At 53.4% G+C, this 138,197-nt stretch overlaps 7 protein-coding genes and 1 pseudogene across 12 annotated transcripts; 6 read left to right on the plus strand and 2 right to left on the minus strand.

The window, feature by feature from the left end:
- Positions 1-5,657: 5,657 nt before the first annotated feature.
- Positions 5,658-15,753, plus strand: SEMA4G (semaphorin 4G; the record flags this gene model as incomplete). Of its 2 annotated transcripts, none has more annotated exons than XM_081104896.1 (14): positions 5,658-5,781; positions 5,888-6,036; positions 6,313-6,375; positions 9,002-9,100; positions 9,212-9,305; positions 9,450-9,563; positions 9,766-9,935; positions 10,019-10,192; positions 10,492-10,632; positions 10,795-11,017; positions 11,413-11,528; positions 11,655-11,830; positions 12,017-12,078; positions 13,469-15,753. In XM_081104896.1, 14 exons carry the CDS (start codon positions 5,658-5,660, stop codon positions 14,299-14,301), a joined length of 2,538 nt encoding a protein of 845 aa, XP_080961022.1. In that variant the 3' UTR covers positions 14,302-15,753. The 2 variants fall into 2 exon arrangements, with proteins under 2 accessions (XP_080961022.1, XP_080961023.1); XM_081104897.1 differs by having other exon boundaries at positions 11,655-11,815.
- A 686-nt stretch (positions 15,754-16,439) lies between these two features.
- Positions 16,440-17,680, minus strand: MRPL43 (mitochondrial ribosomal protein L43). Its single transcript, XM_081104898.1, has 3 exons — positions 17,501-17,680; positions 17,289-17,395; positions 16,440-17,138 (listed from the first exon to the last, which is right to left on the minus strand). Exons 1-3 carry the CDS (start codon positions 17,629-17,631, stop codon positions 16,897-16,899), a joined length of 480 nt encoding a protein of 159 aa, XP_080961024.1. The 5' UTR covers positions 17,632-17,680; the 3' UTR covers positions 16,440-16,896.
- A 442-nt stretch (positions 17,681-18,122) lies between these two features.
- On the plus strand, positions 18,123-22,854 carry TWNK (twinkle mtDNA helicase; the record flags this gene model as incomplete). Of its 2 annotated transcripts, none has more annotated exons than XM_081104899.1 (5): positions 18,123-19,586; positions 19,765-20,005; positions 20,152-20,259; positions 20,568-20,709; positions 21,628-22,854. In XM_081104899.1, the coding sequence occupies 5 exons, from the start codon at positions 18,344-18,346 to the stop codon at positions 21,940-21,942; spliced, it is 2,049 nt and encodes a 682-aa protein (XP_080961025.1). In that variant the 3' UTR covers positions 21,943-22,854. The 2 variants fall into 2 exon arrangements, with proteins under 2 accessions (XP_080961025.1, XP_080961026.1); XM_081104900.1 differs by having other exon boundaries at positions 18,344-19,638; positions 19,742-20,005; positions 21,628-22,853.
- Positions 22,855-25,394: 2,540 nt separating this feature from the next.
- On the plus strand, positions 25,395-35,055 carry LZTS2 (leucine zipper tumor suppressor 2). Of its 3 annotated transcripts, none has more exons than XM_081104814.1 (5): positions 25,395-25,504; positions 30,729-31,178; positions 31,791-32,438; positions 32,947-33,204; positions 33,742-35,055. In XM_081104814.1, the coding sequence occupies exons 2-5, from the start codon at positions 30,771-30,773 to the stop codon at positions 34,423-34,425; spliced, it is 1,998 nt and encodes a 665-aa protein (XP_080960940.1). In that variant the 5' UTR covers positions 25,395-25,504; positions 30,729-30,770; the 3' UTR covers positions 34,426-35,055. The 3 variants fall into 3 exon arrangements, with proteins under 3 accessions (XP_080960940.1, XP_080960941.1, XP_080960939.1); XM_081104813.1 differs by lacking the exon at positions 25,395-25,504 and adding an exon at positions 28,114-28,232; XM_081104815.1 differs by lacking the exons at positions 25,395-25,504; positions 31,791-32,438 and adding an exon at positions 28,112-28,232.
- PDZD7 (PDZ domain containing 7) lies at positions 34,905-52,413 on the minus strand. The gene is given in 18 exon segments (XM_081104817.1): positions 34,905-36,059; positions 36,451-36,551; positions 36,841-37,446; positions 38,417-38,488; positions 38,640-38,731; positions 38,868-38,959; positions 42,463-42,638; positions 43,227-43,277; positions 43,585-43,621; positions 43,623-43,681; positions 44,766-44,960; positions 45,431-45,838; positions 46,242-46,302; positions 47,504-47,651; positions 47,934-48,110; positions 48,596-48,770; positions 49,077-49,217; positions 52,176-52,413. Coding segments are annotated over 18 exon segments (3,030 nt in total). The 5' UTR covers positions 52,399-52,413; the 3' UTR covers positions 34,905-35,843.
- Positions 52,414-54,415: 2,002 nt separating this feature from the next.
- On the plus strand, positions 54,416-62,686 carry SFXN3 (sideroflexin 3). The gene is made up of 11 exons (XM_081104618.1): positions 54,416-54,612; positions 55,855-56,018; positions 56,588-56,758; positions 57,114-57,212; positions 57,566-57,641; positions 57,801-57,886; positions 58,151-58,278; positions 58,459-58,508; positions 59,393-59,442; positions 60,958-61,005; positions 61,278-62,686. Exons 1-11 carry the CDS (start codon positions 54,553-54,555, stop codon positions 61,372-61,374), a joined length of 1,029 nt encoding a protein of 342 aa, XP_080960744.1. The 5' UTR covers positions 54,416-54,552; the 3' UTR covers positions 61,375-62,686.
- A 21,518-nt stretch (positions 62,687-84,204) lies between these two features.
- On the plus strand, positions 84,205-87,158 carry KAZALD1 (Kazal type serine peptidase inhibitor domain 1). Its single transcript, XM_081104985.1, has 4 exons — positions 84,205-84,754; positions 85,757-85,917; positions 86,000-86,147; positions 86,337-87,158. The coding sequence occupies exons 1-4, from the start codon at positions 84,256-84,258 to the stop codon at positions 86,429-86,431; spliced, it is 903 nt and encodes a 300-aa protein (XP_080961111.1). The 5' UTR covers positions 84,205-84,255; the 3' UTR covers positions 86,432-87,158.
- Positions 87,159-131,732: 44,574 nt separating this feature from the next.
- On the plus strand, positions 131,733-132,447 carry LOC308529224 (serine/arginine-rich splicing factor 7-like; annotated as a pseudogene). Its single transcript has one exon. The product of its transcript is annotated as a serine/arginine-rich splicing factor 7-like (transcript).
- The last annotated feature ends 5,750 nt before the right edge of the window (positions 132,448-138,197 follow it).

Consider the following 138,197-nt stretch of genomic DNA (forward strand, 5'->3'; position numbering starts at 1 on the left):
TTTTATTCATATTTCATCAACTTGATTTGCAAAAAGGAGTATTATCAATCACAGGGGCTTACTATAGAAAGTTTCATTAATCGCCATCACATCTGATCATTTCATTAGATTCAGAGATTGAAGTGGGAGGACAGCAGAGAGAAATACATTGTGGTCTGAATATTATCAGAGGTACTGAAGTATCTGCCCAACTGCAGTGTAGCAAGTGCCATGCCGGAACTCAGCATTGTGATTTATAGTTCTGTTCAGATGAAAATGGTGAGGTGCTGAGTCTGCCATCGGAGCACCTTCGAGGAGAAAGGCTTGCCTCACATAGCCTAGGTGAGTGGGATGTTGAACCTACCACCAAATCACTTGGGCCTACTTGCCACTTCCTAAGGTCAAGTCGGCACTGAGTTCTGTGAGACCACGAGGGGAGTGCCCTTAGCCCACTGGGCACCCCTGCAGTTTAATTTCTCTCCTATGGGGCTCACAGTTTTCCTGCCCCTCCTCCATTGTCATCCCAACCCACTTTCCCACAAGGACTGCAGATGTATTTTTCTTAGCCATGTCTTTCCCAGTCTTCCCAACTTGGACTTCCTTACTCAGCTCTTTCAGGATTTTCTTCTGTGGTCTTTTCCAAACTACTTGCTGACTTTTCCCTTCTATTACCTACTAGGAGCCCTCACATCTCGTCAAATCAAACTCATCTTCCTCTCTCATGCTCTTTCTCTTCTGCCTACTCCCCCAATACAAACCTATGCATTTCTGCCTTTGCTCTGGTGATACCCCATTCAGGCTACCCTGTTCCCTTCTCTGGTTTTCCCAATCCTGATTGCTCCCTCTGTAAGCACAAGAATAATTTCAAGGCAAGTTACTTAACTTCTTAGACCCTGTTTTCCCATCTTTAAAATAAGCTATTAATCCCTCAGAATGGAATGAATGCACAATTTAAAAAAAAAAAAAAAGCTGGGCACTCTTTGTAAATGTGTATGTACACTTTAAGCATTTCTCTCCAGCTACCTCCCCCTCCGCATATACACACATCCTGTTGGCAGAGTGCTGGGGGAGGTGGAAGTGTGATGTGAGCCTGCTGTCTAGTCACACACAGCAGCCCAAACTATGAGATTGCACATGAGGAAGTGCCAAATTGAGCTCTGAGGAATTCAGAAAAAGAAGGATGATGTGTCTCCCTGTGTCAACCTTAAGTTAAATAATGACAGAGCCTCTTGAATCTGTACCTGTTCTCAACCCAGTGCTCATTCACCTGTCCCCCCACCCTCTGTCCCTCCAGAGCACAGACTCCTAGGCACATGCAAGAGTCAGTGACCTACGTCCTTGGGGCCCTCCTCATGTTGGTCCTGCTCTTGGGCCCATATCAATACTGTCATGGATGAGAGAGAGGATCAGGCCAGGTCATGGCTAGAGCTCAGGTTTGAGTCAAACCCTAGAGAGGTCTTTAATAGGCGGTGGGAAGAAGGCATGGTCTCAGTTGAGGGCAAACTGAAGGGCCCAAGGTGGTGTGGGAGGGCCATTCTAGTTGAATTAAAGGAGGTGGGGAGTTGAGTCTGCGGGGGGCTACTGATTAAGGTGACTGAGCTTAGGAAGGACAGGACATTTCATTGCCTAGGAGGACTTCGCTGATAAATCTGGAGTGAGAAAGATGCCCAAGGTGAGCTGAAAGGGGGGCCGGTGTGACCCAGTCCCTGAGGAGCTGCACCCCAGTTAAGATTTGGTCGAGCGGACGGGTCCAAATAATGCTTGTGGCTTATCATCCCCAAAACCAGCATTTTCTGTGTGCACTTCTGGTCCAGCTGTTACTTCATCCCTCCACACCCGACCTCCACCCACCCAGACGTTCGACTGACAGGCCAGGCGACCGGGACCTGGAGCTAAGAATCAAGACCCTGCTCTGTGTCAGAGCTGACCCAGGCTTGGTCTCCACGCACTGTGGCCCTCCGCACCCAAGGCAGGGAGCGCAGGGGCGGCAAGAAGTGAGGACAGGCCTCGGGCTCTCAGGCTCTGGGAGAGTTTAAGCCCCCAGAGGACAGGTTGGTACGTCTCCAGCAGGAGGAAATCCTAGAAGGGAGCGGGGGACTATCGGCCGTTGACGGCACTGGGGGTGGGGAGGCTACCACCAGGGGGCAGTATTGGGGCTGCGGCCTTGGGGGCGGGGGCGCCAGTTGTCGAAGAGCTGTTTGTGAGCCTTGGCTTGAAACTGTGTAGGGTGGGGGGAGTGAAAGAAGACAGCAGCACCTACTCGGCACCCTACCCGGTCGGCCCCGCCTTCCAGGTCCCCGCCCCACCCCCGGCTCCGCCTCCACCCCGCCCCGCGTCTGACCGCGGCCCCTTCATCCTGCAGCTGGTGCTTTGGGGCCGCGGAGCTGTGCGTCGCTGTCTCTATGGCCCGGGATCCGAGCGCAAAGGTGAGAGAGGCAGGGAGTGCGGGCGGTGGAGGTGCTTGGGCTGAGGTGGGCGCGGACCGGGCCAGGCCTTGCCCACATCCATTCCACCCTCCAGGCTGGGCGAGGCCTTTCCCACCGCCAAGTCCCCCAGTCCCTCATAAAGGCTGTAGAGGGGCGCGGGCCAGGCCTCCAGCCGCGCGGGGTGCAGACCTGGGAACGTGGAGTCGGGGATCGGTGCAGGGCGGGGGCCGCTTGGCGAACAGTGTTTGGGATCTGGGTCACGTCTCCTGATGTCGGGCGGGATAGAAGGAGAGCTTGTCCTCGAGCTGCAGCAGTAGAGACTGAGGTTAGACCCAAGGAAAGGAGAGAACCCGGAGGAGATGGTGGAGGAAGGAGGCAGCGGGGGAGGGGCTCTCAGGCCAGGAGAGACCACCATCCCATTGGGCAGAGGGAGATACCTCCCCCACTAAGCAGGTGGACCTCTGGATTGAAGATTGAGAGCCTGCTGATTCTACATCGATCTTGCGGTGGCAGGGGGGTGGGGGGCGGTGAGGGGTCTCCCCTCCTCAGTTCCCTCTGCCCTAGGATCTGCCTTAGTGGGAAGGTGATCAGAGTCCAGGGGGCTGGCCCTGGGGAGCAACCCAAACTCTGGAACCAGGGGTGGAGTGTGGGGTGTGGACTGGAGACCTTGAAGCCTTGTTGCCCCTTAACCCCGCCCTCTCTCCCAACAGTTTAGGGTAGGCCCAACTCCCATATCTAGAACTGCAGTATACTTGGGAGTAGAGGAGTGCCAAGTTACCTGTTTCATTCCATCTTTCCTTTACTAAAACCAGGGGCCTCCTTCCTCCCTTGCAGAGCAGCCTTGACTCATGAACCCATCCCATCTGAGCCTCTGAGGTCAGAAGCCCCCCCCCCATCACACACACACACACACACACACACACACACACACACACACAGTCTGGCCTTAGAATTAGGACATTGGAGAGCGAGGTGGGGTTCTGCTCTTAATCTCACCCTCCGTGGCCACTTGCAGCCTCCAAGCCTGCAGTGAGAATCGAACCCCTGTATGTACATATGCTTGTACATCTGTGTGTACATTTGCATAGATGTAATTGTGTGTTTGAGGACTGTGAACATACATGTACTTGAACTTTCTGTGTACATGACAGTGCCTGAATCACTATATCAATGAGTTTGTGTGCATGTCCCTCCACATATGTGTATATGTGCAGAACCCACTGTGAATGGTGTACAATCCTTCATATGCACATATGTGGGTTTCTGGCATTCTTGTCAACCTCTAAGGCTGTGTGACCTGCTGAGTGAATGGGCCTGTAATTATAACCTTACATGTGAATACATATGAATGCATGTGGTAGGCCTTTTATGTGAACATATGTATGCACAAACCTTCCTGTGAATGTGTGTGTGCATGATTCTCCTGAGTACATGTGTTCACAGCCCTCCTCTGCATATCTATATGTGTATGTACCTGTTTGCATGCACCTCACCCTCCTCTGGACACATGTGACTCTTGTGTAAACCTGTGTAAGTATGCCATGCATCACACTCTGAGTGGTTCCTCTGATCTGGGCTGTGTTCCTCCTGCCCAATCCTAAGGACTGATTCCTCCTAGCCATAGGGCTCCCCCCTCCTTTCTCACTAAGCAAATAAGAGGCCCCAAAGGTAAATAGGTGTGCCTCCACAGTGAGGAGTGGAGCATGGGCAGTTTGCCTGGGCCTCCTGCTGCCCCAGCCCCTAAACCAGTAGTTGATGCTCTTTCTGGGGTCCAGGGACCCCCTTCTCTCTACTCATATGCCACCCCCCTCTGGGCTCTGCCCACCACAGCGCTGACCTTTACCTCTTAAATAAATGCTCCAAACCCCTGCTCTTCCTCTGGCCAGCTCCCGGTCCCTCCCCTCTCGTCAAGGCCACATAGTTAATGTTTGACCTGGAAGGGAAAGGAGAGGCCAGTGACCCTCTGGCCCTGTTCGGGAGCATCTGATGAGAGCGGGTGGGTCAGGCTTCCTCCACACCTAGCCCAGCTCAGGAAGTCTTCAGAGGCCACCTCCGAGATCAGGCCTGTTACCTGGCTCAGAGGAGGCCACCTACCCAATCCCATCCCCAGCTGGTTGGCTTGGAGGAGGGTCCAGGTGTGGGAACGGTCTGCAAGATATGCCAGGGGAGGTGGCCAGGAGCTCAGGGATCCCATTGTTTGCCTTTTCCATGTTGCTCATGTCTGTTAACTGGCCTTTGACAATGGAGCCTCCTGCACGGACATTACACGCATGCAGCCAGCAGGGGCAGACACCCCCATGCCTGTGAGTGCCTGTGTGCACGTAGGGACATGTGTGCATGCCTAGGCAGAGGGTGCAGTACAGACTCGAATGGGCAGGGCAGAGATGTGCACCCCCTCAAAGAGGAATGCTGAGGAGAAGTGTCTAATTAAAGAGAAATTCCAGAGGGAGCTCTCAGGCCCGGGAAAAGAAAAAACAAAGAGAAAACAGGACAAAATAAACAAAGACCCATTAACCGGCTCTGCCCAGGCCTTCCTGCATAAGACACCCCCGCAGGCAGCAAGGGCAGCTGCTGCCCAGCTGGGTCTCCTCGTTGGGAGGAGAAGGCATTCTCCCTGAGAACCCAAGCTCCACCCAGATGGAGGTCTAGCTAAGCTTCTGACTTGGTCAGAGAAGGACTATTACCTTGGGTTTGGTTTGGGGGGAGTCAAGGGTCTTGTAAGGAGGGCAAGTTCCACCCGACTTCCTGTGTCAAAATGACTGAGTCAACCCTGGCGTGGGAGTTCTATGGATGCTTGGCCACCTCCCTTCAGTACTCCCTGTAGTCTGGGGGTAATGTCATCTACCCTCCACCCACACACAGATCAAAGGGCTTTTTTTCCTGTGTTGTTTTTTTTATTTTTCCTTCAGAAACCAGATCTCAGAGAACCAGGACTAGCCCTGCTGTCCAGGCAGGGAAACCTCATCAGTGACCTACAACCCCTCTGACCCAACGACTCCCTCTCACCATGGAGTTTGTATTTGATGCAGACAGGCAGCGTGTGATCTCTGACCTCTGACCTTGGATTTCATGGCCATACAACCCTATGATTCCATGTCCCCCCAATTTCAGGACCCTCCCTGGCCCCATGACCCCTGACCTTTCAAGTGCTCTCCCTGGACCTTGATCCCTGTGACTGTTCTTCCCATCATCCCATTGACTCTGGCCCTGGCTCCCCTTGGGGGTCTTGTTGGTCTGGGCTTCCCCAGGAAGATGTGGGGGAGGCTCTGGCCCCTTCTCCTGAGTGTCCTCACAGCAACTGCAGTCCCCGGACCCTCGCCACGAAGACCATCCAGAGAACTAGATGCCACCCCACGGATGACTATCCCCTATGAAGGTTAGACCAACTCCCCACCTCAAAAGGCAGCAGCGGCTGGGGCTGAGGCTGGGGCTGGGGCTGGGGGCAGGCCAAGAACTGGGCTCACAGCTCCTGCTCTCCCCAGAGCTCTCTGGGACCCGGCACTTCAAGGGCCCCGCCCAGAACTACTCAACACTGCTGCTGGAAGAGGCCTCAGCAAGGCTGCTGGTGGGAGCCCGGGGCGCCCTGTTCTCTCTCAATGCCCACGACATAGGAGACGGGGCTCACAAAGAGGTCAGCCCCTGAAACCTGGACCACCCAGAGGGTCTCCAGCTTCATCTAGCTCCCCAGGGCCTCAATTTCCTGAAAACTCTGCAGCCTTCCATAGCTCCCTGGTCAGACAGTCCTGCCCTTCCCGGCCAGGTCTCTTTTACACCCAGTGCTCCTCCTGAAACCCCCACCCCAATTTCCCCATTTCCTGGGGTCCTATCCCTGGTCTCACAGGTCATAGAGAAAGGCAAGGTATTGGGGTCAGTGCATCAGCCTTTCTCCCCTTTCCCCCCTCTCCAGATCCACTGGGAGGCCTCCCCAGAGATGCAGAGCAAATGTCATCAAAAAGGGAAAAACAATCAGGTATGTGGTCTGCCCTGTCCCCAGCTCCTTTCCTCCTCCTCCTCCTCACCTGGGGATATCAGGGTTGAGAACACAGACGGAGAGGTGACTATCAGCCAGGCAGTTGCAGCAACCTCCGTAAACACTAAGTGCTACTGGAGTGGCAAGCCCCGGCACAGCACTTCTAATTCAAACATCTGGTGACCTATTGGCTTGGTCTGTGATGGCATCTTAATTTCCTCTGGGCTCCCAAATAGCAATCATGATAACAATAATTAATCTCTAGTAAGTGCTGACAGCTATTATCTCACCTAATTCTAAAATAACCCTGGGAAATAGTATTGTTCTCCATTTTAGAGATGAGAAAAATGAGGTTTTGGTCAAGGAATAGCTCAAGTACCCAGTATTCCATGGAGGGGTGTTGGTGAAGTGTCAGTTCTTTCTGACTAAAGACACAGGGCGTCTGCAGGGGTCCCTTGTCTGACTGTGTAACAGATCTATCTGGGGAGCTTTTAAAAATATGCACTCCCAAGGCCCATTGACCCAGGGATTCTGATGCGGTGAGTCAGGAGTGATGCTGGGACAGCTGTGTTTAAAGAGGTGCCTCTTGGAGCTTTCATCAAAGGCTGCCTCCTGGTGCAGCGTGGATGGAAAATGGGGCTGGGAGGCAGGTGGAGCCCAGGCCACAAAGGGCTGCAAACGCCCAGCTGGGGGGTCTGGATTTTATTCTGGGACAATGGGCACCCTCACCCAAAAGGCTCAAGATTCTGCAATTCTAACACGCTCCCAGGTGAAGCTGACACTGCTAGTCCCTGGAGCACACTTTGGGTCTACAGAACATTTCCCAAAACATATGCTGGGGAACATTGATTTTCAAAAGAGGGATTTAACAGTCAGATGAGTTTGGGAAATGCTGCATGCTCAATCCCATAGTGCATAGCAACACCCTTAAGGCTCTAAGAAGTTCCCGGTAAAGGTAGGTTTTAACCTGTGGTTTCCAACTTATTTGACTACAGAATTCCTCCGCCCCACCTTTATTAATGCAAACATCTTGAGGAAACATTACTTACTATAGGAATAGTTATCCAGCCCCAGGCATCAGATGGATTAAAATGGAGTCTGAAGGCTGGAAAGGCATTAGGGAGGTTGGGGGCATGGTGTGGTTCAGAGGAGGGATGGATGCCAAAATACTGCACCCAGTGAGGGAGCCGGATGAGACAAAGACGCCTGCACGGATTCAAACCCTGGGTAACAGGCAGGAGGAGGAGCCATTAACAAGGCAAAGAAGTCGAGAGGGTAGTAGCTTAAGGCATTTGACGGGCAGAGAAGGCCAGTGTGGCTGGAGTAGGGAAAGGCCAGCGTAAGGGCCAGAAACAGGAGCATGTCGGACTCTATGTTCAGGACGCTGGTGAGCCACGGAAGGCTTTTTAAATATAGCAGTGACATGATCTGGTTTAGATTTTTAAATGCCTTGGAAAAAGTGGGTTGCAAGAATATGTTGATTGGTAGAATATCTCTGGAAGGGAACTCTAGACAATGGTAACAGCAGTCTCTTTTGAAGCAACAGGGATAAAAAGGAGACTCTGTTTACAACATATTCCTTTGTACCTTTTGAATTGTACACTGTGTGCACGTATTCCCTACTCATTGAATAAATAAGTCATTTTCTTATAAAGAGTGATGGATGGTTGGGAGTGCTGTCAGGTAGTTGCTGCAGTAATTCAGGGAAGAGTTAATGGTGGTAATTTGGACTCAGGTAGGGGCAGTGGAGGGGAAGTGGACCAAGTCAAGAGACGTTTAGGACAAAGGCACATTTCATCAGGGAGCAGGTCTGAATGTGGGGGTGAAGGAATGGGAAGCAGCAACAATAACTCCTGGTCTCTGGACTGAGTAGGATGCAGGGAGGAAGAAAGGAGGGAAAGACTGGATGAACAGGTTTAGGAGGGAAGATGCAGGTTAGGGAGGAGGGGATGAGCTTGCTTTCTGACAAGGTGAGTTTGATGTGTCTGGAAATATCAGGTGGAGAGAGGGCCAGAGCTGAGGATAGATATGATAGGGTCACTCCAAAGGGTATGGGAGCTCCAGGACTGGGAGACATTGCTGAGATGTGAGAGAAGCATGTCAGGGTGGGGAGAGCCTGAGAGTACCTGAACTGATGGTGCAGGAGAAGCTGGCAGAGTATAGCATGTAATATAAGATAGAGGGGCCCTAGCTGGTTGGCTTGGCAGATAGAGTGTCAGCCTGCGGACTGAAGGGTCCCAGGTTTGATTCTGGTCAAGGGCGCTTGCCAGGTTGCGGGCTTGATTCCCAGTAGGGCGCATGCAGGAGGCAGCCCATCAATGATTCCCTCTCATCTATGATGTTTCTATCTCTATCTCTCCCTCTCCCTTCCTCTCTGAACTCAATATATATATATATATATTTTAAAATAATTAAAAAAAGAGATAGAGGGGAGGAGAGGAGTCATGCCCCTGGGAGGCCAAAGGAGAGCGAGTTCCAGGGACTAGTCTGTGTTCTGGGCACTGGGATCTTGGAAAGAACTGCGGGTCCTGTGAGTGAGGAGAAGAGCCAGACTACCAAGCCGGACTAATGGAAGAGGCCTCTGAGGAGGCCCAGGGCTCACGGCCCGCCCCTACCTATCCCACAGACCGAGTGCTTCAACCATGTGCGGTTTCTACAGCGTCTCAATGCCACCCACCTCTACACGTGTGGGACGCATGCCTTCCAGCCCCTCTGTGCAGCCATTGTGAGTATGCCTGTCCCAGTCCTGATCATTGGTCCTTGACCCCAGACTGGTCTGACCTTGGGCCCCTGCCTTTCCTTGGAACCACTGACTTTTGAACTCTCATTCCCCCAGGATGCTGAGGCCTTCACCTTGCCAACCAGCTTCGAGGAGGGGAAGGAGAAGTGTCCTTATGACCCCGCCCGTGGCTTCACAGGCCTCATCATCGGTGAGCACCTCTCCTCCCCACCCCTCCCTCACCCACAAGCACGCTGTGTGATGGACATGGATGTCATTGCCAGGACTGCCACCATGTGCGTTATGTGCCTTGTTGTATGTGACATGTCTCATGCCTGGTATATCCCTACCCCAGATGGAGGCCTCTACACAGCCACACGGTATGAATTCCGGAGCATTCCTGACATCCGCCGGAGCCGCCACCCGCACTCCCTGAGGACTGAGGAGGCACCCATGCACTGGCTCAATGGTTAGGAGAATGAGGCTCAGAATGATGGGGGGCAGGGACTATTTCTTCATCTTTATTCCCTTGGGCTGTTGACCACCCTTTCCCCAAATCCCCAGGTGAGCCGGCCTATTCCTGGGTATTCTTGAGTGAGAGGTTAGGGCCAGGGGGAAGGGGAGAGACACCCAGCCTGTCTCTGAAGCCCCTTGAACTGCCCGACCCGCAGATGCTGAGTTTGTGTTCTCCATCCTGGTGCGGGAGAGCAAGGCCAGTGCGGTGGGTGACGATGACAAAGTTTACTACTTCTTCACGGAGCGTGCGGCTGAGGAGGGTTCTGGCAGCTTTGCTCAGAGCCGCAGCAGCCATCGTGTGGCCCGTGTGGCCCGTGTGTGCAAAGTGAGTAGGACTGAGGTCGGGGCAAGGGTGTAGAGGCTGAACCACTGACCCTGGCCCCTGACCCCCTGCCCCTGCCTCACCAGGGAGACCTGGGAGGGAGGAAGATCCTACAGAAGAAGTGGACCTCCTTCTTAAAGGCGCGTCTCATCTGCCACATCCCACAGTATGAGACACTGCGTGGTGTCTGCAGCCTGGACGCTGACACCTCAGCCCACACCCACTTCTATGCGGCCTTCACGCTGACCACACAGTGGTCAGTGCGGGGACAATGGGGAGGCAAGAAACTGGGGACAGCACAGGGGCTGGAGCAGAGGTCACTGAGGATAAGACAGGATGCGTTGGGGGGGGGGGGGGTCTGGCTGCAGAGAGAGAATTTTAAGCATGTCTAGCTAGCCTGGGGCTGGAGGCCACAGTGGCCTACTGACCCTCAGGAGGCCCTATGGGCCTGGAGCTGGGTTTAACCAGGGTAAGTGGGCTACAGGCTGGGCAGGTGGCAGACAGGCAGGCTCCATTCAGTGTGACTCAGCCCTCTCCCCTATGTATTATCCCTAGGAAGACCCTGGAGGCCTCAGCCATCTGCCGCTATGACCTGACGGAGGTGCAAGCTGTCTTTGCAGGCCCCTACATGGAATACCAGGATGGTGTCCGGCGCTGGGGCCGTTATGAGGGTGGGGTGCCGGAGCCCCGGCCTGGCTCGGTGAGGGAGCAGGCCTGGGGTAGGGTGCTCAGTAGACAGAACCCCTGGGAGGGACTGGAGGGTCTGGCCCTGTGGGGAGCACAGGCAGGAGGACAAAACCCGTGGGAGAGTAGGATCCTTGTGGGGAGTCCTGAGGTTCACCACCCCTGTCCCCTACCCCAGTGCATCACAGATTCATTGCGCAGCCAAGGCTACAACTCATCCCAGGACTTGCCATCGCTGGTCCTGGACTTTGTGAAGTTGCACCCACTGATGGCTCGGCCCGTGGTGCCCACACGTGGACGGCCCTTGCTGCTCAAGCGCAGCGTGCGTTACACACACCTCACAGGGACACCTGTCACCACGCCTGCTGGACCCACCTATGACCTGCTCTTTCTGAGCACAGGTGCTTCTGACCCCTAGCCTAAGCCCTCTGGTGACTGCTGACCTGTCCTTTGATCCCTGTTGACCTCTAGTCCCTTGATGACCCTTGGTCACAAAACCCTGGTAACCATTGATGTTGATTCTTCAATGAACACTCACTACTGGCCCCCAGTGAACACTTGGTTTTGGTGACTTCTGACTCCTGTCACCAACCACAATGACATTTGACCCTGATCACTAATGCTTCTTAACTCAATTCCTGCCATGACATGCCCGGAGTTCCCATTGTCCTGAGGGCCCACTGCTACTGGCTGAATCCTGTCCCTGACCTCATGACTCCTGAGCTGGTCCCATACTGCAGGGGGCCAAGAGCAGATTCCATTGCTGGGATCTGACCTTCTGCCCTTTTCATACCAGCTGATGGCTGGATCCACAAGGCTGTGGTCCTGGGCTCTGGCATGCACATTATTGAAGAGACACAAGTGTTCAAGGAGCCCCAATCTGTGGAGAATCTGGTCATCTCTCCAATGCAGGTAACCCCTGACTCGTGACCCTCAAAATGCCAGAATAGGGGGATTGGGAGGCTGGGCATTGGCTGTGTATGTGTCTGTAAGTGGGAGTGGGGTTGTTGCTGACTAGCTGTCCTCTCTGGCTCCCAGCATAGCCTCTATGTGGGGGCCGCTAGTGGAGTCATCCAGCTACCACTGTCCAGCTGTTCCCGCTATCGCTCCTGCTATGACTGCATCCTGGCCCGGGACCCTTACTGTGGCTGGGACCCCAGCACTCGTGCCTGCATGGAGACCAACATCGTAGCAAACAGGTCTCAGGGTAGCAGGTGGGAAGTGGTAGGGGATTTGAGGGTCCCATGTGCCCAAGGACTCAGAGCCTGAGCGGAACAGGAAGGCCTGCCAGCTATAGGGGGAGTGGGAACCAGTTGTTGGTAACAGCCCTAATGATCCCGCCACTGGGGGACCTGAAGCCCAGTTCCCCTTGTTCATGAGTCCTGGTCTTCTGTCTCCAGGACAGCACTGATACAGGATATAGAGCGAGGAAACCGAGGCTGTGAGGGCAACAGGGACACAGGTAAGTGATATTCATGTATGTGTGTGGGTCTGGCTGTCCTCCTTACCATTTACATAATTTGTATGTATGTAAATGTATGTATCTGAATGGCTGTGTCTGTGTGCTTTCAGATTCTGGCACAGAGTAAGTGCTCAACAAACATTTGTTGCCCAAAAAAATTATAAATGAGGAAACGTGCTTACTTCCGGAGCTTACAGCCAAGTGGAGGGAGGAGGGGCTGGAAATCACACAATCACACAATTAATTATAATTATTTCCACTGGTTTTTGTTACAAAAGAAATAATTACAGCAATGACAAGGGTTTGAAGGATAATGGGTACTTCCCCAAGGAAGATCAGATGACTGAGGTGATATGTGAAGAGCAAAAATTAGTAATTACAGCTAATATGTACTGAGTACTTACTGTGTGCTGGGCATTCACATACACAACCCCATTCATTCTCTCAGCATTCCCCTGAGAGAGGTGCCATTATCATCATCCCCACAAGGGACAACCTCTCTGAGGCACAGGGAGAATAAGTAAACTGACCAAAGTCAATCAGGTATTAAGCAGCAGGGTCAGAATTTGAACCTGTGCCCAGCAGTCAGGCTGGAGTTTGTGCTTTTGATCACCGCTAGGCTCTCCCCCTCAAGTTAACCAGGCAGGTGGGGGCCATCGGGAGAGGGATGTCACCCAAGGCGAGGGAACAGCGGGCAGAGTGAGCTTAGTGTGTTTGAGCAACAAGAGAAGAGGCTGGAGAAGTGGGCAGGGACCATGCTAAGACAGGGGAGTGGCATGATCAGCTGAGTGTTTTTAAAAGGTCACCCCACTGCTGCATGAATGGGTTGGATGGGGACCAGCGTGGGCCAGCAGTTGGGGAAGAAGAGAAGTGAACAGGTCTGAGGTAGATTCCAGAAGCAGGATCTTGGGTGAGAGTTACATACAAAGGTGAGGGGGTGGGGGCAGGTGAGAGGCAAGGGAGACCCCCAGGTTTCTGACTTAAGCACCTGAATGCTGGTAAAGCTATGCACAGTGATAGTAATTTGAGGAAAAGATTTGGTGTAGTTTGAGACAGAAGCTTTAGCCTTAGTTCCTGTGACATGTACAAGAGACTCATGTTGATGCCCAGCATGTGGGAGATATTCAAGTCTGACGCTCAGGAGAGAACTGTGTGCTGGAGGTAGAGATTAGGCATCGCCAGCAGATGGCAGGAATTGAAACCACAGGGAAGGGCCAATGTGAGCCTTCTGTGTGAGCAAAAATGCAGAGCTTGGCCAGCTGTCACCTTGATTCCAGATTCTATGCTTGATGCTGGGGACATAGCAGTGAGCCATCTGGCTTGCCATCTCCAGTGCCTTCCCTAGGATTGGCAGGCGTTGACTGATCCTCCTGTCCCCTACCTTCTCCAGGGCCGCCACCACCACCAATGAGGACACGCACTGTGCTCCGGGGTGATGATGTCCTCCTGCCCTGTGACCAGCCATCCAATCTGGCCCGGGCCCTGTGGCTGCTCAACGGGAGCATGGGCCTGAGTGACGGGCGGGGCGGCTACCGTGTAGGCGTGGATGGGTTGCTGGTGACAGACACACAGCCTGAGCACAGTGGCAACTATGAGTGCTACGCTGAGGAGAACGGCCTTCGCACCCTGCTGACCTCCTACAGCCTCGTGGTCCGGCCTGCCACTCCTGCCCCGGCTCCACAAGCCCCTGCCATGCCTGGGGCACAGTTGGCATCTGATGTACGGCTGCTCTATGTGCTAGCCATCGCTGCACTTGGTGGCCTTTGCCTCATCCTGGCTTCCTCCCTCCTCTATGTGGCCTGTCTTCGGGGCGGCAGACGAGGGCACCGACGGAAATACTCACTGGGTCGGGCTGGCAGGGCAGGGGGCTCTGCTGTGCAGCTGCAGACAGTCTCAGGCCAGTGTCCAGGAGAGGAAGATGAGGGTGACGATGGCGAGGGGGCTGGAGGCCTAGAGAGTGGCTGTCTCCAAATCATTCCGGGGGAAGGAGCTCCAGCCCCACCTCCACCACCACCACCACCACCACCAGCCGAGCTGACCAATGGGCTGGTGGCATTGCCCAGCCGGCTGCGCAGGATGAATGGCAACAGCTACATGCTCCTGAGGCAGAGCAACAATGGAGTGCCCACAGGGCCCTGCTCCTTCGCTGAGGAGCTCAGCCGCATTCTGGAGAAGAGGAAGCACACACAGCTCGTCGAGCACCTGGATGAGAGCTCTGTCTGAGCCCAGCGTCCCAGGACAAATGCTCTTCCAACCAGCCTGTCTGCCCAGGCTGGGCTGCTGCCTCCCACACAGCCCTACCTTCACCGCCCCCCACCCCCCAACTCCAGGCCCTTCTAACTTTTGATGTCCCTATAGGGCTGGCCAGAGTCAGGCCCAGCCAAAGTCCCCTCAGTCTCCACAGACCCATCTGTGAGCAGCCCAGGCCAACTGGTTCTCCTCAGAGGTAGGTGCTCCCTCAGGTTCTTCCGCCCCAGCCCCAGTTCCTATTCCTTTAACCTGAGCACGTGGGAGGAGAGGACCCCATCCTCCTGCCCATTCATCTGCTCAAATCCTCCCTCTTTCTCTCAGGCAGGGCTTGCAGGTCCAGATGGCCTCAATGTCACCATCCTCTGCATGGCCCCATGTGCTGGATGGTCCTGACACCAGACAAGACCTCTGTAGCCAAAAGAGCCACTTGAGCCCTACGTACATTCACATGCACACATGGAAGAATGTCTACCAGCTGGGCTGCAGGCCCCCACCCCCACCTTCTGGTGCATTCTTATTTCATCCCCTTTTCTGGGCTTTGGTTCCCTCCCAATTGCCATATCCCATCCTATCTAGCTATCTAGTCCTCTTCCCTAGTCCCAGCCCCCTATGATGACCTCTATCAAGAACTTGGGAACAGGCCGGCGGTGGGAGGTAAGACTGTATCTCCTCTTCTCCCTTAATGTGTAGCCCTTACGCATCAACCACCACCCCTCCCCCCCATGCCCTTGGTCACTCTCAAGAGTGACAGAGGCAGAGTTCTAGGCATGTCCCTCACATACATGTGCTCACATTTCCACTCACATGCACCTTATGAGCCTCCTCTTGCTGCCTCAGACCTGTCTATCAGGTTTGGTCCATGGACATTTCAGAGAGAGCCCTCTCTGGTGTAGCTGTCCTTGCAGACACTTCCCTAGGACGGGCAACCCACACTGCACTCAATGAGCCAGCCTCCCTTTTGGGGACCAAGCATTTGCTACCCCTAGATTAGAGCAGGAGGAAGATCTGGTAACTCACCTGGCACATGAAGCCCGTCCTTGGAACTATGCAAAGGGCAGAGGCTGGGAGTTTGGATGCTTGGCTCCACCCCTGTCCTACCTCACCGGGGCACTTTTAGGGTCCAGTGGCCTCTGAAGTCTCCAGGCCCAAATGGGACAATCAAATCCTGACTGAGCTCCCCCATTCCCTTGGGTGAGGATGACTGTTATTTTTGTAGCTGAGAACGTGGGATCCCACGGATTTTTACTGCCCTTCACCCTTCCTCCCCCACCTCTCCCCCACAATGAATGTATTTATTGTGAGATGGTTATACTCTTTAGGAATGCCTCCAATCCCCCTCCCCCTCCAGGTGGGTGGAACGGACATGTGACAGTGGGGAGCCTGGACTCCGCTCCTCCACCCCGTTGGTTAATAAATACCCTTTTCCCCATGACTGTGAGTAGTCTGCTTGGTCTAAACTGGCCTTCCCCTGCTCACCAGGGGACAGGCTTCTGAGTCTTTGGAAAAGTGCTGCAGGGTTAGGTCTGCTCCCCACAAAACCATTTGCAGAGGAAATTGGGATCCTCAGCTTCCATCCTGGCTGCCCTCTGTTAAGGCTCTCACTAGTAACTGATCATGGCATGAAGGGCACAAAAGTAGAGTGGTTCAGGACTCATATAAAGGTTTCTAGGTTTTTACCTCCTACCTCTTTTCCTCACCATCTTCCCCACCTTTTTTCTTTTTTTTTTTTAGCTAAACCCCTAGAACAGTGATTCTCAACCTTCCTAATGCCACGACCCTTTAATACAGTTCCTCATGTTGTGGTGACCCCAAATTTCATTGTTACAAATTGAACATAATGAAAGCATAGTGACTAATTACAAAACATGTAATTATATATGTGTTTTCCGATGGTCTTAGGCGACCCCCAAAGGGTCACGACCCACAGGTTGAGAACTGCTGCCCTAGAAGATGCTCCCCATTTACCAGTAACCCTGAGAATCACTCTCTCCAAGGGTCACAGCTTTTTGATATGAAGCATCCTGAAAGGTTTAGTACATGCCCCACTTCTGGTTTTATGATCATGAAAAATGGGGTTGTGCTTAAAATATTTTGAAGTAAGACCTCAGGTGTGACTGTGGGCACATTTATTCATCTCAGTTTTGTCATGTACACGCATTCATATAGCCTCGCCCAGCGCCAGGTTCACAGCAGAGAAGGTGCTGGCGCTCTCTCGCTCAGTGGCTGCAGAAACGGGACCTCAGAGACGCTGCAGAAGCCGGCCTGGGAGTCCCTCGCGGTGCCGGGACCACTGTCATCAATCTGGATTTCAAAGAGGAGGAGGACCCAGGAAGAGCCCAGAAGACTCTCAGGTTTCCGCCATGCCAACTGGCTAATTGAGACACAAGGTCACTGCCCCTCGCAGTGGGCACCAAAAGCAACAGGCAGCTCTTCTCTGTCCCGAGCAAAAGTTTTGGCACCAACTTTCTCTCTCGCGGGCTCCATCTGTCCGTCTGGGCTTGTCACCCCCGGAACCAAAAGAGGAGGAACCGCCTTCGCTGGGGCTGGGGCTGGAGTCGGGGCAACTCTTCACTGCGCTTGCCCCTGGGCGGGGGCAGGACCCTGGGCCTCTCGGGGGCGCAGCCCGCCCGGCGCCGTCGGCTTGTTGGTGAAGGGGTGCCACTGGCCCTGGACGCTCGGGCTGTCCGTGTGGAAGGGCTTGCGGATGCGGATGATGTCCAAGCCCGACTGGGTCGCGAGCTTCTTCACCAGGGCCGTGATCTCCTCGACCGGCTTGTTGTTGAGGCTCTCCTCCCGCACCGCCCCGTTCACTGGCAGGAGGGAGGTGGGGGAGAGGCGGCGGGCCGGTCAGACCTCAGACGCGGGAATGGAAACGGGCCCGCCCGCCCGCAGGCCGCCGCCGCCCCGGCCCCCGCAGGCCGCCCCCAGCTCCCGCCCCCGCCCCCGCCCGGCCCACTCACGGTATTCGGCCACGACTCTGGGCACATGGCACGGCCGCGCGTTCACGTATATGACGACCCCCGGGTTCTGTCGGGCGAAGTCGGCCACCTCCTGTTCCACGAACTCCCTGGGAAACCCCAAAAGGGTGAGCACGGTGACCCCTGACCCGGGCGACCTCTGACCCGGGCGACCTCGGCCGGGAGTCGCCGCCCCGCGCCCCTCGCAGGCTCACCTGGCGCCGCGGGACGAGGGCGCGTCGCGGCTGAGGCGGAAGCTCAGGCGCTGCAGCTGCTGCACGTAGCGGCCCAGCCCGTTGTGGAGCACGCTGGTCAGGAAGCGGCTCGGAGTCCCGCGCCCCGTCATGGCTGCAGCGCCCAGGCCGCCGAGCCCCGGCTCCAGGGGAGGGGGCGGGGCTAACCTGGGCTTCCGGTTCCGGGGGCACGCGCCCCGGGGAGTTTTGATTCCGAGGTCCTGGCGTGTGGCGCGTGCGAGTGAGTGACCCACGTTGCGAGCGAAAGTCATGAGCCGCGAGTGGTGACACTGGCCCAGGCTCGGAGCGGCGGAGACCCCGCGGGTGACCCGGAGGGAAGACGCGCGCGGGTGGAGAAGGGGCGCGGAGAGGGGCGGGGGCCGCACGGTGGCGCCCTAGTCGTGTCGTGCCCTTTGGGGGCAGGAGCCGCGGAGAGAGACCCTGCTTGGGGAGCCAGAGCAGAGGGGCCGCGGAGAGGACGCCGAGGGCTGCAGGGATGAGAACGACGCAGAGACGCCGCGGAGGGCAGTAGCGGTGGAGAGAATCTGGAGAAGCCGTCATCGGTGAAAGGCTGCGATGGGAGAAGCTGTGAGGGGGCCAGACAGGGACCGAGGCGTGAAAGGATCGTGCAGATGGCCTGGGGTACAAGTAGCAATGTAGAAGGGCCGAAGAGGATTCAGGCAGGTGTGTATGAGGGAGAAGTTTGAAGAAAGGGAGAAGCCACCTCGGGTGCCGTGTGGAGCATCCCTAGGGTCTGATTACGGAAGGGACCTGCACCAGGCACCTAAGGCATCGGAAGCAGGGGCTTCCGCCATTTGACTAGGAATGTGGGTCCTTCTCCGATGTGTGTACCCCCTCCGTATCCTGCTGTCCCTGCGCGGGAAGTGGATGGGCTGGAGGGGCCTGCCTCGAAGCTTGGCCCCAGGCCCTCCTCGAAGACGGTACAGGAAGGAGGCTCTCCCAGCCCTGGAGGTGCCAGTGTTGCCTGTAACTGCAACGGAAATCCGCCAATATTTGCGGGCACACGCGATCCCCTTCCAGGATGGCCACAGCTGCCTGCGGGCACCCAGCCCCTTTCTGGGAGCCTCGCAGCTCAAGGACCAGACTGGTGCTACCACTTCCTTCAGCCTCTACATTAACAAGACCACAGGCCGCTTTCTCTGCATGACCAGCCTAGCAGAGGGCAGCTGGGAAGACTTCCAGGCCAGCGTGGAAGGGCGTGGCGATGGAGATAGAGAGGGAATCCTGCTGAGTGAAGCCCCAGGAGCTGAGGACAGCGAGGAGGTCCGGAGGATCTGGGACCGAGCGGTACCTCTCTGGGAGCTGCCTGAGCAGGAGGAGGCGCAGCTGGCTCGTGTGATGTTTGGCCTTACCAAGGTGACAGACGACACACTCAAGCTTTTCAGTGTGCGGTATCTGCGGCCTGCTCGGAGCCTTGTCTTCCCGTGGTTCTCCCCTGGAGGTTCGGGATTACGAGGCCTAAAGCTCCTAGGGGCTGAAGGCCAAGGGGATGGAGTGCACTACGTGGAGACCACCATTCCTCGGCCTGGAGCCTACCACAATCTGTTTGGATTACCGCTGATCGGTCGTCGAGATGTTGAGGTGGTACTGACGAGTCGTGAGCTGGACTGCCTGGCCTTAAACCAATCCACAGGGCTGCCCACTCTTGCCCTTCCCCGAGGAACAACCTGCTTGCCCCCTGCCTTACTTCCTTACCTCGAACAGTTCCGACGTATCGTGCTCTGGCTTGGGGATGACCTTCGGTCCTGGGAAGCTGCCAAGTTGTTTGCCCGCAAACTGAACCCCAAGCGATGCTCCTTGGTGCGGCCTGGGGATCAGCATCCCCGCCCCCTGGAGGCCCTAAACCGAGGCTTAAATCTTCCTCGAATTCTGCGCTCTGCCCTGCCCGCTTGGCACAAGTCTATTGTGTCTTTCCGGCAGCTTCGGGAGGAGGTACTAGGAGAACTGTCAAATGTGGAGCAGGTAGCTGGCGTTCGCTGGAGCCGCTTCCCAGACCTCAATCGTCTCTTGAAGGGACATCGGAAGGGCGAGCTGACAGTCTTTACAGGTTACCCTTTGGGAAATCACTGCTTGGGTGGTAGCAGAGGACCAGGTGACATGTGGGTGTGGACTACTGTAAATGTTGAGGGGGCTTTTCCTCCCAACTTTGAGGCCCTGCTCCATGTCTTGGTTTCAAGGGTAGGACTTCCCTCCCTCACCCAGATCTGTGTTCAACCCCCCTGCAGGGCCAACAGGCAGTGGAAAGACGACATTCATCAGTGAGTATGCCCTAGATTTATGTACCCAGGGGGTGAACACGCTATGGGGTAGCTTTGAGATCAGCAACGTGAGATTAGCTCGGATCATGCTAACACAGTTTGCTTTGGGGCGGCTGGAAGAGCAACTGGACAAATACGATGAGTGGGCCGACCGCTTCGAGGACCTACCCCTCTATTTTATGACTTTCCATGGGCAACAGAACATCAGGTAAGATTCCCAGGCCTGGGGTTTTTAAAGAATGGGAGGGCAGGAGAACAGACCCTGGGGTTTTCAGAACGCTGGCTTTCTGCCTGGGTTGGATGGGAAACTACTTGTAATTGACTCTTGAATTCATTACCTCTTCTTCTTCCCAGGACTGTAATAGACACAATGCAGCATGCGGTTTATGTCTATGACATTTGTCATGTAGTCATCGACAATCTGCAGTTCATGATGGGTCACGAGCAGCTGTCCACGGACAGGTGACATCCTTTTGTCTCTCTGGAACCCCCTTGAACACACATGTCTTCTCAGGCAGCTGGCCCCTAGGCACTCACACTGTACTCTCTTGTTTTCTGACACGTGTCCAGACAGACCCCACTCCATGTCTTTATGAGGCGTGGGGTGTAGCAGCAGGAAGTATGGACAGGGACCTAAGTGTGAGTCCTTGGGTAAAGAGTATAGAGTGGGGTTGTGGTGCTTTGTGGAGACGTGAATGAATCAAGAGTATGTGTATATTCTTGTCCTGTCGATATCTGATAACCTCTTTTCTTTGTTGGGATGGGTGTAGGATTGCAGCTCAAGACTACATTGTTGGGGCTTTTCGGAAGTTTGCGACAGACAGTAACTGCCATGTGACACTGGTCATTCATCCCCGGAAGGAGGATGATGATAAGGAACTGCAGACAGCATCCATTTTTGGTTCAGCCAAAGTAAGTGACCTTTAGAGGAGCCCAAGCTTTGGAAAGTAGAGGGGCAGGTGTGACCAGGCATAGTCCTTAGTTAGCCTTAAATCATCTTGATTTCATCTGGAAGAGGCAGCTGGGGCCATGACATGAGGAATATAAAGACGAATAATTGTAGGTCCTTTCCTCTCCTTCCCCTCCAGGAGCTCACATCATCTAGTGGGGAAAACAGTGAGACAGTGATTACAACTCAGTGTGATAAAAGCTATGATAGGTAGCACAGGTATTTGGGGAACAAAGAGAAAAGACATCTGAGTCATCCTGGGGTATCTGGGGAGACTTCCTAAAGGAGGTGTCAGTAAAGGTTGGGTTGACTTTTGGCCAATAGTGGGTGTTTAATAACTAAATGGGAGGGCCTTCTGGGCAGCAGGACCAGCCCAATCCTGGAGCTTCCGAGGTACACTGAATGCCTATTACATGCCAGGCCTGGGCTGGGCACAGGGAACACAGGGTGAGGAGCACAGACCATGTGCTACGATGAAACAAACATGGAGCTGGGGAAGAGAATAACACTGAAGTAGAAAGATGGTGGTGCCTTCTCTATGGGGATTAAGAATGGTCTCTCTGATAAAGTGAGACATTTACTCTAAGACCTCAATGATAAGAAACTGGGGTTGAGTGGGCTGATGGGCTGTATAGGAGAAGTGTTACAAGCAGAGGGAACAGCAGGCACAAAATCTGGGGATGGTAGCAAGATTGCTAAGGAACTGAAAAACTCAAGTGGCCCCAGCATCATGGTCAATAGTTCAAAAAGCTTTGATGAAAAGGGAAAGTACTTTTTCCTTTCCCCATTCTTGCCACTTCTCCCTACACGCTCGACCTTCCTTTCTGCTTCTCTCAGATGTCTTCTCACTGCTCCTTCATCCTCTGCTCCCTGTCCCTCAGGCAAGCCAGGAAGCGGACAATGTTCTGATCCTGCAGGACAGGAAGCTGGTAACTGGGCCAGGAAAACGATACCTGCAGGTGTCCAAGAACCGTTTTGATGGAGATGTAGGTGTCTTCCCACTTGAGTTCAACAAGAGCTCTCTCACCTTCTCCATACCACCAAAGAGCAAGGCCCGGCTCAAGAAGATCAAGGATGACAATGGCCTAGTGGCCAAAAAGTCCTCTTCTGGTAAAAAGGGGGCTGTGCCCCGGAACTCTGAGCCTTTCTCGGGTGAGGCCCCCAACCAGCCAGACCCCTCCCAACTTGCAAGGTGAAGGAGATAGCGTAGGACACTGGCACGAGCCTGACAGGACAGGTTGGGGCATAGGCTCTTCCTTGGCCCTCTGCTAGGACTGCCTCTGTCCTGTGGTCCTAAGCGATGGGCCCTTCTCCGTGTGAAGGGCCTAGCCTAGGGCAGGGTCCCCTAGTGAGAATTCAGTTTAGCAGATATTTGAGAAACTACCGTGTGCCAGGCTTTGTTCTAGATCTGGGAATACAGCACTGACAAGACAGATGAAGTCCCTGCTTCCATTGAAAATGCAGTCTGGTGAGAGTACAAGATAAGTTAATGGACAAATAAACACAAAACGTAATTTCAGGTAGTGAAAAATTCGATCTGAAAAAAAAAAAAACAGTAATGCGATAGTGCTTACAGGCTAGTTTAGATTAAGGTCTGAAAAGGTGTCTCTGCACAGAAGACCTTTGAGCTGGGGCCTAAAGAACTAGTATTGAGCCATGTGGACATCTGGAGAAAGAGGGATCCAGGTAGAAGGAAGAGGAAATAGGCCCTGAGGTGGGAATGAGCAAGTCGAGTTCGAAGCAGTGAAGTCAGGCCCCCTGAACCTGGAGAAGAGACTTCTTGCCAAAATTCCAGCCTAGGCTTTCGGAGCCACAGGGTGACATGGTGGGTACCAAGCTCCTCCGCTCCCCACTCTGGAGCCTGCTGTGCCGTGGCACTCACTCTCACTGGATCCTGGTCCTTGGCTCTGTAACATCAGGGCCCTGTGATGACGGTGGAAGCTTGGCCAGAGAGCCATGGAAGGAAGCTGTGAGCACAGAGTGCCTGCCACCTGGACACTGATTGTATGGAATGCTGCCTCTGACCACTTGAGTGGATGCAGGCATAACTTTTTGTAGAGCCTTTCCCAGTTTTATTGAAAAAAAAAAAAATGTTTTTTCTCATTGCCTTTGTTTCTGTGCTGCTTCTTATTTGTCCACTAGGTGTCTCCCCAGTCAAAGTGGATTTTCTCACTTTGAATTGGGAGTGGATGGGTCCCCTCCTGTCTGAGCTGTGTGCTCCCAAGGAAGCAAAAGCATTAAAGGGCCTTCACACGCGCACTGCTTTACACCTCTTCTTGGCCTCTGGAAGACAGGATGGTGCCTCTTTATCCCTGTCTTCCCTGAGGATCTTCATATGACCCCTCTCACCAGACCACATGCCTAGGCTCTGCCTGACCTGCTGTCTCTGTGATATGAGCCACTCACTGAGCTCTCAGTGTGGACTCAGGCTCAACGTATTCTTATCTGGCCCCCCGTCCATTTTCACCCTCCTGTACCTTCCTTTTTTTTAATATATTTTATTGATTTTTTACAGAGAGGAAGGGAGAGGAATAGAGAGTTAGAAACATCGATCAGCTGCCTCCTGCACACCCCCCAACTGGGGATGTGCCCACAACCAAGGTACATGCCCTCGACTGGAATCGAACCTGGGACCCTTAAGTCGGCAGGCCGATGCTCTGTCCACTGAGCCAAACTGGTTAGGGCCTCCTGTATCTTCTTAGCGTTTCTCTTATGTTAGTGTGTGTGTTGGGATACATAGGGCTCTTGTTTGAAAAAGCAGAAACTTGGCCCTCTCTCACCCCAGTCCACACACACATACACACACACAGACATGTCTAATTCTAGAAGTTCGAGGAGAGGTATAGGACTCCTCATTTTTAACAAGGAGATGGGAAAATAGGAGAGAACCTGTCAGAAATATTCCTAAATGATGACACCTGCATCTCATTTCCTCTGATACCCTAAAGTTCCAGTTTCCCTTTAGATTTGCCAGCAAGTGTGGTGAGAATGCAAGACGTTCTGAGGGGCCTGGGGAGAAAGAATCCTTTTGTAAGGTTGGGAGATTGGTTCCCTCTCTGAAGCAGTGCTGCCTTACCAAGGTCTCCCTGTCAACCCAAGAAGGGCTTCTGGAACCCTGTAGAAGGGTCTGGGATCTCTGGTCTTTTATGTGTGAGAACTATGGCTACAATTGTCTCCTGAAACACACAGAGCAAAGCTGTTTTCTGTGGGGGGAGAACCGGGGGGAAGGGAGGAGAGAGCTCCTCCAGGGCCTCCCTTCTTGGGGGTCTCTCCCAGACTGGCTGGAGCCAGGCCTCCTAATCCTGCGGTAATCATTCCCAGCCGCTGGCTGGTCTAGGCCTCATCCAAGGTCTCTAACACTGAGTGTCAGCCATGCCTTCCAGATGTACGCCACCAGGTCAGTCCTACCTATAAGGACATGGGTTCCACATCTGGTCTCCCTAGAATGCCTGACGTGTTCTCAGGAAATTAGGGGTTTCCATTAAGGGACCTTTGTGAGATCTCTGTGAATTGGGGATAGAAGGCTTGTCTGTTTGTCTTGCCCCACTCTCCTAACAGACACCCCCACATAGCACAAACCAGAATGATGGGGGTGGGGGAGGGGGAGCTAATGCTCCCGGAACCCCACACCTTATACAAACCCATTGCATTTCACAACTGTCAAACTCCTCACATCAGGGTGAGCCCACCATGTGTTCAGGCGTGTTTGGAGCCCCGAAAGCAGTGGGAGGGGTCCCTGGGAGCCACTGTCCCTGTACCCAGCCAAAGTGGACTGAGGCAAAGTGCCCTGCCTATGTCCACGTGGATGTTAAGCGTCTCCCTGAGAGCTCAGGAAGGGCCTGGCCAAGCAGGGCCCGGGGGACCTGCACCCCTTCTTCAGCTTCAGTATCAGACTTGGCTGTGAGGGGGCTGTTTTGGTCCTCTAGCAGCTTCTTTACTGTGGATGGGTTTGAGGAAGGACTAAACGCCCTGCATTCTTGCTGTCCAGGTACTAAGGCTATAAATATGGCCCAGATAGCTGTAGACACCTCAGGCTGCCTTAGGTGCCATAGAGGGAGGGAGCTCTAGGTGCCTCCCTGAAATACAGGCCAATTTCCTGTTTGTGCCCGTGGGTGGAACTTTATGAGTTTAAGGGAAGCCAGGCTATGCTCTGTAAGGAACCAGAACTGGCAGCTTGCTCACCTGGGCAGACACCTACTCCAAGGGCGAGCTAGGTGCTGGTTCTGCTTAGGCAACCCCAACCCAAGCTGTGAGGGGGAGGAGAGGCGGGTCTGTCTTGGTGTAACCCGAGCCTTCTTTGTCTGCTTCCCAGGGATTTTCCCGTGTCTGGGGAGTGGGCCGAGAGCGGACCAGGTTTGACAGAGCGGGGATTGGCGGCCGGAAAGCCCTACAGCCAGCTTTAGGACGGCCAAGTAGGTAGCTTAGCTCTCAGTCACGTGCCACTCGCCCCGTCCCCAGGTCTAAAGCCAAATCAATCCAGTACGTTGTGAAGCCAGAGGGCAGCCTCGGGCCACCTCCGAGCTACTGCGGGGCTGGGTTCTGGGTCGGCTGTTGAGGGGGTGCGGGGCAGACCACTCCCTTCCTTGGGTCGGGGGCGCGGCCTCAGCGGCCCCGCCCCGCTCCACCAGGCCGGACCTGGCGGGCGCCCGGAGCCCGGAGCGGGCTTGAGAGCCGGCGGATCTGCGGCGAGAAGGTGCCCGCGCCGGAGCCGGAGCCGGAGCCGGGCAGGAGCTGGAGCGGCGACGCAGGTGGCATCGGGTGAGTGGTGGGGCCGCAGGGGCGTAGGAACTCGCGCCTCCCACACATCCCGGCACCAGAGGAAACTTTCCCGTCTGGCGAAGCTGGGGGTTGGGATGAGGAGGGGGGTTCCCCACGCCAGGGCGCAGGCGAAGTGTCTGAACAGGAAACCGACACGGAAACCCACGCACGCGTGCACTCAGACCCATGCACGCACTTGGGACGCACGAACACACGTGCACTCAGGAAAGGACGCGCCCCGTGGGTTGCTCTTGCAGTCCTTGGAGCAGCGTCGCGGGCCCGCGCGGACCCCAGCGGACAGGGACCTCTGCTGTCGCGTAATTGACAATTGACGGGGGTGGGAGAAAAGGGCCGACCGGTCACGGAACGGGGTGGGCCAGGTGGGACACCTCACACGGCTCCCACTGCCCCGGGGCCTGCAGGTGAAGACTAGGACGTAAACAGGCACCGAGCACGTGATCACGTTACGGACAAGTGGGCTGTGCTTCCCCCACCCCCGCGACCGGGCGAGGACGGCCCTCCCCAGTCCGGGGCGAGTTTTCCGGGTCCCTTGCGGGGACTGTATTCCATTCTCCGCCTAGAGAGGTGATAAACCCTCCTCCAGAAACGGGAGCACAACGCCCCCTGGAGTCGGGGTAGCGCAGGAGATCGGGAGACGGGCTGGGGTGGGGTTACCTGGGCTCCTGCCCTCCTTCTCGCGAACACATTCGTGGTGCACTCATCCCTGAAGGTATGGGGGGGGGCACTATTCTTGACGGCAGAGGACAGCAACCTGCCCCCCTTTCCCCGTCCCATACCTCCAGCCTGGGTAGCAGCTGGCTGAACACCCGTCGGTTCCCTTCCTACTAAGACCCCTCCTTGCAGAACTGGGAGCTCCTCCCCCCAAGGTAGGAGCAGAAAACCCACGCACGCAAGAGTGGGAGTTCCCTCCCCCAGAGAATGCGGGAGCATAATCCTCCCCTCAGTACTGGAGTGGGCCTATGCCCCTCAGGGAGGGGGAGGACGAGTCCTCCGCGAACATGAGGGAGGGGGCAGAGGCCACCAGCCTCCCTCCTTGCCCCACCCCCCACCCCCCACCCCTACGCACACGCTGAGCCCAGCTGCGGCTGGAACTTCTGGGCCTGCTGCCAGAAAGGGGAGGCGGCTCCGGGTGCCCCAGGAGGCTGGGATCCGGGCAAGACCAGAGGAGGGGGTCTCCACTGGAGAGAGGGGCCCCCGTCTGTTCTTGTGAGGCTGAGGATCTGGGGTGAGCCCGAGGGTGGCTGGGCTATGTTTCCCTTTCCAGGGAAAAAGAAAGAAAAACAACCCTTTCCATAGAGCTAAAAATAGAGCTGAGCGTCGGCCAGGTCTGTGGCCTGGAAGGGGGGGTGGGGGCAAGATGCTCCTTCCTGGGGCAGAGGAGCTCTGGCAGGCCTGGCCCTGGTGGTGGTGGTGGATGGGGGTTTGGGGGCAGGAGGCTGTCCTTGCCCAGGGATGCTGGCATCAGCTGACCTGCCTAGGTCACAGAGACCCCTACAGGAAAGTATGTGCGTAAGAATGTTTGAGAAACGTGTGCGTGTAAGAAGTTGAGACTGTGATAAGACCGTCCGTGTGTGAAAGATGCTTAGGAGAGGAAGTGCGTTTAAGATTGTGACGGGGTGCAAGGACTGCGAGTTGTGCAAGCCTGTGCACAAGTAGCCGTGTGAGTCTGTGTGAGTCGGCCTGAAAGATTATGGAAAGTCGGAACTTGGCACCAGGAGATGAATGGGCTCTGATTTGTGGCTGTGTGAAACCGAAGGTGGGGAAGGTTGTGTTTGTTCTTTGCCAGAGGTTGAGAGTATCGGTGACCCCGACAAGACGGTGGAATGTTGTGAGGCTGGTGTGGGTTTGGACCCGTGATTACCCCAGTGATTGTTGAAGGGCCAGGGGCTACCCCTGCGAGCAATGGCCTTTCTCCTAGCTGCTAGGACCTAGCAGATGGCTCTGAGGGAAGGCCGGAGAGGGTCCAGTGCGGTGGAGTCGGCTAGGGGCCGCCGAGGTCCGGGGGCGGGATTACTGGCTGTGTTTTCCGAACCTGCCACCAGGTGGCGCCGCCTCCGCAAAGCCAAGTGTGCCGCCTCCTGGCCGCCGGGGGTGGGGCAGGCACCCACCGAGCCTCGCTCCCCGGCTCGCGCTGGGGCGCGGGGCCCCGGCCGCTGTAGAGAGTGGGCGGCAGCGGACCCTCAGCCTCCCCCTCTGGCCTCTGAGGTCGGAGAGTGTGTCTGGGGGGGAGGGGGGTGCGAGGGGGACGCTTCTACTGGAGGAGCGGAGGGGGCAGGGCGGCCGCCGCGGCTCCGGGCCCTTTGTGCTTGAACAATGACCAGCTGCCGCTGGCCCCGCGGTCGGGGTTGAGGTAGAGGGTGAGCCGCCGCCGCCGCCGGGTCTTAAGCCGATCGAGCCCTCAGATGCACCGCCACCCGGCCCGGGGGAGAGGGAGCTCCGCTTCGCAGCCCCCGCGTGCGCCCGGACACGCGTGACGCGCGGTGCTCGCGCGTGGCCGCGCCCCGGGGGCGGGGACGCCCTTGGGACCCCTCCCCCGCGCCGCGCCGCCCACTCCGGTCGGGCGGGGGTTGCCCCGCAGGGGGCGCCGTGGAGGCGGGGCGGGTTGGGCCCGGCGGCTGCGAGTGGCCGCGCGCGGGCTGAAGCCGGGCGGCTCGCCGGAGGAGCGCGGGGGGCGGCCCGGGGCTGAGCATGGAGCAGAGCGGTGGAGGTGAGGGGGGCCGGGGCGGGGAGGCGATCTGGGGGCGCCCCCAACTTCTGCGTGGCGGAGGGCCAGTGGGAAGGGGCATTCCACAGCGGCCCCCACTTTATGGAAGCGGAGGCGGGGTGGGGGGGCTCTGGAGGGTGGAATGGGGGCTCCCGGCTTCCTGTTGCAGAATGGGAACTCGTGATCCCAGGCGCGTTCCCACTTGACTGCTCCTGGGGATTCGGTGCGGGGAGACTTTCCCCAACTCTCCACCCAGAGCGGATCCGCGGGCCTTCAGACCTGGCTAGACCTCCCTAGGGCCGTGGCCGAACGCTGCCCTCGGCTCCCCCAGGCCCACTCAGGTGGGCTGCTGTGCCAGAGGGGTCACCCCAGGAGTGCTGGGGAGAGTGGGGGTTCCCATTCCACAGCCGGAGACGCGTTTCTCAAAATGGAGCCTCTCCTTGCCCCTCCTTCTCTCGGAGGCTCCAAGAGCGGGAGCCTGGCTGGCTGGGCCTGGCTTTCCAGACGCCTGGCTCTGGCTCTGGCTCCGTGGGTGTCTGGTTCGCAGGGCCTAACTTTATGTCTCTTCTGGATTTAGGGGCCCCTGGCTCCGTGGGGCTCAGGGGCCCTGGCCTCACTGAGTCTGTCTGTCTCCTTGTCTACCTGACACCCTGGGGCCTCTGAGTCTTTGTCTCTGGTCTTTTGGGTCCCTGTCTCTGAGTCTCCTCCCCTGTTTCCACTTTCTCGGTGCTCACTGAAGTGCGAAATGCAGGCAGAGGTGCCAGCCCCCTAAGACGCCCCTTCCCCGCTGTTGTCTGCTGCTCTGGAGCCGCCTGGGACAGGGCAGAGGAGGGGGTAGTCCACTCACTTTGCTCAGGGCTGGCACTTGTGTGGTAGTCAGTGCTCACCCCCACCCCAGCTCCCAGCTCCTCCTGCCTCAGTCTGGACATCTTCCAGGGTCTCAGGGTCTTTGACTTGAGTAGGGAGGTGGGGGTGGACTTAATGGAACACAAGAAAGATGGGGAGCAGATCAGGCAGAGGAGTCAGATAATCTCTCTCCTCTCCCACATTCCAGTGAGGGGCAAAAATCAACTCCCACTCACCCAGTTGGCCCTGCCTCTGTGCCACCCAGGCCCCCCCCTCTCTCACACATGCTCCTATTCACACGCACACTCCTTTGTACACACGTACACACATTCACTTTCCTGTGCACACACTTGTGTAAAATAATGTGAGTTTACATATAAACTCAGGTTTATATGAGTGGACATTTGTCCAAACATATTCTCTCAGGTAGTCACACGCATATGCCACACATTCACTTAGTATGTATGCATTTGTAACTTTCACGTACTTTGTAAGAGTGGCCCCCCTATTTTACACATACTTACTCTTGTAAAATACACCCATATGAATTCACACATATACTCGTGTATATATGAATGTGTCTACCTGCCCATACCTATGCCCATACACTCATTCATGACGCTCTCACACACCTTTTCATAGACACAGTGCTCGTTTTCGTGCTGTGCATCCAGCCCCCCCACACACACCAATAAAAGCACACGCTCCTGCTCCTACGCAGTTCTCTGTCCACCTCTTGGCCCCCGCTCTGCATGATGACTTCAGCAGATGCCTGAGTCCTGGTCTTCGTCCTCGCCTCAGGATGGAGGGAGTTCCGGGTGGAGACTCGCTGTCCCCTTCCAGGAAGGAGGAGGGCCTGGGAGGTGGAGCCCTCTTCCCTGGGCTCCGGGGAAGTGAGATCTTGAAGCAGCTGCCAGAGGTGATGGTAGGGCTTCTACCCTCATCCCTTTGGGATCACACCGGGGACCACCTAAAGCTGGAAGGTTTCATAGAAGCTGGCAGCAGGCCTGTGTAGATTCCTGTAGGCCCAGCTGACTGGGTATGGTGAGGCTAGAAGTTGTCATGGCAACAGGCATGAACCTGCATGGAGTCAGGAGACCCCAGAGGGCACCTGTGGGCTCCCTAAGAGCTCTGAGTTTCTTGTTTGGCCAGCTTCACCCTTGCCGCCTCTGTGTCTGGGAGAAACTGAGGCGCAGCTGGGGGAGGCTGGGCACTGCCTGGCCTTGGCTCTTTGTTCCCTAATTACCACCTGAGTTGCTGACTTGGTCCCTGAGGTTACTTCTGCCCAAACTGCCCTCTAATGAGGCCACCTGTCCCAGGGGACTTGATCCGCCCAACCGCCTTCCTCACTTGAGTCCTGGCCTCTGTGGGGGACGCAGTTTGGGGCTGGGCCCTGCAGAGTCACTAGGCCTCCCCTCCCCCATCATCCCTGCTCAGTAGACTCAATCCTCTGCCCTGGGCCGTGGTCTGGGGTGCAGGGAGAACCAAGGTTCATGCCAATGCTCGGAGGGGGAACTTTGGGGGCAGTAGCTAACATTATTGATATCAGGGGGCTGTTCGACCTGAGATCGGGGGTCAGGAGAGGCACTTGGAACCTTTCATAGGGAGGGGGCTCAAGGTGGAGGGACTCTGACACCACTGCCCTGCTTGCAGGTTCCCCTGGAGGCCCACGGCCAGGCCAGAGGTTCTGCCGCCATGGCCATTGTGCAGACTCTGCCGGTGCCACTGGAGCCCGCTCCTGAGGCCACCACGACCCCACAAGCTCCAGCCATGGGCAGTGTGAGCAGCCTCATCTCAGGCCGGCCCTGCCCTGGGGGGCCAGCTCCTTCCCGCCACCACGGCCCCCCTGGGCCCACCTTCTTCCGCCAGCAGGATGGACTGCTGCGGGGTGGCTATGATGCACAGGAGCCACTGTGCCCAGCTGTGCCCCCCAGGAAGACCGTTCCTGGCACCACCTTCACCTACATTAACGAGGACTTCCGGACAGAGTCACCCTCCACCCCCAGCAGTGACATCGAGGATGCCCGGGAGCAGCGGGCACGCAATGCCCACCTCCGCGGCCCCCCACCAAAGCTCATTCCTGTCTCCGGAAAGCTGGAGAAGGTGAGGACCAGCCTTCCTTTAGGGCCTGGGTGGAATCAGGAGCCCCCTGGAGAAGCTAGAGGAATTTGGAGGTCTGTGTAAGAGTGTGGGCTCCAGATTCTCCAGACCTGAGTGCTAATCCCAGCTCTGCCTCATTCTGGCTGTATTACCTCAAGGAAGTCACACAACTGTCCTGAGCCTGTTTCCATATATGTGACATGGAGGTGATAGGTCAGCTGTAATGAGTTTGTTGTGAAAATGAAATAATATATGTAAAGTGCTTAGCCTAGTGCCTGGCATATACTATGGACTCAATAAATGTTAGCTATTTGAAGTTGCTGTTATTCAACAGCAGTGTGTTTGACTTTGAGCAAACCTTTAACTCTGCTCAGCCTCCATTTTCTCACCTGTAATATGGGGATAGTGACCATATTTTACTCGTGTGGCTTCTGTAATGACTAGAGATGAACCTTTTAAATTACTTGACATAAAGCTGACACGCGGGAGGCTCTCAGTGGTAGCAGTTATTAATGTATGGGGATGGGGGACCCCAGATGGGAAGACAGGAAGTGTGACAAGGGCTGTGAAAGATTGAGTAGCTCATCCCCAGTGTCTCATGGCACCTCATTTCAGAACATGGAGAAAATCCTGATCCGCCCAACAGCCTTCAAGCCAGTCCTGCCCAAACCTCGAGGGGCGCCGTCTCTCCCCAGCTTCCTGGGTCCTCGGGCCACCGGACTGTCTGGGAGCCAGGGCAGCCTAACACAGCTGTTTGGGGGCGCTGCCTCCTCCTCCTCTTCCTCCTCCTCCTCAGCTGCTGACAAACCTTTGGCCCTGAGTGGCTGGGCCAGCGGCTGCCCATCAGGGACGCTGTCCGACTCCGGCCGAAACTCACTGTCCAGCCTACCCACTTACAGCACGGGGGGTGCCGAGCCGGCCACCAACTCCCCAGGCGGGCACCTGCCCTCCCATGGCCCTGGGCGGGGCGTACTGCCAGGGCCAGCCCGAGGAGCCCCTACTGGGCCCTCCCACTCGGACAGCGGCCGATCTTCCTCCAGCAAGAGCACAGGCTCCCTGGGGGGCCGCGTGGCTGGAGGCCTCTTGGGCAGCGGTCCCCGGGCCTCCCCTGACAGCAGCTCCTGTGGGGAGCGCTCCCCACCACCGCCCCCACCCCCTCCGCCCCCTTCGGACGAGGCCCTGCTGCACTGTGCCCTGGAAGGGAAGCTCCGTGACCGTGAAGCAGAGCTGCAGCAGCTGCGGGACAGTCTGGAGGAGAGTGAGGTGACCATGTGCCAGGTGTCCGTGGTGATCATGGGGGTGGCGTGGCAGCACGTGCAGAGGTGCTGGGAATCCAGGGAGCATTTCCGTTGGTTTCAGGGTGGGGGCAAGTGGTGGGCAGTTGTGACCCCCTTCCCACCCAGTTGTCTGGCCGAACTGTAGAGTGGTGAGGATTCAAACCCAGCACTGCCATTTACCTATGAGTACTAAGCCTCAGTATCCTCACCTATGAGTGAGGATATTCTTATTCTCTGAGGTATGAGTAAGGCAAAGGGTGTAAGTGTTTAGAATAATGCCCGGCACTTAGGAAGTGCTACTTAAGTGCTTGCTATTATTGCTGTTTCTATCACCATAAAAGTACTCGTCACTGTGGTCATATTATTATCATTGTTCAGTGTAATCTAGCCGCCTAAAGCCCCAGTAGGCCACCAGAGCAGTCAGTGATTGGGGGCAGCTAGGGCTCGAAGTTTGGGGGAGCTGCCAGGACCCAGGCGTGCCTTCTCGCCCACAGGTGTATGAGGATCGGCAGCGGCACTGGCAGCGGGAGCGCGAGGCCCAGCGAGAGGACGGGGCGGCCCAGGCGCAGCGGGCCCAGCGAGCTCAGCAGCTGCTGCAGCTGCAGGTGTTCCAGCTGCAGCAGGAGAAGCGGCAGCTGCAGGATGACTTTGCACAGCTGCTGCAGGAACGGGAACAGCTGGAGCGGCGCTGCGCTACCTTCGAGCGAGAGCAGCGGGAGCTCGGGCCCCGGCTCGAGGAGACCAAGTGGGAGGTGGGTCAGACCAGGAGGGACAGGAGCAGGGTCCTGCAGGAACAACCCGGAGAAAGAGGGGCCCAGGAACACCCCAGCAGCCTGCCACCCCTAGAGGGCCTCCCCTTCCTCACCTCTGTGAGATGAGGATCCCCTTCTGACCTCCCTTTCTGGGAGGGGACCTCCTTGTGTCTCCATGTTTGGCCTCCTCATTAGCCTGGTCTAGTGCCTTCCAGCCAATAATAAGAATGTAGTGCTTGCTATGCACCAGGCACTATTCAAAGCATGTTACGTAGACAGTTATCATCTAATCTTCATTAACAGCCTATGAGGTGGGTCCTGTAAATACTTTGAAGGAAAAAAATCTGGGTCTGTATCCACTTTAGCCGCTGACTAACTGTATGACCTTGACCATGTCGCTAGGCTTGCCTCAGTGTCTTCATCTGTAAAATGGGTATAAGGATCAAACCTCCTCTCCAGAATGTCCAGCATGCTGTCAGGGCCTGACCCCCGGGAGGACCCTTCTCACCATCCTTCCTGCCTGCCTCCCACCACCAGGTGTGCCAGAAGTCGGGCGAGATCTCCCTGCTGAAGCAACAACTGAAGGAGTCTCAGGCAGAGCTGGTGCAGAAGGGCAGTGAGCTGGTGGCCCTGCGGGTGGCCCTGCGGGAGGCACGGGCAGCCCTGCGGGTCAGTGAGGGCTGGGTGCGGGGTCTCCAGGAGGCAGCCCGAGCACGAGAGCTGGAGCTGGAGGCCTGTTCCCAGGAGCTGCAGCGGCACCGCCAGGAGGCGGAGCGGCTTCGGGAAAAAGCTGGGCAGTTGGACACCGAGGCGGCTGGGCTCCGGGAACCCCCTGTGCCACCTGCCTCTGCTGACCCATTCCTCCTGGCAGAGAGTGATGAGGCCAAGGCACAGCGTGTGGCAGCCGGGGTTGGGGGCAGCCTGCGGGCCCAGGTGGAGCGGCTGCGGGCGGAACTACAGCAGGAGCGGCGGCGAGGCGAGGAGCAGAGGGACAGCTTCGAGGGGGAACGGCTGGCCTGGCAGGCAGAGAAGGAGCAGGTGATCCGCTATCAGAAGCAGCTGCAGCACAACTACATCCAGATGTACCGGCGGAACCGGCAGCTGGAGCAGGAGCTGCAGCAGCTCAGCCTGGAGCTGGAGGCCCGGGAGCTCGCCGACCTGGGCCTGGCGGAGCCAGCCCCCTGCATCTGCCTGGAGGAGATCACTGCCACTGAAATCTAGGGCCCTTGGGGTCCCAGCTCTGCAGGGAGCTCTGCTGAAAGGGAACAGCTGCCTCAGGTCCACTGAGGGCCCCAGAGCCACTCGTCCCCTGGGATCCAGGTCTCTGGGCCTCTGCCAAGACCCCAGGGCTGCCCTATGACTTGGATCGGACCCCTTGGAGGTCCCTGTGTTCACTATCACCCAGAGGCTCCTGCTCACTCCGCCTGTTTCACTCCCCACCTGTTGCCAGTGCCACTCTGCCAACCCCATTCACCCCAAACGCTCACCAGCTCAACCAGCCAGGGGGCTGGGGAGAGGAAGGAGCTCCCTCGTCTCCACACTCCAAAGCCAGAGAGAGCCAGACAGCGCCAGCTGCTCCAGATGTGCCTGCCCTACCCTGCCCATGTTGGGGGACAGGGCTGGGACTGGGGTCTGGTCCCCAGCTTCCAGCTCTGCAGCCTCTCAACTGTGGTGAGGGGGCTATAGTCAGACCAAAGGAAGAACTCAGAAATGTCTTGTTTATTTGTGTTTGTGACCGAGTTGCCCCTCCCTACACCCTGGTGTATGGCCTCGTTTTCACTTGTATATTTTTCACACTGTAAATTTCTTGTACAAACCCAAAGAAAAAAATTAAAAATTTTTTTGATTTTTAAAAAAAGGTGAGTGTGTTGGATAAAGATTATGGGAACTTGTTTGACCCTCCCCCAGCCCCTCTTTTATTTGCTGGCTATTCCCCTACCCCTCATGGAGGTCTTTGGGGGAGAAAGGGAGATGGGGAAAGGACAAATCCAGTAGAAAGTCTACAGCTCGTGGACCACAACAGGAAATGGTCTCTCTGAGTTTGAGAAGTGAGAAAAGACTTCATCCTGTTCCTTGCATAGAACACTGCTTGGGGCTGGGAGGTGGATGCAGTGACTGCTTGGGGGCTATCTCGGAGAGTCCATGTCCCCCAGTGCTTGGGAGAATCAAAGGGGCATCATGAGAAAGTACCCTCTGATCCCAAGTTCCAGACCTTGGGCTTCTCGACCTTCCTGTCTTGGGAGGTTAGGAGCAGCGAGTAGGTGACACAGGCTGCCCAGTAGCACCTTGTCCTTGACACCAAGTTTGTCTGGAAAGGGCAGAGCCTTGGGGGAGGGAAGAAAGCAGGGACATCTGAGCCACCAGCGTGGAGTAGGCAAGGCAAGCAGGACTGGGAGGTTCCCGAGTCAGAAGGTCAGTAGGCGAGGTCTGGGAGAGCAGGAGGATTCCGGGGTCAGTGGGAGGATCTGAGGTCAGTGGGAAGAGTCATGAGATCGGTGGGGAGAGCCGGGTTAGAATCTGGAGTCTGGAAGGTTGTAGAGGGGACTGGGCTGGGGGTGTGGCGTCAGTGGCAGAGGTCTGGATATTGTTGGGAAGGGCCCTGTGACGTTCTGGCAGCCAACGGGCGTACCATCCCGGGGTCAGCGGGCAGGGGAATGGTCCGGAGGAAGGAACTGATCGCTGGGTGCTGATGAGTCAGAGGGCAAGGGTGGCGGGTCGGGCCAGGGGACCCTGACCACGAGCTCCATGGGCTCCCGAGCCTTGTTTCGATATGCCCGGCGGATGGTATCCACTGCGCGCTGGTGGGTCACCTGCTCCAGACTCTCTCCATCCACTGCCACCAGCTCGAAGCCAGCCTAGGATGGGAGTGGGGGACCACAGCCCTGCTCATCAGGTCACCCCCTACTCCAGCATCCAACCTCCACCTCCGCCAGCTAGGACACTCTCCTTCTGCGTGGAGGGGGTGGACAATGGCACTTTTGTGCCTGGAGCTGTTGGGGGCTGGGTGGGGCGCAGACAATGGCCCTTTGTCCCTTGGGGCAAGGGGTGGAACAGGATGGGCCGCCCTCAGGCCCAGGCTGGCATGAGGGGACAGATTTTTTCCTTGGCCAGCTCATCCTGACCCCTCTCCTCCCACGACCTGGTCTGAACATGCCTGGCTGGCAGATGCGCATGACCCAGCCTGCCCCGGCCAGAGGCCAGAATCAGCTCCGGGCTGAGGGAGTGGGCCGGGTTGGCTTCACCCACCTGCAGGGCCCCACTGAGGAAGGCGGCCCCCCCAGGGAAGATCTTTTCTATCTTCACCATGGGCTGCACCTTGGACTCGATACCCCCCGAGATGCTGATGCCTAAAGAGAGTGACAAACACAGGATAAGAGTGTGCCATCCCCCTACAACCCAGAGCTCCCAGGATAGGCCCAGGACCCCATCCCCAAACTCCAATTCTGTTACTATTCAATCCTCAACTCCCAAATCCTCTAGATCTCAAAGCCCCCAAATCTATAGATTCCCCCAACTACGCTCCAATACCCAGATTCTTTTCCTAGGCCCAGGCCCCTAGTCACATCCCCAAACCAAACCCACCAACCTTACCCAAACCCAAGAGCCCCTGCCAGGCCCAGCCCCACCCGGACTCACCCAATGACTGTTTCATCTTGGACAGCGTGACTGTCCTCAGCTCCCCACTGGGGGCCTTCGCGGCTGCCTGCTCAGCTGTCCTGCCAGGTCCATTCTCGCTGGACCCTTGACTGCCTCTTGCCCTGGCTACCTGCCCATCTAGAGGTCGTGGCAGAGGGGGCCTGGCCTTCCGAGGCTTGTGGTAGCGCCCGTTGGCCATGCTGGGGGTGAGGATAGGCGCTGGGGATGGGGACCGCCTGCGTCCAGGGGACTTGCCTCGGCCCCGGCTGCGGCTGCGGCTGCGGCTGCGGCTCTGGGCCGGGCCCTGGCTCTGGCTCTGGCTCTGGCGAGGGCCTTCTTGGGTCAGGGGCTCTGTCAGCAGCCAGTTAGGTCTCGGGGGCCGGGGAGCAACCGGGGGTGGCTGGGGAGGGGGTGTGCAGGTGCCTCGGCGTGGGGCGAAGGCATCTACTGGCACGTCTTGGAGAGGGGGGATCCCTTTATGAGGGTGGCTGGAGGCAGAGGTACCCAGGGAGACCCGGAGGTCCCCCAGCCGCTCCCTCAGCTCCCCATCATCTTCCTCCTCAGAGAAGCCATTTGCAGGCAGCAGGTAGAAGCCTCCACGGCTGTCTGGGGAAGATGGCCAAGGTCAGGCTGCCCCCTCATCAGCCCAGACCACCTTGCCAGACCCCAGTCCGTGCCTTTCTAAGGCCTAGAAGATGAGGCCTGGGTTTGCTCAGGCCCTACAGGCACTGCCCGTGTTCCATTGTAAGAGCACTTTAATACTTTCTATTGTAATAGTTACAGGGTTTTTTAATGTGTCTAAGAAAAAATATGACACACACCAAACTAGTCATTTCTGGGAGGTTATTGCACAGAATGATCTAAAAAGTGAGTGGGTGCCAAAACCGGTTTGGCTCGGTGGATAGGGTGTTGGCCTGCGGACTGAGGGGTCCCAGGTTCGATTCCGGTCGAGGGCATGTGCCTGGGTTGCGGGCACATCTCCAGTGGGGGATGTGCGGGAGGTGGCTGATCAATGTTTCTCTCTCATCGGTGTTTCTGACTCTCTGTCTCTCTCCCTTCCTCTCTGTAAAAACTCAATAAAATATATTAAAAAAATAATAATAATAATAAATAAATAAATAAAAAGTGAGTGGGTGCCCTGACCGGTTTGGCTCAGTGGATAGAGCGTTGGCCTGCGGACTCAAGGGGTCCCGGGTTCGATTCCGGTCAAGGGCATGTACCTTGGTTGCGGGCACATCCCCAGTGGGGAGTGTGCAGGAGGCAGCTGATCGATGTTTCTCTCTCATTGATGTTTCTAACTCTCTATCCCTCTCCCTTCCTCTCTGTAAAAAATCAATAAAAAAAACATTAAAAAAATAAAAAGTGAGTGGGTTTAAAACCAATTATTAGGTAAATCATAGTGGTGAGCGGATGTGGCAGAAACGGTTCTGGTGGATGAGGGCTTTCTTTCAGGAGCCCCACACACCTCTGAAACCACAACACTCACAGTCCCTGGGGGCGGGGACGAAAGAAGGCCTGTCCTCCTTCCCCGGTCCCCCTGGGTGTGCCCCCTCCCCGCCCTGGGGCTCTGACTGACCAGGCACAGGGGTGATGAGGTGGCGCTTGGGTGGTGTGTCTTGCCGGGCTGGTCGCAGCGCAGGAGGCCGTACTGGTTGGAGAGAAGAGGTCAGCGGCAGGGATGGGCTGACAGGCTCCCCGATGGACACAGCTGAAAGGGCTCTTCCCCCTTTCCGTTGGGATATGCCCCCCCCTCCCCACCTGGGGTTCAGGATCCACAAGTCCTGCCCCCAGCTGCTGACCTGCCCGGCTCTTGAGGGCCTCAAACGCCTCCAGCTCCACAGGCATCACCATGCTGTCGAAGCGGCCCAGGTCCGTGGGAGCCACCACACTCCTGGGAGAGGGAGAGACGGGGTGGGCAAGGGTCCAGTTCTGAAGGTGCCGGGGGTGGGGGTTTCGGCCCTGGGATGGTGGGGGGAGGTATCAGGAGCCCCCCTCCTGCCCGAATTCCTTCCTACAACCCTCCCCACCTGATGTCCCGCAGCAACAGCAGCTTTGCGGGCTTGTCCAGGATGGCCAGCAGGGGCCTCACCAGGTCCTCCACGCCGCCCTCGTGCACGTACTGCGGAGACAGGCACCCAGGTCAGAGAGCAGCAGGGACTGCCCCAGCTGGGCCAGGGGCGATGGCTGGGCATGTCGGGGGGCCCTCCATGTTAGGAAGGTCTCTCCCCATCCCCGGGCTGTCCACAGGATGTCTTATCTTGGTGACTAGGTGAAAGCCTGCAACAACAATAACAGACTTGTAACAGCGATGACAGCTATGGGGCAGGCACTCTTCCAAGCCTTTTACACATGTCTCTCATTTAGCCACCACCCACCCTGAGAGATGACATTATTGATTCCTGGTTTGCAGGTGAAGAAACTGAGGCTCAGAGAAAAGGGCTTTGCCAGCGCCACACAGATGAGGAAGTACGAAGAGGGACTGAAACCCGAGACGTCTGGCTCGGGCCTACACTGTGCGGGAAAAGGATGTGCAGTGAGTAGACTCTCCTCCCCACCCCCTCCTTCCAAGCAGAAGGAAGGAATTGGAGCCAAACACTAGGCTGTGGGCTTGGCTGGCCCATCATTTGTCTGCACACAGAGCTACAAATTAGCCTTTGTCCAGGGCTGGAATAAGGACCTTGGGGACGGGGTGGCCCTACCGAAAGCCTCTCCAGTCAGTACTCAGGATGGAGGAGGCCCTTCGGCCTGGCACTGCCCGGATGTCACCAACCACACCCACCAACGCAGACAAACTGGCAAACTGAACACTGGCAGCCACCCTAACGAACACATACCGCTCCCTGGTGGTGAAAGGGAGACACGTACTGATTCAGGGACACAAACACAGAGCATCCTGTATGGGCATAGACACAGAGAAACAGCATGCCCTGGTGGTCAGAGCGAGACATTCATACATATCCGGAAATAAATAAAAGATAAACGATGTGTGTGGCTCTAAACCACACACAAAGTTATAGGGACTCACGCATACACATATGGATAATATACCCCCAGATAGTCACAGATGTGCACAAGCTTCAAGTTCACACACCTGCATTCAGCACCCACTACGTGCCAGGCTGTGTACCGGAGGGTGGCAGTCGGGGCACAATAATAAAAATCCTGCCGAAACCGGTTTGGCTCAGTGGATAGAGCATTGGCCTGCGGACTGAAGGGTCCCAGGTTCGATTCTGGTCAAGGGCATGTACCTGGGTTGCGGGCACATCCCCAGTAGGAGATGTGCAGGAGGCAGCTGATCGATGTTTCTCTCTCATCGATGTTTCTGACTCTCTATCTCTCTCCCTTCCTCTCTGTAAAAAATCAATAAAATATATTTAAAAAAAAAAATCCTGCTCCAGATCTTCAGGAACTCAGTGTAGTCGGATTGAGGGGCAGAATGAACCACATGCCCCAGTGAACTACAAACCACTCACAGAGGGAGTCTCGGAGGAGGGTGGGAAGGTCAGAGTGGGCTTCATAGAAGCGGTGGCATTTACACCGACTCTTAAGAATAAATTCAGGGATCAGCATGAATGTTGGGAGAAAAGTGCTCCAAAGGCGATGTAGACCAATGGGTAGGTAGAAGTTTAACCTGATCCCGAGTTACATAAAGGGCCTCCCTGTAGGCCGCGCAGGTTGTGACCACAGTGTGAGTAGTGCCTCTGGAGTTGTGCAATTCATTACCTGTACCAACCCGTGTGGGAACCAGGGGTGATGCGGTGGCTATGGGAAAGCTGGGCTTAGTGGGTTGGGGAGTTAAATCAGGTGAGAACAAGGAACTTGCACTCCATTCTGTCAAAGAGGTTGCCAGGGGCTTGGGGAGTGTAAGTGATCAGCGAGGTGGTTTACAATGCCTGGCCTGGAGGCTGTGAGGAGGTGGCTAAGAGGGGGAGAGAGAAGGGGTTCAGGGACACACATCAGAATCACTAGGGGAGCTTTACTCATCTCTCAGGCCACCCCAGAGCGTCCCATCTCTTGGTGTGGGTAGGGCTTGGGTCAGGTTTGGGTAGTATTTGGAGCTCCGCAGGTGCTGTGGGGACACAGTGAGAGGCATCCTAGTTGGGGTGGGGACAGAGAAGCCAGGGATTAGGAAAAAGGAGCAAATAAAGCAGCGGTTCTCAACCTGTGGGTCGCGATCCCTTTGGGGGTCGAACGACCCTTTCCCAGGGGTCGCCTAAGACCATCGGAAAACACATATATAATTACATATTGTTTTTGTGATTAATCACTATGCTTTAATTATGTTCAATTTGTAACAATGAAAATACATCCTGCATATCAGATATTTACATGACGATTCATAACAGTAGCAAAATTACAGTTATGAAGTAGCAACGAAAATAATTTTATGGTTGGGAGTCACCACAACATGAGGAACTGTATTCAAGAGTCGCGGCATTAGGAAGGTTGAGAACCACTGGAATAAAGGAACAGAGGCCCACCTAGTGGCCACAGCCCAGAACTGCATGCTTACAGATGCTGGTTCAACAGCCAGCCCCACTTAGCACTGAGAGAGGAGCATGATATTTGAGTTTAGCCAAGGCCATTAGCTGCCCCCAACATGCACCCGGCCACAGGGGGCACTGCTGTAAACCAGGCCTTGGTAAGGGGATGCATGAATTACCACGCCTCAGTCTCCAGGTGACACATGCCTTAGCTAGACACATGCACACTCACACAGATACAATCGTACAGCTAAGTCAACACACAGCCAGGTACTCCACAGACAGACAAATGCACACATCACCCAGACATACAACACAGCCCCACCCTGGCCCAGGTGATGGTGTGGGGGGATCCACAAACGATTTCCTGAAACTCCTCAGACAGCCCTTGGGCACGGGCTCGAGTTCCCAGATTTATCACAGGGAACCTACCGCAGAACCTGAAGGTTCTTGAGGCAGCGGGAATCCTAGATCCTGAGGAGGGCCTTCCAATCCTCCCAGAGGGGTGACATGCCCCTTCTGTAGTCTCACCAACATTCAGGCTACAAAGATCCCTCGCCTCTAACCTCTATACCACTCTGGACCCTCTGGTCTGTTTGAGGTGGAAGGGAACAGAGAATAGCAGCAGGTGTTGAGAGGTTTGGGCTGTGAGGTGGGGGAAGGGACACGGGATTACTTACCTGTGCCGGGCCTGGTGGCTGACCCAGGAGCAGAAGGAGGCATGGGAATGGGCTGGGGTTTAGAGAACGGAGGCAGGTGACTGCGGGGACTCCTGTACCCTGATTCATCACCTGCCTCACTCCTTCTCTCCCCATCTTGAATGTCACCTCCTCAGAGAGGCCCTCCAAGGCCACATCTAATTGGTGCTCTTGGCTTCCTTTATCATGTCATTTTCCTTCACAGCACTTCACATGAGTTGTCACTATGGGTGTTTAGTGTCCAGCTCCCCTTTCTGGTTGTGAGCTCAGTATGTGTGCCGGTGTGTGCATGTGACAGGCAGGGGTGACTGCCGCTTCTAATGACCACTGGCCTCACAGTGTTGAGCCAGATACTGGCCAGCAGGCAGTAGCCTGAATGAATGAGGGCCTGGGTGACTGAGTGGCCATGTGCTGGGGCTGGGGGCCGGCTGGAGGCTCACCCGGGAGCAGTGGCGGGTGACGGCCAGCACCTCATCGTCCGTCAGCAGCCGCCGGGCCAGGTCCTGAATAAGGGGCCGCCGGCTCTCCCAGGCCTGCACCTGCTCATCCACATTGGGCAGCTGGCTGGAGGGGCTCCCGGACCTGGCAGAGAGCAGGGCCCGGCCCCGCTCCCGGTCTGCAGGGCAGGAGCAAAGGGATATGATGAAGGAGCCTGGAGCCATCAGGAGAGGAGGTAGGGGCTTCCCTAAATGGGGGTCAAACCCCAGGACCTTCTGGCTGAGAGGCCCAGGTACCCCTGATGGAGTCCCGGCCATGCTCCCCAACATAGTCTCCCATGGTGATCTGCCCGCCAATGGAGCTCTACCCCAGGGGTGCTCTGCCCCCCAGCACAGACCCCTCTACCAGCCTGTTCCTTAATGGAGTCCTGGCCCAGCGGCACTTGGATTCCCTGAACATACACTGTCCTACTAGCCTGGTTCCCATTGGAGTTCTCACAGGCTTCCTCATATCCCCCAAATCAGTATTTGGGAATCCCAACTCAAACTCCAGGTTCCTACAAATGTTCCGCAGTATCTGTCTGCAACCCTATCTTTCCTAGTCCAGTTCTTTTAGCTGCCCCCAATATGTACCTCCCTATCCGCCTGGTCCCTCATGCTTGATCTCAACTGAGCTTATCCCAAAGACCCTTAGCTGCCCCCAACATGCACCCCACCCCATCAGCAGCTCTGCTGTAAATCTTTCGGTAAAGAGATGCATGACTTACCGCGTCTCAGCCTCCAGGTGACGAACTTCTGCACAGGCCCCACTCCCCCTGCTAAGAAGAAAAAGGCTCAGAAGCAGGCCCTGTCCCCAATCTGAAAATGGGGGTTGGGGGGGGGGGGTTCAGGACTGGATGGATCACTGGTTGGTATGGAGAGTTCAGGCTGAAGGCGGTGGGATGGGGAGGCCATGAGGGTCTTGAAGGCCATGCTCAGGCCAAGAACTTTGTTTACAGGCGGTGGTGAGTCCGTGAAGGTTTTGGATCAAGAGAGGGTACAGTCTGAGCTCTGCTATGGAGATTCATTTGGAAGCAAATGGATGGAGGCAAGAACCCCAGGGACAGAGTTTGGGGGCGCACTTACCTTCAGGGGCCAAAGAGAAAAGGGACAGCCTTGGAAGGAGAGAGAAGAGTGGCCTGAGAGGTGGGAGGAGAACCAGGAGAGAGCAGGGCCCTGGGGGCTGTGGAGAGAGAGATGAGTTGAGGAAGGGGGGCTGGCCTGCCCTTATTTGAAGGGATTGTCTCTCCCATGGGACTGTCACCTTGAGACCCCCGCGGGGGGTGGGGGGGCGGGGAGGAAAGTGCAGGGCCCAGCTCCTCATCCTCTAGTGGTTTTTGCCTGGCCAACATCCACTGTCCCCTCTGGACCACACTTTGATTTCACCCAGGGACCCCATCCTCAGTGCATGTTCCCCAGGGGAGTTGAGAAAGCATCTCTCTCCTACATCACAGTGATGTGCTAGGCCAGTGAGAGCCTGAGGCTTCCGTGGAGACTCTGAGAAGCTCTCTTTCCTTTGTGTTGCTAAGTGGCCATCTAGCCAAAGCCCTGACGACAATAAGCCAATCCAGGGGGAGGGAACCAAAGACCAGAGGGGCAGATGTCCGAGGAGACTGTTCCATCTTTAGGTCCAGCTTAAATCGGTAGTTGAGCCAAGAGGTGCTTTTTAAAGCTACTGTGAGTAGAGTTTCTGTCACAGGCAACCTCAACAGACAAGCCATCCACTCTTGGTCCAGTCTCTGAGCCTCACGTGGGAGATGAGAGGCCCTCCGTGAGGACCCTTCGGAGGCCCCTGACGTGAGTGCAGCCTGCCCCGGCCCTGCCACGGGGGCCCTGATCTAGAAACGGCCGTGCTCAGGGATGGTTCTAGAAGTGGGTAGGGCCTGCAGAGCTCTGGCCAGGGGAGGTGATGCCAAATATTCTAGGAAAAGAGTGCCCTTCCCTCCCTTCAGAACCGGCTCCTCCGCTTGCTCCTGTGCCGTGACTCTATCAGTTTTCCCTTCTGTAAAATGGGCAGACGAGGTCGTGTAAGAACGACCACTACATTTTCTGGGCACCTGTGTGGCAGATAATGTCCTAAGTGGTGAACATACACTAACTCACGTATTCCTCACTCTTCCTGAAGATATAGGTATTATTACTCCAATTTTACTCCTGAGGAAGCCGGGGCCCACAGGGTGCAGTGGAGACTCACGGCAAGTGAGAGGCAGTGTGGGGCTGGACGCCAAGTGGACCTTTCCTCCCTGTCTGACCAGCCCGGCACTTACCTTTCTCCATGTCCAGGCGAGGACGGGGCTTGGCCGGGCTCCCTCTCTCCAGTGTCCAGGCCTCTCTGCGCCCGTCCCCCAGCCGCCCCTGCCGCCCTCCCTTGAAGAAGAGGTTCATCAGTGTCTTGGAGCGTTGCAGGGCCCCCTTCTCCCCAGAGGACCCCGACTTCTCCTTCTTCCGCTGCTTCTTCTCTTCTGCAGACACGAGGGAGCACCCGGGAGGCTGGAGGGGCGGGCAGAAGGGAAGGACCAGGGGCCGGGGTGTGGGGAGGGGCAGAGAGAAGGGAGAGCAGGGGGACAGACAGGGTCTGCAGCCATGTGGGGAGGTGGGGATGGGGGGAGGGCCAGGGCGGAATTTTTCACCCCTCCTTTACCCACAGCTACAGCTATGTGAGGAAGCCATGAGGACGGGAGTGTGTGTGTGTGTGTGTGTGTGTGTGTGTGTGTGTACAGGTCTGGGCGCTCCAGGCTGGAGGGGCTTGTTAGGGCTCTATTGGGGCTCAGAGGGACTGGAGCTGGGTCTGGGTCTGGGTCTGAGTGTATTCTGGGGCTGAGGCTGGGTCAAGGCTTGGGGCAAAGAGGGGTTTGGGGCCCAGGATGGGGTCTAAGGGAGGTCTTGGAACGGGGGCTTTAAAGAGAGCAGCAGCCACCCATCCCCCACGTACCCCACAAGGTCAGGTGGCTCTGGGAGCGTGTAATGGGGGGTCGGGGTCGGCTGAGGGCCAGCAGCAGAGCCGTCTTGGGGGACTCAGAGAGAGCAGAGTCAACGCGGCGGGCGGCTGAGGGTCCGTCGGAGCGGATGGCTGTGTCCCTGAGGATGACTGTGGGCCGCACGCTGCACCAGGTCTCCAGGCGGCCCCCCACATCGGGGTCCGTCTGCATGGCTGTGTCTGCCCGCCCCCAGCCTGGGCCTCGGCTGCTCGGCTCCTCCGGCCCCAGGCAGACATCCATGCGGTCAGAGGGCAGGGAGCTGGAGCCCTCAGCCGAGCTGTAGGGGGCGCTGGAGGCGTATGAGGAGACGCTGGAGCTGCTCTCGGAGGCCTGGGACAGCTGCTGCAGCACCCCGTTGCTCACTGCGGGCATAGGGAAGGCAGGGGCATTTCAGGGGACCGGCAGGTTGCTTCAGGGCCCTGCCAGGCTTGGAGACTCCCCCTGGGCTTGGGGGGTTTGGGGAGGACCCGGTAGCAGCCAAGGTTGGAAGCTCAGGGTCTGGGCTCCCGGCTGCTCAGCATCCTGCCAGTAGGATGAGACCTTGAGGAAGTCACTTCTCCTCCACCCACCCCCTTGGGACTCCAGATCCTAGGAGAGCCTGAAACAGGACCTGCACCTTCTCGGAGGAGGGCCCCCAAACAGCGCTGGGCAGTGTGGAAATCCCAGTAAGATCCTGGGCCCCCTGCCCATTTAGTCCTCAGATGTTCTGGCCCCACCCTCGGGCGCTGCCCTTTCCCTTCAACCTTCCAGGCCTGAGCCACTTACGTCGGTCCAGCCAACAGTACTCAGAAACCATCTCCTTGTAGGCAGGGTACCGGCCAGTCTCCTGGGGTGGGCATGGTGGGCAGAGGAGGGCATCGGGACGGGGTCAGAAGGGAGAGAAACAATGAGGCGTGATGGCACAGGAGTAAACTTTTCAACCCTCTTACTCTCCATCATGCTGTAGCCACACAAGCCACTTTATTTCTGCGCATGCCAAGTTTCTCCACACTCCAGGGCCTTTGCACGTGCTGCTCCTTCTGATTGGATTCTCTTCCTTCAGCTCATCTGGTGGCCAGCTCCTTCCCCCCCTTCAGGTGTCACCTCCTCAGAGAGGCCCGCTCTGACATCCCCCGACTAAAAGTGTCTTCCTAAATCACCTCCGCCCTCTCTGTTAATTTCCTGTAGCACTTGTCACACTCTGCATGTGTCTAGTTTATTTATCTGTCTCTGCCATACCAAAGACCTTGTCTTGTTGGTTGTTGTAGCTTCAGGACCTTGCATACTGGCCACCCTATAGTAGGTACTGAAAAATATTGAATGGATGGACGGATGGATGAATGAATGAATGAATGAATGAGGGGCTGAGTGGGAGTAAGGAGGAGCGTTTGAGGGGAAGGAAAGGAAGAGTGCAATGTGGGAGGGGTGGGGAACAAAGGCGGGGGGGGGGGCGGGGAATGGTGGAGGAGGCGCGGGATGGTGAAATGGGTGAAAGGCTTGGAGAAGGGAGAAGGGTGGAGCAGGGGCCAGGACGAGGCACTAGGCAGAGTGAGGCATCACATCCTCCAGGAGCCAGAGTGAGAAGGACCTGATCCTCAGGCAAGTGTGAGACCCACATGAATAATGCATCCAGCCACGTCCCCTGAAACCCAACCTCTGTACAGCCCAGCCCTTCCTGCCCTGAACCCTGAGGAAGCCCACCACCTAGTCCTACCCAAAGCCACAGCACCGCCACCTTTCTGAGCGGGACATTTTCTTTCCTTTTACTCCTAGGCCTCCCCCACTCATACAAAGGGGCACTGCCCTAGACACCTGGGGAGCAGGAACAGGCCCTGCTCCTGACCACCCGGGGAATTGCCTGGGGCTCCTCGGTTACTTTGCCTTTGTGAGCCTTCTTTCTTCTGCAAAATGAGGACAATGCCTGCCCTACCTCTCATGCGGCCGTGAAAAAGTCCAGTTGCGAGCAATGGACATAATTAAGAACGAGAGTGCTCTAGGAAGTCTTCCCTACTGTCTGGCCTCTCCCTGACTCCCACAGCTCTGCCCACCTTGATGGTCAACATGATGTGCGTTTGGCCCTTCAGCACCTCCACGGCCTGGCTGTGGCTGATGTCATCGAACCTGACACCGTTGGCCGCCAGGACCTGGTCTCCCACCTTGATACCGTTCTCCTCGGCCAGCCCTCCATGATCCACTCTAGGGTCAGACAGGCAGCAGTCCGGTAAGCCCCCAGGCCTGCCCTCCCTCACCCCAGTCCAGACCCCCTTCACTTGGATACAGGGATGCCCCAGTCAAACTCCTTGACCCTCCTCCTGGTGACCTGGCCCCCCTCTGCCGATCCCACCCCTGACCTAAGCCCTCATTTGAACTTGTAGTTGGCCAGGCCTCCCTTGCTAACCCATCCCCAGGTCCCAGCCCAGGTCAAACCCCAAGCCCCATTCCCTACCCTACCCATTTCATTCCCTGCCCGCTCCTCACTTGGACACGTAGATGCCCAGGCCAAACTCCTTGCCCCCTCGGATGTTGAAGCCCAGGCAGAAGTCGTCGGAGGTCGTGTAGAGGTGGACGATGCGCCGCACCCCGTCCTCTGAGCTGCTCTCTGACCGCGTGGAGCTGCACTTCTCCACCACCAGCCGCCGGTTCACCACGTCCACCCTGGGGCAGCAGCAAGGAGCCCTCAGCCTGGGCCCCCATCTGCCACCATCCACCCCCCCCCCACCTCCCAGCAGCCCCCATAACTGCAGGGGAAAAGTGGGGCTGCCTTTGGGGGACTTCCCAGGTCTAAGATCTTCAGTGGGACAAGGATCAATCAAATCTGAGAAATCATCCTAATTTTCTTTAATCCTCATAGGCCCACGAGGAAGAGGCGCTGTTATTATCTTAAACTCAGCAGCAGCAGCAGCCAGGGGGCAGGGCCGCTGGGGTCTGGGATAGCAGAGCTGCGGGGAGAAGTGGAGGAGTGGGAGAGACAGGGCCTTTTCTCATTTCAGGGTCAGGCCTTAGGGTTTCCGTGACCCATCCCCACGGGGTGGGAGAAGCAGGAGCCACACCAGCCAGGCCTGTGCAGAGCCCTTGCCCTCAGCCCCTCCTGCCCTGGCTTTGGGTAGGGGTGCAGGGGCAGGCAGGGCAGGCCTTCTCACCACGTGGTCTTTTCCTTGGAGAATTTGATGCCGGGCACACGGCCCATGCGCCTCACCATCATGTGCAGGCGGCTGCTGCCCGTCAGGACCTTCACGGCACTGCCCATGGTGGTGCTCTCCAGGCTCAGCCCGTTCACCTCCGTGATCTTGTCCCCCACACACAGGCCAGCCCGCTCTGCACCGGGGAGAGGGGCGGCTGGTGTGGGCCATTTGGGAGAAGGCCTCCAGCATGAGGCTGAGCCCCCATCAGACCAGGCTCCCTGGGGTGAAACTTCTTCCCTGAGGTGTGGGATCCCTAGGTGGGGTCTGTGTGTCCCCTGTTAGACTAGGGACCTGTCCAGTAGCCCACTCTGCCCTGAGAGGGGGCTCCATCTCCCCATTAGATCAGGCCCTCCAAAGCCCAGGATTCTTCCTCCCACCCCTGACAATAAGGTGGGGTCACATACATCCCCAGGACCTCACCCCCGGGGACCCTGCTCACCTGCACTGCTCCCCTCCTCCACCTTGCTGACGAAGATGCCCAGGCCATGCTCAGAGCCGCCGCGCACGCTGAAACCCAGCCTCCCTGCTGGACTCTTCTCCACCCGGACTGCATGGATGATGTCGCTCTCATCACTGTTGGCTGTGGGGATGGGGACACAGGCATGACTCCCATGCCCATTCTGAGCACAGTGGACCCCTGGGTTCCCCAACTTGGGGCCTGCAAAAGCTGGGTTGCTGGTCACAGGCATCCAGGGACCTACGTGAGGGGGCCAGCCAATTTCTGAGTTTCCTCTGGGTGACTTTGAGGCTGTGGGCTAGGGAGGGGATGGGAGTAGACAGGACAGGATTCCATGTGGGAAGACACTGTTCTCATAATGTAGGTGTGTGTGTGTGTGTGTGTGTGTGTGTGTGTGTGTGTGTCTGATGCTTAGTAAGCTTCCCATGCCCACAGGCCTGGGATAGGCCAAATGCCTGAAAATATTAGTATTCTGAGGGTCAGAGAGATAGAAAAGAGGTTTAAGAATCCATTCTGCCAAAGCCGGTTTGGCTCCGTGGATGGAGCGTCGGCCTGCAGACTGGGGGGTCCCGAGTTCGATTCCGGTCGGGGGCGTGTGCCTGGGTTGTGGGCACATCCCCAGTGGGAGATGTGCGGGAGGCGGCTGGTCGGTGTTTCTCTCTCATCGATGTTTCTAACTATCTCCCTTCCTCTCTGTAAAAAATCAATAAAATATATTTAAAAAAAAGAAAGAAAAAAAAGAATCCATTCTATGGAGCACAGCTGAGGGAGTCTGGGCCCTTTAGCTTGCAGTGGAAATGAGCATGTCAGCTCCATCTTTAAATAGTTGAAGAACTATCCTGTGCAAGGTATTAGATGTTTTTGACTGTGCAACCCAGAGGACAGAACAAAACCCACATAATGGAATTATATGGAGGCCCATTGAGCAAGGGAAAACTTTCTAATACTTCCAGCTGTCAGCATGGAATGAGTTTTCCAGGAGGGAGAGCGAGTTCCTCATTTTGGGAGGCATACACGCGAACACTTGGTAAATCCCTGTCTAGGATGCTGTGGAAGGATCCCTGAGGTGCCTCCTGTCTCTTACACTCTGTGATTCTGGAAGTAAGGGCTCTAAGAGCTACCTGACCCTCTGAAGGGAGAAACCCCACAGCTCCATGCGCAGCATGTGCCCAGAGCCAAGAGTGGGCCTCTCCATCAGTGCTGGGGAAGTCAGAGGAGGAGGGTCCCGAGGGGCTGGAGCTGTCAGGGATGAATTCTTGGAGGACTCAGATGGGTGGAATTAAGGGAAGACATTGATGAGGGATGGAGTGAGCAAAGGCTCAGAGGTGCGTCCTTGAGAAGGCCTTTTTGTTGGAGAAAAGTGAGAAGACTGGAGCTGTGAGAAGGTGAGATTTCTTCTTGGGGCTTATCCAGAACTCTAAACCTCTCTCTCTCTCTCTCTCTCTCTCTCTCTCTCTCTCTCTCACACACACACACACACACACACACACACACACACACACACATACACACACACCTGTTTCATCTAAGAGAAACCAGAGCAGCTCAGGGAGAAATCCCCAAGGGCAGCCTGTGGGCAGGGATGGTGCAGTACAGAGACGTGGGGATCCTGGGACTTCCAGGGCAGTGTCCCCCCCCGCCCCATGTCTTGTAGCTCCTCTGGGGACTTGTGCTCCATGACCAGAATGACAGTGGTGGCCCTCAGCAGTGCCCTGCTGCTCACTCTGGGGTGAGGCTGAGGGTGTGGATGATGGGTGTGCTGGACCACTGGTGGAGGAAAGCCTGATCCCCGAGTTGCATGCTCCACCCCTGCCCTAGAGGCCCGGGTAGAGGAACAGGGATGCCCAGACGGGCCAGGGGGAGGATCAGGGTCTGAAAAGTTCAGTCTGGGATTCAGCCAGGGCGCTCTGCTGGCTGAGGGACAGGAGGGGAGCTGGAGATAGTTGTCTGGTCCTCTCTGCAGAAAGCCCAGGCCCAGAGAGCCCCATTGCCCTGCTGTCATTCAAGGTCCTGCTTTGCTCATCTGCTCTTTGTTGTCTCACACCTGTCCCTGCAGCCAGGCTGTCTCCTCAGTGCCCGCCCCATCATGCTTCATGCTTTCTACGTCCATCCTTTGTCTGCGATACCCCCACCCCCTCACCAGCTGTTCCCGTTGCCGTCTCTAAGCCCCGCTACACTGTAAGTTTCTGAAAGCGAAGACTGAGCCTTCTTTCTCTCTAGGCTCCCTGCAGAACCTGACCAGGGCTGGTACAGAACTGGTGTGCAATGAGGTGGCACTAAGCATCTACATAAGCTTAGGTCTCCCCTCCTTCAGGGCCCAGCCCTGGGGCTCCCTCCCTTACCCCCGCCTTCCTTTTCTCCCCACTCTCCTAAACGTTCGCTAGTCTGTCTTCATTTCCTTCCTTTTGCATGTGGAGCCTTTCATTCCGCCTGCCCAGCTGGGCCCTGGTTCCTCCCAGCTCAACACAGAACTGGACACGCAAGAGGCTGGTGGATGGAGGATGTCCTCCGTCCTGCACATGCCCCCAAGGCACACGCAAATGGTTTGGACAAAGGTAGCATCTATGAAAAAATAGAAACAAAAACAAAAGCAGCGGATGAGCAAAGCAGGACGTGAATGACAGCAGGGAAGTGGGGGCTCCCTGGGCCTGGGCTTCCTGCAGACAGGACCAGATATCTCCAGCTCCTCTCTGTCCCTCGGCCAGCGCCCTGGCTGAATCCTAGACTGGACTTTTCAGACTCTGCCCAGCTCATTCGGGGCTAGCATACCACACACACACACACACACACACACACACACACACACACACACACATATTCCCACACCTTTCCCGGAGGCTATGCCCTATTTCCCACCTCTGCCCTCTCTGCAATCCTGGAGTCCTAAAGGACTGGCCTAAAGGAGCAAAGAAAGTAGGTGAGGAAGAGGGTATGGGTTCCCAGAAGCACCCCCCCCCTCCATCCTTGGGGCTCCCATCTCTTGAGTTCCCCCACCCGTATTGGCTCTGCCTCCTTCTACTTAGCGCCATATGTCCTCTCCCCCCACCCTCTGCTCCGGCCTCCGCTGGGCCCCACCCCCACCTTCGATGGGGGAGTTGATGAGGATGACACGGCCCATGGGAGATGAGGCTCGGATTCCGCGGGAGGGCCCATTCAGCAGCCGCTGTTGCTTCCTCAGCAGGTATCGCGTTGCGGAGCCTGTGTCGCTGCCCAGGTGGCCTCGGGAGGAGAGGGAGCTCAGAGAGCCAGAGCTTAGGTCTCCAAGGCCCAGTGGGTCGAAACCCACCGAGAAACCGTGCGCCATGGCGGCTAGACTACAGGTCCAGAAGGAACCTGCTGGCCCTCGGGAGGAGGGCTCTGCGTGCTCCGGGCTCCATGAGCCTTCTGGGCAGGACTGGGTTCCCAGTGAACCGGAGCCCTCACCTCCGCTGCTGCTCTGGAGTGTGCACTAGGCCTGCGCAGGGAGAGGGAGGGATTGGAGGAGGGGTGTGAGTGCTGCCCCCCAGAATTTCCACCCCTCCCCCTGGTTTGAGCATCCTGCCCTCCCATGCCTTAGGCCAGAGAACTGCCCAGTCCAGGCACCACCATGGACTTTTTGGAGCTATTCACACCAGGCGGGTGGGAACCTCTCCTTCACCCCTCATTCCTGCTCTCAGCTGAGTCATCTACTTACTCAGTCTCTATCCTCATAGGAGGTTGAGAGTGGAGGAGATGGGGTTGTGGCAGGCCGTGGGGCTTCACGCGTGTGAGAGAAATTGGGGCCAGGGCAGTTTGTTGCACACCTCTCTTGTGTATGGGAGTAGGGGGTCAGCCAGTATTTGGTGCTCAGGTCTCAAGGGCTGGGCTTCAGGACCTGGGACAGCTGCAGCCAAAGACCGCAGAGATCTCCCGGCCCAGAGACCCCCAGGCTCAGGGTGCTGTCCCCTCTGTCCCCCTCCTCTCCCGTCTTAAGAAGTTGCATGGCCCTCTCCCAGGCTTTGTAGAGGACCTGCTGGCGAGAGCCCCACAACATCCCCCGCGAACCCGGGGCCAAGTCCCCCAGAGCAGATCTCAGCGCACCACCCCCGCATCGGTCCTCCTGGCGCCCCCACCTCTCGGTCTCAGCCCCCGGAGCCCCTCACCTGCTAGTGTGTGCGCGGCCGCCGGCCTCGCCCGCCCGCGGGCGCGAGCGACTGCAGCAGCGCGGGACCCCGCCCACGTCTCGCCGAGGCTGCAGGAGCGGGGCGGGCCTGAGCAGTCCCGCGCTCCCATTGGCTGGGGAGGCCGCCAGTCACTCCTCCCGCCACCTCTCAGGCATCCAGGACAGCCGTTTTTCTCCTGGGCTGGGCTGCTGGGCTCCAGCCACTCGCGTTGGAGTTCGGATGCCCACCTCGACCGCGAACTCAGGGCGTGGGTCGGCTCCACTAACGGTTCAGCACAGGGGAGCCCAGGACCTTGACCTCTCCAGGCCGTGCCAGCTACCAGGGCTCAAGGAATTGCCAGCCCTCTGCGGTCAGCCCCGCGGCCTCAGGGAGGGAACGTCACCTGGGCAGAGCGGGGCGTGAGCCGCGGTGGGCAGGAGTGGACTGGAGCCTGGGGGTGGGGCTCTGTACTGTGACTGGGTGAGTTGTGTGTGTGTGTGTGTGTGTGTGGCTGAGAGCTGCTTTCTTCACACGCATCCTCCTTCTATGCCAGAAGTGTCTCCCTGGCCACCCAGCTATGGCAAGGTCGCAGGGAGCGGCAGCTGGTTCCAGGACTCTAGGGGGAGGAAGAACCTTTCTGATCCGCTTGCGTGATGCAGATAGAACCTTGAGACTCTGTCCCTTCCCACCCAGGGCTAAGGTCTGTGGCGAAGGCCCAGGGATAGGGATTGGGGGCATAAGGAAACCGGGGACCTAGTGAGGCTGGGTGTCACAGCGGAGAACAAGGATGGGGATGGGGATGGGGATGGACTGGGTGCGAAGAGGGGCACGGGCACGAACGGAACAGGACTGTGAGGGGTGCGGATGCCGAGGTGCTGCGAGGAAGGAGCAGCACAGGAGGCCGAGGAGGCTGAAGCCACTGCCAAGGCTGCCAACCAGTAAACAGACCGGGAGGTAACCCGAGCCCCTCCGGGCGCACCATCAGAGGACGGCCGCTCCACGCCGCCCGCCTGCGCCCGGCAAGGGTTCGTCCTGGACGTCTAGACCCCTTGCGGCCGAGGCCAGGAGCCCCCCCGAGGCCAGCCAGTGGATTGCAAGCGCCCACGGCTCCTCCCTTCCTCTTTCTGGCGGCGGACGGGGCCAGAACCGATCCCGGAGCCCGGATTGGCTCTGGGAGGTAGCGTGGGGCCGGATCCCGGTGGCCCAGTCTGGGGGCGTCGCCCCAAATGACACCCACTGCTCTCAGGTTCTGCCAATCCCTGGGCACGCAGGGCGGACGCGCCGGGGGTAGCCCCCGCCCCTCCTGATGGTTAGCGTCACGCGTGACGTTACACGTGATGGGTGGGAAGGCGGGGGTGAAGCGCGGAGAGCTGCAGAGGCCAGGAGCCCAGGAAACTGTGAGTGTTCGGGCAGGGTTTTGGGGTCTGGCGAGTAGGGGGTTGGAGGTTGGGAGCAGGAGATGAAGGCCTGTGCTTTCCGGATTCAGGCTATGAGTCTGTAGGACAGCCCCTGGGGCACGAGGAGAGGTTAATTGGGAGGAAAATGTCAGGGTGTGGCTCTGTGTGGCTACACATTCAAGTGTCTGCAACTGATGGATATGGGCTGTAGGTGTGTGTGTTTGTGTGTGTGTGTGTGTGTGTGTGGCGCGGGGGGGGGGGGGGAGTCGTGCAATTAACGGTCTTTGTGGGCCAGTGCATGCAGGGTGTGTCCACCCTGTTTGTGTGTCAGCGTAGGGCAAGTATGATGGTGTCTTTGTGTGTGGGTATGTGAGTGTGAGTGTGTGAGAGGGGAGGGTGTGTCTGCCTGTGGGGGAGGAAGTGTGGTTAATGAGGATTAGTCATTCCGCAGGGTTTTGCCCAAATGCAGCCAGATGGCTGGTTCAGGCTTTCCTCTCAGTGCTGGGTGGAGGGGGCACTTTCAGAATCTCACCTCTTTCTGGAGGCAGGTGGCTCTGGGAGAGAGGGGGTGGCTTTCTGTGCCAGCCCTGCCCAGCTGGGGAACAAGGAGAGCCTTGGGCCATTCAGTGTGGGTTACACACACACACACACACACACACACACCCAGCTGGCATCAGAGTTCCTGTTTGAGATCTAGGATAGATAAGCCCTAGGATGGCCAATGAGCTCCCACTCTCGTCCAATCTGGGTCTGGGGTGTGGGCTGGCTTGTGCTATCTTCCCAAGTAGCCTTGGGAGTTTGTATCCAGGTCTCAGGGCAGCTGGGGCCTGAAGCTGACATGAACTTAAATGTGGGATGCATATAATATGCACTTTTGCGCAAACAGAGCACAAGAGTAGCTGCATGGGATTAGTTGTTGTTCATGCATCAACCACACACATGTAAATTCTCACTCATGAAAATCTGCACTAGGCCAGAGCACAAAATCTGTTTTCCTGGTTCTGTCCCCACCCACCTCCCTCCACCCTCAGCCTCCTCCAGTGGTGGTAGGTCCCTGGGCCAGGACATTGCTTAGAAAACAGCTCCTCCCCCCACTGTTGCTTACAGATCTGGAGTCACCTTGAGCTCCAGAAGGGATAGGCGATAGGCCCAGAGACCAGGGCAGGGCCACCAAGGGCTCCCCCAGGTGGAGCCCTGGGACCTTCTCCTTGGAGTCCTCTGACCCTTCTCCCTGCCCTGCAGAAAATGGGTGAGTTGCCCTTAGATATCAACATCCAGGAACCTCGCTGGGATCAAAGCACTTTCCTGGGCAGAGCCCGGCACTTCTTCACTGTTACCGACCCCCGAAATCTGCTGCTGTCTGGGGCACAGCTGGAAGCTTCCCGGAACATCGTGCAGAACTACAGGTGACCCCCTTCCCCACCTGATCCTATACCCCAGGTCTCATTCCCTGCCGCTAATACAGAACCCTTTGCACCTGTCCCAGCCCTCACTCCCTGTCCCTATCTGCTGGAATCACCTACAACTATGGCACAGAGCTTTAACCCAAAAGATTTTAGGGTGTTTGGGTTGAGGAAGTGGCCTTGATATTTATGTCTCATAAACCTCTACAGGGACCCATCCCACTGCTGGGCCACCCTCTGCAAGAACAGAGGGGCTCCAAGTTGAGTCCCAAGGAGGTAGGAGGGATCCCCTTTGTCTCCAGGAGGAAAAGCCCTTGCAATCCCTGTAGCCATTTTTGACCCATTGGAAACCACCAGTATTTGGGCAGAAACACAGGGCAGCCCTCTTTGTGTGGCTAGGAGGGAAAAAGGAATAGGAGCTCCCCACTTCAGGAAGATTAGATTCTCTTCTGCACACCAGGAGCTCCTTTATTCCGAGATTGGGGACCAATGTCTCCCCCTGAGCCAGGCGGGCTGGGGAGGGCATGTCTGCCCCCTAGAGTGGCCTGTATGTCCCCTGATAACCTTTGCAGGGCCGGCGTGGTGATTCCAGGGCTGACCGAAGACCAGCTGTGGAGGGCCAAGTATGTGTACGACTCTGCCTTCCATCCTGACACGGGGGAGAAGGTGATCCTGATTGGCCGTATGTCAGCCCAGGTGCCCATGAACATGACCATCACTGGCTGCATGCTCACCTTCTATAGGTAGGTCCAGTGCTGTGGGTTCCCCCGCTGAGCACTCTGTCCCAGCTAGAGCGTAGCTTCATGACTAGGTGTTTCCTCTCTGGGTCCCTGTGGGCAGAAAATAGGAGGTGGGTGACAGCTTGTGTTAGAATATGGAGATCCTGTCCCACTCCTCAGAACTCAGCCCCAGGGCCCTCCCACCCCAGAGACAGTAGGTGTGTTTGTATAAGTGGGGAGGGGTCACCAGAGCAGGATTTAGACTTATCAACTGGCTCCCTCCTGAAGGTTTAGGAATAACCTTTGGGGTTTCACGATCAGGGTCCAAGGAGGAGGGACCCAATAGAGGGGCGAGAAGTAAGTGTCTTTGTTCCCTCAGGAAGACCCCAACCGTGGTGTTCTGGCAGTGGGTGAATCAGTCCTTCAATGCCATCGTTAACTACTCCAACCGCAGTGGCGACGCTCCCATCACTGTGGGGTGAGAACTCGTCCGTACCTGGGGACTCTTCTCCCCGCCCACCGTTGCTGTCCCCTGTTTGATCCTGTTCACCAAGGGCCTGTGCAGCCAGCGTCTCCGTGGCCTTCTCTCCGCCTGCCCTCCTTCCCACTTTCCTGGCCTGAGGACATGAGGTCCTCCTGTGTATGCTTTGGGGGGGCCCACTCTTCTTCAAGGGGAGGGGTTGGGGCGACACTGGAGCACGAGAGGCATTTCTCTGCAACGAGACCACCTTCCCACGCCTCATGGGTTGAGGATTTGGCATGTCCCTGAAGGAAAAACCACATGCTGGACTGTTCACCTCCCCTCTTATGTCCTGGCTTTTCCACCCACAGGCAGCTGGGAACAGCTTACGTGAGTGCCACCACCGGGGCTGTGGCCACGGCCCTGGGACTCAAATCCCTCACCAAGGTAAATGACCCCCCATTCCACTGGTCCCCAATCATCCTTTATCCACCTCCTTCCCCATCACCCTTCTACACCACCTGACAGGCTTCATGTATCTCTTCCCAGAGTTCCTCACCACCACATGGCCCTTGGGGCCACTAACTGGCATCTTTCCTCCCCCAGCACCTGCCCCCCCTGATTGGCAGATTTGTGCCCTTTGCAGCTGTGGCAGCTGCAAATTGCATCAACATCCCTCTGATGAGGCAGAGGTGAGTGGCGCCGACACCTGGCCTGTCACGCCCAGCGTGGGTGTGGGCACACCATCTAGTGGTGCACACCAGCCTGAGTGGGGACTGTCCTCTCCCTGAGCATGAGCTGCTGGGCCTAGTCTCAGTCTGACCCCAGGATCTGGGAGGAGAGAACCAGCCTTTCAATCTAGGATGTCTGAGGGGGCCCTGGGAATAGCTGCCCATGAGGACATTGTGGGAGGGACTTGGGGCCTGTGATCTGACCCTCACCCCTTCCCTTCTCAGGGAGCTGCAGGTGGGCATCCCTGTGACTGATGAGGCAGGCCAGAAGCTTGGCCAGTCAGCGACTGCGGCCAAACAGGGAATATTCCAGGTGGTGATATCGAGAATCGGCATGGCGATTCCTGCCATGGGTGAGGCAGAGGTGGCTGGGTGGGGCACGGGAGGCCCTGGGAGAAAGGGGGTGTAGTTCTTCCCGGGTTTTGAGGATTCCTGGTGGTAGTGGGAAGAACTGTGAAGGGGGATCCCCCTTTCTTAGGGTCCCTTCTGCCGCTTTACTTACTCTTTCCCTCCCTGCCCTGCTCTCCCCTCAGCCATTCCCCCTGTGATCATGAACACTTTGGAGAAGAAAGACTTCCTGAAGGTAGGTCACTCTCACCTCTCCTGTCCTGGAAGTAGTGGTGAGGGGGAGCAGAAGTGACCAATCCCTAACCCCCTCTCCAGCCTGACCTGAGTAAGACTTGCCACCTGTTTGCCCCACCCTTGTGCTGCCTCCTCCACCCTCATTCATTCAGCAAGAACAGATTGGATTGGCTGGAGTGAAGAAACATTGAGTGAACAGGAGGAGAAGATAAGGGAAGGAGGGAAATGGTTTCTATCCGGGAGGAAACTGGTGTCACTCAGAGCCTCTGACACACCAAGGATGGGCTATCATAGTCACACTTGCTGTCACACTCACACTGTCGCATAATGACAACAGTGGGACATGCACACGCACAAACAGGACAGGGAAGCAAGGCACAGGAACACACGCTCCAGCTCATCCAGTGGATCATTCTTTCACAAATATTTACTGAACACCAACTATGCACATTGGAGTAGCAGGATGGGGTCCATGTGGCTGGAGCCAATGGAGAAGAGTGTGCAGAGGAGGAGATGTTTGAAAAGGGACAAATTCGTGCCACTGAGATGGGAGGAAATGAGTGGAGGGTCAGAGGAGGCTACCTAAAGATGGCAGCTCCTGGAGGAAGTGAGGGAAGAGAAAGAGGGGCCGGGAGTACCATGGGATCTAATTCTGAGGCCAGAGTGGGTGAGGGGACACTAGGAGGGGTGTCAGCAAATAGGCCTGGCTGGAGTGGAAGGTGGTGATCTAAAGGTCCCAACCCTGTTATACGTTTGGGAGAAAGAAAAAGACCATGTATCAGTGGCTGAAAGGCAGGGCTGAAGGGGTAGAGCCATGGTGAGTGAAATGGGGTGGGGGCAGCGCGGGCAGGGGACTCATGTCATTCCATTGTCTCTCTCCCACAGCGCAGGCCCTGGCTGGGGGCGCCCCTGCAGGTGGGGCTGGTGGGCTTCTGGTAAGTGCTCAGGGAGTTAGCTAGGGGTGTGGGAGTGCCCTTTCCATGGTGGATGTGGGTGGGTATTTATTGCTTTTAAGATGCTTATATATACACTAGGGGCCCGGTGCACGAAATTCGTGCACTGGGTGGTGGGGGGGGGGGGGCGGAGAGTGTCCCTCAGCCCAGCCTGCCCCCTCTCACATACTGGGAGCCCTCAGGCGTTGACCCCCATCACCCTCCGATCGCCTGATCGGCCCCTTGCCCAGGCCTGATGCCTCTGCCAGAGGTGTCAGGCTTGGATAGGGGACCCCCATCTCCCCCCGATCACTGGCTCTGGCCCCCGCCCAGGCCTGAGGCCTCTGGCCCAGGAATCATGCCTGGGCAGGGGACCCCCATTTCCCTCTGATCGCTTGCTCCACCCCCCGCCCAAGCCTGACGCCTCTGACCCAGGCTTCAGGCCTGGGCAAGGGGACCATCATATCCCCCCAATCCCCGGCTCCGCCCCCCGCCCAGGCCTGACGCCTCGGCCAGAGGAGTTGATCCTCATCACCCTCCGATCACCAATCACCGGATCGGCCCCTTGACCAGGCCTGAGGCCTCTGGCAGAGGTGTCAGGCCTGGGCAGGGGACCCCCAGCTCCCCGCGGTTGCAGGCTCCGCCCCTGCCCAGGCCTAACGCCTCTGGCCTAGGCGTCCGGCCCGGGCAGCGGGGACCTGCAGTGGCAGCGGGGGGCACCGCAATCATGGGCTTCGCTTTAGGCCCAGGCAAGGGACCCCTAGCTCCTGGGACTGCCAGCTTCGACCGTGCCCAGCTCCCATCGCTGGCTCCACCCCTACTTCCTGCTATCACTGGCCAGGGCGGCAAAGGCGCCTGATTCTCGGATCATGGCTGGGGGGCAGGGCAAAGGCGGCCCCAGGGCCGCCTTTGCCCTGCCCCCCAGCTCTTAGCTCCCCCCTGGGTTTCAGATCACTGTCAGTGGCAGGGGGCTTCTTCCTGCTTTCCCTTTCGCCTCCCTGCATTGTGCCTACATATGCAAATTAGCCGCCATCTTGTTGGCAGTTAACTGCCAATCTTAGTTGGCAGTTAATTTGCATATAGCCCTGATTAGCCAATGAAAACGGTATCGCCATACGCCAATTACCATTTTTCTCTTTTATTAGTGTAGATCATTCATTCATACAGTAAGAAGGTAGGGGTGTTGGACACCCATAGGGCATCCTGTGTGTGTGAGGGGTTGATCCCTGTCCTTGAAGGTCAGGAGTTCAGTTGAAGGGGTTCCAGTCTTCCTCTCTGAGAGGAAACCATGAGAATATACATGTTGGTATCATCCAGGAGTTTCATGCCCATCGAATTTCTGATTCTCGCTCTCTGGCTGTGGAACTCTGGGTTCTTTCCTCAGCCAGAACCTAATGTCAGTGTTGGCTTTAATCAGTCACCACCCCTAGGGGCAGGGTCCCTAAACGGGGTGGGGTGCAGGGAGGGAACACCCTGAGGTCAAAGCTTCACAAACCTTTCCAACACTCTTCTCCCCAGCCTGGTATTTGCCACCCCCCTGTGCTGCGCCCTGTTCCCCCAGAGAAGGTAAGTGCTCCCCCCCACCCTGGGCTTGGCTGGGGGCTCTGTATGGTCTCCATATCTCTGGAACCAGCTGACCTTAGGGTCCTTCATCGTGTTCCAGGAAGAGGCCTGGCAGTCCCTCAGCTTATTCTGGGGGAGGGGAAATGGCAGTGATCTGGGCCTTCTGCCCTCTGATGGAGATTCTTCAGCTTGGAAAGAGGAGGGATGGTGATCCCTTAGCCTGAGGGGGGTGGGGTTGAGGGGACACTCAGCCTGGCTGTGCTGTTCTGTTGCAGCTCCATACATGTGAGCAGGCTGGAGCCAGAGCTGAGCGCTCAGATCCGTCAGCAAAACCCCAGCATCGAAGTCGTCTACTACAACAAGGGGCTCTGAAGGAGAGTCAGCCCTGGGCTGCTGCATTTCTGGAGCCCTGCCATCCTGCCACTTTCTCTTCTGCCTGATATTGAGCAAGGGGCTTGGTGGGGAGCAGCCATTGAGACCAGCAATCCACTAGGCTGGGAAAGGTACCTAGTAAGTCTTCTCTCTCCTCTCTGATTCCAAAGAGCAGGGTCACATGATCCCTTTCTGCTGCACTAGTGTGTCTTCGCATATGCATATGTGATATGTGTGTGTGTACACACTGTCCTAGAAGCTAGAAGCAGACATGCTGTCCCGGGATGTCCTGACCTGGCTCCTCCTCTTGGCCTCCTGCCACCTACCAGCCAGCCAGGCTATGGGACTTGGACAGTTCCACTGGCCAAGCCATTTCTCACAGCACCTCACTCCTTCTGGACAGAAGGGAAGCCCCAGGATCTCAGGACAGACTGAGGGACACTAGCAAACCAAACTGGGTTGAATCCTCCAGATTTCTGCTTCCTGGCTCCCAAAGCTGACTCAGCAACGGGGCTGGCAGAGGAAGGCCTGTCAGGCTCAGGGAGGCAGGGGGCTTATACTCTCCCCACATCCTGGAATAGATCATTTCCTCTCTGCTGCTCTACCAGAACAAAGAAATGCCAGTATCCTGCACTGTTCTTGCCAGCTTCCCATCCCCCCTCCGCTGCAATGTGGGCATCTTCGGGCCTAATGCTGGGAGTTCTTGGTCCACTCTACATTATCACCTCAAATCCAAACCTGCAACAGCAACCCTCTCCCAAACCCTCAACCAAAAAGTCACCAAGGCAGAGAAGCATTCCAGACCTCCCATCGCACCTTCCTACAGGGAGACACAGCTGTGGGAAGTGCTTAAACCCCACAGGTATCTGAATGGGTGTAACTAGTACACTCTCAAGGGCAACTGAGGCCACAAGTGTACGATCTTAAGACAGGGAATTTTGTGTTCCTTTGACCCTTGTTAGACATTCAGTAGGACTCCCCACCTTAAGCTCCTTTTCTTTCTCGAGGCTTGGCCCTGCTCCCACCCCTAACCCCCAAGAGGAGGAGGGGCCCAAGCATCAAGCATCAATGGCTGGTCCAAGGGTGAGGTAGGCTTGGGGGTGGAGTATGTGCTAGGTGCTAGTAAACTAAGAGTACAGAGTTGGATCTTGACTCCCACTCCCATGACCTCTGGCTGAAGTGGGAGGGTAAAGGCCCCAGCAGGATCCCCTAAGAGCATTTTCTCGCTCCCCCAACCAGCTGCCACCAATAACAAAAGCTATGATGTCATTGTTATGCAATAAATTGAAAATTTGTTACCTCTTTTTAAAAATATATATTTTTATTAATTTCAGAGAGGAAGGGGGTTGGGAGAGAGAGATGGAAATGTCAATGAGAGAGAATTATTGATTGGCTGCCTCGAGCCCGCAACCCGGGAATAGAACTGTGACCTCCTGGTTCATAGGTCGATGCCCAACCAATGAGCGCGCTGGCCAGGCTCTGCTTCTTGATCTTCACTTGATTCTAGGCCCTGAGGACCGAGGAAGAGCCTTTCCTTCTCTCCCCACAGAGTCCGGGTCTTGGTCTCCTCCCGCCCCTTCTGTAGGGACCCTCAGCTCCCAGCAGAGGGCGCGCTGAGATTAGAAAATCAGTCTTCCATCAGCACCTGAGTACCAAAGGAGAGGGAATACTAGTATAGGCAGTAGATGCCCTCCTATTCCCTCAGCAGATGGAGTCCTGACTTCGTTTTCTTCGTTGCTAGGGGTGCTGATACACCTGGGTTCCCTTCAGGCGTTTGGTATGGGGCGGTAGCATCTGGGCTCCAGGGAGGCCCCTGTTTAGAGGAAGACTAGAGAGCTAAGCACTGCCCAGCATCATCAGAGAGAACTAGTGCACTTTCGCACCCTCCAGACCCCTCCTTGCCCCATGGATACAACAGGGAAACAAATCTGACAGGGACCATTAGCCACTTAACACCCCTTCCACCTACCCCGGGGCCTCCCTCCCTCCCTGCTTCTGTAACCCCCCTCCCTTTTTTTCCTGGGATATCTGAGGCTAAAAGTTCATGCCAATGTGCAGCTGGTGAGAGCTACTATTAAACAGTTTATAGTTGCCTCTTTTACCCTAAGCCTTGGCTTTGGTAGAGTCAAAAGAATAAACATGAATGAGTCTATATTAAAATCCATTCCCCTTACTCTTTGTAATACTTTAAGCAATAAAAAATAAATAAATAAATAAATAAATAAATAAATAAAAGAAATAATAAAAAAAAAATCCATTCCCTATTCTCTGCACGAAATACCTCTCATCTCCCTTTTTTCAGCCCAAAGCTCTCAAACTAGGTGGTGGGGAGACATCTTTAGGGCCGAATGGCCCCATAGCAGCCTGAAGTGAACTTGTTATCTTGGCCTGGGCTCTCTCACTCCTCTTGGGAAGTTTACTTGTCATGGGCAGTGGAAGTGACACCAGCTAGTTACTGTTCATTGAATCCTACTGTGTGGTGACAGGCTTAATGAAGTAAGTCCATTATCCCTTTCCATCTTCACTACCACTCCTGTGAGGCCAGACATATTGTGCCCATTCTTAGCAAAGTTAAGAAAGTTGCCTACAGCTACACAACTAGGAGGTGGTTAAGGCAGAATGCAAGCCGAGCTGTGTGACTGCACCCACTGTGCTATGCTTCTTCGTCACCTGCCAGCTGCTAGCCAAACCTGACGTCATTTTCCTCCTCCCTTTGACATTCCAGGCCAGCAAAACGGATAGGCCCACAAGTGTACATGGACCTTTTTACTGAAAAGCCACTGAGGGGGTTTCCAAATTTGAGGGTTTTATACCCGAAGTAGCATAAGCAAAGATTCCCATTCTTTAATTTTTTTGTTGTTAATCCTCATCTGATGATATTTTTTCCATTGCTTTTCAGAGAGAGTAGAAGGGAGGGAGAGAGAAACATCTATAGGAGAGACATATTGACTGCTTGCCTCCCACCGGTGCCCTGACTGGGGCAGGGAGTGAACCCGCAAACCAGGTACGTGCCCTTGACTGGGGTCGAACTCGAGACACTTCCGTGTGCGGGCTGGCGCTCTAACCACTGGAGAACACTGGCCAGGGCAAGATTCCTATTCCTGATTAAATAGAAAACGAGTTTCAATTCCATCCTGTTTTGTCAGCACCTCCCACCAAGCCTACTGGAGCCCTGGGTCAGTTCTTGAAATCTCTGCAGTTTCAATGTTGGCTTTTGGTAATCACCTAAAAAAGAGGCCTTGTACTTTTATTGGAAAGTCTACGTAATATAAACCCACTTGGGGAGTGAGGTGCAGGACTCTGTAAAACAAAATCATTAAGAACATTTCTGATAGAATTATTTGGTGCAGTTAACACCAAACCCTCTCAGAGAGAAGACGGACCAGGGCACCGGGGGACCAGTTAGGAAGGAATGCTTTCCTGCATCGTTCCTAATTCCACACCAGCTTCTCAAAGCAAAAAATTAGCTTTGGGCTAACTTCACATGCTCCCGAGGGGCAAATCCAAGCCAGGTACATTTTCCAAACCGCTCCGCTTACTTAGACTTTCCATGGGAGTCAGCATTTGGGCAGAGGAGGCACTTTTCTCACTGGAAAGCAATCTCCCCGTCCTTGGGCCTCCCCTCTTCCTCTTGTGCTCAGACTCCAGGAACCTTCTATGGGAGCCCACATCTGTGTCCTTGGCCTCCCTCCCCTGCCTTCTTTCCCTGGCCTGGCCTCATCTGCTTCAGAGCCCCCACCCTGCCCGTTATTAAGAAAGTCCAAAAAAGAAAAAAGAAAAGAAAAAAGAAAGTCCAGCCCTAGCTGGTTTTGCTCAATGGTTAGAGCGTCGGCCTGCTCCAACCATTGAGCCAAATGAAGGGTCCCAGGTTCGATTCCAGTCAAGAGCTCATACTTTGGTTGCGGGCTCGAACCCTGCCCCAGGTCTGGGCAAGTGCAAGAGGCAACCAATCCATGTCTCTCTCACATTGATGTTTCTCTCTCTCTCTGTGTCTCTCCCCCTTCCCTTCCACTGTCTAAAAATCAATGGAAAAAAATCCTCAGGTGAGGATTAACAACAACAACAAAAGTCCACCAACCTCTCTCTCTCCCAACCCAAAGTCTACGGGGAAAACTGGCTTGGTTCCGGAGCCCTGGTTTAGCCTGGCCATAGGAAGTGTGTGTGTGTGGGGGGGGGGGGGGCAGGGGGGGGAGAGCGGGGCGGGGATGGGCATGTATCCTGCTATCTTCCCCGTCACTGGGTCTAATGAGACCGGCATTTTAGGGGGAGTTTAATCCCCAAGATTAGTCACTACTGGTTAGGGCCAGCTTCAGCTCGGGCCCTTTGGGCTCATGTGGGTCAGACTGGCCTAGTCCCGCGGGGTTCGGTGCCCAACGGGTTAAAGCCAAGCCCCCATTTCCTCCCAGTCAAGCTTGTCAATCTCAAGCCAGCCCCGCCCCTGGAGCCTGTCAGTCATCGGTAAAAGCCACACCTCTAGTACATAGCCAATCAGGAGCAGAGTCCCGCCCCTGCTGTGGCGCCCGTCAGTCAAAGTTAGACTTGACTCCACCTTCTTCCTGTTTCCCGGGCAACGGCTTCAGCGTCGCAGGCCCCAAATACAATTCATCTCCTCTACCTGAGCCTGGAACCTACGTCTCAGGTCAGCTTCCCAGGTGACCTCGGTCCTGCACCGACAATCCGGAAGTCCCCTTTCTTCTTGCCAGAAGCGCCTCAGCGCCCGCCCCTTGATTTCCCTCCCGTAATCTTCGAGGTTTTCAAGGAACCTCGCGAGGCCTCTCCTGGGTCCCAAGCCCCGACTTGTTCCGCGGCCTCCGGGACTATTGGCCCCGTCTTTTGCGTCGTCCATCCCGCCTCCTTCTCTTCGCCCTGGCGTCCCATGCTCAGGAAACAGTCACTGAACTCTGTTAAGAGAGGGCCTCCGTGCCCGGCGCTGGGTAGAAACGACCTGCTGGGTGAACGGATTCCCTTCCCGTCTGCAGGTACACAGCCTGTACCCACTAGTCCTTCAGGGCGCCTCTCCCTCTCCCCTCTATGTCAATCTCCCCACACGTTGCAGTGACCTCGGGTCCTCACGTGGGGGCAACCTTTTGCTAGAAATAGTGGCGGGATCTTTATCTAGTTGGATCATTTCCCAAAAGGGAACTTCCTTCTCTCTTCCTATGTGCATAATGTCTTTTTACTCGCAGGCAGCCCCAGCACGGGCTGCCAGAGGGATAATGGCACCCTCAGCTCTGGCCACAGCCTCTTTCAGCTTCCTTTTTCCAGTCTTCTCAGACAAGGGAGGTTTTGCAACTGAATTAACGACAAGGAGAGTTGTGGGAGGAACCCTGCATAACTTGGGCTACACACACAACCCCTTCCTCCCCCCTACTTCATACATCCGGTAGGAAAATAACCCAAACAACAAGCTTCAGAGTGAAATGTTTGCTTATGGAGCAAGAGTTTGCTATGTTAATCTATTAAGTAACCAATACCACATATGTTATTATTTTTTTAATGATTACTGGAAAAAGATTTTATTTTTATTTCTTTTAAAGTTGGAATTTTTTTATTGATTTGAGAGAGAGTGTGTAAAAAAGAAACAGCCATGGCCGATTTGGCTCAGTGGATAGAGCGTCGGCCTGCGGACTGAAAGGTCCCAGGTTCGGTTCCAGTCAAGGGCATGTACCTTGGTTGCGGGGGCCCATCCCCAGTGGGGGGTGTGCAGGAGGCAGCTGATCAATGTTTCCCTCTCATTGATGTTTCTAGCTCTCTCTCTCTCTCCCTTCCTCTCTGTAAAAAAATCAATGAAATGTATAAAAAAAAAGAGAGAGAGAGAAACATTGATTTATGTCATCATTGATTGATTATGTGCCCTGACCAGGGGTGGAACATGCAACCTTGGCATATCAGGATGATGTGTTAACCAACTGAGCTCCCCAGCCAGGTGACTGAAGACCTCCCCTCCTCTAACACCAGCAAGTTCTCAATCTTATTTATTTCTTTATGGGGGTGGTGGCAAATAATGAAAATAGTTTTATTCTTTCTCTCCACACTCTGTTAAACTTGCTTTGTGGAAATTGACAACTTTTATTTCCCAGAAGGAGTACTACTGGTTTGGTTTTAATTGAAGTTATTTTGTGGAAAACAGCAGACAATAATTGTGACTAGCTTCAGTAAATAGGGGGCTGTATTGGAAGGATGTGTCCATAGCTCTAAGAACCAAAGATGGAGTTAACCAACGTGGCCTTTGAAAGGGCAGAAAACTGGGCAGTTCTGGGGGCCTCAGTAACTGGAGTTTATGGGCACTGCCACTAAGGTACAGCTTTCACCAACTCCAGTCCCTGATCTCTCCATTCAAGGTTCAAAAATTGGGAAAGCTTAGATTAGTTGCCTGCCCCTTGGAGGTGGCCAGAGGCCAGGGTCAAGTCACAAGGACATGGGACATTATTACTTCAGATACACCCCTGTGGTTGGGACTATTCCCAAAGTAGGGCAATCATTGTGAGCTGGGAATCACCCTGATTGGTGTTTATTGCATGTATTATTATTGGTCCTATACAGATAATTCTCTCCAGTTTAAATGAAAACCCCCGAGGGCAGGCACCGTATCTTCACTTTTTTCCTCATTGTGATAAAAAACACATACCACCTAACATAAAATTCACCATCTCAACCAATGGTTAAGTGCACAGCAGCTCAGTGATATTAAGTGTATTCACATTGTTGAGAAACAGATCTCCATAACTATTTCATCTTGCACATCTGAAACTCTATACCCATTAAACAAGAACTCTTATCTTCACTTTTATGCCCACAGCACCTATAATAGTGGCTGATCCACAGTAGGTACTCAATACATATTTGCTGAATAAATGGATGTGGAATCCAAAAGTGCCCTAAACCCTCCTCATTTGTTGGTCCTACATAAGGTCACTAACACAATGGTTCTCAATCTGTTTTACTCCTCAGCAAACAAAAAAAACTGTGACATATTCACAACAAAAACAATGGCTGACAGCTTTAGTGACAATCAGCCTGGAGGACGGGGGAGCGTATCCTCCTAGGAAGGCATTTCAGAACCTTGGGGATAGGCCCCGCCAGAGTAACTCAGTGGGTGGGGTGTCTTCCTGTGCACTGAAAGGTTGTTGGTTTAATTCCCAGTCAGGACACATACCTGGGCTGTGGGTTCCATCCCCAGTCAGGGCACTACAGAAGGCAAGCAATCAATGTTTCTCTCTCTCTCTCTCTATCTCTTTCTCTCTCTCTCCCTCCCTCCCTACCTCCCTCCCTCCCTTCTTCCCTCCCTCCTTCTCTCTCTCCCTTTCCCTTCCTCTCTCTAAGTGTGTCCTCCGGTGACATTTAAAAAAAAAAGAACCTTAGGGTAGTGTGGCCTGAAAAGTGCCTTAGACAAAGTGAAGCTGGGCCCTAGATATGTTCCCGCAGCTCAGTCCTTCCTCTCTGTGTCTCTCTAGGAGTCCCAAATGCAGGGGGGTGAGGGTGAGTGTCACATGTAATCAGAGCTACTGTCTCTGATGTCTGTCTGCCTCCCTGCACATGCCAATACCTTTTCCCTTTGGCAGTTAGTTCCCCATGGTGCTGACCTACCCATGCCCTCTGCAGCTTCTTGGGGCTGGCCCGGAGCTATAACCATTTAAGGCATGCCAGAAAGGAGACACCTTCGCCTTATTCTCGTCCAGTTCCTATCAAGTGGCCCCACAGCAGAGTTGCCTGGGCCTCTAGTGATATAGTTTTATATGCATGACCTCCTTTCTAGAGCACCAAGGCACAGTGAAGTGGGAAGTGGTGCTGATGTAAGATTAAGCATCACCCTATAATATACCTGGAAGCCTTGCTTTTTATGATACTTCTGCTGAGTCTGGTTCATCCTGCTGGACCTGCTAATCACTGCTAGTGATGTTCTTTCAGGGCCTTCTTTCTGCTCGCTGGCCTCTAACACCTGACCCCAGCTCTCAGACTCCCTTGCTTATATCTGATCCCTGAGTTGTGGGTAAGATTCAAGTCATTTTCCTTAGGCCAAATCAGATGACCTCTATTCAACCGTCCCAAACTTTCCAAGACCACTAAGGAGGATTGTTGCTACAGGAAAACAGGCAGACTCCCCAAATCTGCAATTTCCAAACTATGTACCCAGCCACCCCAGAGTGAACTGAGAGGACGTTTTAAGTTTTGGAGGGGATTCCAACCCAGCAATACTTGACATCTGTTGGATACTGCATAAGCTACTAGCTTGAGCTCACAGTTTCAAAATTAGTTTGTGATGCATTACTTTCAATGTTTTTGCAAACCTGTTATTTTTTATAGTTTCTGTGATAAAAAAGCAAGAGCAACATAGAAGTCATGTGGGGCAGGAAATGAAGATGGCAGTATCCAGGCTGATTCCCAGTTTTGAGAAGTTATGCAGAGCCCAACAGGCGCACACATCTCATCTATATATATAAAAGCCTAAGTGGCCATTACGACCAACCAGAACGACCACAACCAGTTGACCAGTTGCTATGATGCGTACTGACCACCACGGGGACAGACACTCAACACAGGAGCTGCCTCCTGGTGGTCAGTGCACTCCCACAGCCAACCTCCCATGGCCCCTCTCCCCAGCCAGCAGGCCCCCTGATAGGCCTCAGTGGTGGGCCAGGCCAAGGGAACCCACCTGTGCATAAATTCATGCACCGGTCCTCTAGTTAGTAAATAATTGAGGTTAAGAATGACATAAAAATATTCTTTTTTTTCTTCCAGTTTATATGTATTCGTTTTTCAAACAGCTACAATAGAGTTAAGACATAAATACTAAGTACTTAAAGGGGACTGTTAGATTTTTAAAAATATACTTTATTGATTTTTTTACAGAGAGAAGAAGGGAGAGGGATAGAGTGTTAGAAACATCGATGAGCCCTGACTGGCTTGGCTCAGTGGATAGAGCGTTGGCCTGCGGACTGAAAGGTCCCAGGTTCTATTCCGGTTAAGGGCATGTACCCTGGTTGCGGGCACATCTCCGGTGGGGGGTGTGCAGGAGGCAGCTGATAGATGTTTCTCTCTCATCGATGTTTCTAACTCTCTACCCCTGTCCCTTCCTCTCTGTAAAAAATCAATAAAATATATTTAAAAAAAAAAAAAAAAAGAAACATCGATGAGAGAGAAACATTGATCAGCTGCCTCCTGCACGCCCCCCACTGGGGATGTGCCCGCAACCAAGGTACACGCCCCTGACCGGAATCAAACCCGGGACCCTTCAGTCCGCAGGCCAACGCTCTATCCCCTGAGCCAAACCGGTTCGGCCTGTTAGATTTTTTTGAGTGTGTCTTGGGGTACTGTGACAAAATTACTGAAAAATTAGGGTTCCATGAATGTAGAGAGTTTGGGATTCCTTGCCTAAATGAATGAAGAAAGAAATGAAGGAATGAGGGAATACCACTGGGTTGTATTTGGGTCTCAGACCAGCCCTTTGTAAATTCACCAAGTTCTATGCCTTTGTAGGAAATTCTCTTTTATTAAATTCGTTTAAAAAATGTTTTTATTGCTATCAGAGAGAAGAAGGGAGAGGGAGAGATAGAAACCTCAATGATGAGAGAGAATCATTGATCAGCTGCCTCTTGTGTGCCCCCTACTGGGGACTGAGCCCACAACTTGGGCGTGTGCTCTGACCTGATTCAAACCGTGACCTCCTGGTTCCTGGGTCCATGCACAACCACTGAACCACAGAGGCGGGGCGAAATTCTTAACATTTCCCTCTGGGAAGTTCTAACTTTGTTTCAGTGATCCAGGTTTTTCACGTGACCAGAGGGCGGTAGAGTCCCTAGGGACTGGAAATGGTGGTGGTAACCTGGAAACCAGAGCTGCATTGGCTGGCCTTGTTCAGAAGATCAGAAGCAAAAGAGAGAATGGAGGCTGAGGACAGCGGGCCCCCTCCCTGCTGGCTCTGCTCTCCCTCTCAGCCTGGGCTGCAGTAGGTAGTCCACTTTCCTCAGTCAACTCCATCCCCAGAGAACTGCCCCACGCTGCGCCCCCTGGAGGCCACACGCGGTCTTTTGCACTGGACCTAAGTGCCTTCTCCCCGCCGCTGGAAATCCAGGGGCCTTTGAAATCCCATCCGGTGGGAGGCAGGGGGTGGCCACCGCTGCAGCCCCACGCAGGTCCACGCTTCTCCCTCCTTCCCCACCCGCATCCTCAGGTGACTGGCGGGCGCCTTCGCGACGCTAAGACGGCAGAAGCGGCAGGTCCCCAGCTGCCCGGCTCATACATTAAAGATGCGGAGGCGTCGGGACTGTGGTGCCACAAACATGAAGACAGATTTTTAATCCCGAGCCAGAAGATGCCGGGAGATGGGGGCGCGGGAGAAAAATGAATTAGGTTTTTATTATGTGTTTTATTATGCTGTAATTGAACAGGATTAGGTGAGAATACAATATATTTCTGAGGCGGCTGCAAGGGGGAGGGGGCGGGAGAGAAAGAGAGCGAAGCCCGCAGGGAAGCGGGGGCTCCGGGAGGCAGCGGATCCCAGGGGAGGGCGGAGGAGCGGCGCCGCCCGCCCGGGTGGCCCAGCACCCCTCCCCCACGTCCCCGGCAGTTAGGGCCAGGGTGGGGAGTGGGGGGAGGCTTTGAAAGCCAGGGGGTTAGCGAAGGCCCGCCTAGCATTTGCTGGAGGGGATGATGCTGCAGGGCTGGGGGACAAGCCCGCCCCGGGAGGAAAATGAGTCCCAGGCGCGGAAGAGGCGCGGCTCTGAAATGACCAGGCGCTCTGGCTTCACTGGGGTCTCCGAGGCCCACGAATTCACGTTCACGTTTGCTCCCCACATCTCGACCCTGCACACGTCGGGCACAGGCCTTGTAGGTCAGCAAACATCGGAGCGCCCACCTTATGCCCTCGACATAAAGTCGGACTCTCAGACACTCCGTCTCTCCCCCTATCTCTGGTGACCTCTGAAAAAATGCATGCCCTGCAGGTCTAACCCAGCACCCTCCCCACCCCCACACCCCAGGAGACCTCAGGTACAGGGCGCCCAGGTGAGCCCCCGAACTGGGCCGTCAGCGCGGGGGTGGGCGAACCATCCTCTGGCCCTTGGAACCGTCTCCCCCCAGAGCTCGCCTCCCGCCCACCCCAGCCCCGCAGCCCCAGCCCCAGCCCCAGCCCCAGCCCCAGCCCCAGCCCCAGCCCCAGCCCCAGCCCCGCAGCTTCATTAAGGGCCGCCGCCTGCTCCGCGGCTCACCTGCTGCAGCGCCCCCCGCGCCCCGCCAGGGACTGACTCCTGGCGGTGATGAAGAGGCCCATTAGCCGCTTCTACCTTTAGGGCGGACCGGGCCTCTCTCCCCACCTCCCAATTAGGACGTGAGCAACCGTCAACCAAGATTAATCGTTGCCTGGCTCCGGGGCAGGGAGAGGAGCCCAGATACCGCTGCAGCGTCTCTCACTCCGCCCAGGCCAAGCTGGTGCGGGTCGGACGCACCATTTGCAGCCGCCACGCCTCCCTCTGCCTCCTTTTCCGGCCGCCCGCGCACCCGAGTCCCAGGTGAGCCCCACAGTGGGGTCCGGAGTGTCAGAGGCCGGAGCCCTGTTTCCTGCTGAGGCGAGGCGAGTGGGGGAGGAAGGTACGCCCTCTCCAAGGTGCACTCCCAGCGCTCCCACGGGTTCCATTGAAAACTTCTGATCTTAATTGAAGGAATGACTATGGAAGCCATGGAGAAGCATCCTAAACCCCTTTCCTCCAAGTCACTTCTCTTATTCTCGCTCCTCGCTTCTGTATCTTTTCAGTACGTGTACCATACACGTGCTTTTACCTTTACCTGTGTGGTCTCCCCCACTGGACTGTGGGCTCCAGGGGCAGGGACCACCGTTTTGCTCACCACGCTCTGCGGCACCTACAGCAACGGTGAGCTGAATGGATGAGTAGGCAACAGGCTGGTTCTCTGTTTTGTTTTTTATTGCAACAACTGCTTCCTGTGCTAGCTTCTCCCACCCCCTCAGAGCACCTGCATTCATAATGTAACGGTAACATTATATCTCTGATTGTCAGTTTGATGTCTTCGCCCCCTTGAGGCCAGAAGCTCCAGGAAGGCAGGCCAGGGCTGGGCACACAGCGGCGTTCAGACTGCCATCAGGAAGTTCAGCCCTTCATCCAGCAGATGATAGTGTGTGAGGGCTCAGGAGCCGCATAGCTCTTTCAGCACCATTCTTTTGAGGACTTAGTGGCCTGGAGAGGCAAAATGACTGGCCTGAGGTCACACAGCCAGCTAGAAGCAAAGCCAGGATGAAAATAACCTTTCTCTCCAGCACACTGTGGTTTTTCTCCAAAGGTCACATCATCTGAGACCCCGAGGAAACAGGTGATGAACTCTGAGGTTTCTAAACCTTGGGAAATGTGTGTGGTGGTCCCAGGTATCTTTTCCTTTGGTGATGGTTGAAAGATCGGACAGAGGCCGAAAACCAGGACTACAGGCTTTATTAGGGGAGAAGGACCTGCAGGCTGCCTCGCAAGGGGGCACAGCAGCACGTGCATGGGTGGGCACGCCTTTTTGAGCGGCGGAATGGGAAGGGGTGGGGCGTTTAGTGTACTCGGCGAACTCTGATTGGTGGCTTACTGCATTGTCCATATAGGACAAGGGCTTAGGGTATTTGGCAGGTGTGGATTGGTGGTCCAATGTATAGTCCATATAAGGTACATGGTTAGTCACTCAGGTATTTCCGGGCTGCAGGTTATGTCATACTCCGTCCACCGGTTGGGGGAAGGGAGGATCTATCAATGGTGGTCACCCAGAACTAAACCTCCCCCCCCCCCAGGAACTTGGGGCCCAGGGGTGCCCTATACTCGGTATCAATAGGGGTAAACTCTTTCCATTAAGTCTCAACTCTAGTTTCTCTTCCTTGGATGTAAAACCAGGGGAGCCCCAGCTCTCTAGCCCCGGAGGGATGTGAACTGTCTCTGATCTCTCTCCACAAACCCCCCCTCCCCACTTTCAGTAGCATCAGGAAAAAAAATAATGATCTGGGAGCAGAAAATGTGGGGAGCTAGAGAGGAACTGCCGAGACGGAGACAGCGGCCCGAGCTCTTCCCTCCACCTCCTCACACCCCTGGTGTTACCTCTTTAGAACCCACTTACTCTGGGCGGGGGGGGGGGGGGGGGGGGGGGAGACTTGGTTTGGGGATGATCGATACTTCACTGGGTTTTGATGACCGCAGGCTTTCACCTTGCAGATAATGGGGTGAGCGCTGGTAAACTCTCACCGACTGAGAGGGCTCCCCCGGCCTTAATGAGATAATCAATACTTGTTCTCGGCTTAATTTCCATCTAATTGCTCTTTAACGACGCCGGATAATGGGCCGCCTCCTGTGAGGAGAGAGCTGGCTGGGAATCCGACCTGCCTCGGACTCCCGCCCCTCCTCCCTGGGCGGAGTGCCCTCGCACAGGTGGGCTGGGGGCTCGCCACACTCCTGGGCCCGGCGGCTGCAGCTCCCTCCGCGTCTCCTCGCCCGGCCGCCGCCAGGTGCCCCAGGTGTTGTCGGGCCCCGCAGGGGACGCTCCGGGCCTTGGATGCCGGATCCCAGCCAAGGCTCCGGGTTCTGGGCTCCGGGTCCTCCATCGGACTGAACCTCAGAACCGCGAGGTGCCCTCGCCCCCAGATGGCGCCCCAGCCTCCTTTCCACCCAGCCGAGCCAGCCAGGCAAGTGGGACCTGTCCGGGCCTCCTAGCCGAGGTGAAGGGCCTCTGCACAAGCTCTTTCAGCTTTCCCTTCTCACGCGGCCCCGAGGTCTTAGGTAAACTGCTGTGGTTATGAACCTAAGAGCTGGGATCATACTGTTCCCTGTGCCGTAGCTGAGCTGCCGAGGCAAAGGAACTCGGCTGGCCACCGCAGACCCTCAGGCAAGGAGGGGAGAGGCTCAAGGATAAGGAAGGCTGGGGTGGGGCACCTGGGCCTCCTGGCTCAGAGGCTCACACTGCCCCCCAGCTCAGACAGCCACCTGATTTCCAGCTCCCCAGTCCCCCAAGCCCCCGTGGCCAGCAGCTGATACTGGCCCCCGCTGCTCTCACCTCCCCGCTGCCGGCCTCAGCACTAGGAGCAGCCGGAGCTTCCCCACAAGGCCTCCCGAACAGAACAGAACGTCCTCGCCTCACAGGGGACTAACCTGCCAACCCCATAGCCCCAGTGCATCTCTCCTCTTCTCTCTCTTTTTTAAAAATTGTTAATTCTCACCTGAGGATATACTTTTCCATTGATTTTTAGAGAGTGGGAGGGGGAGAGACAGAGAGAAACATCAATGTGAGAGAGACATATCGATTGGTTGCCTCCCCTACCCGTCCGCACCCTGACCAGGGCCAGGGATCCCGCCTGCAACTGAGGTACGTGCCCTTGACCGGAATTGAAACCACTGTCCTGCTTGGCTCCTGAATCTGGGGCATTTAAATTTATAAAACACCAGCTGCAGTTCTGGCTTCAGTTGCACTGAAGTTAGCCTGACAAACATAGTGATAGTGTTAGAATAGTGTATTGATTAGAATCAGGCTTTGGACCTAGGGCAGCCCCAGGTTTATGTCTTGCCTGTTTCTTACCAGTGTGACAGGGGGCAAACTTACCTACAGGCCTGAACCTCAGTTTCCTCATTTAAGAAAATAAGGTTCGCCCTATTTGGCTTAGTGTTGGCCTTTGGACTGAAGGGTCCCGGGATTGATTCCGGTCAAGGGCACATGCCTGGGTTTCCGGCTCCATCCCCAGTAGGGGGCGTGCAGGAGACAGCTGATCTATTATTCTCATCATTGATGTTTCTATCTCTCTCTCCTCCCGTCCTCTCTGAAGTCAATATAAATATATTTTAAAAATAAAATAAAGTTCATAATTTTACCTTTGTAGGTCTAAAATAGGATAATGTATGTAAATTGCATGCCACAGTGCTTGGCACACTAGAGCCATTTGATAAGTAGTGGCTATTATTGTTGTTATTGCATGTTAGAGCTGAAGGAATCATCTAATTCAAGGATCATAAACTCAAAGGCTACAGGAGCAGGCAGGAATCCTAAATGAGGGAACCAGGCCAGGTCAGGACTGCGGTAAGCTGGATAGTGCCAGCCCCACCTAAAACAGCAGCCAGTACATCTTCAATTGTTGCTAGGCAGATCAGATTCCTGACTTTTCTTAAGAAAATTTGGCAGCTTAGATATTAGCTCTAACTTTTCCTACCTCTCACCTCCCTATCTCAGCATCAGGAGCAGCTGGGGGTTCTCTCCAAGGCCTATCTGAACAGCCTGGCTTGATAACTCTGGCCCCAAATTCTGGATTTTTCTATAAAATTTCACACAATTTAAATGTTGGCAATTAAGCAAAAAATTTAAAACACTGCCAAATACAAGATGTCTGAAGGCAGAGCTCACCCTTTCTGAGGTGCTGGTATGTCACGGCTGCTGGCAAAACTAACTAGAAGCCTGGATTCTAAATTCAAATAACAACTTCTCCTAAGAGGCCCTTCCTAGACCATGGGCTTTTCCAGCTGCCACCCACTGCAGATGCTGCTTGCTCTGCCCACAGTGCTCAGTGTTAGTATTTGGCAGCTACCGAAGCACAGGTCCTGGGTCATGGCAGCCTTCTGTCTGTTGATAGATCCAAAAATTTTTTTTTTTAATCCTCACCCGAGGATATTTTCCCACTAATTTTTAGAGATAGTGGAAGAGAGAGGGAAAGACAGAAATATTGGTTTGTGAAAAGCACATCGATTGGTTGCCTCCTGCAGGAGCCCTGAGCAGGGCCCAGGCTGGGAAGGAGCCTGCAACTAAGGGACGTACGTGCCTTTGACTGGAATCAAACCTGGGACCCTTCAGTCCGGAGGCCGATGCTCTATCTACTGAGCCAAACTGGCCAGGGCAAATCCAAATTCTTTTAAAATGTTGTAGAGGGCACTGTAACAGCCAATCAAGTCCCAGGACCCTGGAGATCTCAACTCCTAATTTAAAGATCTATTTTCTTTTTTTTTATTCCCCCTTTGTACTACATAGTATATAATTCTCCTTCCTTTCATTTAAAAAAATCATTTTTAAAAAACAATTACAGCTGACATTATATTAGTTTTAGGTGTACACCCTAGTGATTAGACATTATATAACTTACTAAGTGATCATCCTGAGAAATCTCATACCTATCTGACACCATACATAGTTATTAGAATATATTTCTTATGCTGTTCTTTTTTTAAAAGAGAATATTTCCGAGTTTAAAAAAATATTTTATGCCGAAGCCGGTTTGGCTCAGTGGATAGAGCGTTGGCCTGCGGACTGAGGGGTCCCGGGTTCGGTTCCGGTCGGGGGCGTGTGCCTGGGTTGCGGGCACATCCCCAGTGGGAGATGTGCGGGGGGCGGCTGGTCGATGTTTCTCTCTCATCGATGTTTCTAACTATCTCTCTCCCTTCCTCTCTAAAAAATCAATAAAATATATTTAAAAAAAATATTTTATATATATGTATTTATTGATTTCAGAGAGGAAGGGACAGGGAGAGATAGAACATCAATGATGAGAATCATCGATTGGCTGCCTCCTGCATGTCCCCCACTGGGGATCAAGCCCACAACCTCTGCATGTGCCCTTGACTGGAATTGAACCCAGTCTGCAGGCCAACATTCTACCCACTGAGCCAAACCAGCTAGGACCCTATGCTGTTCTTTACATCCACATGACTATTCTCTAACAACCAATTTGTAGTTCTTAATCCCTTCACACCTTTTGCACCCATCCCCTTAAACCCCCTTCCATCTAGCAACCATCAAAATGTTCTCTGTATCTATGAGTCTATTTCTGTTCTGCTTGTTTATTTTATATTTTAGATTCAATTGTTGACAGATATGTATTAATTGCCATTTTATTCATTATTTCTTCTTTGATGGTGATGAACTTTATTTCTTGTCTGGGGAACTCCTTATACATCTTTCAATTCTAAACAATAGCTTTGCTGGGTAGAGTAATCTTGGTTGTAGGTCCTTACTTTTCATCACTTTGAATATTTCTTGCCACTTCCATCTGTCCTGCAAAGTTTCTGTTGAGAAATCAGCTAACAGTTTTATAGGGGCTTCCTTGTGGATAATGAACTGCTTTTCTCTTGCTGCTTTTAAGATTCTTCCTTTAACTTTTTGCATTTTAATTATGATGTGTCTTTGTGTGGGCCTCTTTTGGTTCATCTTGTTTGGGACTCTCTGTGCTTCCTGGACTTGTATGTTTATGTCCTTCACCAGGTTAGGAAAGTTTTCTGTCATTATTTTTTCAAATAGGTTTTCAATTTCTTGCTCTCTTCTCCAGTTGGTACCCACATGATGCAAATGTTCGTATACTTGAAGTTGTCCCAAAGGCCCCTTACACTATCTTTATTTTTTGGATTTTTTTTTCTTTTTGCTGTGCTGATTGGGTGTTTTATCTTCCTTATATTCCAAATCACTGCTTTGATTCTCAGCATCCTCTATTCTACCCTTGATTCCCTGTAAATTATTCATCATTTCAGTTATATGTATCCTTCATTTCTGACTGGTTTCTATGTCTTTTTTCATGCTGTTGAAGTTCTTACTAAGTTCTTGAGCATCCTTATAACCATTGTTTTGAATTCTGTATCTGGCAGTTTGTTTAACTCCATTTCATTTAGTTCTTTTCTGGAGATTTCTTCTGTTATGTCATTTGGGACCTGTTTTTTTTGTCTCTGCATTTTGGCTGTACCCCTACGTTTGTTTATATGTTCTCTGTATCTATGATATACTAATTACTAATGTTGAAGGTACACATATTACATGAAGCAGTAATTCTACTCCTAGGTGTATCCCAATTTATATAAAAGTTAAAAGAAAGTAAAATTATAGAATTATAAGTGAATAATTAATAAAGAGAAAGGATTAATAATTGGGAGGAGGCATGATGGGAACTTTTGGAGGTGTTAGCCATGTTCTGTTTCTTGACCTGGGTGATGATCAGATTAGTGTTCATTTGTAATGATTAATTGAGCTATAAAGCAATTTTGTGTACTTTTCTGCTTGTCTGTTATAGATCAAAACAAAAATAAATGTAGAAAGAGTCTAAATGATGTAAACATCCTTTTTAAGTTTATCAATACAAAATGTGGCCAAGTAATTAGGTCAGATGGAGCTACAAGTCTCCATCTCAAAGGTGAATGGGAAACTGGGGGTGAAGGGGGAAGCTGCCTCCTGGGATATAAGAAAAGTAAACTGAAGAAATTTTCACCTGATTTCTTTCTGCATGTTTTAAAGCTTGTTCAACTTGCCTTAATGCCTAGGTATTCCAGAGAGTTAGTCTCCTGGGTATTCCAGCTTTCATTTAGTAACATATAGCTGAATTATAATGCTTATCTTCTTACCTGGCTGTTCCAACTTTCTACATTTATCTCAACATCCTAATTTACCTATAAAACATCATCAACTTTATTATGAAAAATAATTTTACAAAATAATAGTGAATATTATACTCAACCATATGCCTCATTCCAAATTCTCTTAGGGTGTTTATTGATGATATATATGATAAATATTTACATGGTTGTGATCAGTATCCATATACTTCTCCTTTTCACTTAACCTTCTTTTCCTATACATATTTTTCACTTTGACTGAGTTCCACTATTTGTCATAGTAGGTAGCTACAAGGTATTCTGTCTTAATTATCTAGTTGAGCCTTTTTGTTTTTTTACTTAACTGATTCTTATGTTCAGAGGAAGCCCAATTCCTCTGTATCCATTTCTAATGGGTCAATGTAGACTATTTGTTTCACTTCTGCTTCTTCCTCAAAGTTGCAATCCCACTATTTTCACCAGCTGTTATCAAAACTGGGCTCATGAAGTGACAGGTTAGAATGTGTGGATCCTTCCAAGTAATTTCTTATCAACTTACACACTGATTCTTTATGTTTCATCTTATACTAGAGGCCCGGTGCATGAAATTCATGCAGAGGGGTGTTCCCTCAGCCCAACCTGCACCCTCTCCAATCCAGGACCCCTCAGGGGATGTCCAACTGCTGGTTTAGGCCTGATCCTGAGAAGTCGGATATCCCTCTCATAATCCTGGACTGCTGGCTCCTAATCACTTGCCTGCCTGGTCACCCCTAACTGACCCCCCCCCCCCACTGGCCTGATCGCCCCTCACTGCCTCTGTGTGCCAGCCTGATCGCCCCTAATTGCCCTCCCTGCTGGCCTGGTCTCCCCTAACTGCCCCCCCCCCCACCAGCCTGGTCGCCCCCAACTGCCTGCCCCTGCTGGCCTGGTTACCCCTAACTGCCCCCCTTGCCAGCTTGGTCGTCCCTAACTGCCCCCCCCCCCGCTGTCCTGGTCGCCCCCAACTGCCCCCCTACTGGCCTGGTCACCCCCAACTGCTCTCCCTGACAGCCTGGTTGCCCCTCATAGCCCCCCTGCCGCCCTGGTCGCTCCATGCAGCCTGCTGTTCAGTCATTTGGTCATCCCTCACTAACCCTCCCTGCCGGCCTGGTCACCCCATGCAGACTGCTTGTTCAGTCGTTTGGTCATCCCTCACTAACCCCCTTGCCAGCCTGGTTGTAGGCAGCCATCTTGTGATGGTCAATTTGCATATTACCTCTTTATTATATAGGATTGTTCATTTGTGCAGGACCCATTTCAATCTGTCATATCTCAGTTATCTCATGGGTTGTTGCTGAAAGAAAGTGCAGGTATGAAAACCTGTGAACTCCAGGTTATGATTCACAGTGGAAAGCAAACTACAGTCTATACCAGGGGTGGGCAAACTTTTTGACTCGAGGGCCACAATGGGTTCTTAAACTGGACCGGAGGGCTGGAACAAAAGCATGGATGGAGTGTTTGTGTGAACTAATATAAATTCAAAGTAAACATCATTACATAAAAGGGTACGGTCTTTTATTTCAATAGTTTTATTCATTTCAAACGGCCCGGATCTGGCCCGCGGGCCGTAGTTTGCCCACGGCTGGTCTATACCGCACTCCTTTTTCAGTACAAACATCTACAGGAAAGGGTGGGGGACAGAGGCAGGACCATCTGTTCTTCAACAAATTCTAACTTCACCCTCTAGTTTAAATCTGAATCTAGTCTCCCTCATGTAGACACTCAAAGAATACTGCCACCTGGCTTCCCTCCTTGTAGTACTTACATCGTCTAGATTAGAGAATCCTTTCTCTGTGGCCCAACAATTTTTCACGACCCGGTCAAACTGATTCAACATTCTCAAACTATAAATGTGCAAGATGTTTAGTAACTTTATGATGCAAATAGATGTTCCTGAATGTGTTTTGGAGCCTTAATGGATAGTGTCAGATAATGAGGATCTGAGAACGTATCTAAACTTTTTCAAATTGTGTCTTGGGCAAATAATTCCCTTCTAAAAGTATTTCCACAACATGTGGTGTTTTCCTGGAACAAAATCTCTACTTAAGAAAAACACATTTCCTATTTACTCAACATCTTTGGTGTTTACTGTATGCACGATGTTCTCGTCACTAACCGCAAGCCCACCAGAGGGCGCTCGGTCTCCGTCTATCCAGTCTTCATCCGCGACACAGAAAATCCAGGTTAACCTTGACTTTCACACGCCGGAAGTCGTTCACATTTAATCCACAAATATTTACCAAGAACTTTCTGGGCTGTCAGGCGCGGAGCTAGGTTCTCAAGATACAGTGGGGAGTTAGACACGATTCCTAATACCAGACGCTTGGAGCAGAGCAAAGACGGAACGTAAACAACCGCCTACAATAAAGTGCGGTAAGAGAAGAGGTTCAAGGTCTGTAAAGTTTGTTGTTTAAATATTGGCGCCAAGCCTTAGAAGCGGGTCACAATTCCTTAAGCGACCGGACTGCTTCCGCTCGGTATCCCGGGCAACGATCTCCGTCTCACGGTATTTTGTGTAAGTCAGAGCCAGAGGCGTCTCCTTGGGCGAATGGCTCCATTAGCCGCCGCCGCAATTTAAATCTCTACCCCCCTCCCCCTCAGAGGGGTTCCCGCAGTTCTACCGTTCACTTCTGCCCCAGCTCCACACTTGAGCTGCCCGAAGGCCCAAAATAAGGAATTACCCACAAGTACCAACCAAAGCTGGCTCCGCCCATTCTTTTTCCGGTTTAAAACCCGCGGGCTTTTCCTGTTTTGAATTCCTAGACTTCCTGTTCTAATTCTCGCGACAGTTTCGAGACAACACGTGAAGTTCGCTTCCCGTCCCTCCTCTGAGTTGGAGACCAGGTAACAGGGCACCTGTCTCCGAGCACCTGATCAGCCCCTTCCGGCCGGGACTGGCCTGTGCGCTGCTGGGGAGCCCCGAAGGGGAAGGGCTGGGACCAGCGCGGGCCGGGAGGGAGACCCCCGCCTCCCTCGGAACTTGACTCTCGGGGCCGCTAGTGCGCATGCGGGGTCGATCCCCCGGGCGGTCTCGAGGCCGCAGACCCGCTCGGACTTGGGGGTGTGTCTGGAGGCCGCCGCTCCGGTCGCTCCGCCCCGGCCAGGCCCTTCTGGGCGGAGCCTGACTAAATGCAGTCCCCTCCCCTGCAGACCTCCGCGTTGGTCCCGGGAAACAGAACTTGAGCCTGGCTTCTGTGAACCGCCTGGGGCCGGCGGGGCGGGGCGGGGCCTGGCAGACCCCCGGTCAGTTGGGCGGGCCTCCAGAAATGCTCTCCTCCCTGTCCCTCGCCCCAAGTGCCACGGTGGCGGCGCCGGTGGCGGCTAGAGACCGTATGCTCCTGCCCTGCTAGCTTCGCCTCCGTAACCTGTAATCCCGACCGGGGAGGCGCCCCGCCCACCTCTTCCTGCGGCCGCTAGTCGGCTGGAACCTCTAATCACCATGCTCATCCGCGATCAAAACACCTGCCGGATGTAGGGAGGGAGGAGGAGGCCAGATGTGGGGAGGCTGATGTAAGCGCCCCGTCTCTGGTCGGCGCCTGGGTGAGGAAGCTGGACGGACAAGCCTTCAATCACCCCCGGGAGGCCGGTGTTGGGCTGCGGGGAGACGACTTTGCGAGGCCCCGCTCTATACAGGAGCCCCGACAGGCACCAGAACCTCTGCCCCAAGGACTGTAAAGTCAGATGGGACAGGGCCTGGCCGGCCAGCCAACTCTGCGAGCTTCGCAGCTACCCCTATGCCGCCCCCCACCCCGGTCTCTGGCCGTCGCCCAGCTTTGGTGTCTGGTTACGGCTCCTCTGTTCTCACTGTGACTTTGGTCCAGGCCGAGGGAAGTGGCCCAGGAGGATCCCGTGCAGCCGCATAAACTTGGCCGCTTCAGCAGGAGGGGGTAGCTTGCGGGTGGGGAGGTGGGCGTGCGACGTCTAGGGGCGGGGAGAGAGGCGGAGGAGCTGCTCTCCGAGTCCAAGTCCGTGGGCTTTTAGAGATCCTTAAGCCGGAGCAGAGTCTCCACCGCTTTATTTCCACTGTCTGCTCCTTTGGAAGCACTGGCTGCGCTGAAGGACTTAGTCCCGGACAGTAGGTGAGCGCTCTGGGCCCCAGGACACCCCCCCTCCCCTCCCCTTATTAATAACTCATTTCATGTTGGGGCCATCCATTCCTATCCAGTTCTAGGGCAGGAAGCTTCAGAGTTGGATGGTGTGTACTGGTAGTGCTGGTGTGTGTGTGGGGTGTGTGTGTGTGGGTGTGTACATGCGTGCACGTGCACGCCTGAGCTTTATCACCCCATCCTCTCACCTCTCCCTAATTCCCCCCCCCCCCAAGAACAGCCCAATCATTTACCACCCACTGTAACTGGATGACCCTTGTGCCCCGGCGTTGAGGGTCTACTTGACTCCAGGGTAGCAGTGGAGGGGGCAGTGCTAGAGTCAAACTTTGGTGCGAGGAACAGTGAGGTTGCGTCTGACCTCCTGACCTGGCTTCCCTCCCTGGCAGGGTGCACGAGCCCGCTGATGCCCCAAGTGCCCGCAGGGCTTCCAGCTAACCATGCCACAGCCGCTCGCCGCTGCCTTGGCGCTGCCCCTGCTACTGCTGGCGGCGCGGACGCCGCTCCCGACTGGTGCGAGGCCGTCGCCAGGCCCGGATTACTTGAGCCGCGGCTGGCTGCGGCTGCTGGCGGAGGGCGAGGGCTGCGCTCCCTGCCGGTCCGAGGAGTGTGCCGCGCCGCGGGGCTGTCTGGCCGGCCGGGTGCTCGACGCTTGCGGCTGCTGCTGGGAATGCGCCAACCTCGAGGGCCAGCTCTGCGACCTGGACCCCAGCGCCCACTTCTACGGGCGCTGCGGCGAGCAGCTCGAGTGCCGGCTGGACACAGGCGGTGACCTGAGCCGCGGGGAGGTGCCGGAGCCGCTGTGCGCCTGCCGCTCCCAGCACCCGCTCTGCGGCTCCGATGGCCGCACCTACTCGCAGATCTGCCGTCTGCAGGAGGCGGCCCTCGCTCGGCCCGACGCCAACCTCACTGTGGTGCATCCCGGGCCCTGCGAATCGGGTAGGGTCTCCTACTCACTGGGGGCAGTTCTCCCTGACCCCCGACGGCATTTGTTCTTGGCCTGCGGGTCCGCTGAGGACGACACGCCTGAAGGTTCCAGACCCACCTGCAGGGACCAAGCCTGAGGGAGCAGACACATAGCCAACTGTTGGCCTCAAAACAGAAAATGAAGTGACTCCCAGACTTCCCCCTAGACCGCTGGAGCCGGGCAGGGAGACAGGTTCCTGTGATGAAATCAGGTTTCATTTGCGCTAGTATAGCAAGCTCCCCACCTCCCCATCCCAGCCCCCTCTGTGCTGAGGGATTAGTGGAAGAGGGGGCACTTCTAACCCTCCCCCCATCCTTGGGAGCTCAGGGCCATTCAAGTCTCAAGTTTTATTTGGCGGCTTTAGTAACTTTCACTTCCGGAGCCCCTTTGATGGGTCTTACTGGCTGAGGCTGCCAGGAAAACAAACACCCTGTGGGGGTCCCAACACTTTCTCCAGCTCCAGGCTTTCTGCCTGCCGCCTGGATGGTTTCAGGTTCTCTGCTTAGCCGGCAGGACGCCTGTCCCACCCCCCAGGGTGAGGTGGGGGAAGGGCAGCTTTTGGGGCCTTTGGCAAACAGACCTGGATAGAAAAAGGGGTGGGGGTGGAAGAGGGAAGTGTTGGTTACAAACACTGGGATGGGGGCCTAGAGGGTGGAATGAGGACAGGGGAGCAATCAGGGACAGAGTGTGGCTGCCAAGCTGAGGTTTGTATGTGTGTGTGTGCGTGTGCGCTTGTGTGTCTGCGTGTGCGTGCTTGTTTGTGCATCTTGTTTGCAGGTACATCTCCATCTCTGTGTTTGCACTCTTTGTGGACCTGCATCCACATTAGTGTGTGTGTCATGTTGTGTTCATGGAGGTGTATTTACCTCTGCACACATTGTGTCCCCCACAAACATGTTCACCATGGTTTGTAATGGGATCCTTGCTGGGCTGGTGTGCCACCCTGTTCTCAGGCCTCCCACCTCCATCCCCAGAGCCCCAGATCGTGTTGCACCCCTATGATATTTGGAATGTGACGGGGAAGGATGTGATCTTTGGCTGTGAGGTGTTTGCCTACCCCATGGCCTCCATCGAGTGGAGGAAGGACGGCTTGGACATTCAGCTGCCAGGAGATGACCCCCACATCTCTGTGCAGGTAGGGCTAGGGAGCAGAGCTTCCCCAGGGGCAGCCCAGGGCCCACCTAGAAGGACCCTGCTGACTCCTCCTCTGGTTACAGTTTAGGGGTGGACCCCAGAGGTTTGAGGTGACAAGCTGGCTGCAGATTCAGGCTGTTCGTCCCAGTGATGAGGGCACCTACCGCTGCCTGGCCCGCAATGCCCTGGGCCAGGTGGAGGCCCCAGCTAGCCTGACTGTACTCACACCTGGTAAGGGGGAGGAGCCCTGGGTTCTGGAGGCAGGAGGGGATGTGGTGGATTCGGGCCCTCGAGGGTGTATCCATGTGTGTATGTGCATGTGAGTACACATGCAAGCATGGCTTTCTCACAGACTGGGATTTGTGGACACTGACAGCCCCTCTTTCCTGTTCTCTCTCCTTTGTCCACATGTGTTTGTAGACCAGCTGAACTCCACCGGCCTCCCCCAGCTACCATCCCAGCACCTGGTTCCCGAGGAAGAGGCCGAGAGTGAAGAGGGCGAGGATTACTACTAGGTCCGAAGCCCTGGCCCTTGGGGGTGGGTGCGTGGGGATAGTGTTCATCCCTGCTCTTGAAAAGATCTGGAAAGGGGGAGCAGGGCCCCTTCACATTATTGCTTTAATGCCTTTACTGGGGGAGACATGATAGTGGTGGAGAGTAGACAAAAATTGGAGAAGGGTAAGGAGAGAGGCAGAGACTAGGGAAAAGGGATGATGGGATGCAAAGAAGCCCATGCAGGAGATACATGGGCCAACTAGGGAGAAGGCAACAGCTGCCTGCTGGTCCCTAGGCGGGTGGAGGGTGGCGTGGGGGTGGGGGGGAGAGGAGCAGTCACGAAAAGGTGTAGACAACAGGTTCCTCCCTTGCTCTCCAGCAGCCCTTCCTTCAGCCCTGCTCAGCCAGTCTTCCTCACTGCCCTTCCGCACAGCTCCTCCTGTTACTTTCCTAGTCCCTCATCTCTGCCTTCCTCAGGTTGCTCTTTCTCAGAACTAACCTAGAAATTTCCCCCTCTCCTAAGTCCCATTGCACTCACTAACTGCGGTCCTTTCTGCTGTTCAGCATCTGCTGTCCAGGAGAGCACAGTGGAGCATGGTTTAGTTTAGCGCAGAAAGAGGGGCATTTGGTCATGTCTGATTTCTCCTGTCATTCTGAAAACTCCGTGTCTTACACCACTTTATATTGGACAATGCCTAGCACAGGACTGGGCACGGTAAGCATACAATAAAGACATATGAACACGCTGAGACACACAGATGGTTTATGCACATGTGCACACGAAGACTGAGTTTCCTGGTAGTAAGACCCTGGCTTCCCGAAGCTGTGGGTCCTGCTCTCTAAGCACATGTCTGCCAGAGGCACAGGGAGGATGCTGGAGCTGGGGCCTACCCTGGCCTCTGGGAGGCGGAGGCTGGAGCCATCTGGGTGGAGGAGGGCATTCCCCAGGCTGAACTCCGCTGGGGCTGGTCTAGAGAGAGACTGCCTGCCCCTCTGTCTATCTCACTCTGGTCTCCCCAGGCAGAATGGGGAAGCAGGTCTATGTGAGTAGTACCCAATATGAAAGCAAGAACTGGGTGGAGAAGTTTGGCTAAATGCAGGGGCCACACCCTAGGGTTCCCCTAGGAACCTACCCTTTCCTCACTGAACACAAAATCATGGTAAGCTGACTTCCGCATCGGCCCCAAATCTGACCTTTCTGGCCTAGGGTCCCCCTTGAAAGCAGACTTTCTCACTCCCCAAGTCTCTCTCTACACTCCCCTTACCTGGGCGAGGGACGCTGGCGAGGCGTTGTTTATGGACTAAGTGAAGAAGATGAAAGCTTAAGTTCTGGAGCCACATAGGATGGCGACGGCCTCCTGCGCGCCTGGGCTACGCCCGGAGCTTGGCGCCACCGCGGGAGGGATCACAGTTAGTTCGGTGTCTGAGCTTGTCCTCTGGGGCCCCACGCAGGAGCCCGGCCGCTCGAGAGGGGCGTGGCCCGGAACCCCAACCCCAGGGCTTGGCCGCCCCTCTCAGAACAGCAAGGCTCCTCCCGAAGTTAAACCGCGGGACAGCTCTCGTGGCCTGGCGGGGAGCCCCGCGGCGCCAGAGCTGCGCTCAGCAACATACTTGGGGCGAACCCGAGGCGACCGCGGAAGCAGGAGCAGGGATGTGAGCCGTGTGGTGGGGAGAAGGGGGTCGGCTGGGCGCTGAAAGAGGGGCCGCTGCCTGGGAATTCCCCCCTGGCTTGTGCTTCGTGGTGGGGACTCCGACCTAGCCGGGCTCGAAGGCGCCCCCTGGAGGGCTCGTCGCGCCCACCTGCAGAGCAGAGGCTCCGCCCGCCCCCGCCCCCGCCCCCCGCGACCCTAGAGGGTCACATGAACCCCCACCAGAGGGTGCGTGTCCCCCTCGATTGCTCTTGCAGCAAGTTTGGGGTCAGCCCCCTTACAGCCCCAGTTTCTCCCTCCGCGGCCGAGCTGGCTGAGGCCCCGCAGCCTGGAATATGGAATAGGAGGAACCCCTGCCGCGCCCTCTTCATCCCCCCCCTCCTCCTCCCCCCGCCTCTGCTCAGCGGCCCGGGCTTTAATAACGTCGCTGGAAAGTGACACGCGATTTATTATTAAAGTAATGCGGGGACGGCAAAGGTTTAATAAACGCGCTGCGATGCCGAGGATTATTCACCGCAAATAAATGAGAACGCGGGCGGCGTTTTAATAAATAATTTCCCGCCGCTCCCGGGGGACGAGCGGAGAGCAGGAGGGGGAGCTGAGCTGCTGCCAGAAGTCCCGGCGCCTCCCCACGGGTTTCCGAGCCTCCGCGCCTGTGTCGTGCTGGGTTGCTCACACCGACGAGTGGGGCTCAGGAAAGCTGGCTCCGAGAGGTCGGGGCGGAGGCGGGAGAGCCTGTGCCCCACCCCTCTCCTCCCACCTCCGGGGTTTTAAGTAGTTTTGCATAAGATGAGCGAATGCGCTGCCTTCGGGCTCCGAACCAGAGGTCGGGAGTCAAAACCCGGCAGGAAGTGTTCATCAGGACCAGCTCCTTCCCAGCCCAGGGTCCAAGTCCCAGGGCCTGGCCCTTCTCCTCCCAGCTTTTGGCTGACCCAGGCTGGGCGTTCAGGGTGTAGAGAGCCGCAGAGAGCTCTGTGTACAGGTGTAGAGGGGTCACGTGTGTGCAAGTGACCCTGCCTCCCTCCTCGGGCGTTGTGGGGCTGGGTCACTGAGCCTGGCTGCTCATTGACAGGCTCGGCGGCCGGGGAGGAAGGGCCCCTGAGCCTGGTCTGAACCTGCCGAGTCCTGGTGCAGCCCAGGCTCTGGCTCGCTGGTGAAGGGGTGGATTTGAGCTCAGGTGGAGAAGAATTCGGAGCCCCAAGGGGGAAGGCCGCCCCTTCTACAGAAGCCTGGAGGCCCAAGAGTATGAACTGGATATCGGATAGGACCGAGATTGCAGACTTTGGGGACCAAGGACACGCCCAGCACGCTGGTGGGCAGGGGAGGGAGGGGGAAGCTTGTGGGGTACACAGGCTCCAAAAGTTTTGAGCCTCAGATGAAGAGTCGACATCTCTGGCGACACCTCTGGCAACACTTGGAAGTACAGGAAGTGGCGAAAGAGTGCTATCTGGTGGATACTTGGGGTTATGGCAGCCAGATCTGGGCTAGATGTCTTAAGACAGTTAAATCGGCTGGAAAATTTGGGGTAAAAAGGTGTTTCGATTTGTATTCACTTATGTATGTGAAGGTGTACATGTATGTGTAGTATATATGTGGTATCTGTGTGATACATATGTAATAAACCAGTATGTCATGTTCATAGTAGTGTATGTGTGTCTATATGCACTATATATGAGGTGATATATACATGAATGTATGTACATGAATGTACGTATACTAGTATATGTTATGTGTGTGAATTATCTAAAGGCATGCATATGTATGTGGATAACCATATAGGTGCACATATGTCTGTGTGTACGTAAGCATTATATATGTGTATGGATGTATTGTATGTGTGTATACATTTGCAAGTACATGTTCCATTATGTGCCATTCTTTCAGCAAATATTTCTTATGTGCCAGCACTGTTGTATAGGGCTGGAGATACATCACAGAAAAACACATTGTCCCTGCTCTCACAGAGCTTACATTCTATTCTAAGATGTGCATGTAAATAAGTTATGTACATAAATGTTTATAGGAGTCTGTGTGCATGTATATGTCTAACTCTGTTTCTGGGTGTATGTGTTAGGAGTAGACAGGCTTACACACTCTGATGGGCTTGGAGATTCCCTGTTGTTTTGCTCAAAAGCTCAAGTCCTGTCACTTAGGACTATTGTAAGTGTGCGGATAAGGACAGAGGGAAATAGGCTGGGGACATAGGCTGATTACCCTCTAGGATATATTTTAGTTATTTTCTCAGCCCCCTGAATTACTAGATTCTTCCTAAAATGGGGAACAGCCATGTAAGTCCACTTAGAGTCAGGAAATGTGAATGAGAATCAAGTCTCCCCTCTCCGCTCAATGCAAAGCTCCCCAGGAGGAAGATGATGGGCTGGCGATGGGTGGGAAAGGGGTCTGGGAGGCTGGGGGTAGGAATAGGTTCTCAGAGAGCAGCGATGAGGGCCTTAGAGACTGGGAGGGGTCAGGTCTGGGAGGTAGTGAAGGGAGCTCTGGGACTCAGTTGCAGATAATGAGGGTGGTTTGCGAACTCTTGGGGGAGGGATAGGCTGGTGGGTAGAGATGGATCTTGAGAGGAATAATGAGATCAGGACCAGGGATGCAGTTGGAGGGACAGAGAGAGGCTCTGTGGCAGAGAGATACCCGTTTTGGGGTGGAATTTGGAGGCCAGCTCAGGTGGAGTTATCCCTCCCTTCCTCCCACCCCTTCCTTCTCCATACCAGGGCCCCCAACCTTCTCTAATCCTCTCTCTACTCCAGCTGGGTCCCAGTTATACTGGGGATAGAGAAGAGCTCAGGCTCCAGGGCTTGTCCTAGCTTAGCTGACTCATGGGGGAAGAGGGAAAAGGTGAGGCAAGACTGCCAACACCACTGTCCCATGAAGCCTGGTCCCAGTCACCTGGGTGATTGCCACCCGTGCTGTGATTCCAGCTTTTAGTTTAGGCTCAGTTCAGGGGTTTCAGACAAGGGTGGGGCCTGGACCTAGAAAAGGTCCCAGAATACACTCCCCCCTCCCCACCGCACACACACATTCCTGGGACTGAATTGGGAAAGGTGCGTTCGAATCATTTCTTTTGTCTTTCCTTCCTTCCCATCTTTTGCTAGATGTCTTTCAGACACAGTCAAGGCCAGAAGTCTCCAGGTGCCATCCTCACTCCTGGCCTGTTCCCTTCCCTCTCAGCCTTCCATGCTGAACCACGTCATCCTAAAACCATGGTTTTTGTCCCTTTATTGCCTCTCCTCCCTCCTTCTTTTCCCTTCTTACCCCCCCTCCCCCCACCAGGGTTGAGATCTTAGATCCCTGGCCTGAGAGACTGAAGACACAGATTGATTCCTGGCCTAGACTTATTTTTGACATTTTCTCTGCCATCTGGACAACTAAAGGCTCTCTGAACAGGACACACAGTTATAAAAGTCAGTATTGGTGACAAATGTTACCCCACAATCAAGTCTTACCCTGTCCTCTGGGTGAGCAGCACCTTGGAAGTCAGGATGGACTTGTGGGTACGGAATTGAGGTCTGGAGTCCCTTGGGAGAAAAGACAGGGTGTCTATGAGAAGTGATGGGGTCTCCCAGGATGACAGTTGAGGACTATAGGGGCAATTATTTCTGTCTTCCACTTGCCACCCACTGAAGATCACTGGAGCTGGGCTGGGAAAGCCCTACAGGTTTCCTGGACTCAGCTGGCCCTCATAAGGACGCAGGCTCTAACTCTGCCATTCCTGCTCCCCTTGCCTCCCCGCTCCCCCATGTGAATGGGTATCAGAAGGAGTCATTCTGGGGGTCTCTGGGGACAGTGGTCTCTGAAGGGATGGGTCTTTGGGAGCAGAACTGAGTTCAGGTCAAGGCAAGGGACATGAGGTTTTGCAGTATGGGTTTGAATCTCAGTTCTGCTTTTTTTTTTTTTTTTAAAGATTTTTAATTCATTTTGAAAGAGAGGAAGGGAGAGGGAGAGAAACATATGAAAGCGATGCGTTGATCAGCTGCCTCCTGCATGCCCTCTACTGGGGATTGAGCTCAAAACCCGGGCATGTGCCTTGTCCAGGAATTGAACTGGCGACCTTTCCGCGCATAGGGTGCTGCGCAACCAACTGAGCCACACCGGCCAGGGCTCCATTCTGCTTTTTAAGTGCATACCTTGGGCAAGTTTCTTAGCTTCTCTTCTTCTGCGTCCTCCTCTGCAAATGGTGATAAAACTTACTCTTTAGGGGTTGTGATGAGATTAGAGATCTTATAAATAATGTCTCTGGAACACAATATGCGTTCAACAAATGGTCGGTTTGCTATTACTATTTCTGTGTGGAAGAGCTGCGTGGAGAAGGAAGTGGGGTACCTAATGCAGAGTTTCCTGCTGAAGTGTGTGTGCTGAAGGATGGGAAATCATAGTCTTGGTGCCTGCCTGGAGGAGGCCTTAGGAATTGGGCTTAGGAGGAGGGTAAGGTCCAAGGCAAGGTGGGGATGGGAAGGGACTGGGTTTCCAGAGAGCATAGCAGTCTTCACCCGCATTTCAGCCCTCCGCAGGGAGCCCCTGTCAGAATCCAGGGCTCTATCTCTGGGCTTGCTGGGAGGGGCGCCCCCTAAACTCACCTCCATCCATCTCCTTTATCTGGGCTGCTGAAGGGCCGGAGCTCCGATGGGGCCTCTGATGGGGAACAGAGACAGACCAGGCGGAAGCCGCCGGAACTGTGCTGAGCTGGAGCTGAGGACCGGGCCAGGGGGTCAGTGAAGACAGATAAAGCTCAGAGTAGCTGGTGGCTCAAGGGACCTGGGAGGAGGGGCAACAGGGGCTGAGGGCGGGCTATGTCCTGGGAGGAGGTAAGGGCCAGCCGGAAGCTTCTGATGGGGACCGGTGTCCATCAAGGACTTCAAATGGCCAGACCGGGCCTTTAATGACTCTGGGAGGAGGGAAGGGGCAGCGCTCCATCCCCCAGGCGTGGCTGCACGCAGGCCAGGGTGCTGTCAGGGATAAAGGTTGGTCCCAGGGAGAGGTTGAGCCTGAGGATGGGACCTCAAGGTCCAGGCTGGAGGCAGAGCTTCTGGGGACTGCCTTACCTTTAAGGCAGAAATGGGAAAAAGGTTGGTAAGCGATTCTTCGGTTTTAGTTCCCGTTTTAATTAACTTTGAAGGGCTTGGGGCCTCCCTGGACGCCTGGGAGAGGAGCAGAGCAGACGTTTATTTTCCTCTTTTCCCTTTTAAAGACAATTTTATTAAATCACTTTGTTTTCATTCTGGCTTGAACATGGGGCATTTAAATGGAAAAGTAATTATTTCACCTTGTTTGCTTATGGCGAGAGGGGAGTCAGGAAAAGGAGGGAGGGAGGCCAGTGAGAGGAAGAGGCCGGCAGCTTCGGCTGGCACACTCGCGTGTGCACGTGCACACATACTCACACTACACCGGCATCAATGTCCACAGTCCCCTCACACTGGCGTACACTGTGTACCCACAGAAAGACATGCTGGGTCCACACCCTCCCACATGTAGGCACTTCCCTACCTGCATGCACACACCCACGTTCCCCTGAAGACACAATCCTTCACCACAGCCGTACCTACAGGCAAACGCTGTCGCCTGCACACACACAGCACATTGTGCTCACAGTACAGGCTCTCTCATAGGTACCCATAGACACCCCTCCAAGCGCGCGCGCGCGCGCACACACACACACACACACACACACACACACACCCCACTCACACCACTCACACCATATTCAGCTCCTCTGGAGCCCATTGAGTTACATCATCACAAATACACACAGGGTCAGACACACAATTCTCATTCTCAAACACACAGTGCACCCTGACAAGGATGCCTGCGAACAGACTGGGGTGAGGTGGAAACATAGCCATGGAGAAGGCAGGAGAGCGGTGGAACTCTCCTTCTCACGGGGGTTTCTGGCCCCCAAACTTACCTCCCCCCCCTAGGCTATTCCACGAGCCCCTTTCTTTGTCCTATAATGTTCTTGGAATGATTGCTTGTGACCTTGATTCTGCAGCCTCTGGGACAGAGTGGCTCCCGCCTCCCTCTTCCCCCCCAACCCAGATTGCTGGAGCTGGCCGGGCGGAGGCCAACAGGTCTCCAGGGCTCAGCCTGGCCCTGCCAGTGCAGGGCTCATAACTCGGGCTTCCCCAGCTCCCGCCCCTCCCCTGCTGCGTGGACTGGCTTTGGAGGGGTTAAAACTTGGGCAGCCCGCCGCTCGCTACTCCCACCCCTGGCTGGTACATTGAGGGCCGGGTTTACAGGAGCCATACCTGTACTTCGTCTTCATCTGTCACCCCTTCTGACAGTCAGATACATCTTGTGTGTGGGGGGGCGAGGGCGGGGGAGCAATAATTAACCTCTCCCGCTTCATCCCCCAAATGCCGCTGCCTTGGCTGCAGTTGCAGCAGGGTCTGCAGGAGAGAAGACGGAGGGAGGGAGAAGGAGGAGTGGAGAGGGGGAGAGGGGCAACGGAGAAAGCCTGAGAGGATCCGGGGAGAAGGGCGCAGAGAGGAAAGGCCCTGACGTTTTTATTGCCCTGCAGCCTCTTTTCTGCACCTTCTTTCCACTCTCTTCCTGGGGAAGGGCAGGGAGAGGGGAGAGGTGTTAGAGGTGTGACGCCTAGTGCCGTCACAAGCTCATCTTTTCCCTCACATCCCAGAGTCCAGGCCCCTGTTGAAGGCTGGGGGTGGGGGTGGGGGTGGGAAAGGGGTGGATTTGGGGCAATAGCCGTGTGGTGAGCTTTGCACAGGGACACATTGGACTAGAAGAGTGTGTTGGCCGGCATAGATGTGGGGACACCATGCTGGTGTTTCACATTTATGGCAAATGACTAGAGCTTGTGTTAAGGATTGATTTTCTTCTGATCAATAAAGGGGGAGTGGTGCCTTATGTTATTCCTGGAGAAGGCAAGTGACTCCAGTGCCAAGGGATTGTGGGATCAAAAGGACTCAGGATTTGGGGTGGGAGATGGAGGACATGTCTAAAAAGTAAAGGGCCCTAGCCAGTTTGGCTCGTGGTTAGAGCGTTGGCCTATGGACTGAAAGGTTCCGGGTTCGATTCCGGTCAGGGGCATATGCCTGGGTTGTGGGCTTGATCTTCATTGGGGGGCGGGGGTGTCTGTGTAGGAGGCAGCCAATCAGTGATTCTCTCTCATCATTGATGTTTCTCTCTCCCTTTCCCTCTCCCTTTCTCTCGGAAATCAATAAAAACATTAAAAAAAAAAAAAAGCCCTCACTGGTTTGGTTCAGTGGATAGAGCGTTGGCCTGCGGACTGAAAGGTCCCAGGTTCGATTCTGGTCAAGGGCATGTACTTTGGTTGCGGGCACATCCCCAGTGGGAGATGTGCAGGAGGCAGCTGATCGATGTTTCTCTCTCATCGATGTTTCTAACTCTCTATGCCTCTCCCTTCCTCTCTGTAAAAAATCAATAAAATATATTTAAAAAAATAAAATAAAAAGTAAAGGAATTCCTTGGGGGTGGGCTGGAATCAGAGCTTAGATAAATTTGTCTTGAGTTAGATCTTTGGATGAGGCAGGTGGGACTCAGGGCCAGGCAAGAGTGATCTGCAGCCAGGGAGGTGAACTTGGATGTAGGCTGTTCCTGCCGACAGGCACATGCTGGGGTGTGCCCAGGAAGGAGGAGGGAGGCAGCCAAGGGGGTAAGGAGAGGTGTTGCTGTCACTGCTGGGGCTGCTGGGGGCGCAGAGCTGGGCCCTGCCTGTCCCCAGGGCGTCCTGAAGGCCAGGGGCTCCAGCTTTTTCCATCTCTTTGAGAAGCTGTTAGTCAAAACCGTCACCTACAGCCTCAGAAGCAGGACCTTTCTCTGAGGCCTCTGACAGGGCTGGGGACGAGCTCCGTCCGCAGTCAGGGTCCCTGGTTCTCACCCTGCCTCTGCCACCCGCTGGCTGTGTGGTAGGAGGTAAGCCATCCCGCCTCTCTGGACCTCAGCGTCCTCATTTATAAAAGGTGGGGTGAGGGACTGAGGAGACAAACCATAGACACTGCTGATACTGATGTCCTGTAATCTTTTAAAAAATGCATCTTTATTGTTGAAAATATTACATATTTTTGCCCTATTGGCCACCTCCACCCCCCCCCTTGTCCTATAATCTTTTAAGACCAGAGGAACCATAATCAGCTGTGCCCCCAACTCCCCTTACACATTCTCTGCCCCCCACTCCTCCTAGAAACATATACACAGCCCACAAGACTCTCTCTCTCTCTCTCTCTCTCTCTCTCTCTCTCTCTCACACACACACACACACACACACACACACACACACACACACACAGTCTCCTTGCCCCATGTACTGTGCATCCCTGGGCTCCCAATCATCTGTAAAATTTGCTGTGGTTGGGAAGGAGCCCGGGGCCAGGGCACCCCAACAGAAACGCTGACTCTATGTATTTCTCCAAAAAGAAAAATACCTAGCAGAGTGGGAGAGTGGAGCATCAAGGCAGAGAGTCAGCACCAGAGAGGGCTTGCCAAATGGGGAGTGGGGCATTGGGGAGGGGAAGACAGCCCTGGGGGGGGGGAGAGAGAGAGAGAGAGAGAGAGAGGCCTCAGCTCAGCTGCAGGGGACTCGTGCTGAGAGTGAGGAGTGAAGCGCGCTGACAGCCTTGTCAGGAAATCACCGCAAGGCTCCCACACCCTCATCTGTCAGGTCCCATCTCCCCAGGGGAGGAGCCCCTGTGAGTCACGGCTGCTGTCTGTCCTCTTGATTCCACCCCCCAAACCCCAACACACAGCCCTGCTCCAGAAGAGGGAATTAATTTCTGGCGATGGTTTTCTTCACCTGGAGAAGTGCTGGGCATATCAGGGCTCAGCATCAGGGGAGAGAGAGAAGCCGAAAGAAGTTGGCCCTGCCTGGGCTGGGCCACCTGGGGTTGTGCTGAGTCACCCCGAGCAATGTGCTGCCTAGGACCCAGCTGGTCTTCCAGGCAGTGTGGCACTTAAGAAAGAAGTGGGCTTTCTTTTTAAAAAACACACATATTTTTATTGATTTCAGAGAGGAAGCGAGAGGGAGAGGGAGAAACATCCATGATGAGAGAGAATCGTTGATTGGCTCGCAACCCTAGGTGCCCTGACCAGGAATCGGACCGTGACCTCCTGATTCGTAGGTCGACACTCAACCACCGAGCCACGCTGTAGACGTGGGCTTTCCTTAGCAGCACGGAGCCTGGAACAGCAGCGGGTCGCCTGGGACATATCACGGGCCCTGGAACAAGGCTGAGCTGTGTAGAGGCTCAGTTCTGCTGAAGGAGGGCTTGGAGTTCAGAGAGAACGGTTTGGGCAGCCTCATTAGTAAAGGGGAGAGTTTCTCTCTTAGCCCTGGAGGTTGAAAGTGAGTTCCGCTCTCACTGGGCACACTCTGGGGTTTCTTCTCGGGGGCTTTCCTCCTTTATCCCTGCCCCCCTTTCTGTGGGAATAGGTCTCAAGTGCCAGCCCCAACCCCAGCTCTCACTCCCTCCTAGAGCTTCACCCACCACCTTCCCAAGGCAACTTCTTTGTCTTTAAAAAATCCTTCTTATTGTTTTTTACTTAAAAATATAGTACATGGCCCTAACCCGTTTGGTTCAGCGGATAGAGCGTCGGCCTGCAGACTGAGGGGTCCCAGGTTCTATTCCGGTCAAGGGCATGTACCTTGGTTGCAGGCACATCCCCAGTAGAGGGTGTGCAGGAGGCAGCTGATCGATGTTTCTCTCTCATCCGATGTTTCTCTCTATCCCTCTCCCTTCCTCTCTGTAAAAAATCAACAAAATATATTTAAAAAATAAATAAAAATATAGTACATGAATATATGCTTGTAAAAAGTTCAGTTTCAAACAATCCAGAAATGTGTAGAGTCAGAAGTAAAAGCCCCTCTTTCCTCTTCATGAATCCTACTCTCTTCTCTATGTTGCTGCTGTTAATAATATGGTGTGTATTCTTCTAGGTCTTCTATGTGTTCACCAGACACACAGAGACAGACACACCGCACACACAGACATACATACAAATTAGGTTTTAAAGCGATTATTGTATAGCTTTATCATGTCATACTACTATTTTACTATTTGCTCTTTTCACTTAAAAAAATATCAGAGATATTTTCCAGGTCAGTACTTAAGGATATACCTCAATACATACAGATATTTCACATGGCCCTCCCCAATAGATTTAACCAATTCCTTATTGGTGGGCCTTTATATTGTTTTAAAATTTTTGGCTTGTGCTAACAATGCCACAGTGAGCTTCCTTACACATATCACATTTTTTTCCCAGAAGAAACCACTCATTTTATTGTTAAATGTTTTTTTATGTTTAACTTTTTAATAGAATGTTTTCATTTTAAAAAGTTGAAAATATGAATGCTTCCTATTTTAGCTTATAACTATTAGCCTAAAGCTAGAACACTTTAGGGTGGACAATGTAAATGACTACATAATCAAGATACCTTCATGGCTTCTTTAAATTTAAGTCAATTAAAATTCCATAATTTTTTTGATAAATATATGCATAAGTGCCTGAGATCAGTTTATGAGGCTATGGATATATAATTTTTATAATAGAAGAAACCTAGAATTATTCTATTATTCATCAAAAGGAAACTGACTAAATTTAAAATAAAAAAAGCAAATTATAGAATATTATATCATTTTGTTAAAAAATATATTATATATAACAGTTTATAGCTATATATACCTGAAAGATTATATACCAAATGATTATCAGAAAACCTCTTTCCAAGCCTGTGTGGCTCAGTGGTTGAGTGTCGACCTATATACCAGGAGGTCTCTGGTTTGATTCTCAGTCAGGGCACATGTTTGTGTTGCGGGCTCAATCCCCAGTAGGGGACATGCAGGAGGCAGCTGAACAATGTTTCTCTCTCATAGATTTCTATAGTTTCTTTTTTTTTTTTTATATTTTACTGATTTTTTACAGAGAGGAAGGGAGAGGGATAGAGAGTTAGAAACATCAATGAGAGAGAAACATCGATCAGCTGCTTCCTGCACACCCCCTACTGGGGATGTGCCCACAACCAAGGTACATGCCCTTGACTGGAATCGAACCCGAGACCCTTCAGTCCGCAGGCCGACACTCTATCCACTGAGCTAAACCAGTCAGGGCAGATTTCTATAGTTTCTATCTCTCTCTTCCTCTCCCTTCTTCTCTCTCTAAAATCAATAAAAACCTATTTTTAAAAAAAGACATTAATGCAACAGTGCTGGGGTCCAACCCCAGCAGGTCCAGGGGTCCCCAAAGGTGTGGACGGAGTCGGTGAAGAAGGAATGACACGGAGACAGCGTTCAGTTGATCAGCAGCCTAGCCAGGATCTCTAGCTAAGTTCTGGTCAGGATCTCCAGCGAAGTTCTGGTTAGGATCTCCAGCCAGGTTCTGTGTCCATGTTCTCTTGCTAGGTTCTCCAGCCAGGTTTTCCAGGTTCTCCAGCCAGGTTCTGTAGCCATGTTCCCTCGCTAGGTTCTCCAGCCAGGTTCTGTCCAGGTTCTCCAGCCAGGTTCAGTCACCAGGTTCTAGTCAGGTTCTCTTGCCATGTCCTAGCCAGGTTCTCTCGCTAGGTTCTGTCTCTAGGTTCTGTGGCCAGTTTCTGTCCAGGATCTTTTGCCATGTTCTCTCCAGCGAAGTTCTTCTGTCTCTAGGTTCTGTGTAGGTTCTGTGTCTAGGTTCTGTCACATATCACATTTTGCACAAGAATAAGTATTTCTGAATTTCAGATTTCCCAAACTGGCGTTACTGGGTCAACAGATATGCACTGTACAGCTGACTCTGATTTCTCTTTCAAGCTTGAAACCCACATTCCAGGCAAGTACCCCTGGGTGTTTGGAAGAGGGGGGCCTGCTGTTTTTTTTCCAGATGAATATCTCCAAACACCTTAAAGTCAACAAGTCCAAAGCGAAGCTTATCCCCTCGTCTTTCATCTGGCCACTCCGCCTCCCAGCCTCTTTGTTTTGGTCAGCATCACCCTATACATGCTGTCACCCAAGCACCACACCTTGGGTCACCTTTACCAAGGTGTCTGTGTGTCCAGATTGGCTCAGGATTACCCAGCATGTGCCTATTGTCCTGGTAAAATAACTGACAGGATTCCTTTCATGCTCAAAACTGCTCTGGATTGGATAGTAAGTTAAACGGCCATGCTATCCCTCTTCACCTCTGATTCCTGTTCAGCCCATCACCAAGCCCCACCACTCTCCCTTCATTCTTCCCTCTGTTCCTTTTACATTGCATGACTCCGAAGCCCATCGTCAGGCTTGAATGACAACAGGTTCCTAACTAGTTTTCCTGCTCTGCATCTCTCCTTTTTCAGCCCTTCCATTCTACTGCCAGTCTTATCTTTTGAAGTCCCTACTTTTTTTTTTTTTTAAATATATTTTATTGATTTTTTACAGAGAGGAAGGGAGAGAGATAGAGAGTTAGAAACATCGATGAGAGAGAAACATCGATCAGCTGCCTCCTGCACATCTCCCACTGGGGATGTGCCCGCAACCAAGTACATGCCCTTGACCGGAATCGAACCTGGGACCCCTCAGTCCGCAGGCCGACGCTCTATCCACTGAGCCAAACCGGTTTCGGCTGAAGTCCCTACTTTTATCATATAACCCTCTTGTTCCCCATTGGCTACAAGAATGACTCCACTCAAGATAATGCCATTGTTCCCAGAGCACATGTCTCCCATCGCCAAGGGTCAGGGATCTGTATCACCTTATCTGGAGAAGAGGCAGGAATCAGGTGCTGGAAAAACTGTTCCAGGCCCTGCAACTCTGCATGGATTAGCCTGGGGTGAGAGACACAAATTAGTAACGTATGAAGACAAAGACTGTATTATCTGAACAAAGCCTGGAAGATGATTTGCTGTCTCTTTGAATTCAGATCTGTGTCCATAGAAAGAGGCACCCTTGGGGAACGCTCCTCCTGCTCATGCTTTCTCTCCCTGCTCCCCCGCTTAGTCCCCTGGTGCCACACAAACTCCAATCAGTTTCCCCCATCTCTTGTTCCAGGGCTGGAGCTTCAGCCACATCTTTTCATGTTTGGTGGTTTCTGATTGGCTCTCATCCAGCTACTGCCTGCCCACCGCACTCCATTCCATCTCTGAACAGTGTCACAGATGAGCTAAGATCACAGGAACACCCAGCCTTTGAGTGAGGGTGGCAACGGAGCGTGTTGTTAGAGTTGACCCTCAAGCCATTTCAAGTCATACCCTCAGGGGACTATTCTAGGGAACCTTCAGGGGGCCCTGGTCAGAATTCCCTATTCCTCCCCACCATATTATCTGTCCCCCAACACACACCTGAATCTTTAGAATAAATCTCTGGAGCTCTTCACCAAACCTAAGGGCACCTACAGCCTCTCCACTCCCTTCCCCAGCATCCCCTCCCCTCACTCAGATGCTGCCAAATGAATGGTGAGCTTGGATGGGTCCTGGTGGCCAAACTCCAAAAAGAGGGGAGGCATCCTGGCCCCTTGCCAGCGTTCTGTCCACGGTAATTTGGCAAGAAAGCACCAGCTGCATATATCTGCACATCTGTTTATGCCTCTGGCTTGTTATTTATTCTCTGCCTTTCATGGGCAGCAGAGCCAGAGCACACCTCAACTCTTCCCAAGTTAGATTAACTGGGAAAGAAGGCTGGGACACTCAGTCACTACAATTGCTGATGTTCATTGAAGGGTATGCCTTCTCCAGCAGCTGCTGCCACTTTTCATAGAGACAGAGAGGAGAGGAGCAAAGGGGTAGGGAGGAGGGGGGAGAGGGTAGGAAGAGAAGAGAGATGAGGGGAGGGCTGTGGAGTTAGAGCTATAGTCATGCTGGGAGTACTTAAATCAGGTGGGCGGACCCCTGGCCCCACTGGAGAGGAGGACACTTGGCTAGTCTTTCAAATGCAATTACTCTGATCTTCCTTCTTGCTAGACACCAGATTTCAGCATGCGTGTGTTCTTGGGTGGTGTGGGTGAGAGTCAATCGCGACGATAAGGTCTTTAGCAGAAGTTAGGTGAGCTAGGCTTCTTGAGGTGCAGCAATGCCTCTTCTTGAGGGATTCCTGCAGTTCAGTACTTGGTAGTGAAGACCTAGTTCTTAGGATTAAGAAGGAGAAGGGCCCTGGCCAGGTGGCTCAGTTGGTTGGAGCGTTGTCTCATACACCCAACGGTTTCAAGTCTGATTTCCCATCAGGGCCTGTACTAGGTTGCAGGTTTGATCTCTGGTCAGGTCATATACAGGAGGCAACCATTTGATGTTTCCCTCACATTGATGTTTCTCTCTCCCTTCCTCTCTCTAAAAAAATCAATTAAAAAAACAAAACAAAATAAAAGGAGGAGTTAAAAGAGGAGGAAGATAAGAGAGGGAGGAATAAGAGAAAGGGGATAAGAAAGAAAAGAAAACGGGTGTTAAAGAATGGAGAAACATGTTTGGCAGGAAAGAAAAACAAATGGATGGAGGGGCCTGGAATTTGGAGATCCTTGCAACGGGGAAGGTGCTATCCTTGGTCCTGACCAACAAGGGCCCCTGGAACAACCCAGAGTCTGTGCCCTGGATAGGGCTCCAAACGCCTTGTAATTTCCTTTGAAGGAGATGGGATGATTTTAGAATAAAACAAAGAACTGGAGCCTCGTATAATGAGAACTGGATCCACAGGCCTGACTTCTCCCACTATTAGCTCATCTCCCTCCTGCCTTTCCCCAAAGCAAATTCCTGTCCAATCGATGCTCCTTGAGGGGACAGGCGGGTGTGGGCTCTGAGAACCTGGGCAGGGCTGCTGAGGAAAGGTGCAGGCACCTGGGCCCTGGGGTAAACTTGGCCTGAGTGGGGGGAAGTGGGGGTGCCCTACGGTGGAGAGTGCTGGCCTGGTCAGATTTAGAGCAAATAGACCCTGATAAAAGTATGGACAGACGTTTTGCTTCCACTTTTCCTCCTGATCCTTTGCACAACTTGAATACCAACTTCATTTCCCCTCTCCTTCAAAATGTTACATGTAACGAGTCATTCACACGCAGGCCTTGCACAGATGGGGGTTTAATCAGCTAGAATCTAAGCACACGGCATTCCAGCCTAATCCAATTCCCATCAGTTCATTAGGGGAAATATTCATCACCCAGAGATTATAGCAGGGCCAAAACTCTGAATGGATTCTAAAGAGCTGTCAGTGGAGTAGTAACTGTACCAGCCGAGACAGGAGGCCAGATTATATGGCGGGTGCCTGGCAGCACCTGGCCATGCTCTGAGACCACTGGTCCTACTAAGCTATTCATAGGTAATAGGTACCTTTTTCTTTCTTTCTTTCTTTCTTTCTTTCTTTCTTTCTTTCTTTCTTTCTTTCTTCCTTTCTTTCTTTTGCCCTTCCATCCTTCCTTCCTTCCTTCCTTTCTTCCTTCCTTCCTTCCTTCCTTCTTTCCTGAATCATGTTTACAGGCCTTGGGGCCAGGCACTGAGGGGGTCCGTGTTTAGAGAGGAGATACATGGCCCCTGCTTTTAGGAACCCTCAGTCTAATGGGGAAGACATGGCTCCTACCCTAGAATGCTCTCTGAAGAGCGCTAACTTGTAAGTAATCAGACAGCTTTGTCCTAGAATCTCTAGCAAGAGGTAGGAAATAGCCTCCTCATGAGGGCGCAGGCGCCTAGGAGCATGCCTCCTATCACTTCGTGCAGCAAATGAGAAGCAGAAGTTGGGAACAGAGGGCAGGGTTCAGACTCCAGACGAAGGGACACTGTTGCTTCTTTCTACAGTGGGGGTACTGGGCTGGGTGCAGCCAAGGAGAGGAGTTAAGGGACATCTCCAGGTTGGCTTCTCCCAGATGGATAAGACCTCACTGATATCAAGTGACCTTTATCTCCTGGTATTGAGAATCTTGATCATTTCCCTGCAGTTCCTGCCCAAATCCCCATGTGAAGTTTGGGAAACTTGTCTGTTACCTCTGGTTTTCCTGATGTCATCTTTCTCTCGTCCATCCTGGCAGTGGTGGTGGGGGAAAGACCAGTGCCCAGAAGCACATAGGGGCTGCCATTCTCAGCCCCACATCCTCAGGAAGGAATCAGAGAGAGCATCCAGATCCTGGGACAGAGGGCTGGGAGCTGATGGAGGGGACAAGATCCAGATAAGATATGAAAAAGCAGCTGACCCACAGTGATATTTGGGAGTCCTAAGGTGTGGGAATCCATACTAACCTTCCCACTTAGAGACAGGTCTGACCTCCCTGGGGCTTGGCACCTGGAGCCACATCCTGCTGCTGAATGGGAGGTGGCAACATCATCGGGGGCCCGATTCAAACCTCGTTTTCTCACTTACAGTGGTCAGCCACTGTTTTCTATCTGATTCCAGTTTCCTTGTCTCTAAAAAGGGGCGTATAAGTCGGGCAGAGAACCCAGGATAGAGGTTTATTCTAAGGAACTGGCTTATGCAGTTGTGGAGGTTGGCTAAGCAAGTCCAAACTCTGTAGGTCAGGCCACCCAGAGGGAAAGATCAGGACAACGCTGGACCCCTGGCCACTGGCAAAGCTGTAGTCCACAGGCAGCCGGGAAGCGAAGATCTAAGGAAGGAAGAGCAATTGTAGACCCAGCTGCTGTTTGCAGGCTCCGTCATCAGGAAGCGCTCAGTCCCTGTTAAGGGCTCCCCAGGTTGGGTCAGGCCCACGAGGATAATCTCCCTCGTTTAAACTCAGCAGATCAGGGACCGGAATTACATCTTCACAGTCCCTTTACAGCACGGCCTAGCGTTTGCTGGAACAACTGGGAGAAGGTGTGTGTTTGCTTCTAAGTGGCTGCTGCCCTCTCTTTCGTTCTCATTGCTTCCATTAGTTGACACATCAAAAAAAATCACATGGTGAAAATGATTTTTTTAAAAAATATATTTTATTGATTTTTTACAGAGAGGAAGGGAGAGAGATAGAGAGTTAGAAACATCGATGAGAGAGAAACATCGATCAGCTGCCTCCTGCACACCCCCCACTGGGGATGTGCCCGCAACCCAGGTACATGCCCTTGACCGGAATCGAACCTGGGACCCTTCAGTCCGCAGGCCGACGCTCTATCCACTGAGCCAAACCGGTTTCGGCTGGTGAAAATGATTTTATGAAGATTAGCTGTTAGGTAGTCGTTAGGAAAGTTCCCACCAGCTAGGAATCTCTCAGTGTAGGTTGGTTAAGCTTGCTTAACAGGAATTTACCCACCGGGGCTCTGTTTCCCTTAGCAAAGGGAGGCTGGGAGGGCCCATCCTTAGTTCTTGGTTGGAAGTAAGGGTGTCTCTATGGGGCTACTGAGGCTGGTGGATGTGGTGCAGGACGGGGAAGATCTCAAGATCAACCAGCTCCAGGGGTGCCCTGCTCTGGCTGTTGGGGCCACCAGACCCAGAGCCACAGCAGCAGGTGATGGGAACAGCCCTCGGTGACCTGTGGGGCTTCAGCAGGTAATTACCTGGCAGAAGCTGGGAACTGACAGGGTAATTATTAGCTTCTAATTGCAGGGCAAACCCAGGCCGGGATCCTCCTCTCTAAAGCAGAGGGCATTACTATTTGCATAGCAATTAATTACTTTGGGAGCTACAGAATTTAATTACCCACCAGTCCGCAGGAGCCAATAATTAAATTACTCTAAGAAACAGGGTATTTATTTCCCAGTTAGGCTGAGCAGGTAGCTCCGACCTGGGGGAGTGAGCCTGGGTGGTGACCCCTGAACTAATGGTTGGCCCTCGGCCTGAGCAGGCACGCAGCGGCTACCTCGGTGCCCCAGGAAGGAGTGTCCGCACTGTGATGCAGACCGACGCCCAACACACGCAGACGCAGGCCCCGGAGGAGCACACGGACACCCGGCCCCCTCCCCCAGGGCCGGCGCTCGGACATGGGGTGTGGCCTATGGAGCTGGGCACATGCGCCAACATGGAATCACACATGCGGTGGGAAGGAGGACACGGGGACTGAATAGGGCATTTTGACTCAGTCATCTTGCCAATTATTTGGCCTAACTTGTGTCAAAATACAAAAATGTATTTTTAGTACCATGTACTTTGGTCAACAGTCTGATTCTGAGCCCATCCTGAAAATCTCTTTTCACCCCTGATCCTGATTCTTCTCAGGGACTGGTTGGGGTTGTGGGGGACAGAGGTGGGAGGGAGGCTCAGGACAGAGGGGCTGGGGAGGGGTTGGAGAGGGGCTGGACGTACTTATTTTGAACACCACTTGATAAATAATTTAAAAATTCTGAAAGTTGAATGTTCCTGCACCCAAACGGCCATATTAAATGTCATATATTCCTAAGAGATGTGGGCTCATAGAAGACCCTGGGTATCTGGAACCTTCCAAATAGAAAGTGGCCCCCTGGAGCAGAGCTGTGTTAGATCCAGACCTTAGTTCTCCCTCTTCGTCGGAAGCAAGATAGGTCTGGGGTCGTGGAGCTGAGGAGCTGAGGTGAGGGGTCGCCACTGAGGGTGTGCCTGGGTCAGCGTGTCTGATACTGGCCCTGTTCCCCAGGCCTAAGAAAGCCTAGAGGTTGGGTAGTATCTTCCCCCGCTCCCCATTGCCCACCCCTAAGTCACCCACCCAGTTCTCCATTTCATTGCTTTCCACTGGCTGCTTGGTAGGTAGTTGAGGCACGTGGCTTCCCCTCCATTCCATCAGGAGAGTATGGGGGGAAGTGTGTGGCTCGTTAGGGCAGACTATTGCGTGTGATGGATGCTCCCGTCCTCTGCTAGTGGACCTGGGATCTCTGTGCACCGTCCCCCTCTGAGGAAGCGTGGAAGGAGTAGGGCTCACTTCCCTTGCTTTTCACTCGCTTTCCTGGGACGGGTCTCAGGCAGGTCCAGTGGATCCTGGTCATTCGGTCCTATTGACTTCCTCCTTCCCCTTTCCCCAGGGACCTTACGGAGCCCCCGCTGTGTGCCAGGCCACCTCCCTGCCCCAGTGCCTTTGGGTGAGTTCTCAACTGATATGTGTACCCAGACCCTGACCCCTTGGAATTCCCTCCCAAAGCACAGACTTGAGCCCCAGCCCCCAACCCTCCAGCCTGGTCTCTGGGCTCCCCAGGCGGGATCCTATAGGCGCTTCTAATAAAGTTCTCTCCGACTCTGTTCCGGCACCCACCTCCCGGGGAAAGGAGCAGCCGCCGGCCCTCAGCCCAGGCTGCTGACAGCAGCAATCCATCTCCATCACAGTAATGGCGTCCCCATTAATCGGCCATAAACTAATAAAGCAAGCACTTTCCACCCCTCGCCCCCCCCCCCCCAACTTCATTAAGTCTTTAGTACATGAATATGTCTTACTTAGTGTCACTAAAGCCTCCTTCTTCATTTGGGGGGAGCATGGCGAGTGGGCACCCTGCCCAGCGGGGGTAAACATGACCCGCTCCTGGCCTGGGCAGAGGGGCTGCTGACTCCCCTCTCCCTCCTCCTCCACACGCTGCCCCCTTGAGGGGCTTGAGAGGTGGAGTGGGAAGCAGCGGGAGCTGGAGGCACAGGAAACCAGGAAGCCAGAGACGTGGGGAGACAGGGGAGGACAAGGAAGGAGGAGACGGGATGGACTGGGAGGAAGGTGGGCTGGAGAAAGGAGGAGACAGGATGGGGGAGGAGCTGTACACTTCCAAATTAAATTTGTGATTCAGGCATCAGATGGGCCGACAGCCAGAGATTAATTCGACTGATCGAGTTATAAAGAGCGGGAGGCCTGGGTAATCAATCTTGCAGCTGTCAGTCCGACAGGCAGGAGTATTAACCTGGCGAGACGGCACATACCGAGGAGTTCTTCATTTCATTCACCCCAACCATGTCCCTGACCACCTCTGGCCCATCTCTCCAAATAATAATAATTGTGTCTGTTAACGACGGCAGAGACAGGACGAGGGGACTGGCTCCTCTGCCAGGGCCTTCCCCCCCGATTCCCACCCAGCGCTCAGTTTGACCACTCCCAGAAAGCAGAGCAACGGGCAGTGTTTGATTGGCCTCTTTGAGAGGCGGGGACATTGAGGCAGGGAGTCCAACAAGACTCCAGACAGGCCAGAGGACTGAGAAGTTCTTTTGAGATAAAGAGCAATGTCCTCTTGCCTCCTGGGAAAAGAGTTGTTCCCCAACCAGTTGGCATAGCCCCTGACACCTTCAGCTCTGGCTGGGGAAGCTGGGAAGGTTAAGCTGACCCCTCTTCTGGCCTCTTCCTGCCCTGGCCTTGAATCTGACTGCTGGGTGGATTGGTGAGGGCCCCACCCCGGGCCTAGGCCCCTGGGCTGGGGCAGCTGCTCTTCCTGGCAAACCATCTCCTCTCCTGCTCACTCTCCTCCTCGCCTGACAGTGTCAGTCCACACCTGGGGGTGGGGTGGGGGTCTCCTTGCAGAGACTTGTGGAAACATCACCCCTTGGGCAGGGAAGGAATGGAGATGGGGCAGTACCTTGAAGTTGACACCTCTCTGGCTCCAGCTAATTTTCACATCCTTCAAACTCTGATATCTCTTTTTTCCTCCTTGCTCCAGGGAAAGGAAGGGGGAAGAAGGAACAGTGTGTGTTGGGGGGTGGGGGGGAATGTAAGAAGATGTGATGGGGGCTGTGGTAGTGAGCCAGGACTGAATCAGCCCTGTGACTCGTCAAGCCAGGGTGAGCTGTAGGTAGTGGAGGCTTCGGAGGGCCGAGGTGAGGAGACTTGAATCCACTCCTTCTTTCTCAGTAAGAACCAGGCATAGGTTAGTTGAGGGGGCCTTGGTCCCTATAACGCCCTGAGAATGTTATCTATTATTAGTTATTATTACCAATCTAGGGACAACCCCATCCCTGCAGACAACGAAACAGCTCTCATTTATCGTGTTCTAAGTATCTTCAGAAACTTGCTAAGCATTTTATATATGTTTCAACTTTAATGTTCACAAAAGCCCTAGGTAGCAGGTTCTTTTTTTAGCCCCATTTTACAGGTGAAAAATGGAAGTTCAGAGAGGTTGGGGGACTTGCTTAAGCTCACACAGCCAGGAAACAGTAAAGCCAACACCAGCCTCTTACCCAGAGCCTCAGCACAGGCACCTTTCCCCCACAGTCCCCCAATTTTACTTGCCCTCCACCCTGACGCCATTCCCACCAAGTTTTCCCTGTGTTCCTGATTGGCTCATTCTGGAAATCTCTAGCTGAGGGTACCTGGGCACCAGATCCTGCTGGGTGTGAGGAGGGTGGGGAGGGTGGTACTGTTTGTTCAGAGGGTGGGGTGGGGGGCTTGGTGTCAGGGCACTCTGATCCAGGGCAAAGGAAGAATAGCTGCCCCCCCCCCCCGGAGGTTCCCCAGTGCCCTGCCCTGGAGTAACCCCAGGGAGTAGGATTTGCCCCCTCCTCAAGTCCCATGGCCTCTTGGGAAAGAAGAGGATGCTGACTTACACACATCCCCGCCCCCCCCCCCGCGCCCCCCCCCCCTTGCAGAGACTTGTGGCCCAGCCTGTGGAACAATTGGAGGGCTGCCCTGCTGGGTGTGTGCGGGGGAAGAAGGGATCCTGGCTGGATGAGTCTAGAGAGACAGCTCTCCCTCTCACCTCCTGATCCCAGCTGGGGCTGGGCCCAGGGTGGGTTGGGGAAGTGGGCCTGGCTGGGGTGTCAGGAGTTGGAGTCTGGAGCCAGGCCAGCCCCTCTCCCAGGCTCCCTGGGACCCATTTCAAGTGGCTGCTTCCAGACTGGGTCAGCCCAGGGGAGGGGGAGCAGGAACAGGGAGCCTGTTTCCAGGCAAAGGTTCAAGGGTCTCTCTTCCTGAGCCCCTGCCCTCTTGGTCAGGGCAGCCATTGGTTCTATCCTGTCAGTCTCAAGTTTACTCCTTACTCCTTATCCAGAGCCAGGGCCCAGCGGAGGGATCTAAGTCCCTGAAGAATTCATGTGTCTCCCCCACCCCATCTTGAAGCAGTTCTTGGCTTGGAATGAGGATGGACAGAGACCCCTAGCAGACCCTCAAGGACCAGAATCTTAAGGTGCAATCACTGAGGTAGCTGAGGATTTTGCTGTTGTGGTTGCTCTCACACACTCTTCGTCCCCTCCCACCAGTCTTCTCATTCACGCCAGATCCTGGATCTGGGGACTGGTATCGAATAACTCGGGGCCTTCCTGTGGCTGTCGGGATGGGGGTGTTCTCTGGTCTCTAGTCCTTTTACCCCATCAAGGTCGACATGGAATCAGACCCCAGGGACTGTCTTATTGTGATCGCCACAGTGGTCCCTCAAATCTTCTCTATGCTATTGTTTTCCACCTGTAGGCAACAGAAAACTACCTCCATGATTCCTGCTTATTCTGCCTTAGGAGAGGGAAGGGTGCTTTGGAGAGATTTTCCAAAGGCAAACCATGTAGAACACCTGTTTCAGAAACTGGCCATCTTTCTGTGCCTCAGTTTCTTCATCTGGGAAAATAATGCCTGCTTTCTTGGGGCGTGATGATGCTTGTGTGAGATGGCAGAGGGCCTTGCACTGTGCCTGTACGTGGCACTGTACATTGTGGGTGCTGAATAAACATTTGAAATATCAGCCAAAGCAGGGGAGGAGCCTGGCGTGTGGTGAAGGTACAGGATTCAGGGGAGACACTCCCTCCTTGCCTTTAGTCTCCTTGCCTCCCAACTCCCCGTCCCTCACTCTGTGAGAAGCCAGGGCAGAGGCCCTGGACTCGGACATCCCGGCTCTGAGGAGCTCTTGAACAGGCTGGGAGAGTGTCTGCATGCGGGACCAGGTTGTGCTCCAGGGCTGTGTGTTTCCACATCTGTTTCAAGAAAGGAGTATTTGGACACAGACCAAACTGTGTATGTATCTGAGGGCATGTGTCTGTGCACTTGTATGTAATGTGTGTGTAGGCTCAATAGCTGGCATCAAAACACTGGCTGATTAATCTCTGTCTTTGCACACTCCGCCCTGGTCCCCTGGAACCTCCAGGCCTGAGCTGGTGTCCAATGGGCCTGAGGGGGCAGAATAAGGCCCAGGAAGATGGATTTCCTTGTCCCCTCGGCCCCTATCCAGCAGGGGAGGGGGAAAGGCTGCTTAATTATGTTTAATGGGATTATTGGGAGGGGACAGTAGTCATGGGGCATTAGCTGCTAATTGGGTCCATAATAAAGTTAATAAAGCTCTTATGGTCTTTGCCATTAAGTGTAATTAAGGGGGTGCTCTGTGGTGTGGGGGGTGGGTGTTGGCAAGGAATGGGTACTGAGCACTCACTGGTAGAAGGAGCCAGAACAGGAGCAGGTGATAGGGAAGCTGTCAGCTATGCCAAGCCTGGGAGCTGCACCAGTTTCTAGAGCCCACCCCTGGCTGGGCTCGCCAGCAGGTCCTCTGGGGGCTGGAGGGGGTGAGGTGGACAGAAATGGAAGGAGGTGCACTATGTGCTGTATGTAGGAGTCCAGGGGGGGATTTATTAACCCCAGTCCAGATGTCCACACCCTTGAAGGGGCCCAGAACACCTCCAGAAGATATGGCACTTCCAAGGAGAGATGGCATGAACAAGTTCTGAGTTTTTGGGTCCTGTCTCTGGATGGGTTTGCTGTGTGACCCTGGGAAAGTTGCATAGCCTCTCTCAGCCTCAGTTTCCCCTTCTGTAAGGTGAGGATAATAACAGCGTGGTCATGCCGGTTCCAGAAGCTAATGTGCTGGGAGGAAAGTAGATGGGTGACTATGGTGCCATTGTTGTTTTTCAACCTTTAATTTATTTTATTTTGTAATTTTACAAAAAATGCTGGAAGTCTTCTATATCTAGACACATATAGACACACATCCCATTTTCCCCTCTGTCATCAATTTAATGTTTTGTGTTTTTTTCCAGTCTGGGGGTTACATTTATGAAATATACTTGTGTATGCACACAAAGAAACATAGTGTTTTCTTTCTTCCTTCCTTTTATTTTACAAATGGAATGATATTTTTGTACTGTTTTGCAGCTGGCTTTTTCTCTTACATTTGCCTTTGTAGTGTTTCTATGCCAGTACATGTAGATCTATATTTGTATGGCCACTCGGTATTCTTTAGCCTGAATACACCATCGTTTACTTAAACAATTATCTACTGATGAACATTTGTTTCCAATGTATGACATTTAAACAATAGACCATCTATAATAATAAAAGTGTAATATGCTAATTAGATCAGACATCCTTCCGGATGTTCTTCCGGACGAAGCCTGGGCTGCGAGGGCCAAGTGGCTGCCACGGCAGGTGGGGGCCAAGGCAGAGGAGGTGGCCAGGGTGGTGGTGGGGGCTGAGCCCCTTGCATGAATTTTGTGCATCAGGGCTCTACTCTATAATAATAAACGCATAATATGCTAATTAGACCAGACATCCTTCTGGGTGTCCTTCTGTCCTTCCTGAAGAAGCTGAGGCTGTGAGGGAAGCCCAGGTCCCGTGTGCCTGCTGGTGGCTGGAGGGAGGGAAGCCAGGGTCCCGGGTGCCAGAGGGAAGCTGGTGCTAGTAGCCAAGGAAGGAAGGCCTACTCTTGCATGAATTTCGTGCATCAGGCCTCTAGTTTATATATATAAAAGTGACCGACCATACGTCTGTCCGACCATCCAGCCCACTGACCTGCCGGTACATATGATGTGCACTGGCAATTTAAAAATAAATGTTGACTCACGCATGCATGATACATATAAAGCTCTCGCTGTCTCCAATTGCACGCGTGTGTTTCAATATGTCATTGTCGATCGTGAATTTGGTTGACACTTCTATTATAGAGAAAGAGCGAATAGCGATATTAAAATATTCCTTCTAATTAACTTCCTCTCAATGTGCATGAATCCATGCACTGGGCCACTAGTCCTTGTATAATCTTGGTTTACTTGTGTATTTCTATAGGCTAGATTTCTGGAAATCTAGGATATGTGCATTTTACTTACGTTTGTATGTATAATAATTTTGTTTATTTTGAAAAGTAAAGTATGTACAAAGTTCAAAAAAAGCCATAAAGCCCTAGCCAGTTTGGCTCAGTGGATAGAGTGTCGGCCTGCAGACTGAAGGGTCCCTGGTTTGATTCCAGTCAAGGACATGTACTTTAGTTGCAGGCTTGATCCCCAGCCCTGGTCAGGGCCTGTGTGGGAGGCAACCCGTCGATGTGTTTCTCTCACATCGATGTTTCTCTCTCTCTGTCTCTCTTCCTTCCTTCCACTCCCTCTAAAAATCAATGGAAAAATATCCTTTGGTGAGGATTAACCAAAAAAAGAGAGAAGTCATAAAGAGTATGACAGTAAGACTTTGTCTCCCTTCCACTCCTGCCCTCAGTTCCTCTTCATAAGCCATCATTTTACTTCTTGAAAATTTAAAAAAGATATTTTCAAAGATATGTGAATGCTGTTTGCATATTTCCCTTCTTCCTCCCCAAATGGTGGCATATTCTATACTGTCCTGTACCTTTGTTTTATCTGCACTTTGCTATCCTTATACCTTGAAGATCATTCTCGATGGGAACATGCAGACTGTTCTTTTGAATGGGTGCATAGGGTTCCAATGTATGGCCATGGTCTTATTATTTAGCTAGGACTCTAGGTGGGCACCTGGAATGTTTCTATTCTTTAGCTCTTACAGTGCCACAATAAATACTCTGGATGTGTTCACGTGAGCACAGTTGCAGGGCATACATAGACTAATTCCTAGAATTGGATTCACTGGGTCAAATGATATATTTTCATTGAAAAGTTTTGCTAGCTCTTGCCAGATTACACCTCGAGATGATGGCACTAATCTAACCCCATTCCCAAAGAGGGACAGCTGCTGCCTCCCAGGCCCTTAGCCGCAGCCACATGGGTTGCGCCAGCACACTCACAGGTTCTTCTGGAAGCTCCTGGGGTCTGGGAGTCCCAAGCACTCTGCAGCTTTCCCTGGGAGTGCCCAGGCAGGAGGGGCGAGGGACAAGCCCTCTGCCCTGTGCCTGAGAAAGCCACTGGGTAAACACAGTTGTCAGCAGGGAGGAAGAGTTACAGTCAGGGTCAGGGGTTAATGCGGATGGAGCTACCGGACACGCTGCACAAAGCAAACAAAACAAGTTGAGGGGAGAGGGGCTGGCTTGGAGGGGGGTGCACCAGCCCAGACCTGGCTCTCCCCTGGGCAGCTGCTGTCCTGGGCATAGGTTCTGGACGGCTAAGAACCTTGTGGTTGGCTGCTGGGCTCTGAGGCCGCAGGGGCAGCTTTCCCCTTCCATTGAGCCTCCCCAGCCCAGAGCCAGCAGGGTGGGCCTGTGAGCAGCCCTGCCCGCCTCCAGGGCCCCTCCACAGGGTAATCTCCCTGGAGCCCCGTCTGGGAGGCTTTGAGAGGTATTAGAGGTGAGCCAGGCGGGGGGCCCTGGAGCCAGGCACAGATTTGAGAGCATTCCTGGGCATTAGGCGCCCTGTCCCAGCCCAGCCTGGCCCTCGCCCCACTGAGCCCCAGGGCCTTTTCTGCCTCAGCCACTTTGGGCCTAATTACAGGTGCCCATGTCAGGGTCAGCAGTGGGGTTAATTTGGGGCTCATTAATGGAGTCCTAAGGAGTCCGGGGGATGAGCCAGGCCATCAGGGGATTAGGGGCTGAGGGAGACTGTTGTCGGGGAGTGATGGTTAGACAGGCTCTGAGTGAGGCGGCTTCACGTGTGTGTGTTCACATGCTCACCACACAGGCTCATGCAGAGACACAGCAGGTGCTCAGACACACACATACAGCCACACACAGCCCAGACCCAGGTACTCACCAGAGACTCATAGCGGCAGACGCAGAATCTCATACCCACACAGGCTCACATACAGGGACACACAGAGCTCCTTCCCACAAAGCTGTGGGTGTGCCTGCGGTGGGGGCTTGGGGGAGATGGACCAGAGACTCTGCAGCCAGAAACTCTGGCCTGTCCCTGCCAGCCTCCTCTGGTGCCCCATCCCACCCACCCCTCCAAGGGGGTGATGCTCCTTCTCCTTTTCTCTCAGCACCTCCTCCCACCCTGGGACTGGAATTCTGAAGCCTTGGCCTGTGTGGGTAGAATGACTTAGAGCAGGCTCCCAGCAGGCGGGGGAATGGTGGGAGGGGGGGGTGAGGGGGGGTGGGTTGGGGGTGCTGCCAGCCCAGCTCCCAGAAGAACCCATACCCGCCCTGAGCCACCTAATAACCCTTGGGTCCTGAGGGGATGCAGGGCCACATTGTACAGAGGTCACTGAAGAGGAGGAGGAGGAGGAAGAGGAGAAGGAGGAGGAGGAGGAGGAAGGAGCTAATAGGAGCCAGGATTGGGAGGGGCTGGGCAAGGGGAAATCGCTTAACCCCAAAGCCGCCACTGGTCTTTGGAAACCCCGGCACTGATGGGGGCCAGCTGGAGCTGGCTGAGGACGAGAGGCCCAAGTGTGGGAATCCAGGGAGGGCGCCTTCCAGGGCTTCCTAGGTCAGCGGGGAGGCGGGCACCCAGAGCATTCCTTCCCAGCCTGCCCCGCTGCTATCATCCCTGACGAGGATGTGGAGGCAGGACCTAGCTCCCTGGCTCTGTTGCTGACAAGTAACTTTTTACAGCATTAACCACCACCCACACCCTAGCTGGCTGGTTGGTGTTACTTCGCTCATGGTGGCAACATGGGGCTGGGGGCACATGGGGCAGGGGGTTAGAAACCCAACATTTGACTCAAGGACACCTCCTTTCATCTGTGCCCCCTTCCCAGCACACCCCCTTGGCTAGTATTTAGACATGACTCCAGACACAAAGTGACTCCCATGACAGAAATAGCCACTGCTCCATCCCACTAACTTAACCTTCTCATCAGTAAAGGTGCCCACAGGGAGAGGCTGCCACCTGTTTCACCTCAACCTCATAGGCATCAACTGTTCCCTTCCTGGGCTCCCTGTCTCCCCATGCCATCCCCAGGACCCCACACATACTCCAGGCCCGTAATTGAATATAAAGGCACAGAAGCCAGTGCAAACAGCAGCATTAATCACCAGCAACCTGGCAGCCTCCTGCCATAGATCTTTCTCACACGTAAAACAGCTCATGTTAATCATTGCTGCTGATTTATTGTCTTCTCCGCCTCGTACATAAATTATTCACCATTGCCTGCGCGTGGAGGAATCTTGTAATGAGGCGTCCGTTCTTCCACCTCTGAGGCGGATCCTCGGACCTCTGGGTCCCTGCTGGCCTGTGGGTGTTCACTGGTCTGGCCCAGGCATGGAGCCCCAGGCAGGGAGACTGAGGGATGGTAGGGAGGGGGACCCCATTCCCGAGTATCTGTGCCTCCCTGGAGCACATGCAGGAACTCTTCAGCTCAAGAAAACAGGACTTTGGCCGTGGAGATCTCTCTATTGTGGACAGGAGAAACAGAGCAGAATGGGTGCTATTCGGTGGTCCCTGGGCTTCCTAAGGTGGGGGTGGGGGTGTGGGGGGTGGGGAGGGGAGTAGAGCAGAAGGAGCCTTTAACTGGAGGTTCCTGACCAACACCTGAGAGCTTCCCCAGCCAATCAAGCCCAGCTTTAGGGAGTTCCTCATCCCAGGAAGCAGGATGTGGGCGTGTCCATGGGGCTTGGAGACCTGCCTTGCCCTGGGCTCTGTCCTACTCTGGGGTCTGCGCTGCTCTCTCTGGCCACGCCTCTGAGATGGCCAGGGCCTGGGGAGAAGGTGGTGGCAGTAGTTATGACAACGTCCACCAGATGGCAGACCTAAAACCCAGCACAGCAGCTCCAAGAGGCGGAGACCGCACTTGGGTAAGTGTCTTTGGAAAGGGGGAAAGTGATGGGGACTAGGTGGAGATGGGGGAGTCTTGCTGAGGGAAAGAGCCCTTAGCCTTACTGGAACCAAAAGACAGGACCCATCACACATAGTACCAACCTCAAAAGGGATGATCTCGGGAGAAGAGCTGGGGCCCCGGAAGTGTATGTGGGCAGAGGGACTCTGGAGGATGCAGTCAGTCCCAACTTTTCTGGCTGGCCAAGGCTCTCCTTCCCAGGCACAAGCCCATCGCTTCCCAACCCCTGTCTCTTGGCTGGGAGACCCTCAGAAGCAGCCAAGACAAGAGCTACTGGTGTAACGTGGTCAGTGGGGGTCCAGCAAAGCCCAGCTGTCAGCATCTGGAGCGCTCACTGATCCTGGAATCTGATCATTCAGACCTACAGGCCTGTGAGTTGCTTGGACCCATTTTACTCAAAGACCTCTGTCTCCCCAGCACACCCATCCCTTCCCTCCTCCACCTAGAGCTGCTCAGAGACACAAATGGGTCCTAAGATTCACCAGACCTGTGGCTTCAACACTGGGCTTGCCAGAGATCTCCAGCTGGACCCTTCTCCGAGCCTCTCAGCCGCCACATACATCTTGAGGGTATGGTCTTATGCCATCTACTAAGGCTGGGCAGAGCACTGCATGGCCTTGTGTTACCACCTGCATCCTAGCTTCCACCATGGATGCAGGACTCTGGCCCTTTAAATGTCCTGAGTCCCAAGGGTGGAGTTGGCAGAACCGGGCTCTGAAGGACAGCCAAGCCTCCTTTAGTCCCAGCTGCCTCAGCTGGAATCCTAGGAAAACAACGGGAACATCCGTCTGCTTGGCAGTTCTTGCCTAGGTGTCCTTACTGTAAACCCCTCCCCCCAGCCTTCTGCAGGTATTAATCAGCTGCAATCCTGGCGTGTCCCTCCTGGCTCCAGGACCTTTGTGACCTGCTGGGAGCCCCCAGTCCCAAGCAGGGCCCTATCTCCTTCTCTCAGGCTCAATGAAGACCAGTATTTCTCTAAGTGTGACACTTGGGCCTGGAGACCCACTGCATCGCAGGCGGTGGAGATTGGGTTCAGGGAATGGAACTGTTAATGAGCTTCTTAAAGTGAGCGCAGGAGGCTTCCCCAGAGCCAAGGAATGTCCTGTTAGACATAAGCTTGCTGAGGGCAGCCGCAGGGTGGCTGGATGGGAAGGCTTCCTACTTGGCATCAGAGTGCTGACTTCCTGGCGGCAGCTGTGCTGGAAGCGGGCATACCTTGTTGGCCTCCTCCCTTTCCATCGACCTGGTTCCCCTTCCTTCCCCGCCAGCCCTTCCACACCCAGCTTGCCTGGCTTCCCTGGACCTGCTGTCTTCATGTCTGTCTTCACGTCAGTCCCAGGGCTGCCCAGCCCAGCTTGTTTATCCTTCTGGGGGTCCGAATGGGTGTTTCAACCCCAATTATGCTCTGACCACAGTCACCACAGATACCAAAACAAACGTCCTGGGCGTCAGAGGTGGGGGAGGCTCAGACAGGCTGGTGCCAGGGGGGCTGATAAAGGGGGATCCGCTTGGGCCTGGGGGTGATGAGAACTGCTCCTAGTGATGGGGCCCTGGGGATCAGGGGCTCTGGGTAATTGGCCTCCTCAGCTAGACCGAGGCCACAGAGAGAGCAGTCTTGGCCTCAGTGTCTGCTCCATCTCCCTCTTCCCTGTGGTCTCATCTAACAGAGGCCTGGGGCTGCCTTGGAAAAGCCTTGTCTCCCCTCTGCTACTGGCTAGGTCTGGCCTCACCTCCAGAAGATGCAGATCTCGACTCCTCAACCCAGGCCCTGGAGACTTTTTTATGGCCTCTGAGACCTGATGGTCCAGTGTTGGAAGTAAAAGTCAGGGATCACAGCCCCAACTCTGCTGGACTCACCCTGTGACTTGGATTGGGGTCCTGTGCCTCAGTTTCCCATCTCAAGGTCAATTAGTAGAAAATTGACTTCCCAGTCTGACTGCCCAGGAGGCAGAAAAATTCCAAACCTCCCTGGGGTGGCTTCTCAGGGAGCAAGGAGGACATGGGGCCCCAGTGACAGGGTTAAGGAAGAAAAAGGGGTGCAGTGCTGATGGGTGGGCCCTGGTTTCTATCTAGGGTTTCAGAAGGATGGATGTCAGGCATCCAAGTGTAGGCCTCCAGCTCCCATCTGCCTCTGTGGCAGGGCAGCAATTGCCCTCAGCACCAGGGCACCCAGCAGAAGCCATGCTCAGCATTCACTTCCAGCTGGGTCTGCCCCCCTCTGGGAGGAACCCGCTCACTCACTGCTGTCCTCTCTGGCTTCTCACCCCAGTGCCTGCTTTACCCCTACCCTTGCCCTTCTGCTGTGCCCTGGAAAGGCCAGCTCAGCCCATCTGTCCACTGGCCAATCTCTGCAATGAGCCACACCCAGGAACATTGTTAATAATTGATAATAACAAGGGTAACCAAAACAGCCCCCATTTATTGAACACTTTCCACGCTTGCGCCAGATGCTTCTGCAATTGGATCTTCCTATTAGTCCTGCCAGGCCCAGCTTTATAGGTGAGGAAGCTGAGATACAGCAACCCAGCTTTAGAGACGTGAAGTAAATTGTCCAAATCACCCCACTAGGAGGTGGTAGAATTGGATTCAAACCCAAAAGGCCTGACCTCTGGGCCCAGGGTTTTTGCACAAGGCTCAGGGCGGCACGAGGAGAGTCTGGGTGACAGTGGGTTTCTATTCTGATCTCGGTTCTGGCCTCTCTTACTCATTCAACCCTGGCTGCTGCCCAAACAGAGGCAGCCTCTGCCCCTGGGCTGGAGCCACAATGTGGCAGGTGGAGGGATGGGAGGTGGGCTGTGGGGGTCAGAAATCTGCTTCCCAGCCACTCTTCAGAGGCCCAGACTCATTCCCCAAAAACACTTTCAGTGAGGTCGAGGCTGAGGGTATGCACCAGTGTGGGTGTGAATGTGTGGGTCTTTGAAAGAGCAAGTGTGACTAGGTAAGTGTGCTACTGTAACCATGTGGGGTATGAGTGCTCCCAAGTGTACATGATTGTCCATGGATGTGAGGGCACAAACATGAGTGGCAAAGGCAGTTACTCTCTGTGTGTCTTAGAGGAAACATTCCAGAAGATCCAGAGTTCAATCTCCGCTCTGTTTTTAACCAGTTATGTGGCTTTGGGCATGTTCCTTCTCTAGGTTTCCATGCCTGAAATGGGGAGCAAAGCCCTCAGAGGGTCATCATGAAGGTCCAATGTGACATGGGGATAAGAGCAGAAGCTACCTTTCAGAGTTACAGTGAGGAACAGATGAGGCAATGTGCAAGGCAGGACTCTATCAGCTGCAGCGGGCTGCCTGAAGTGACTACTAGCACCAAACCTCACTCAGTGTTTGTCATGGTTGCTGAGACCGAACCCAGGGGTTGTAGGGACAGGCAAGACCTCCTGGGCCTGGACTTGTCTCTAAGACCACAAATTACAACTCGAGCAAGAATACAGTCAACTTGCCACTGTCTGCTTTCCATGAACCCTTTGTGATCTCTCTATGGCAGCTATGGCTTGGGCCATGGCCATCTTTCCTTCTCTCTGTAAAAAGAAGGACTCCAAGGACTCAGTCTGGGCAGCTCCCCAATGTTAACTTTCCAGGGGTAGAATGGAAGGCAAATCCTTGTGACATTTGCCAAAGCAGAATTATTGCCAAAGAGGGGCCCCTCTCTTCATTCCATGGATGAGACTCCTGGTGTCTCATGTGGGCTTTCATTGCTGATGCCTTTATTAATTCTTTCAACATCTTTTATTAACATTTATTTTAAATTTCAAAAGTTAGCTATGAAAATGTTTTTGCGGTAAAAAATATAGATGAACCACACTCTTTCCAATACCAGAATCCTCCCCAGAGGTCACTGCTATGGTCAGTTTACTGGGTATCCTTCTTGATAATTTCCTCTGCATTTAAATGTATGTACATATCATACATAAACAAATATGCTGTTTTGGGGGGTATATTTCTATCTTTGCACATGTGTTAGTTTTCTGCAATTTGCTTTTCTAATAAAAAATATGGTGTGGAAAAACACCTGGTGTGGAGATTCTCCTGGATGAATATATATATAGATCTAGCTCATTATTTTTAACTGCTACATACTAAGTACTCCATAGCACGGTGTGCCATTGTTTATTTAGCCACCTTCCGCCAGTGGACTGTGAGGTTGCTTCTACCTTTTCACTGTTTTATAATAATGCTCAGTGAACACCCTGGTATTGGTTCTGTGGGCAGACTTGAATATTTTCATTAGCATCATGGATCGCTAGAAACAGAGTTGCTAAGACAAATATGGGCATTATTAATTTTTATAGAAACTGCCAAGGTACCTCCAAGAAGACTGGGTCAATTTATGTACCTCCAGTTGTTGATGAGACAATCCACTTTTCTTTAAATTTTTTTAATTTTTCAATTGCAGTTGACATACAATAATATATTAGCTTCAGGTGTACAACATAGTGATTAAACATTTACATAACTTACGAGGTTATCACCCCAATAAGTTTAGTGCCCATCTGACACCATACAGTTATAATATTGACTATATTCCCTATGCTGTACTTTACATTTTTATAACTGCCAATTTGTAGTTCTTTTTTTAAAAAAAATTTTTTATTGATTTTTTACAGAGAGGAAGGGAGAGAGAGAGAGAGAGAGAGAGAGAGAGAGAGAGAGAGAGAGTTAGAAACATCGATTCAGCTTCCTCCTGCACATCTCCTACTGGGGATGTGCCCGCAACCCAGGTACATGCCCTTGACCGGAATCGAACCTGGGACCCTTCAATCCGCAGTCCGATGCTCTATCCACCGAGCCAAATCAGTTAGGGCCAATTTGTACTTCTTAATCCTTTCACTTTTTCACTCATCTCCCCAACCCACACCCCAATCTGGTGACCACCCATTTGTCCTCTGTATCTATGACTTTGAACAACGCACTTTTTGTACATTCTCTCCAATATTAGTATTAGCAATCTTTTTAAATTTTTGCTACTTTCATGGATCAAGCAAAAATAAATCTTATGTTTGTTTTAATTTGCATTTTACTAATTATGATTGCATTTCTTTATTTCTTTATGTTTACTGGACATTTTGTAGTTCTATTTGTATAAATTGTCTATTCACATACTTTGCCCATTTTTCTAATGGGATTTTAACATTCTTTTTCTTATCGATGTGTTAGAATTCTTTTTTCTGGATGTTAATATATGTTATGCTTTAGTTGCTTGTCTTTTTGTCATTTTCAATCTATTATCAGCAGTTTCAAATTTAGGTGTAGTATACTTATCAATATTTTCCTTGATGGCTTTTATAGTTTGTGTCTTATTTTAAACAACCTTCTCTAATCCAAAATTATTTAATTTTAACTTATATTGTCTTCTAACATTTTTAGAGTCAGGTCTTTATTTCCTCTGTGCACAATAGAAATAATCCTTTTGTAAAGTAGTTTGGAGACCTCCCCCACATCACCGAGTATCAGGACTATGAATCTGATTTGCTAATATCAACAAATGCCATTAGTGATTTCACAGTTTGGCAGTGAGAGACTTTGGAAGCAATGGCAGGTATCTGGTGTGGTGAAGGACGGTTGGGGCGGAGGTGTGTGTGACGTGAGGGGTCCCCTCACAGGGCTCAGCTGAGTGAAGATAAGGATAGAACACTGGCCTTGGATCAACCCTTTCCCACCCCTCGGTATAAAAATGGCTCCCGGCAAAGAGAACAGCAGGTGGTTCCCAGAGGGTCCTGAAAGGTGCATCTCTGTGTGCGCTTGGCGAACACAGCGCATGCGTGGTCTGTTTTCCCAGCACTGGCCCGCACTACAACGTCAGCCCCGGGGGCAGGGACTGTGTCCCCTTCATTTTCATCTCCCCCACGCCTAACGCAGAGCTGGCATCTTTGGGTGGATGCACATATACATTCTCATTTGCATGTGCCCACACATCTGCGTGTGAGAGGCATGTGCAAGGGGCATGTCCCTGCGTGAGCACACACTCATCCTCTGTGCATGTTGAAAGCACAATGGGCAGTGTGTGTTCTTGTGTGTCCGACCGTGTGGGCCCGAGTGCAGGCTGGCACAGCTGTGCCTGTGGGTGTGAGAGCACACGGGTGCTTCCTTCCCTCCCGCATCGCTTCTCCGCCCTCTGCGTCTCTGGTCACAGAGATTTCTCTCCTCGCAGGTGGGAGGTGTTATTAATGGGGACAAAGTCAAGACATGGCAAATCCTATAGTTTCTCCCAGGAAAGCGTCTTGCTTTCTCCCTCCTCCTCCCCTTCCTATTTCACATCTCTCCCCTCCTCCCTCCGGGAGGAAGCTCATCTGAGCTCAGCCTTTGCTGACATGGCCATTTGGGCCCATTAGCTGCTTTCTAATGAGTGACTGCCTTCTTGGCCCCTCCCCCCACCCAGTTGGGAGGGTGGGATCAATTAGCCTCTGTACACACACACATACACACTCCTACATGGGTATTCATGCCCCTGGATACACATGTACACATCACATATGCACTCATAACAAACACATGCATCCTTTCTTCTTGACCAATAATATCCTTTTAGGGGTCCCTACTTTCTACAGTGTTCCCCAGGTGCCTAGAGAGACAGCCTGTTAAATCAACAAGCAGAACACCCACTGCCAAGCCTACTCACCCCAGCTCATTCCCAGATACCCACGATTCTAAATTGAGTCCAGCTTTCATGTTTTACAGATGGGTAAACCGAGGCTCGGAGTGGGAAGTGACTTGTCCAAGGTCCTTCAGTCAATTAGAAGCCAAGCTGGGAATGGTTTCATGTCCTCAGACTGTTGCTATCAACAGATAGAGATGGGGTTCCAGCAAAGGCCTGCCCCGTACTCAGCAGAGCTGTGGGGTTCTAAAGGAGTAAGTTCACATTAAAGTGAGGGGTCAGGACCCTGGAGGTGATGCGGATCTGGGCAGGTTCTGCCGTGTGCAAAGGAGGGAGAGGGTGAGCTCTCAGGGAGGCCTGCTTGTCCCGCAGAGTCCACTTGGCCTAGAAATTGTGGACAGATGGGTCCAACCTCAGTCCCTCCTCTGACGCTCACAAGCCTCATCTTGGCTTTCTCTCCCTCCACTGAGCACTGACCTCAGGGGTCCCTGATGCAAGCTCTTTCTTGATCAGACAAGAAGGGGGCACCTTTGCCCAGCTGGGTGGCTTAATGGGTTGGGGAGTCATCTTGTACACCAAAAAGGTTGCAGGTTCGATTCCTGGTCAGAGCACATGTCTAGGTTGCAGGTTTGATCCCAGGTTGGGGCACCCACAGGAGGCAGCTGATCGATGTTTCTCTCTCATCTCTCTCTCTCTCTCTCTCTCTCTCTCTCTCTCTCTCTCTCTCCCCCTCCCTCCCTCCCTCTCTGCCCCCCTTTCTCCCTCCTCCTTCTCTTCCCCCTCCCTCCATGTCTCTCTCTCTCTCTCTCTCTCTCCCCCTCCCTCCCTCCCTCCCTCTCTGCCCCCCTTTCTCCCTCCTCCTTCTCTTCCCCCTCCCTCCATCCCTCCCTCTGTCTCTCTCTCTGAAATCAATGAACATATCATTGGATGAGGATTGGAGGGAAGTAGGTCTCAGGCCTGAGGCATGCAGGGTCCCACAGGGATAGCTGAGCTGCCTGGGTCAGAATGCCCTGGCACTGCGGTGCTGGGCACCTTGGGAAAGCCTCGGCAGCTGGAATTATGGCTGAGCCTTGACAATTCACATCTCCTAAGGTCCCAACCCCGCAGGCTTTGTATGAAAGAGGAGTTAAAGACAGTCGGGGGTCCTTCTGTAAGCTTGGGGGGGGGGGTCACAGGAAGCTCACCCAAAGGGCTTCCACAGCCCCCCTCACATCCAGGAACTGGCAATTGTACTCTCCTTGCCCCTGCTCAGCCCCTCCCCCAGAGGCAGGGATGGAAGAGTGGGAGTTCTTAGGTAAAGGTCCCTCTTCTCCCTGGGAGCCACAGACCCCCCTCCTTCATCTGTGTCCCTGGCCCGGAGGTACCATGGAGACTGAGGCCTCTCTGTCTGCAGCCCTCCATACCCTCAGGGCCTCAGTGAAACCTGATATGGACTCGAGAGGGGCACACTGGGACCCACCCCCGGCTGATGTGGGCCTGATATAGTCTCCATCAAGTTCCTAGGCCTCTCCCCGCCTCCTCCTCAGCAGGGCTCAGCCCAGCAAGTTCTCCCCTAGATAGAGTTGCCAGAAGGGGGGTCCTTTCCCAGCACGGCCCCTCGCCCTGGCCTAAAAGCACAGAGCAGTAGAGTCCTGGGCTGCTCATGGGGGTGGGGGAGCCTCTGGCCTCAGTTGGGCCATCATGGCTCCAGCAGGGGATGGAGGAGGCAATGGGCCCTGGGGCAGAGCGGGTGGAGGACACAGGCTGCAGGTTAGGAAGACTTGCATTGGCAACCGAACCTCCCCACTTAATCCCCGAGTGCCTGTTTTAATTTTACTACTAAAGTTACAGAAAGGTATGAAGAGACAAGCCATTTGCAGCCAAGTAGCTGAGCCTCGGTTGAGTCAGTGAACGGCAGCCTTAATTGCTGTCTGTTAACGGGTAGCAATCCCTCTTTCTGTGGGCTCTGTGCCTGGGCGTGAAAGTGATTTGTAAATAAACTGCTGTATAAATGCTAGGTATGATTAACATCTGGGTAATGATATATTTCTATGCACAATTACTTATGTGAGGTGGTTCATCTTAAGCATGAGTAGGTGTGTGTATATATATCTTTAAGGGTAATTATGCATATATTATAGGTGGTGGTTAAGAGCACAAACTCAGTAGCCATATTGCCTGGGTTTGAATCCTGAACCCACTCTTTGCTGGAGATATGACCTTGACCAAGTTAGTAAACCTTTTTGTGCCCCGTCTTCCTGTCTTTAAAGTGGGGCATGGTAAATATACCTTCTCCATAGGGTTGTTATGAAGATTAAATCAGCTAAGTTATCTAAAACTCTTGGAACAGCCCCTAGCACATAGTGAGTGTTTAATAAATGTTTTTTATTTGTGTATCTGTGTATGCACGTTAGTGTTTCTCATCCCCGTTGAAGAAGGAATGCTGTCTCGGCCCATCTTCCATCTAGGAGGGGAGGTGGCAGGGTCAGGGGGCATCCTGGCTGCCCCTTTGGTCTGTGTATAGACACTGACTGTGAAGACCTATCGTGCGTGAGAGACTGGAGTCACTCTTTTTCAAGAGTCCAGAGTCAGGGCCCCCTCCTCAGAGGGACACCTGGGGACAAGAGTGGTGACTCACCTCTAACGCTCATCCCTTTCGTGCTTCTAGAACACTCTTTGGGGGTGGCATGCCCCAGTTGCCCCCTGAGTCACTCAGATAAAATGTCAGCTGAACTGGGACTGAGTCATTGAGGGCGGAGGCTGGGAGAAGGAGGTCATTCTCCACTGTGGGCCGGCGGGAAAGAGAGACCAGGCCCTGGGGCAGGGGGCTCTGCAAGCTGAGGTCAGAGACAAGCTCACTGAGTGGAGGCAGCTTCTGGCAGCGGCAAGGCTAATGTCCCCAACCCCTTCTGAAGAGGTCAGCCTGCCCTCCCACCTACCCTCTCCCAGCTCTGGCCGCCTCTCCTGGTTGGGGGGGATGGCTGCTACCCTGAAGAGGGGCACTGGAGGCACCTCTGGGAGATGCTGGGTTGCCAGGCGGGTTGAGCAGGTTTGGGAAAGGGTGGGAGGGGCCTTGACTGGGGGGGGGGGGCAACTTGGCCCTGGGATGGACTGACAGCCTGAGGAGAGGAGTGAGTGAATGAGCACCCCCTGTCGGAAGATAGGGGAGCTGAACCCGGCTGACCTTCCCAGTGTAGACCCTATGTCCTGGAGACCTGAAGAAACCAGAGGTTCTGAACCCCAAACTGGGACACGTGGGAGGCAAGTGTTTGTGGAAATCACAGGTGGAGTAATTCGGAATGGGATAAACTTGCTCTACCTCCTCCATGGAGCAGAGCCATGAAGTCACAGCCTGGGGTTCACATGCATATCCCATCCCACAGTGTGCACATGCGTCTCCCGCGGCATGGGCACACAATCCAGTCCACACAGACACACACAGGCCGACAATCACAGCGACAGTGCTGGAACCACAGTGCTTCCTGTCACTTTACGGATTAAGCAACCGGATCCTGGGAGCTTAAATACTGAGGCCACAGTCCACCTTTGGAGGGGGTCTCCAAAAAGAGACCTTTTAGCCCCTTAAAAATCCATCCCCAGCCAATACCCTCCAGCCACCCTCTCCCTCCTGCATTTTGTCTCACTGTAGACTGGCCGGCCTTCCAGTGTTGCCACACTGTGCGCACTGAGGCCTGACCCACTTCAGAACGTTAGCTGGGGACCAAGTCCCCTCCCATCTGAGCTCTAGCCCGGGGGCACTGCCTCAGAAGGGGTCACTGAGTTCCCAGAGGAGGCCAGCGGAGGCCACGAAAGGCAGACAGGGTGGGGAGGAGGGCTGTGGGGCTGGGAGGAACTTGGAGGTGAGCTGTGCTTCAGGCAAGCACTTCTCCAGACTCAGTCGCTCAGATTGCTCAGATTCCTATGCCGCGTACACACTCACCTTTAGGGGCATGAGGAGGGAAAAGGAAGAGAGTCCAGGGCCACTGAAGAAGGGGAGCGGTGTGGGCATATGCGAGGAACATGGGAGAAGGTATAGGGACAGTCTTCATGCTGAATTTTTGGTGGTAAATGTTTATTGGATTCTAACATAAATCCAGACAGTACATAAATTATATATGTACTTTATGGTTTATTATTATATGAATGTATTGCTCTGTGAATTTCCGCAAAATAGACACACACCAAGTAAGCAGCATCCTGGTCAAAAAGTAGACTGTTATTGGTACCCACCTTTTCAGGCACAATACCCTATTCTGACTTCTTATGCCATAGATTAATTTTGCCTATTTTTATACTTTTTATAATCAGAATCATAGAGTATGCTAACTTCTGGGTCTGGCTCTTAACATTATAGTTCTGAGATCTATCCCTGTTGTGCAGACACGTTTTTAAAACAATATTCACACCTGGAGATGCACACAAATAAACGCTCACACTCAGGCAGAGTCCTGGGTATGTGGTGTGTCAAGTCTGCACACCTACCCTGCTCACACAATCACAACACACACCCAGGTTCCTGTGCACATATGCACATTCTCATTGCACTGACACATGTGACTATCATGCACACATATATGTATATATAAATACATCCCAAAACTCATGCTATACACGCGCAGGTTCTCTCACACACATTCTCATTGCACTGACACATGTGACTATCATGCACACATATATGTATATATAAATACATCCCAAAACTCATGCTACACACACGCAGGTTCTCACACACACACATTCTCATTGCACTGACACATGTGACTATCATGCACACATATATGTATATGTAAATACATCCCAAAACTCATGCTATACACACACACAGGTTCTCTCACACACACATTCTCATTGCACTGACACATGTGACTATCATGCACACATATATGTATATATAAATACATCCCCAAACTCATGCTACACACGCGTAGGTTCTCTCACTCACACATTCTCATTGCACTGACACATGTGACTATCATGCACACATATATGTATATATAAATACATCCCAAAACTCATGCTACACACACGCAGGTTCTCACACACACATTCTCAAGACAAACACGTTAAATGGACCTCAGTTCTCTTTTTTTTAAATATATTTCATTGATTTTTTACAGAGAGGAAGGGAGAGGGATAGAGAGTCAGAAACATCGATGAGAGAGAAACATCGATCAGCCGCCTCCTGCACACCCCCTATTGGGGATGTGCCCGCAACCAAGGTACATGCTCTTGACCGGAATCGAACCTGGGACCCTTGAGTCCGCAGGCCGACGCTCTATCCACTGAGCCAAACCAATCAGGACAGGACCCCAGTTTTCAAACTCAAATGCACACTCTCACACCTAAGCACCCTCAACCTCACATGGTTCCCATTTCTCTCTCTCTCTCTCTCTCTCTCTCTCTCTCTCTCTCTCTCTCTCACACACACACACACACACGTGCCCACTCTCACACACTGGTCAGCCCTCGGTCTCTCAGGCTCAGGCTCTAAGCAGACAGAGGAATGTGATCAAATCGACAGCTGAGAACTGTCCTGAGAGTAAAGCTGTACTTTGTTGAGAAACCGGAGCCTTTATTGGAGGGATACAAGTGTCTGTGTCTGAAGGCCGGGGAGAAGGGAGGTGTGGAGTGGTCTCCCAGGGCGCCTGTGGCCATTGGGCTGTTTCCATTATAAAAAATGATGAAAGGAGCGGTGCAGGGAGAGCATGTCTGTGAGTAAATAAAGCTGCCACCTTTGACCTTTGGAGGCCTGGGCTGAATGAATGCTCATTGGGGAGGGGGATGTTCAGCCCAGCCCAAGTTCTCCAGCACCCCAGGCTCAAGGCCAGGCTCCAAGGGAAAAGGGATTCGAGAACCTGTATGATGCGAGGGGACATGTAAAAGGAGGAGGAGGAGGAGGAGGAGGAGGAGGAGGAGGAGGAGGAGGAGGAGGAGGAGGAGGAGGAGGAGAAAGGAGTAGCGAATAATGAAGGAGGTTGGGGACATTGTGGAGCGGGTGAGGGTCCTGGGGGAGGAGTGAGGACAGGGAGAAGAACTCTGACTTCTGGCTTTCCCGCCCTGCACTTCTCTCTTTGTGTCTGTCTCTCTGTCTCTCATTCTCTCGGCACCTCTCCAGGTCTCCTCTGCTCCTGGTCTCTGAAACAAGCATATGCCCCCTTCTCATGTTTAAGGCTTGGTTTGCTTGTTTTTCTAATCACCAGGAACTACAGGCAAACAGGGGTTAGCAAAAATAACAAACACAGGCAAAGTACAAAGTCACAGGAATTCCAGAAAGATTGAAAAGTGGTTGGTTCGGGCTTTGATAGAAATGAGTGTTGCTGGGCTTGCCTGTCCTCCCCCTACCTCCACTGTGGGCCCCTCCTGAACCCCTTTCCCAGGAGGCCTGCCCAGCTCAGCATTCAGCAGGCACAGTCCCTGGCTCAGAGCAAAGCTCAACAAAGTTAGCTGCATAGATAAATACATAAATAAATGGGTGGGCGAATGAAAGGTTTCTTGGTAATCAATCTCCCCAACTGTTTGGGTTTAAAACTCTTTGAACACACAAATGTGGGGTTGGCTTCACTGTGGAGTCAGAAAGGCTTCTCACCTCTTTCCAGGCCCCCACTTCCCTTTTCTCTGCAGCCCTGCTGGGCCCCCTCTCCCCAGGGCTGACACTTTGTTCTGTACCCATCGTGGCTCTTACCTGGTCCCATCCCCAGGAGAAGAAATCACTTTGCAATCTGGCTCCCAAAGAGCCATGCCCTGCATGTCCCTCCATCCTGCGTGCACCCAGTGGTCACTCCCTTTGCTCCTCCTGGAAGCCACTAAGGGGCCATGAAGTAGGTTCTTGGAAGTCTGACCTTGGCTAATTACAATGAGACTGATAATAACAATAAAATACAGCAATCAGCACAAATGCTTTCACCAAAAGATAAGGACACTCCCAGCTTTATGTGTGAGGGACATACAGGGAAGATGACAGGAAACAGACACTCACTACGCCTCCCACTCCTGTTGCCCTATCTGTGCCCGACTTAGCAAGAAGACCAGAGAAATGCAATTCAAGAAAAACATCCCCATTTTCCTGTAAGCCGGGAGCCTCGCTGCTGGAGCTGCAGTCTAATTGGAGGGAGCGCATTGGAGGAAGTAAATTGGAGGGAGTGATTGCTGGAGGAAGCTGAGAGTAAGAATCTCCAAGCAGGACAGAGTGTGCCTGGGGCCAGTCCTCTGCCCAGTGAGACAAGGCCTGCTGTCAAGAGCCCAGAACCTGGCCACTCTTCTCTTTATCCCCCAGGCACAAAGCCTGTTTTTACCAAATCCTTGATGAATACTTGCCTTGGTCTTCTTCCCTGGGGGGAGGGGAAAGCTGAATCCCCATGAGGGAGGAGGCATCTGAGGCAGCTGAGCCCTGCGTGTCAGCACCGGGTTCTTGGTCTGCACCAAAGACCCTCTCTTGGCCAAGTCTCTCTTTTCTTGTCAGCTGAGATGATGGAGAAAGCCAGACGGGCTCAGCTTCAAAACCAACTGGACACCTAGAAGCCTTAGGTATCATGGAAATCAAACACTGTTTTCATTCAACCCCAACCCAAATCATTACCAATTTTCACTGGGAAATTACTCTGGGTCACACACTGTTCGGTGGGTTTACGTGAATTAACTGATTTAATCCTCACAACAATTCTATGAATAGGTGCTATTATGATCTCCGTTTTATTTTATTTTTTAATTATTATTACTAGAGGCCTGGTGCCGGGGAGGGACCGTGGGAGGTCTCCAGGGCGTGTCCAGCCCGACTAGCCCTGTCCAGATTGGCTGGACCCCAGCAGCAAGCTAACCTACTGGTCAGTGCATCTGCCCCCTGGTGGTCAGTGCGCATCATAGCAACTGGTCAAGCAGTCAAACGGTTGGTCACTTACATATTAGGCTTTTATTATATAGGATTTTTAATCCTCACTCGAGGATATTTTTCCATTTATTTTTAGGGAGAGTGGAAGAGAGAGGGAAAGACAGAGAGAAATATTGATTTGAGAGAAAAACTTGGATTGGTTACTTCCTGCATGAGCCTCCACCAGGGCCCAGGCCGGGAAGGAGCCTGCAACTAAGGTACAGGTACGTGCCCTTGACTGCAATTGAACCCAAGACCCTTTGGTCCACCAGATGATGCTCTATCCACTGAGCCAAACCTGCTAGGGCATGATCTTCATTTTATAGATGAGAAGACAGATTCGGAGAGGTTAAGTTACTGGTCCAAGGCCACCCAGTTTTTAAGTGGATGACTGAAATTAGAATTTAGGCAGTCTGGCCTCTAGGGAACTGGTAGGTGTCTGAGTCTGGTTTGGGGGCAGGAAAGCCCAGGTTCAGGGTAAGGTTCAAGAGTCAAATTAGAGGTAGATGCTGCTAGGGCCGTTGGTGCGCGAGGTCTTTGCAGCTGCTCGCGTCACTCGGATCCTGGGCTCCGCTAGCTGCACGAGCCGAGCCCGCCCGCGGGCCAGTCATCATGTCGCACTATGGGCGGTACCGAGAAGAAACCAAGGTTCATGTTGGTAACCTGGCAACTGGTGCTGGCAAAGGAGAGTTAGAAAGGGCTTTCAGTTACTATGGCCCCTTAACAACTGTGTGGATGGCAAGAAATCCTCCGGGATTTGCCTTTGTGGGATTTGAAGAGCCCGAGAGATGCAGAAGATGCAGTTCGAGGCCTGGATGGCAAGGTGGTTTGTGATTCCCGAGTGAGGGTTGAACTATCAACAGGCAAGCCTCGGAGATCTTATTTGGATAGACCACCTGCCCGACATCCCTTTGATCCAAATGATAGATGCTGTGAGTGTGGTGAAAAGGGACATTATGCTTATTGTCATCGCTATAGCCGACGAAGAAGAAGCAGAAATAGGTCACGGTCTAGGTCACATTCGAGATCCAGAGGTAGACGATATTCTCGCTCACGGAGCAGGAGCAGGAGCAGGGGAAGGAGGTTGAGATCAGCATCTCCTCGACGATCAAGATCTGTATCCCTTCGTAGATCACGCTCCGCTTCACTCCGACGATCTGGATCTGGTTCTATAAAAGGATCGAGGTATTTCCAATCACGGTCAAGGTCAAGATCAAGATCCAGGTCTATTTCACGACCAAGAAGCAGCCAATCAAAGTCCAGATCTCCATCTCCAAAAAAGAAGCCTTGTGATGGAGAATCAAAAAAAATAAAAAAGCAAAATTGAATGATAAAGGAGTGGAAGTAGCAGTAGCCGACCCTTTCAAGACATAAGGACCGAGATGTACGGGATTGTCGACAGAAAACAGATCATTGTGCATACAGTGTAATGAAACGGTAGTAAGCAGAACGTGAAATGTAATGAGACATTTTGAAACTAATTATTGTCAGCTCTTGAAAAAAAGTATTGATGAAAGGAAGGAATACATTTCTAGGCAGCTACACCTCTATAAAAGTCAATCAAATTCCATCATTAAATTTGTAAGATGCTCTACAAATTTAACATCAGCAAGTTACTGTATTGCTCACTCCATAGCTCAGCATGGAAAAGCCCTCAGTGATGGAGAATTTATTAAGGAAACATTTCTAAGATGTGCACCAGCTCTATTTCACGATATGAAAAATAAAGATGATATTATTAAAAGAAAAAAAAAAGGTCAAATGAGAAGGTAGTGAGTATTCCCAGGCAGCTGTCCTGGCTCTCTATTGCTGAGTCCCCCATCTGACCTGGAGCCAATGCAGTCCCAGCCCTCCCACAAGCAGCACTGACTTCTTGTCTGCCTTGATGGAAAGGTGGAAGCATTTACATCCCTCTCCTTTCCCCATTTCATTCAACTCCTACCTCCTCAACAACAAAAATTCCATCAATTTGAAACACCAACTCTTTACATCAATCATAATGTTTCATCCCTTGATCCTTATCAAGGTTAAGACCTGCACCTTTTTGGAGTTGTAGTCAGTAAGAACGTACAATCTTCTTTGAATTTTAAAAAATTAACATTGCATTGTACCTATATTTTCCTGCATCTACAGATTCTCTTCATCATTTTAATTATTTAATCCATCTTACATTCAATTTTATATAATATGAAATAACATTTTTCAAGTGACAAAGCTTTTCTCAGCACTATTTATTGAGTTGTTTCCTTCTCCCTGTTTTCTAATATCTATATGAAATTCTTAGGTGACTGAGTCTATTTCTGGCCTCTTTCTGTCCCACTGATTTAAATGTCTGTTTTGGTGCCTACACCACACTGCTTTCATTTTGTTTCCCTGTAACAAAATGTTTTTTTAAAAAATATTTTTTTATTGATTTCAGAGAAAGGAAGGGAGAGGGAGATTGAAACATCAATGAGGAGAGAAAATCATTGATTGGTTGCCTTCTGCATGCCCCCTACTGGGGATCAAGCCTGCAACCCGGACATGTGTCCTTGACCGAAATTGAACCCAGGACCCTTCAGTTCGCAAGCTGACGCTCTGTCCATTGAGCCAAACTGGATAAGGCAACAACATGTTTTAACATCTGATCAAACTTGCTCTTCTTTAGAAATTTATTTGGTATAATTGTTCACTTATTTACTTTTCATGTGAAACTTAGAATCTTTTTTTTTTCCTGAGTTCTAAAAAGAACATCTAATGTGATTTAGATTGTTAGGGCATTAAGTCTATAAATTTTCCAGAGAATATTGACATTTTTACAATGCTTGGCATCTTGGTATGTTCACTGCTTCATCTGCGTCACATCTAGCTATTTGAATGGCTACGTACTACTCCTTGTGCTGCTGTTCCCTAGCTGGCTTACCCATTTCCCCAGGATTGGGTATTTGGGCTGCTTCCAAGGTTGAGCTATTATGAATAGTGCTACTATAAACAGCTGTGTACAAATTGCTTTTTTATTTCCTTGGGATATGGTCCCCAAAGTGGGGTTATCTGATCAAAGGATATGAACAGTATCATGGTTTTTGTTACATAACCCAGGGAGAATGGGACCAATTTACAGCACCACCAGCAACAGATAAAAAAAAAATCTACTTTTTCCTTAAACCCTTGAGCAGCCTGAAGACTTAAAGGGGTAACTTGTTCCTAAGGGAAACAAACCCCAGCCACTGGAGGAAAAAAGAGGAAGTGAGAGAGTGCAGGGCTCTGAAGAGCGCTGCTGCTGCTGCTGCTGCAGAGGTAGGCTGCCCCTGGCCTGCGGCTGCCCTGCTTCCTGAGTCCTCAGAGCCATATTCCCCATCAGCATGTGAGCCTCATTTATTTTTATTTACTTAGCATATGTTTGTATAGCAATTATTATGTGTCAAGTACTATTCTAAACACTACAAATATTAACTCATTTACTTCTCATAGTTAGTGCATAAAAATAGATCCTATTATTATTACCGTGAGCATTTGACAGATGAAGAAACTGAGTCAGAGAAAATTGCTGTGGGTCACATAGCTGGTGGGACTTGAACTCAGGCAACCTGGCAATAGTTTACTAAACCACTGTACACTGCTCTCTTGATTGGGAACAGTCACTTCTGCTTACAGCTGCCCTTCTTTTTCTGGGTCCTGCCTTGGCCCCAGCGGCCCCAATCCCCTCCAGGGAAGGAAGACCCTAAAACTTCCTGTGCTGGGTTTCAGGCCTTCTTATTACCTCCTTCTCATATTCAGCCACCATCTGTTGGATCCTGCCATGTGCCAGCCATTGGGCGAAGCGCTTTTACACCTTTCCATCTCTTCATCTTTACCAATATCAGACAAAGTAGGTAGTGTATCTTCATTTTATAGAAGAGGCAACTGAAGAACAGAGTAAGTGTGTAGCCCAAGGTCACACAGCCGGTAGGGTGGCGGAGGGAGAATGTGAATCCTGTTCAAACATTAGAGCCTTTGGTCTTTCTCTTATACTTGGCTCCTCTCTGCCCCCCTGAGACTCCACTTTACCGTCGTTCATTTCTCTTTCTCTGATGGTTTTCTTGAAGTTTACTTAGGTGGAAAGAGACCCTGTGGGTGCAGTTCTCTGCTCTTCCTGGCCACGGTTGGGCCTGGCTTCACCAGGGCCCAAGTAGCCAGCCCCAAGGAAAGTGCCATCATTACCTTATGCTTTTTGGAAGTGAGGGCCACTCCCTGAGAGAGGCCCAAGTAGCTCCTTCCTTTCCTGCTTCAAAGTCCACACCCCTCTGGAGCCTGCCCACTGATTCCCACTTCCTGCTTTAGGATCTTCAGCTGATTTACTGAGTACAGATGATGGGCAGGTTCTGGTGCCAGTGAACAGACCACACCCCCAGCTCAGATTTGTGCTCCTACTCCAGGCTCTCTGGGATGACTCAGAGCTCAGCTACCTTCCAGGGAGTGGTTTTCCCCAGTCCTGTCATACAATTTGTACAGGCCCCAAACACCCTGAGCACACGTTATGCACTCCTACCGAGGATAAAAGAAGGCACTGATCCCTGACAGGCTCTGGAAGATTCGATGGCAGCATCAACTTCAGAAACTGTGCTTGTGTACTTCCCTGTGTGCATGCTTTTCAGTGGGAGAGAACACAGCTGCATGTCTCGTGGGCCCGGGACTTCAAGGATGGGCTGATGTGCTCAGGAGTTTATACATGTTGGGTGTTTTTTTCGTGTGTGTGTGTGTGTGTGTGTGTGTGTGTGTGTGTGTGTGTGTATAAGGGCCTGCATGTACCTGGAGTTGGTATGTGTGTTTGCATGCATGCACTGTACAATTTGGGTAAAAGGGCTGGTTAGGAGGGTTTCCAACAGCCCTCAGGAGGGAGACTGGACAGGAGAGAAAGGGAAAAGAGAGTCAAGTCTAATGCTTCGTAAATAAGTGGAGGGAAGCTGTGGTAAGTCCAAAAGGCCCCAGACAGATTCAGACAGGTTTGCAGCATTCAGCGTCACTTGTAGCCCAGGGCAGGAATGGCAGGTTGGAAGTTGGTAGTATGTGCTGGCCTGACCAGGCATAGCCCAGGTTTGAGGAACAAGGGACTGGAGGATATGGTAGAGCATTGCACGCCCCCCCAATCTTCTAAGCCCTAGGCTCCGATCTGTCCCCACAGACCCGATGGCCTCTCTGGGGTAAAGACGGTTTAGCCTTTGTAGAGATCTGGGGGCAGAGGAGAGAAGCTCTGTGGGGCCTATGAAGAGGACTTGCCTGTGCCCCCTACCCCTCAGCCTGTGCCTCCTACCCCTCAGCCTGTGCCCCCTACCCCTCAGCCTGTGCCTCCTACCCCACAGCCTGTGCCCCCTACCTCTCAGCCTGCTCCAGAGGCAAAGGGACCTCCTTCTAGCTTAGAAGCTGCTCAAAGGTTTCGCTGACTTCAGAGGGATGGCGGAGGGAGGAAGGAGGAGAGGCCTCTGAGGTGGCGAAGCTTTTGCTGAGCCTGCAGGCTACCCAGCCCCTCCCTGGTTCCTCATTACTGTGGTCCTTGGGCATGAAATGTCTTTTTATTTGAAGGCCAAGAAGAACCCAGGGCTGTGTTAATGACCACCCAGCACAGAGTGAGGCCTGAGGTGGGAGTGGGGTGGGGGTTGGGGCTGGCTGGCTCTCTTGACCTTGAAATCCTGTCTGAACTTTTTCTGTTGCGCTGATATTCTATTTTTCTAGAACTTGTCTCTCCTGCCGTAACCCTGTCCTCTCAATGGGCCCTCAAGAGGAGGCAAGTGTGGGCAGCCCGGACAAGGGCATCTAGTATGTCTGAAGAGTTCATCAACTGGATCTGAGACCTGAGCAGGACTGGACAACATTCAGTTTCAAGGACTCCCAGACCAATAGGGATAACAAACATTTTACATAAATGCTAATGGAATAATAATAATAATAATAAAAGACTGTATGCCGAGCTGGTGTGGTTCAGTGGTTGAGTGTCAACCTATGAACCAGGAAGTCATAGTTCAATTCCTGCTTAGGGCACATGCCCTGGCTCAATCCCCAGTAAGGGGCATGCAGTAGGCAGTTGATGAATGATTCTCTCTCATCATTGGTGTTTTTATATCTCTCTCCCTCTTCCTTCCTCTCTGAAATCAAATATATATATATATATATATATATATATATATATATATATATATATAAACTTAAAGCAGAGATACACCCAATGAATTAGGAAACTTTTTTTATATATATTTCATTGATTTTTTACAGAGAGGAAGGATGAGGGATAGAGAGTTAGAAGCATCGATCACACATCGCAACCAAGGTACATGCCCTTAACAGGAATCGAACCCCGGACCCCTGAGTCCAAAGGTCAATGCTCTATCCATTGAGCTAAACCGGTTAGGGCAAATTAGGAAACGTTTACGTTGTTTCATCTTTATGTTGATTCTGACAATGGTTTGATGAAATAGAAGGCAGAATTCACAATGCCTGTTTTATTTAAAAAAAAAAAAAAAAAAAAAAAGCAAGGGCCAGAGAAGTTAACTGATCTGCTCTGATTTACACTTGTGAAGTAGTGTGGCTTGGACTCCAATCCATGTCTCTGTGACTCCAAATCTACAACACCACCAAAAAATGCAATGTTTAAAACAGTGTTATTGGCCACTTGAAGGACTCATAAATTATGCCTGGAGAATGTTGGGGAGGCAGAAATTTGAACTGGGTTTTGAAGTGTAGGATCTTTCTCTCTTTCCCTTCCTTTCCTTTCCCTTCCTTTCCTCTTTCTTTCTCTCTTTTTTCTTCCTTCCTTCCTTCCTTCCTTCCTTCCTTCCTTCCTTCCTTCCTTCCTTCCTCTCTCTCTCTCTCTCTCTCTCTCTCTCTCTCTCTCTCTCTCTCTCTCTTTCTTTCTTTCTTTCTTTCTTTCTTTCTTTCTTTCTCTTTTTGCCAGAGCATCAGCACTTAAAAGTTAGGCGCAAGTGGGAAGGTGTGAGAAGAGTGTTTATCTCAGTTGATACAGAATGGCCAGTGGTTGGGGGAGGGGACTACAGTTGAAGCACAAAGTAAGTTGAGGGCCTTGAATGGCGGGATAAAGGGGTTTGATTTTCCCATCGATAAGGTGAG

The sequence above is a fragment of the Myotis nattereri genome (genome assembly GCF_964212035.1).
Source record: "Myotis nattereri genome assembly, chromosome: 13".
Classification (NCBI taxonomy): Eukaryota; Metazoa; Chordata; class Mammalia; order Chiroptera; family Vespertilionidae; genus Myotis; species Myotis nattereri.

What these genes read in the sequence shown, in the direction of transcription:
- MRPL43 (XM_081104898.1), bottom strand. Translation starts at nt 17,631, where the DNA reads ATGACGGGGCGCGGGACTCCGAGCCGCTTCCTGACCAGCGTGCTCCAC. An exon ending in CCCTCGTCCCGCGGCGCCAG is followed by an intron (nt 17,396 to 17,500) that starts GTGAGCCTGCGA and finishes GGGGTTTCCCAG; the next exon opens with GGAGTTCGTGGAACAGGAGG. An exon ending in CAGAGTCGTGGCCGAATACC is followed by an intron (nt 17,139 to 17,288) that starts GTGAGTGGGCCG and finishes CCCTCCTGCCAG; the next exon opens with TGAACGGGGCGGTGCGGGAG.
- LZTS2 (XM_081104814.1), top strand. Translation starts at nt 30,771, where the DNA reads ATGGCCATTGTGCAGACTCTGCCGGTGCCACTGGAGCCCGCTCCTGAG. An exon ending in TCTCCGGAAAGCTGGAGAAG is followed by an intron (nt 31,179 to 31,790) that starts GTGAGGACCAGC and finishes ACCTCATTTCAG; the next exon opens with AACATGGAGAAAATCCTGAT. An exon ending in ACAGTCTGGAGGAGAGTGAG is followed by an intron (nt 32,439 to 32,946) that starts GTGACCATGTGC and finishes TCTCGCCCACAG; the next exon opens with GTGTATGAGGATCGGCAGCG.
- SFXN3 (XM_081104618.1), top strand. Translation starts at nt 54,553, where the DNA reads ATGGGTGGGAAGGCGGGGGTGAAGCGCGGAGAGCTGCAGAGGCCAGGA. An exon ending in ATCCCTCTGATGAGGCAGAG is followed by an intron (nt 57,887 to 58,150) that starts GTGAGTGGCGCC and finishes TTCCCTTCTCAG; the next exon opens with GGAGCTGCAGGTGGGCATCC. An exon ending in GCCCTGTTCCCCCAGAGAAG is followed by an intron (nt 61,006 to 61,277) that starts GTAAGTGCTCCC and finishes GTTCTGTTGCAG; the next exon opens with CTCCATACATGTGAGCAGGC.
- KAZALD1 (XM_081104985.1), top strand. Translation starts at nt 84,256, where the DNA reads ATGCCACAGCCGCTCGCCGCTGCCTTGGCGCTGCCCCTGCTACTGCTG. An exon ending in TCCCGGGCCCTGCGAATCGG is followed by an intron (nt 84,755 to 85,756) that starts GTAGGGTCTCCT and finishes CTCCATCCCCAG; the next exon opens with AGCCCCAGATCGTGTTGCAC. An exon ending in CCTGACTGTACTCACACCTG is followed by an intron (nt 86,148 to 86,336) that starts GTAAGGGGGAGG and finishes ATGTGTTTGTAG; the next exon opens with ACCAGCTGAACTCCACCGGC.